Source organism: Eschscholzia californica, unplaced genomic scaffold (genome assembly GCF_041429995.1).
Source record: "Eschscholzia californica isolate CP2 unplaced genomic scaffold, dmEscCali1.0.p SCAF_1, whole genome shotgun sequence".
NCBI lineage: Eukaryota > Viridiplantae > Streptophyta > Magnoliopsida > Ranunculales > Papaveraceae > Eschscholzia > Eschscholzia californica.
Window position 1 is genome coordinate 2,857,036 of NW_028238198.1, and position 118,385 is coordinate 2,975,420.

The 118,385-nt window shown below is 36.8% G+C and overlaps 16 protein-coding genes and 1 long non-coding RNA gene across 19 annotated transcripts; 7 read left to right on the forward strand and 10 right to left on the reverse strand.

Annotated features, from left to right (window-relative positions):
* The first annotated feature begins 12,241 nt into the window (after positions 1–12,241).
* Positions 12,242–14,475, forward strand: LOC147563219 (uncharacterized). Its single transcript, XM_086635640.1, has one exon. The coding sequence runs from the start codon at positions 12,717–12,719 to the stop codon at positions 13,809–13,811; it is 1,095 nt and encodes a 364-aa protein (XP_086491766.1). The 5' UTR covers positions 12,242–12,716; the 3' UTR covers positions 13,812–14,475.
* Positions 14,476–18,310: 3,835 nt separating this feature from the next.
* LOC147563220 (uncharacterized) lies at positions 18,311–19,759 on the forward strand. The gene has a single exon (XM_086635644.1). It carries the CDS (start codon positions 18,438–18,440, stop codon positions 19,443–19,445), a length of 1,008 nt encoding a protein of 335 aa, XP_086491770.1. The 5' UTR covers positions 18,311–18,437; the 3' UTR covers positions 19,446–19,759.
* Positions 19,760–38,456: 18,697 nt separating this feature from the next.
* LOC147563221 (uncharacterized) lies at positions 38,457–41,371 on the forward strand. Of its 2 annotated transcripts, none has more exons than XR_015236388.1 (7): positions 38,457–38,557; positions 38,697–38,740; positions 39,060–39,334; positions 39,457–39,535; positions 40,287–40,384; positions 40,457–40,559; positions 41,120–41,371. XR_015236388.1 is itself a non-coding variant. In XM_086664707.1 (7 exons), exons 4-7 carry the CDS (start codon positions 39,481–39,483, stop codon positions 41,267–41,269), a joined length of 429 nt encoding a protein of 142 aa, XP_086520833.1. In that variant the 5' UTR covers positions 38,457–38,557; positions 38,697–38,740; positions 39,060–39,334; positions 39,457–39,480; the 3' UTR covers positions 41,270–41,371. The 2 variants fall into 2 exon arrangements, 1 of the variants encoding a protein (XP_086520833.1); XM_086664707.1 differs by having other exon boundaries at positions 40,457–40,563; positions 41,101–41,371.
* Positions 41,372–55,585: 14,214 nt separating this feature from the next.
* LOC147563222 (F-box protein At1g20360-like) lies at positions 55,586–57,473 on the forward strand. The gene is made up of 2 exons (XM_086635665.1): positions 55,586–55,845; positions 56,102–57,473. Exons 1-2 carry the CDS (start codon positions 55,824–55,826, stop codon positions 57,250–57,252), a joined length of 1,173 nt encoding a protein of 390 aa, XP_086491791.1. The 5' UTR covers positions 55,586–55,823; the 3' UTR covers positions 57,253–57,473.
* A 1,390-nt stretch (positions 57,474–58,863) lies between these two features.
* LOC147563223 (uncharacterized) lies at positions 58,864–63,556 on the forward strand. Its single transcript, XM_086635669.1, has 11 exons — positions 58,864–59,254; positions 59,339–59,384; positions 60,249–60,616; positions 60,731–60,820; positions 61,241–61,678; positions 61,833–61,965; positions 62,097–62,259; positions 62,352–62,480; positions 62,597–62,791; positions 62,893–63,015; positions 63,239–63,556. Exons 3-11 carry the CDS (start codon positions 60,355–60,357, stop codon positions 63,350–63,352), a joined length of 1,647 nt encoding a protein of 548 aa, XP_086491795.1. The 5' UTR covers positions 58,864–59,254; positions 59,339–59,384; positions 60,249–60,354; the 3' UTR covers positions 63,353–63,556.
* Positions 63,557–63,798: 242 nt separating this feature from the next.
* Positions 63,799–67,363, reverse strand: LOC147563224 (putative WRKY transcription factor 3). The gene is made up of 4 exons (XM_086635672.1): positions 66,697–67,363; positions 64,859–65,565; positions 64,604–64,762; positions 63,799–64,386 (listed from the first exon to the last, which is right to left on the reverse strand). The coding sequence occupies exons 1-4, from the start codon at positions 67,063–67,065 to the stop codon at positions 64,167–64,169; spliced, it is 1,455 nt and encodes a 484-aa protein (XP_086491798.1). The 5' UTR covers positions 67,066–67,363; the 3' UTR covers positions 63,799–64,166.
* Positions 67,364–70,192: 2,829 nt separating this feature from the next.
* LOC147563225 (HNH endonuclease domain-containing protein) lies at positions 70,193–73,292 on the reverse strand. The gene is made up of 3 exons (XM_086635676.1): positions 72,597–73,292; positions 72,200–72,322; positions 70,193–70,476 (listed from the first exon to the last, which is right to left on the reverse strand). Exons 1-3 carry the CDS (start codon positions 72,838–72,840, stop codon positions 70,334–70,336), a joined length of 510 nt encoding a protein of 169 aa, XP_086491802.1. The 5' UTR covers positions 72,841–73,292; the 3' UTR covers positions 70,193–70,333.
* A 1,056-nt stretch (positions 73,293–74,348) lies between these two features.
* Positions 74,349–76,495, reverse strand: LOC147563226 (eukaryotic translation initiation factor 5A-3). The gene is made up of 5 exons (XM_086635679.1): positions 76,186–76,495; positions 75,082–75,204; positions 74,929–74,985; positions 74,769–74,843; positions 74,349–74,670 (listed from the first exon to the last, which is right to left on the reverse strand). The coding sequence occupies exons 1-5, from the start codon at positions 76,306–76,308 to the stop codon at positions 74,569–74,571; spliced, it is 480 nt and encodes a 159-aa protein (XP_086491805.1). The 5' UTR covers positions 76,309–76,495; the 3' UTR covers positions 74,349–74,568.
* Positions 76,496–79,656: 3,161 nt separating this feature from the next.
* Positions 79,657–80,844, forward strand: LOC147563227 (uncharacterized). The gene is made up of 2 exons (XR_015236390.1): positions 79,657–80,312; positions 80,372–80,844. It is a non-coding gene; the product is annotated as an uncharacterized LOC147563227 (long non-coding RNA).
* A 972-nt stretch (positions 80,845–81,816) lies between these two features.
* On the reverse strand, positions 81,817–86,157 carry LOC147563228 (Transducin/WD40 repeat-like superfamily protein). Of its 2 annotated transcripts, none has more exons than XM_086635690.1 (9): positions 85,807–86,157; positions 85,595–85,725; positions 84,378–84,443; positions 83,597–83,845; positions 83,120–83,192; positions 82,902–82,982; positions 82,716–82,797; positions 82,454–82,554; positions 81,817–82,211 (listed from the first exon to the last, which is right to left on the reverse strand). In XM_086635690.1, exons 2-9 carry the CDS (start codon positions 85,638–85,640, stop codon positions 82,127–82,129), a joined length of 783 nt encoding a protein of 260 aa, XP_086491816.1. In that variant the 5' UTR covers positions 85,641–85,725; positions 85,807–86,157; the 3' UTR covers positions 81,817–82,126. The 2 variants fall into 2 exon arrangements, with proteins under 2 accessions (XP_086491816.1, XP_086491813.1); XM_086635687.1 differs by having other exon boundaries at positions 84,378–84,460; positions 85,807–86,133.
* Positions 86,158–87,221: 1,064 nt separating this feature from the next.
* On the reverse strand, positions 87,222–89,173 carry LOC147563229 (cell division topological specificity factor homolog, chloroplastic-like). The gene is made up of 2 exons (XM_086635696.1): positions 88,931–89,173; positions 87,222–87,889 (listed from the first exon to the last, which is right to left on the reverse strand). The coding sequence occupies exons 1-2, from the start codon at positions 89,015–89,017 to the stop codon at positions 87,335–87,337; spliced, it is 642 nt and encodes a 213-aa protein (XP_086491822.1). The 5' UTR covers positions 89,018–89,173; the 3' UTR covers positions 87,222–87,334.
* A 769-nt stretch (positions 89,174–89,942) lies between these two features.
* On the forward strand, positions 89,943–94,231 carry RRG (sporulation protein (DUF155)). Its single transcript, XM_086635703.1, has 7 exons — positions 89,943–90,395; positions 91,715–91,826; positions 92,357–92,516; positions 92,629–92,777; positions 93,258–93,409; positions 93,494–93,608; positions 93,934–94,231. The coding sequence occupies exons 1-7, from the start codon at positions 90,079–90,081 to the stop codon at positions 94,063–94,065; spliced, it is 1,137 nt and encodes a 378-aa protein (XP_086491829.1). The 5' UTR covers positions 89,943–90,078; the 3' UTR covers positions 94,066–94,231.
* A 3,611-nt stretch (positions 94,232–97,842) lies between these two features.
* Positions 97,843–100,883, reverse strand: CM3 (chorismate mutase 3). The gene is made up of 6 exons (XM_086635713.1): positions 100,630–100,883; positions 99,806–100,028; positions 99,629–99,715; positions 99,004–99,147; positions 98,363–98,455; positions 97,843–98,253 (listed from the first exon to the last, which is right to left on the reverse strand). Exons 1-6 carry the CDS (start codon positions 100,809–100,811, stop codon positions 98,017–98,019), a joined length of 966 nt encoding a protein of 321 aa, XP_086491839.1. The 5' UTR covers positions 100,812–100,883; the 3' UTR covers positions 97,843–98,016.
* Positions 100,884–101,513: 630 nt separating this feature from the next.
* Positions 101,514–107,077, reverse strand: LOC147563232 (T-box transcription factor, putative (DUF863)). The gene is made up of 4 exons (XM_086635709.1): positions 106,014–107,077; positions 104,827–105,056; positions 103,937–104,687; positions 101,514–103,707 (listed from the first exon to the last, which is right to left on the reverse strand). Exons 2-4 carry the CDS (start codon positions 105,052–105,054, stop codon positions 101,768–101,770), a joined length of 2,919 nt encoding a protein of 972 aa, XP_086491835.1. The 5' UTR covers positions 105,055–105,056; positions 106,014–107,077; the 3' UTR covers positions 101,514–101,767.
* A 4,195-nt stretch (positions 107,078–111,272) lies between these two features.
* Positions 111,273–113,086, reverse strand: LOC147563233 (PPR containing protein (DUF179)). The gene is made up of 2 exons (XM_086635724.1): positions 112,694–113,086; positions 111,273–112,369 (listed from the first exon to the last, which is right to left on the reverse strand). Exons 1-2 carry the CDS (start codon positions 112,854–112,856, stop codon positions 111,597–111,599), a joined length of 936 nt encoding a protein of 311 aa, XP_086491850.1. The 5' UTR covers positions 112,857–113,086; the 3' UTR covers positions 111,273–111,596.
* Positions 113,087–113,404: 318 nt separating this feature from the next.
* Positions 113,405–116,252, reverse strand: LOC147563234 (Tetratricopeptide repeat (TPR)-like superfamily protein). The gene has a single exon (XM_086635717.1). The coding sequence runs from the start codon at positions 116,154–116,156 to the stop codon at positions 113,532–113,534; it is 2,625 nt and encodes an 874-aa protein (XP_086491843.1). The 5' UTR covers positions 116,157–116,252; the 3' UTR covers positions 113,405–113,531.
* Positions 116,253–116,465: 213 nt separating this feature from the next.
* On the reverse strand, positions 116,466–118,088 carry LOC147563235 (uncharacterized). The gene is made up of 4 exons (XM_086635734.1): positions 117,700–118,088; positions 117,505–117,594; positions 117,279–117,375; positions 116,466–116,736 (listed from the first exon to the last, which is right to left on the reverse strand). Exons 1-4 carry the CDS (start codon positions 117,914–117,916, stop codon positions 116,598–116,600), a joined length of 543 nt encoding a protein of 180 aa, XP_086491860.1. The 5' UTR covers positions 117,917–118,088; the 3' UTR covers positions 116,466–116,597.
* Positions 118,089–118,385: the final 297 nt, after the last annotated feature.

Here is a 118,385-nt window from a genome sequence, read left to right on the forward strand (position 1 = left end):
TGTGAAGGCAGCGTCACGAAAAGCATTGCGAAAGCGCCATAAAAATGTCGACACAAAAAAGTGTTACAAAAACTAGTCGATGAAACGTCGGAAGGACATTTACGGTGTTGACAAAACGTCAAAAAAGTGCCAAGAAAGCATAAAAATGTGACGACGAACCGTTACAAAAATTTATATAAAGGTGTCGTAAAATGTGATGAGAAAGGGAAATTGAGTGAAATGACCCTTGACCAACTTGAATTTGTGAGAATGACCTTAGTTTTCAAAAATCTCTCAAATGACCAATTATTTCCGTTTTCTCCCAAGATTACCCTTTGTATATAGTGAAGTCTAGAAAATCTCGACTTCTTTTGACCCAAGACAGAACCGGGAGTTGCTTCTCTCTCTACAACGCCATTTTCATTCCTTCAACTCTAAATCCCATTCCATCATTCCTTCTTCAAATTTTTGGCAAAAATCACTCTAATTGAATCTCAATCTCGAAGCGTATCGGATCATTGCACTTTGTTAGGGTTTCACTCTTAAAACTCTTAATCTTCACCAAAAATTTTGGCTCAATTTTTTGCTCGATTAGGATTTTTAGAATTGTTGAGGTAAGTTCATCTTGGCTAGGGGTTTACATGATCTCATCTCCATTATTACTTTGTTTCATATTATGAGTTGTTTTATTTCACTTGTCTAGGATTTTTGATTAATTGAGGTATTGTTCATCTTGCTAGGGATTTTTTCCCATTTCAACTTCATTGTTACATTGTTTTATCTTATGTTTTGTTTGTTTGCCAATATTATATGTTGAATAAATTTTATGTTTTGTTGGTATGTCAATCTTGACTAAGGTTTTATCTTATTCTTTTACATTGGTTGATAGTGTTTTATAATGTTCACCATGTGTTTGTTAATAATCCTCAATAACTACCTAATTCTTATGTGTTTACAATGTCCAACAAGTGTTTTCCAATAATCCTCTATGGTAAAGGTTACCAAATGTTTGTTAATAATTTTCAATATCTTGGTGTTATACATCTTGTTTATGTATGTCTTGTTTTTTGTCGATGTTTTCCTTGTGTTCATTAACAATTTTCAATGATAAAATTTACCATTTGCTTGATTTCGACATATGAAATTCATTAGATATGAAACACATCGAAATGGTTGAATAGTTCACTTTTTATAATATAGTATCTGAGCAAGAGAAAACGGTGAGGACATATATCTATTTTTGTACTTATAGTATTTATCTCTTTTATGTATGTGAATGCTTATTTCCCAACATTGTTGGTATGTGACACCTTAGGCATATATAAGAAAATAGATATATGATGAAAATAGTCTTCTATTCATAAACTACAAGGCCTTTGTAGAAAAAAAAAACATTACTAATGTTCGTTTGACTGCTTTATATTTAAAAGCTAATCAAATTGTTGATTTTAGTAATTAATATTCTCATATTTTTTTCATAAGTTTTGTTGGAATCATAGTGTATTTCGTTGTAGCAACCTAATTAATAAACTTCTCATTTTATTTTTGTGTTTTGGATGGTTGTTTCTTTTTAACAGATGAGAAATTCATTATTTCACCTATTCGATAAGCATCAATGATGACATAATTTATATTTCACCAGCTGAATGCGTCGCCTTAGCAGCACTAGTAAGCGTGAGTTGCTTCTTATAAATAGCTGCTGTGAGCAGTGACCTGACTCTTATGCCTATTACCCTACTACGGAAGAACCATTGTCTCTCTGCCAATGACTTCAAGCATTTTGTGAAAAAAAGTGATGCAGCCAATACAGACGCCTTGTTTCTATAAGCAAGTCTCCCTTCTACGGACTCGACAAAAACCCAAAGCAACAAAGGACCTGAAGGATTTATCCGTTCGGTCTGAAGGAGATGTCCTTCCGAAGGAGTGTCCTTCCGAAGGAGTGTCCTTCGACCAAGGTGGCAATGCGATCAATTTGTCAGTTAGGATAACGATGACCACACGTAAAGATCATCCAGTCCGGTCCAATTAGGGGTCGTAATGCTTTGCTAGAAGCCAACTACGATCGTCGGATCAAGGAGTTGATTCGAGGCTAACATAGACCGGATCCTACAACGGGTTACACATAAGAGTGGTAACTTGATCGGAGAGTATTGACTAGACGGGAACTGGCTTAAGTTGGATGGGATTCAACCGGGAAGGCCAAAAGGGTCCGAATGGAGATTCGGGACAAGATAGAGGAAGGCTCTTTGGGCCGGCCATGAGATGGCCGACCAGAGTAAGTGGGCCGGCCACATAAGGCCCATGGTGGGCTGCCCTGGCCGGCCACACTTAAGGGGATTATCAAAATACCCCAAAAAGGGTATTTTGGTAATTATCTTTTCTGTGACCCAGAAAATAGAAAACCTAATCTGAATAAGATTCTAATTAGGGTTTGTCTATATATTGGGTCAGTTGAGAACAGAAAAGGTGTGGATTTTTCTCTAAGGAAAATTATACAGCTCTCTCTCTCTCTGAATATACAGCTATTGGAGAGAGAGGAATATAGAGAAAAAGTTCCCATTCTATCAATCTAGTCAAGAAGAAGAGTTCTTCTCAACCTTCTACTAAGTCCTAGCAGTCTGAAAGGAAGGGAGATCAAGTCTATTCACTCGGTGTCTCAAGTAGAGGAGCTACAGTTGGAGCTCTCGATCTTTGCATGCGATTGGAATGGTTCGAGGGAAAAACGCGTTAAGGTATTTATCCCTCTCTAGTTCATTGATTAGTTTATGCATATAGTTCCTGGGCAATCTAGTGTTAAACATGAGATGTTTGAGATTCCGCTTACAACACTAGTTAGTGTATAGGATACACAAAACCCTACAGTGGCATCACGAGCCGGTTGCATGAAACTATCTCTGACTAGTCGAATTAGATTCGAGCTTGATTGATTAGATGATTTTATGTTTAAATAGGGATTTAGACATGAAATTGATTAGTTTAAATTAGATTTAGACTTAATCGGATAGAAAATTGAAAGAGTTTCAATGGGAAATCTTTAAAATTTGGTGTTTTTGAAAAGAGTTTTCAAAATAAAATTTTAAAGTGGATGGTTTTTTGAAAAGAGTTTTCAAATTGCTGGTTTTTGGATGAAAGATTCATCAAAAACAGCAAAAAGTTGGAATTTTTTGGAAAATTGAAGAAAACAGGGTGCTGTCCAGGAGACCGGACTGACCAGGACGCGTCCCAGGACGCGTCTGGCCAGTCGCGGACGCTCTGGACGCGTCCCAGTCCTTCCCGGACTGGGAATCCGAGAGCGTCTCGGATTAGGACGCGTCCGAGCTTCTCGGACAGGAAGACGCGTCCGAGAGCGTCTCGGACTGGGAGTCCGAGGGCGTCTCGGACAGGGATCCCGAAGGATCCGCGTCAGGCACCTGAGGTCGCGTCTTCCAGACGCGACCACAGAGACAAGTCCGGACGCGTCTCGGATTGAGAATCCGGACGCGTCTCGGATTGAGAATCCGGACGCGACCAGGACAGAACCTTCCAGAACGCGTCTGGGACGCGTCTGGTGGGATCAGATGCTGTCTCGGACTGGGAGTCCGAGAAGCTTAGACTTGGGCAGAGCGTCTAGGACGCGTCTGCAAGGTCAGGAAGCGTCTGGCCTAGGGCCAGGACGCGACCACCCGAGGGACTTGGCACGGTCTGGAATGTGCCAATCCGGGTCCGACCTTGGTTCGGACCTTGACCGAGACTTGACTGGGTCTAGTCAAAGGGTCCCTTGACCAAGTTTGACTTAAGTCTTTGGAGTTAGACTCGGGTCTTTTAGGCCTTGACTTAAGTGGGAGGTTTCTATTTTCTTCCGCCAACTTTGACCATATTTTTTCCGAAAGCGACCCGGGCCCACCAAAGCCCGAATCGGAGTTTTTTCCAAAACGATTTCAAAATCTTTTAGGATAAAACCAGAACGAGCCATTAGTCAGAATTATGAGATAATTAGACTTAAGACACGTTAGACATAGAGATGTCGGTAGTATCTCCCGAAAAGCTATCTAGAACATAGCAAACCTAGATTCGACCTAAGTAAGCGAATCTCATACATACTTGGGTGTTTTATGAATGTCATATTATTATGTGTGTATGGATGTGAATGCGGGTTCTAGTATGGCCATAGAATTGTTCTATCTTGTTTTTAAGCACGGATGGGTGCCCGTTGTAATTAATTTAATTTCAAGTTTTATACGATCTGCGAATCGTTGAGTCTTGTAATTAGAGTTTAAGGGTACAATTGAGTCCATCGAAGAGCCAAAGGATGAGATCGTGGTTCGAGTGGGAGAATTCAATGGATGTTCGAGGATGGAGATCCAGGCGAACGGAGGCTAAACAAGCAAAGAACCTAAGAAGATTAGATCTTTTAGGTTAGGGGCCATACTAGGATCATATCTGCTTGATTTATTTTCTCGCGCGCATTTACTTATTTACGTTTTGTGTGGTGTATGATTATGTTAGAGTTCACAGTAATGCATGCAAACAAAAACGTAAGAGTCCCCAAAAAGAATTTTGAGTAATGCCTACCCAGATTAAGACACCTGTTGCGCCCTTGTTCATCGATGGTGGGTCATGCCAAAGCAGGGTGCCATCTTTTACCTCGGGACAATACGGGTAGACCTATGAAGAGGTCTACATGTCTAAATGGTTATTCTCAAACGAGTCAGCAAAAGAGTTTTGGATTTCGAGGCAAAAGGATGAATTTAACACATAAGTGTTATTCGTCAACCAAGAGTCATATGAGATATGATCAGTAAGGAGTTACTCACCCAGGAGGGTGAAGTTAAGGGCAGTGCCAAAGTACGCTTAGCTTCACAGGAATGGGATCTTGGAATCGTATTATTCAAAGGGGGACGGTTTTCACTGAATAATATGGCAAAAAGTGTTTTTGCAATGATAATGAGTTTTAGGATTTTGTTTTATTTTCTTTTAAAAGTAGAGGATATATGACTATTAGAAAAGAGTTTTCCAACCTTCGTTCATTCCTTCAGAAGGAATTAAACGAAAATTATTTTCATGATTGGAAAGGAATCCGAGAAGCGTTCTCGAATTCGAAATAAAGAAAACGTCCGAGAATATATCATTCCTAATGTTCATTGGTTCTTCAGACGACTGAGGATATGATTATCCAAAGTCTTTTGTGAACATCCATAAAATTCTTCTCTCGCGTAGAGATTAATGATATGGATGCATACACAACCATTCGACAACTAAAGGAAGAGTTCCACTAGAAGTCGTGAATGGAGAGGATGGTGCCTCTAAGAAAGTCGTCTTGAAAAGAACATTGAGGAAAAGTGAATCTAAGAAACGTTCTTAAGATTCAGCTACCGAAAGAATATAAGAAGAGTTCTTATGATTCAAAAGGTTAAAGGGTCGTTGTAAAAGTTTGGCTAGGCCATTCAAGGAAACTACCCGGAGTACCTGAAAGAGAAAAGAAAAGGAATTATGAATTCCGATTCTTGTATCTTTGTTAACTAAGTTAGTTTAGCAAGTTTTGTAGATTCCCTTTGTGGGAATTACATGCTTGACTAAAAGAAGAAAGGATCCAAGAGGGAGCAGAAGCAAGAGTTGCTAAGGATGCTGAAAGGGATCAAAGTCTTCTTTTAGACACTAATCTAGGTAGAACTTAATAAGAGTTATTATGTTCTTCTAGAAACATCAGATGTTTTAAAAATAGTGCTAAATTAACGAAAGGTTCTTAGAGAACCAAGAGCGTTAACAATGATACGATAGGCTATAATCAAAGGATTCGGAGAGGACAACTCATGTTTTGTCATTGGTCAAATTGACATAAAACACATGAAGAAGATCCAATGGTATGGATTTCTAAGTCTAATGATTTTGAATCATACGACACATGTGAATTTTGTTCAACGTGGCCATTTGACAAAGTCACCTTTTAGAAAGGGAGAAAGGACTAGTAAACTAATAGTTTTTGTACATACAGATGTACGTAAGACTATTGGTACACTAACTAGAGTCAACCTGAATCCACTTGACGAAAATATAAGTCATTCGATTGGATCGAGATGATGAATATTTGAATCAGAAATTTGATGACCATCAAAAGAAGTTGAGAAATAGTTTCTCACCTTGCTCCACAAAACACATCATATGGATGATGAGTCTAGTGGGAGTAATCGAACATGTGAGACATGAGTCGATATGTGATGGGTTAAGGCCAATCTTCCGAACACTTTCTAGGATATATTCTCAAACACGGTCGTTCTTCCTAGCTAACCATATTCCGTCAAAAGCTGAAAAGACACCATAAGAGTATGGGTTTGGAAGGGTTCCAAAAGTGGTCTTTTCTGAAGGTCTATAGATATGAAACGTAAATGGTTTCCGAGAACCAAGTTTGCATATCAAGAAAGAATATTTATTTATGGGATAAATAAATATTGGGGATTCTTCCACAAGCAATCAGAGAACAAGGTGGTTGTTGCTCGTGGTGGTGTCTTCCTTGAAATAAGAGTTATTTCAAGAAGACAAGTGGGAGAAATATTAGAAATCGAAGAAATTCGATCTGAGCAACAAACTGACACCGTTGTACCGATGTCAGAAGTCGCGATTCCTAACTATTCTGAGCCGATAGAAAAGGAAAGAGAGGAAGAGATGGTAGATCTTGGAGATCCTCCCGCGCAGGGCGAATGTGATTCGCAAGAGAACCCTCAAGGAGTTGAGAGTGTCTCGAAGTTGTTCAAACCCCTTATAGACCTTGAAAGCTCATAAATCTGTCTCAGAGGATGGGGATCCGGCTGAAGAAAAAAATGAGCTAGCTGTGACGGAATCGCTCCGAAACATGGCTTGGAGCCATATGATCAGAATGGTATCCATGTCTGAAATCAAGTTTGGAACTTGGTCTATTTTGCTTAAAGGAAGGGTTCCTGTTAAGATCAAATAGGTTTTTCAAAGTGAAAAACAGACAAGGAGGGAAACATTGGTGTTTCCCAGAGCATGACCATAATGATCTATTACTAGCAAAGGAATGTGTACATGACACATTCAGAAGGAAGTTAAATCTTCTAAAGCTAGTGAGAATGCAAGCTTCAAAATCCATCAAGGGATTAAAGCGAGCAAGTAGGAGTTGAAATCTTCGATTCAGCAAAGAATACAAGAGTTGTTTTCTTTGGGAATGAAGAGAAATCTTGAATTCAAGAAGTTCAAGAAGGTTAGTGGGAGTGACCCAGTTTTCTTTGGTCCGGTATGTAGAAGACATACTAGAGATTGAGAACAACATTCTGATGTTGAAAACAGTTTAGAACTGACTCAATAAAAGGACCACATAAAGGTGAAATGCTTTTGGGCACCAAAGATTTATGGAGATAGATCGAGAAGGTGATAAGACTTGTTCAAGAAAAGGTCTTGAAAAGTCCAATGTGAAACACTCAAACAGAGTATTTCTACCCAAGTCTCATGGCACACAGCTTAGCAAGATTTAGAATCTGAAGGATTCTGATGAGCAAGCACGCATGAGAAAGATGGTTATGCAAAAGGCATAAGATCGGTCATGTGGGACATGATTAGCATTCGCCTCAACGTCGCAAAATACTTGGAGTATTTATGGTCGTCACCAATCAAATCCAGATGAACTGATCTGGATCACACAATGTACTTGAGAAGAACTTGTGAGATCTCGGTATGAAAATAAAAGGTTGAAAAGTCATATGTTGCAAACTTCCAGAATAAGATGACAATCTTGACTTGGAGGAACAGTAAGCTGGAAGGGTTCCAGGCAGAGTCTGTTGCAAACTTTACAAATAAAAGAAAGTAGTTAAAACTTGGGAAGTTTTAATTCGGTATAGCGATACTGAAGATTATCATCGGATGATAACAAGCAAAATCCATATAGATTTGATCTATTAACTAAACTGTCACCTTGACTAAGTATGGTGGTAATACTAAGGTCGTAGGCATTAAGCTTTCCTGAAAAGCTTAGACTAGTAAACTTGGGGGTGTAAGGAGTTACACGGGAAGGCTCAAGATTTACAAACTCTTATTATCAGAAATAAGTTAATTATTTCGTCGTTAAATCATGGTTTAGTGTTTAATGACGGTCCAAAAATAATGAGGAATTCCAGGTGGGTTTATCAGATACGTGATCTGGTAAATGGAACCCCACTAAGTGAACGTGGAATAGATTCATTATTGAGTCCCTAGTCCAGGTCATTGCATGGACAACAATGACTTAAGAAGACTAGCATGGGAATTGACTGATAGCGCAGTTCCATGGGCTATAGGAATATGGTATTTAAGTCAATTACATGGATGTAGATTGGGGAATCTACATTGGATTAACCCAAAGATGAGAGTTTTTTCAAGAAGTTGAAAAAGGCGTCACAAACTCTCATAGGCAAGATTGGAGAGATTCCGTAAACATGAGTGCTCCACTCATCTTATGTAAGGAATGTCGAACTTTGGTACTGTCAAACGCCGCGCCGTAAAAGGAGGTTATAAAGGCAGCATACTGGGGGAGACAGGATAGACATGAAGTTAAGTGGGAGTACAAGACTGGATGATGTCCTCCTATTAAGTTAGGAATAAGTATCTCCGGGCCACTTGAGGAGAAGCAACTGTGAAATGTGTGGCCGCACTCAAATGGATTAAGAGTTAATCATTTGAATTGACAGTTGTTCTCTGGATCAAGAAAGTCTGAACGGTGTGACGTATCAGATGGGATACTAAGCGACATGGGAATCGAGCATTGCACTTGTTCTAAGTACAAGTGGGAGACTGAAGGATTTATCCGTTCGGTCTGAAGGGGATGTCCTTCCGAAGGAGTGTCCTTCGACCAAGGTGGCAATGCGATCAATTTGTCAGTTAGGATAACGATGACCACACGTAAAGATCATCCAGTCCGGTCCAATTAGGGGTCGTAATGCTTTGCTAGAAGCCAACTACGATCGTCGGATCAAGGAGTTGATTCGAGGCTAACATAGACCAGATCCTACAACGGGTTACACATAAGAGTGGTAACTTGATCGGAGAGTATTGACTAGACGGGAACTGGCTTAAGTTGGATGGGATTCAACCGGGAAGGCCAAAAGGGTCCGAATGGAGATTCGGGACAAGATAGAGGAAGGCTCTTTGGGCCGGCCATGAGATGGCCGACCAGAGTAAGTGGGCCGGCCACATAAGGCCCATGGTGGGCTGCCCTGGCCGGCCACACTTAAGGGGATTATCAAAATACCCCAAAAAGGGTATTTTGGTAATTATCTTTTCTGTGACCCAGAAAATAGAAAACCTAATCTGAATAAGATTCTAATTAGGGTTTGTCTATATATTGGGTCAGTTGAGAACAGAAAAGGTGTGGATTTTTCTCTAAGGAAAATTATACAGTTCTCTCTCTCTCTGAATATACAGCTATTGGAGAGAGAGGAATATAGAGAAAAAGTTCCCATTCTATCAATCTAGTCAAGAAGAAGAGTTCTTCTCAACCTTCTACTAAGTCCTAGCAGTCTGAAAGGAAGGGAGATCAAGTCTATTCACTCGGTGTCTCAAGTAGAGGAGCTACAGTTGGAGCTCTCGATCTTTGCATGCGATTGGAATGGTTCGAGGGAAAAATGCGTTAAGGTATTTATCCCTCTCTAGTTCATTGATTAGTTTATGCATATAGTTCCTGGGCAATCTAGTGTTAAACATGAGATGTTTGAGATTCCGCTTACAACACTAGTTAGTGTATAGGATACACAAAACCCTACAGGACCGGCACAAAGAGTGAGAACCTTGACCAATGCAAAGAAACCAGAAATCAGAATCTCTTTCCAGTAGCAGTGAAGTATAGCCCACATAACTGAAGGCGAATCAGATGGTTTAGTCATTTTTTGTTTCTGTAGTTGCTCTGTGAACAATGAGTAACAGGTTGCTTCACGATCTACCTTCCGCAACATGGGTATATCTTCTTCGTCAAGGGTCATATCCTTTCTTTTAATGTATTCAACCACCAAAATGACATTCTACTCAGAAATCCAGGTTTGGCAAAAGGGGGTTTCACCATTACAGCTATCCATCCCAATATTACTGCCTCCATTAGTTTCACCATTCAAAGGAACATAAAACGAATCATAATTGTCAGCTTGGCTAGTTTCTTTCAATTTGACTTGTTTATTAGTGCATAGTAGCAATAAAATTGCTCCTGGCAAAGATAAAACATCTATAACAGTCTTAACCAAAGCTTCTTTCTTCGCGACTCCAACTACCAGAGAGATGATACAAAGAATTTCGGCAAACAAGCATATAATTTTAGACCAAAGTTTCAAAAACCCACTTGGGAGATTTCTTCCCCTTAGGCTGACAATTAAACTAAGAAACAACCAAGTGAACCCATGAAATAAAACGACTAACTGATGCAAAGGTATAATGGACTGCCCTATTCTTAGATTATTTTCCAAAATTCAAAGGCCCAAACTCAAATGCACCAACCCCATACCACCATTGTAAATGGCAGCGAAAACCTTCATTGCCGGAGACCCTTGAACACGCGTAGGAATTTTAAGTTTTTTTGATGAAGGATTAGAAATAAAGGTAAACAAGAACACAAGTGACAGCAATATATAATAAAAAACCAACAGAAATGATAATGGCATTGTTTATACATGAAGTAGAATCAATAACATTTGCAAATAAAGACCCACATGATTTCCACCATTATATGAACAATCATCACAATCTCCACAAAATATAGTCCAGAGACCCATCATCTGTTTCTTCAAATTGAGCTTTTTTGGGAAAAAAAATGATAATGTATTAACCATAGGACTGAGAAAATACACAAACAATTCAAAAAAATAGAACTCATTGGAAAAGAAAAGAAAAGGCAGAACGAGTATTCAAACCTTAGTGAGATTAGAGATGGGTAACTTAAAACGTGTTTATGTTAAGTTCAAAACCTCAGAAACCCCAACAATAGTAGCACCACCATTATCAGAGATACCACTAGTATTCAACTAGAGTGATTTTTGGCAAAAATTTGGAGAAGGAATGGTGGAATGGGTTCTAGAGTTGAAGGAATGAAAATGGCGTTGTAGAGAGAGAAGCAACTCCCGGTTCTGTCTTGGGTCAAAAGAAGTCTAGATTTTCTAGACTTTAATATATATAAAGGGTAATCTTGGGAGAAAATGAAAATAATAGGTCACTTGAGAGATTTTTGAAAACTAAGGTCATTCTTACAAATTCAAGTTGGTCAAGGGTCATTTCACCCAATTTCGCCGATGAGAAAGCACTATGAAAAATATCAACAAAGTGTCAAATACAAAGAAGCTTTACACAAAGTGTTGACAAAACATTACAAAAGATATCAGCTAAGCGTCACAAAATATTGAGAAAGCACCACAAAATATTGAGGAAGATAAGTGCTGATTTTCGTTACAAAAAGTGTCGTTGAAGTGTAAGATACACTAGCGCAACATAAAGGATGTGGACACGATATAAAAGGAGTCAAAGAAGAATTGCAAGAAGGACTTGTGAAGTGGGACAAAAATGTGTTAAGGAAACATAAAATAAGTGTCGAAAAAGTGCTACAAAAGTGTTGATGAAACGTCAGAAAAGAAGTATCGGTGAAGCATCCCAAAAAGTGTCAATGAAACATCTCAAAAAAGTGTTTAAGTAACAAAGTAAAAAAATTAGTGGTGCTTCACACAAAGTTGCAAAGTGTCACAAGAATAGTGTTAAAGTGTTAAAAAAGTGAAGCGTCAAAAGAAGTGTTGAGAAACATTTACAGGCAGCATCACCAAAGAGGGTTAACCTTCTTTCTTCTCTCTCTAGTCGCCGACAAAGGGGAGGACTTTCTTTGCCAACAGTTTAGTAAACCAGACCTCCATATAACAAGGTGTCTGGTAAAAATCACCAATAACAAGATAGAATTTACCTTACATCTTGTCGTCTGGATATGGGGTTCTTCCTAGATCTAGACTGTTGGCGAAGGGAGAGGATCCTCTCCCTTCGCGGCCGATAGAGAAGAAGGCCACTAAATAGAGAAGAGGAAGGAGGAAGAGAAGACACATGAGGAGCAGGAGCAGTAGAAGTGATAAATTGCCTCTAAAAAATAGAAATTGTGTCTAAGAATAACTGCAGCCTTGGGCGAAAATCACATTGTTTTTAACAAGTTTGGTCATTTCCTAATGCCTATACAACTTCCTTGACTAAAACGGGTCATAATTGAAGCTGGTCAAATACAGGGGGCAGAAAAGGGTTAAACTTCTTTTACAAAAAGCTCTCGCGTTTCACCGTTTTCAAGATTGACCCCTCGATTATTATTCACCAGCCTACTCTCCCATCTTTCTTCTCCCTTCTCTCACATCATATCTGTTTTCTCACTTGATCTCTGATTCCTAGAGAGAGAAAGAAAGAGATCTTCAAACAATTTCTCACTCTTCTTCTTCTTCTTCTTCTTCTTCTTCTCTCTCTATCCTCGGAAACCAATCTCAACTTGCATTTCAACACTTGAATGTAGCTCAAAAGTTTCTTAATCAGTCATCACCAGTCACACTAATCTAAACCCTAGCCATTTGATCTTCTCTTTAATGTTGAATGAGCTCATAAAGGTATTAAATTTCTCGATCTCATTGTAATTTGTCTCTCATTGTGCAAGATCTGAATAGACTTATGATTTCCTTTCCATGTTTGAAACTGATTTCAGATTAGAAGAATTTATGTGCTTAAAGTAGAGAATTTGAACCAAATTATTAAGGGTAGTGCTTAAATTACTGTTTTTAATGGAGAATTCTAGTGGAAATTGTTCTACAAGTGATCTAGATAGTTCAAACATTAATGATTCTGAAGAAACCCCATTACAAGCCTTTGAATTAGAACTCGAATTGCCCGAAACGGGTGTTCATAGGAGTTTTTATGTTGATCAACAGTTTGATTCAATGGATAGTTTAGAGATCTTAAGAGAAGCAATTAGGATACTAAGATATGATTCTTCATCTTTAATGGTGATTTTAATAGTTCTAATTTGCCCTTTATCTGCTATAGTTCTCTCTAATATCCTACTTAATGAATCCGTAGTGAAGAAGCTAAGCATTAAGCTTTTAGTAATTGCACAATCTAGTGGAGTTACTTTGAACCCTTTCATCAAAAAGTTATGTGATCGTTTATCGCAGATGGCCATTTCTATTGCATTTTCGTTCCCTTTCTATGTCACATTCTCGCTCCTATCAAGAGCAGCGACCGCTTACTCTGTAAATTGTGCTTATTTAAGAAAAGAGTTTGATTCGTCAAAATTCTTCGCAGTCATAGTTAAGATTTGGAGACGTCTTGTTTGGACATATCTATGGGTTTGTATGGCTATTGTTGGCTGTGTGTTCTTGTTTCTTGTTCTCGTTGTTGCTATCTGCAACATTTTTTCTCTACTAGGCCTTCCATCTCAACAAATTATCTATCCTTTGGTGGTAGTAGGATTGATATTTGCAGTGATCTTTGCCAATGCTATAATTATATGCAATCTTGCCATTATAGTCTCTATTTTGGAGGAGAAATCAGGACCCAAGGCGTTATTTAGGTCGGGAATCCTTATTCAGGGACAGGTTCAAGTTGGTCTTCTGTTATTTTTTATGTCAACGATCGGAATGGCTTTTCTAGAGGGTTTGTATGAGCATAGAGTGAACACTGTGAGCTATGGAGATGGGTCTTCAAGGTTATGGGAAGGGCCACTTTTGGTGTTTATGTATTCGTTTGTGGTTCTTATTGATTATATGATGAGTGTTGTTTTCTACTTCACTTGTATGTCATCAAAAAATATGGAAGCATCGGAAGAGGAAGAGGAGGATCAAAATTTTATACAAGCTGTCATTCCTACATCTAGATGAGTGGGTATGCGATACTGTCTTGATGTAATCTTCCTATCTCAGATTAATTCTGCTGGATAGTCATAATATCGAGATAACCGGAGTTATAGCAAGTTGAAAAGAAGTGGTATTCTCATCCTATTGTTAGGTTAATCTTCGATGGGATCACACAGTGCTTCTGCTTAGGGTTTCTGACAAGCCTGCCGGGTTGAAAGGAGTATACGAAAACCGTGTATTAGCTTCCAGGCTGAAATCATTCTCGTTGCACTAAAGGAATGTTTGGATAAAAGTTTTCCAGCATGTCAGTTGTTAGATTAGGCTATGCCCATATATGTTATCGTTCATAATTTAATTATTTAGAGTTGCTTCAAATTGTATAAGGCATGTTCCCCTCTATCTACATCCTTTAGAAGAAAACCCTCAAACTTCAATCTTTTTGAGAATAAGATATCAAGTTGGCGGGTGCGAGCATTTTGATTCCGATCTCAACCGTTAAAAAAATTGCAGCCTTGCAGGTATGTTGTTACTTACAGGGTTTTCAGTTCATATGCAATAATAGGTGTATGTTGTTTCGACGCATGATTAATTTTTCTATCTTAATGTGATTTAGTATCGAATTGGCTACGTAGAATGTTATATGTCGGATCACATTTCTTTTTAAATACCACGTCAATTTACCACTCAACTCTCATTTACAGAATCGAAACAGGCTTAGGCCCACTAGAATGAGTCATATCTTGAGACGAATATATAGACATGAATGACCACTGCATTCTCATGAGGCGTTAGAGCGCTTCTGCTTTAGCACTAACATCTGCAGTTTCATTTGTTTTCCTTGATACATAATAATAAATAAACTAGTAGTATGTTGTTTGAGCAAATTGTAGCCCTATTAACTTCATCCAGATTAGCCCAAGCTCCTCCGATTTCTTTTGCTTGGGAAAACAGCAGCAAAAGGCGAGAGCACCATAGAGTCACACGAGTGTTCGAGTTAGAGATTAGAGGAGTCTCTTGAAACTTTGTTATCCACAATGAGCCAGTGAGAAAAAACTTAGTACAACAAGTTGGTACCATCCTCCCATATCAACAGACAACAGACATGGCAGCCAATGCATGACTCACTACTCTCTTACCATTTTCTTCTTTGTCTGTTTCTTACTTTTTTATTCCTTTCCTTTTTATTCTTAGGCCCCATTGCCATTTGACGATTTTCTTTTAGGATAATTTTAGATGTAGCTGGTAAGTTTTGCACTTCATTTACATTTGATATTCTAATTCCCGTTTTACGCCAACAGTTGATAGCTCAGTCAGTAGTGCATGTACTCCTAAACCCTAGAAGTCCCAAGTTGATTCTCAACGGAGGTGAAATCGATGGTTTATTGAACTTTGGTTATTCACATCTTATTGTAATGACTATCGTAGTCAATCTCCGGAAGAAAAAAACATCCAGTTTTACATAGAAGAAATGTTACCAAATTTTTCTTAGAATCAAATTTCTGCAAGGATATCTGTAACTATAAACAAAAGAGTGTAAAATATACTAATCCAGATTTCTCTATAAAGGTACGACTTTCCAATACGATCAACTACCAATAAATAACAAATATATGGAGTTGTCAACTCAAAAGCACACCCAAGAAAATCATTAATTGATGATAAGAAATAAACAAATCTTACATATACTAATGAACATTTAAGGGCCAAGTGTGCAAAGGACTTTTGATAAAATCATTGACTTGATGATCACATGTGTAAAAGACGGTCTTGATTAAAGTCAAATTTTCAAAAAAACTTAAGTCTTTTAATGCAAGTGAGTTATTAAATCAAGAATTTTGTCACTGTATCACTCTCCTATTTCTAATATACGAAGAAAGGGGATTTGGCTTGAAATATTTAAGGGAAAGGAGAAAAGAAGAAGCGTCCATCTATCACGTCTGACTTTACGAGTGAGGTAGGGTTTGGGTTTTCTAATTTCTAAGTAAAGCAACTGAACTGGTAGCATCTAGACTCATTGATAGCCTTTCTCCAAATGAGGTTTGTTCATCTTTCACTCTCTAACTTTAATCTCTTGGACTCGACAATGAAACTCTCTCACTTCTTAGCCAATAGTTTGAATCTGAAATTTGATATAAATCTAAATTCAACTCAAATGAGTCATTCAAATTAGTTAGGGCATCACAAATTAGACTAAAATAAACTACTAGTATGTAAGAGTTGTAGTGATAAAGAGGGACTTTAGACAGTTGAACAGAAAAAAAGAGGGACTTTAGATATGGTGTCGGTAGCAACCTAACTATTATGCTAGTTTCAAGATGGTGGAATGTTTATTTCAACCTTTTTCTATTCTACCTCTCGTGATAAAGATTCTTGAATAGTAATTAAAGATTTTGAATGGCCAAAAACTCAATTACGTACGGATCTTATTATATTAATGAGTTAATTCCTATATGGCCCCCTACTTTGTGACCAGCTTCCTTTATGGCCCCCTTTTTTTCGTAAATTCAAATATGGCCCCCTATTTTCATGGAAATGTCCTAACTACCCTTCCTTTAAATCTTTTTTCAAAATAAAATAAAAAAAACAAACATAATTCCACCTCACTTCCCTCTCCACCACTTATCTCTCTCCACCCCACCTCTCTTCCCAAATCATCTTTCCCAAAAATTTTTTTTTTTTTTAGGTTGAAGGTCGCCGGCCGGAAAATTTTCCGACCGGCGACCTTCATCGGAGAAGATAGAGTGAGGTGGAGAGAGAGAGAGGTGAGTTGGAGAGAGAGAGAGGTGAGTTGGAGAGAGAGAAAGATGATTTGGGAAGAGAGGTGAGGTGGAGAGAGATAAGTGGTGGAGAGGAAAGTGAGGTGGAATTATGTTTGTTTTTTTTATTTTATTTTCAAAAAAGATTTAAAGGAAGGGTAGTTAGGACATTTCCATGAAAATAGGGGGTCATATTTGAATTTACGAAAAAAATGGGGCCATAAAGGAAGCTGGTCACAAAGTAGGGGCCCATATAGGAATTAACTCTATATTAATTTAGATATGTTATGACAATGATTTAAGACCAAATAAGTAAATTGCCCCCGCTTTTATCGATCTTTTTAATTTTCGTTGTCTTACTTTTTCAGTCGAAATCTTGAATTTTATATAGTAAGTTTCTATTCTTAGAAATTTAAAATTAACAAAAATCTCAACGTCTTTCTAAATATAAAAGTTAAAAAGCAAATTAGAGAGGAAGTTCAGTTGAGGGACTTTGAGTTTGCTCTCCATAAGTATAAGAGAAGATCGAATGTTAGAGCACCTAAAATATACTTAGCAGAATTGATTACTGTGATCATAATATTAGATCGGAAACCAATGAGAGCTATAACGAAATCAATGAGAACACCCATGTACCTTCTAATCAATGTATATATATATATATGGTGTATAAAGAGGATGGTATACCAAACTATTTGGTAATGAAACAACTTTGAATTTAGGGTACCCACCTAAGAAGGTTTCTTTGAAAAGAAGACAAATATGAATGAGTAAGATCATCTCTCATGTATGATTTTCAATTTTTCTATTATTTTCTTGCAAGCTAAGCATCACCAAACATAGAATAATAGAAGGTGTGATTTTGACTTGTCCAGTAATCCAACTAATCAAATTATTATTATTCTAATGAAATGAAACCAATGTGACAAACTAACAACACTATTAAAGAATCTTTAAAATAGTTTCAATGATCACATAACAATATTTAAGAAACCCTAACTATTTGAATTACTTTTACAAACCAAAATCCAAACCACTTCATCTTCTCTTAAAAAAGCCTAATTTTATGTTAGTTTATTAGTTGTTTGCCTATGTTATGTGTCACACTCTAGTCCACACCTAGGCCGATAAAATTCCGACATACTGAGATGACCATGATTTAAAAAGATATCTCTGTCTAAATCCTGTCCGTTTATAGAAATTCAATGACCTAGGTGTCGAGCAGAGCATCGTCGTTGTTTAACTAATTCACCCTCTCAAATTCACCAAATCATCTTAATAGCACCTCAAATGCAAGTCTCAAATTGAAAAACTCAAAGTGCCACCTATGATTTTTTAAGTTTCTAGCAAAACACTATCTCTAGTGCAAGACTCAATTGGATCTTAAGATGATGTTGTAATATTTAATATTGAGATCTCTTGAGAAGAAAATTAATATTTGAGATTTTTTTTTGAGGATCTCAGTGATTTACTCAATATCAAAGCAAAACTATCTGTGTAGGAAATGACATCTCAGTTATTATTAAGCTTTTAGAATGTTGCATTGGAGATGTTTTTCAAATTGAGAAGCTTAATAGTGTCGTCTAAAAAAGAGAAATTCAATTGGGACTTGACACGTAAGACAATTTGATTTTTTTTTTCTGAGTTTTGCATTGGAGATCTCTAAGGTAGTTGTTCAACAAAAAAAAAAAACTCTAAGGTAGTACTTGTATGTGAGGAGAGAGAGAGAGAGTTGAAATACTTCTTTACTTTTTCTTATTTAACAGATCTCATAAGCTCTGTCATATATACATAGACTCTTCGAATCTTTCTCTCACTACTTTCATACATATAAATACTCTTCAAACTTCTCTCTCCTCTCTGAAATCTTCATCCCTCACCACCACAACAAAAAATGGAAGTAAACCCATCAATTCCAATGGAGAAAGCAAGCAAGATCATAAGAAGATCAATTCATATTTACCTAAAAAGCTACCATTACTTCACCTCAACTACATCTCTAATCATCTTCCCTGTCTCCATTGCTATTCTTCTCTCTCAAGCTATCATTCCTTCATCTTCACATCTCCTCCCAACTATCTATACTCATTTTCAATCTGTTTTTTACGCTTTGGGTTTCCCCGAATCGTCGATGTTTTTCTCAATTCTCTATATTAAACTCTCTCAAACAATTTGTTCTATTATATTCACTCTTCCATTTACTCTCTCCTTTCTCCTTCTCGCGAAATCGTCGATAATTAAAGCTCTTCATTACCAAAATCCATCTCTTCCACCTTCAATCTCTTCTGTTTTTCATCTTTCTTACCCTCTTTTACTTACCCATCTCTGTAATTCATTCATAATTCTTGCAGCAAATGCATCTGCATTAACATTGCTCTCTTTCATCTTCACTTCCATGGGTTTCTTCGGTTATTCGTCCCCGAACTTTCTTCTCTTCTTCGCATCAATTGGAGTTGTTCTTTACTCAATTATCTTAGCAAACACTTTAATTACTTGCAACTTAGCTATGATTGTCTCTGGAATGGATAATTGTAGTGGGTTTTCAGCCATTATTAAAGCTTATGTTCTAATCCAAGGAAGGAATTCTACTGCTCTTTTGTTGGCTCTTCCTTTCAATTTAGCAATGGCTTCTGTTGAAGCTCTGTTTCATTACAGAGTGGTTCAACTTTCTCTTCTTTCAGATAGATTCAGTTCTTTAATGGCTTTAGAAGGTTTGGTAATTGCTTTCTTGTATTCTATCCTTATTGTTCTTGACACTATTACTACCTGTGAGTTCTTCAAAAGTTGTGAGTCGAATATTCGATTGAATATCGAAGATAAATACTACCACCTCCTCCATCTTTTACCTGAAAAAAACTATGAATTTTTCGAAAGCTCGAAGAATTTAGATCAACTCCCATGAAATCTTTTCGGATTGAGAAACAAACAATGTGTAATCAAAACTTGTATAAACAGTCAAGATGAAGAGAAATGAAGGTAGGGTTCTCGAATTCGAAACAAGATTAATCAGCTCAAAGAAGTGCTTAAATGTGGATGATGGAAAGTTCATTTGGCCTAGTTGTTATTGAATCAATCTTTTCTTTTATCTTTCTTGTAAATTGATAGCTTTTAAGGGGAAATTTGCTAGAAAAGGGTAAGAAAAAGGAGTATAATGTAGTTTGAGTACCATTATTTGAGGTTAGGTTAAAAATGGAAGAATAATTATCACTGTGTCAATCAATTTTGTGACAGAGAAAAACAGGGGACATTTAGGTATAATGGCAAATCCTATTTTATCACCTAGTATCCATACCAAATCCAATAGAAGTGTATAACATGAAAGATGAGACATTGTTAGGTCTCAATCAAGATTGAAAGCTACGAGTTATTGCGGAGAAGCGCTTCTTTTACTCACTGAGTAAGAGTTACTTACTGAAATTGCAACTGTAGACCATAGATTCAAATTATTCTAATTTGATGTGAGATGATTAATAATAAATGAAGAGTGATAACCTATCACGTCACTATGTGAATGTAGCACTTCCCTTGACGGATATCGATATCCATAGAGCAAGATAAGCAAGGATGAGTTTAACATGTTTTTTTTTTTTTTGATGAAGGGATGAGTTTAACATGTTAATACAAGACTCTTGCATTTAGACATTTAGTTACTACACTCTATGAGATGCACATAAAAAAGTGAAAAAATAAGCTAAATACTTTATGATAGAAAATAATTTTGACCAAGTTCTCCAAAAGGCAATAGACTTTTGACTCCTAAGTTTATCTAATAGCCAGTTCAACCTCTATTCTAACTATTCTGCAAATGGGGCTTTGGTCAGCGGTTTTTCATTGTCTCTAAAGTCCGTGAGGTATTAAGCTGGGTCTTTTTTTTTTTTGTTGAACTATATTAAGCTGGGTCTTTTTTTTTTTTGTTGAACTATATTAAGCTGGGTCTTGGTAGATATAGTTTGTTGTCAAATTAGCTTGATGGGTTTTTAGACCCGTCAGGATGGCTCGAGGGTACGGTATTTAGAGGTCCAATTGTCCGAGTATCAATTATGAAGGTGTATGTGTTCATTTTATCTCATGAGGTAATCAATGCTGCGTAATGAATTATTTATTATTTTGTAAAAATAAATGCGAGCAACTAAACTAAAAGCAAAAAATTGTTGTGTAGCACGCAGTGGATGAAATTGACTAAGGTCAATCCGTTTGACCCCAAACATCTATTGACACGCGGACATGGATCGACCCGCCTGAAACCAAAGCAAGGCTAGTCCCCGAGATTAGTCTGATATTAGGGTTGCCGAGAATATTTTTCATGGTGGTTTTGAGTCAATGTTCTTTTTCTCTCTAACTCCCCATCATAGATCAAGATTGGTGTGGAATTAAAGCTCTTCCCATGGCATTTTTACTATCTTACTCTCTCTAAAACAAGAGTCTTTATCTCTCTAACTTCTTAGTTCTTATTGTAGATCGATGATGATAGATTTAGAAACAAAACCGTTTCCATAATAACGTTATGATGATAATGATGATGATACGAAGAAGAAGAAGAAGAAGAAGAAGAAGAAGAAGAAGAAGAAGAAGAAGAAGAAGAAGAAGAAGAAGAAAGCAAAAGATGGGTGAGATGGGTGCAGATTAGGTGCCTCCCCAGTAGACACCCAGTCCGTACTAGGTATTATCAGACAAAACTGTAATTCCGCCGGTGCCTTTAGCCGCTTCCAAAAAATATCTAACTCTTCCAATTTTGAGGGTCAAATGGTCCATTTGACAAAACTCAGGGTCAAAAAGATGATTTAGTTAAAATTCGAGCTATTCAGAAATAGTGCACCCATCGTCCTGTTCATTTTTTGACTTCCCTCTATTATTTCACTTCATCTTCTTCGGCGTTCTGACGGAGAGACGAGTTCCAACCCTAATTCCCCACTTTACAGGTTAAAGGTTATTCTGTCTCTCTCTATAGCATTTCCTCTTGCACTGGTTTAACGTCCTAGGGTTTACTTTACCATAAAACCCTAACACCAATTCAGCTACGCATCTAATCAGTAACCTAGGGTTTTTACTCTCTCTCTCTCTCATATGACTTTGATTTCAATTTAATTCCAGCTGAGTTTCTTGTCTTCATATCTAAGTTATATTCTTTATGGGTTTTTTGATTTGTTATATAAATGGTCATAGTTCATGAGATGAGTTCTTTATCATGAAGATCATGTTTAATTTTATAATTCAACAAGCATTGTTTCTATACAAAGTGGTTTGAACTGATATTTTACTAGTTAATCGTTCGAGGATAATCGAAATGATTCTTGTTAGAATTTTGTAAACAAGTATAGATTGAAAGAAAATTTGGTTATAATCAAAGACAAATGTACTTGCAAAATGAGATTGTACAATCTTGTAGATACATGAATAAAATTTGTCATGTCGACGAACACCGGGGAGTCTAAGATCTTGACGAAAAGTATCCATTATACGAGATGATATTTAATAGGTTCTGTTCAATAAACCCACAAATCGATTTATGGAACAATGTTGCATTCCAATAGAGAGTTTTATGTCTGAGCTATGTTCATATATATGATACTAGTAGATGGTTATGGGTGGAAGTTAAACTAAGAAGTGAGAGGAGAGGTACAGGGTTTGATCGATTGTGATTGTACCACGTCGGTAGCGAGAGTGTCTGGAGTCGAGGCTATAGGTGTATGCTCAAGCTTGGTAAGCGACGATGCCTTTTGGGTGGGCTTGTGGAGCCATCACCAAGAGCAAAACCCTGTACCTGTTAGGCTTGGGCCTGGGTGTCTAAATTGGGACAATATCAATAACTACTAAGGCTTGGGGCTTCACATTGGATGTTAGTTTTCCTTTACTGATAGTTAAGATTATGTGAAATTGAAGGTGGATACTGGATAGGGGATGATGGGGAATAACCTAGTGTATCTCATACACCTAATTGTCTAGTGTTGGTAGCAGAATCTCAAACATCATATGTTTAACACTAGTTTCCAGGATCTATACATGAACATACCAATGAACTAGATTGGAAAGATGATTACCTCTTAATCGCTTTCCCACGAACTAAATTCCGACCAGTATTCGGAAAATAAGAGCTCCAAGTGTAGCTCCTCTACTTGAGACACCGAGTAATGACTTGAACTCCCTCCTTTCAGTCAGCTAGGACCTTCTTGAAGGTTGAGACGAAGAACTCGTTCTTCTTGACTAGATACTTGAGAAAACTCCTTTTCTCTCTCTCTCTCTCTGAGATGTATATTCTGAAACTTTTTCAGACACTCAGTTGCATGTCTCTTTCTTTAGGTTGTATAATTAGGTATATATAGAAATCCCTAGAAGATGTATTAGACTCAGACTAGGATTCCATAAACCTAATTATTAGGCAACACCCAAACTACCCTCCATTGGGTCTCTTTAAGTGGCCGGCCAACATAGCCCTTTATGGGCTTCCTTGGCCGGCCCACTTAGGGCCTGGCCGGCCATCACATGGCCGGCCCTATTGCCTTGGCCGGCCATCACATGGCCGGCCCACTTAGGGCCTGGCCGGCCATCACATGGCCGGCCCTATTGCCTTGGCCGGCCATCACATGGCCGGCCTCCCTAAAGCCATTCTGGGCCTCCCTTTTGGGCCCGGACATGTTTATCTCTTGGGACTTCTCCGAATCTTTCAGGACTTACCAATAATGGATCCAATCCACTTCTTTGCCATTATCCATCTAGTCAATTCTCTCTGTTCAAATCATTACTCTGTTGTGTAACCCTTGTAGGATCCGGTCTATGTTAGCCGCGAATCAACTCTTGATTCGACGATCGTAGTTGGCTTCTAGCTAAGCATTACAACCCCTAATTGGACCGAACTAATGATCTTCCGACTAAGGTCATTAAGATTGATGAGACATGAAAATGTCCCATCTTAGTCTCTTAATTTGGACAAGTTAGTCTATCTAGGGCAAGTTACTCTCATGAATTGCCTCTTTTTCTACTCAGGTACCTTTTTCAGAGTTATGTCTGCAAAACGGATAAAAGTCGGAGAAATGCAGACTAGGGGTATTTTGGTCATTTGTTTATTCTGATTTCATGGTCAAGATTAGTGCTCGGATGGAAAGTAGATTCCAAGACGAACTCGTAGGCGAAAACGGAAGTCAAATCGGAGTCCGGATGAATAAAATAGAGCAAGTCAAAGTTGGGGTCAAATTCAATGGACTAAAAGTCAAGAAGGACCTAACTAATAACCCAACTTGGATGACGTCAGCTGACGTCATCATCTTCTTCCTCCTATTTCCTGTTATAACCGAGAGCAGCTATTTTTTTCTAAAAGCCGACACCAAGATTCCGACCGACTCGAAGAAAAAGGAAAGAAATGAGAAAAAGGAAAGAAAAGAGAAGAAAGGAAAGAGAGAGAGAGTTATAGAAAGAAGACAGCTACCGAAACAAGGAAGGAAAGAAGATGGAGGATATTCGTAGAGAGAGAAAAAATCGAAGAGATAGAGGTTTCGGTTGGGTTACTACATAAACAGAGAACAAAGGAAAGCAAATCATCTCATCTTTGGGGTCCTCTCGGTTAAGAAAGAAAAAGATTAGAGAGAGAGAGGGACTCGGCCATTAAAGTTATAGCCGAGCTAGAGAGAGAAGCCGAGAGCTAGAGAGAGAGAGAGAAATCTTCAAGTTTCTGTTTTTCTTTTCTTCTTCTTCTTTTAATTCCTCTCTTAGTGAGAAAGAGAGAGTTAGATAGAAAGAGTTCAGAGAGAGAGAGAGAGATATTGTAGAGAGAGAAAGATTGAATCAAATTTATAAACTTCATTATCATCTTCTTCTTCTTCTTTCTTTATCATCACTCGGTTATAATTATTAGAGAGAGTTTCTGTATTAATTAGAGAGAGAAAGAGAGAAGTTTGGAAAGATAAATAAAGAGAAAACAGAGAAGGAGAAGAAAAACCAGGGAAGGAAAATTATTTTCTCACCTGGAAATCGTTTCCGGGAAGATGAGAAAATAATTTTCTCTAAGGGTCTGTTTGGCAGAATTTTGGGAAAACAGAAGGAAAATCTTTCCCTAAGGCCCTGTTTGGTTCTGAAATGGTGAAAAAGTTAAGTTTTCTTCTCCCTCTCTTTACTTTATTTTCCAATTTCTTTTATTTAATGTCCATGAGTAACTAATTCTCTATCTAGGGTTTTAGATGAAGTTTCAATAATTATTCTAATGATTAATTTATTACAGTTTTTATTATTTTAACGATAATATCTTCCGGGTTTTTAGACCATCCATGGACTGAAAATCTGAGTTATACAAAGAACAATCGAATTAGACCAAATTAAATTGTCGTTAGAACTGATTATATAGACGGATTCAGAAAACCCTAGACTCTCTCCCATTTGACTTCTCCCCATTTGAGTTTCACCTTTTTTAATCGTTTTAATATTTTATTTATTTATTTATTTTCAAAACCAAAACCAAAATCAATTTCAAAACCGAGTTACTTTCAAGTTTTAGAATAGGTTTCACTTAGTCTCTGAGGAACGAACCGGTCTTACCGGAAATTATTACAACTTGACACCCGTGCACTTGCGGGTGTAGACCTATTTAGGGTAACCTTTTAGGCCCATCAAGTTTTTGGCGCCGCTGCCGGGGACTAAGTTTGAATTTGTCTTATCTTATTTCTATTTTTGGTGAGTTTTTATTTTTGGACACTTTGACTTGCTTTTCCATTTTTGGTGTGTAGAACGCTAAGGAGCGAAGGAAAAGGCGCAACAAGGAGAGGAGCTCAAGAAGAAAAATTTACATTTTATTTTTAGTATTTTTATTTTTGTAGAGAGAGAGAGAGATTTTATATTAATAAAACCGATTTGCTTCAAAATCTCTTTATCTTCTTCCTCCTTCACTGTCTCGGTTATAAAGATTAAGAGAGAGTTTCTGTGTTCATTAGAGAGAGAAAGAGAGAAGATTGAAAGAGAAAGAAAGAGAAAACAGAGAAGGAAAGAGAAAAACCAGGGAAGGAAAATTATTTTCTCACCTGGAAATCGTTTCCGGGAAGACGAGAAAATAATTTTCCCTAAGGTTCTGTTTGGCTGCGCAGAAGGAAAAAAAGGCGAAAAAAGGTGTTTTCTTCTCCGATTCTTTTCCTTTCATTAATGTTATTCTTTTCCTTCTCTTTAATCATTATAATACTCTCATCTATCATGAGTAACTAACTTTCCCGATCTAGGATTAAGGTTAAGCTTTAGTTTTATCTGATTTTCTGACTTAATCTCTTTTAAGTACTTAAATATTTTGATTTCTTCGCGTATCTTTTACGATAACCCCTTTCATTAGTTATACTTATGTTTGATGGTTCATATTTAGGCTTTAGGTCTTTAATGTATCATGCTTACGTTTGATATCTAATAGTTAGAGTACCCGTGATTTTATGTACCGAAATTGAAAGTTTTAAAGTAAGTGTCCTGAAAAGTAAAGATCATCCGAGGTTGGTTATTCTTCCTTGAGTTATAAAAGAAGAAGATCTAAATTGCATAAGTCAGATGTCATATTTGCTAAAGTGGATCCTGAAACCCTAGATTCTCCCTTCTCATAGATTCCCTTTATCTGAATATCAACTTTAGTATTATTTATTTTTTAATTGCTATTTATCTTTTTATTATTTGAAAAAAAATATTACCAATCAAACCACTATTTTGAAGACATAATAGTTTTAAGATTAGAATTGAAATTTGACTTAGTCTCTGAGGAACGAACCGGTCTTACCGGAATTTTACAACTTGACACCCGTGCACTTGCGGGTGTAGACCTATTTAGGGTAACCTTCTAGGCCCATCAAGCTTTTGGCGCCGCTGCCGGGGATTGAATTTTTTGCTAAGTCCTTATTTCAAAAATTCAAAAGGGTTCAAAATTTTTCAAAATTTTAAATTTTTGGATTAAAAATGTGAGTCTAGTTGTTTTTGCTTGTTAATGGTCATAGAGTCTAGTTGGTTGTACTACACTTTTGCTAAAGGTTTTTCCACGAATATCGAGTCTTGAGGTTGTTTGTGCACTAGCCATGTGAGTGTTAGATAGGTGAAGAGTAGACTTTTCTGAGAGAACTTAATCGATCATTAGTGGAGACTTAACCTATGTGAGATTCTGAGCCTTTCTTGTTGTTTTGAGTGATCTCTTCTGAGCTAATTCCGAGTAGAGTGAAGAGCTACTCAACCTCGCAATATTGAAAGAAGAACTCATTTGATCTCTTGAGTTCAAATTTTACAACCACTAGGGATGTCATCAGGAAGCAAACCTTTCTCTTGTAGTCTGAGAAACTTGAAAACAGTGTTAACTAGAGGAAGATAGGAACCTCACCCATCATTTAGAACCCTGAGAATAAGGCATGAAGCAAAATGAAGAGAATATTACCAAGGAAAGAATAATGTGAAGAAAGTAGTATTTGTATTATGAGTCGTAGAAAAAAAAAAAAAAAAAAAAAAAAAAAAAAAAAAAAAAAGAAAAGAAAAGAAATAGAAAAATCAAAGAAAAAAATGTTTGTTTAGTTTAAGTGTTTATCCTTCGAAGAAATTCTTGAAGATTTGAAGACGTCAAGTTCTCAGGAGTTCTGGTTCACATTATCACTAGTTTCTATTGACCTTTAGGAAACACTGTTAGATAGTAGATCAGGTGAGAAGAGTAGGTTAGCTTCCCCATTCCATATTAGTGGTTGTTTCCTTTTTATGAGATCAGTCGTTCATAAAGAAATTTAGTCCATCTTTTGTAATGTGTTGAGTTTTTTCTCATACTCATACTCGCACATTGAGTGAGCCATTTCTGAGTGACTTTAATTTTGAGTGTATGACCGTGAGGCAGTAGTCGAGGCGAAATGTATCGAGGCGGTAATCGAGGTCTTGTCTTTTCAGAACCGAAATGATACTTATATTGGCTGGTCACGTGCACTTCGAGTCTTGATTACTAGTGAAGCAATTTTTAGCATTTGTATGGTTTGGTCGATTTGGATTTCATTTCTGTTAACTTTCGAAAATCTACCGGATAAACATTTTTAGTCCATATCATATGTAGACCCTTTTGCGTTTTTGAGATTTTCGAATTTTGTGGGTAGATTCACTGCAAACCCTCACGAGACAAAACTCGTCCTCTAGGGCAACCTAGAGGTTTAACGGCTTGTTGCACGGGCTAAGTGCAATCGTGATTCCCTACGAAAGTGGTGAAAGTGGTTTAGTTTTATTTTTCTGTTTTGCTCGAGGACTAGCAAAATCTAAGTTTGGGGATGTTTGATGAGACATGAAAATGTCCCATCTTAGTCTCTTAATTTGGACAAGTTAGTCTATCTAGGGCAAGTTACTCTCATGAATTGCCTCTTTTTCTACTCAGGTACCTTTTTCAGAGTTATGTCTGCAAAACGGATAAAAGTCGGAGAAATGCAGACTAGGGGTATTTTGGTCATTTGTTTATTCTGATTTCATGGTCAAGATTAGTGCTCGGATGGAAAGTAGATTCCAAGACGAACTCGTAGGCGAAAACGGAAGTCAAATCGGAGTCCGGATGAATAAAATAGAGCAAGTCAAAGTTGGGGTCAAATTCAATGGACTAAAAGTCAAGAAGGACCTAACTAATAACCCAACTTGGATGACGTCAGCTGACGTCATCATCTTCTTCCTCCTATTTCCTGTTATAACCGAGAGCAGCTATTTTTTTCTAAAAGCCGACACCAAGATTCCGACCGACTCGAAGAAAAAGGAAAGAAATGAGAAAAAGGAAAGAAAAGAGAAGAAAGGAAAGAGAGAGAGAGTTATAGAAAGAAGACAGCTACCGAAACAAGGAAGGAAAGAAGATGGAGGATATTCGTAGAGAGAGAAAAAATCGAAGAGATAGAGGTTTCGGTTGGGTTACTACATAAACAGAGAACAAAGGAAAGCAAATCATCTCATCTTTGGGGTCCTCTCGGTTAAGAAAGAAAAAGATTAGAGAGAGAGAGGGACTCGGCCATTAAAGTTATAGCCGAGCTAGAGAGAGAAGCCGAGAGCTAGAGAGAGAGAGAGAAATCTTCAAGTTTCTGTTTTTCTTTTCTTCTTCTTTTAATTCCTCTCTTAGTGAGAAAGAGAGAGTTAGATAGAAAGAGTTCAGAGAGAGAGAGAGAGATATTGTAGAGAGAGAAAGATTGAATCAAATTTATAAACTTCATTATCATCTTCTTCTTCTTCTTTCTTTATCATCACTCGGTTATAATTATTAGAGAGAGTTTCTGTATTAATTAGAGAGAGAAAGAGAGAAGTTTGGAAAGATAAATAAAGAGAAAACAGAGAAGGAGAAGAAAAACCAGGGAAGGAAAATTATTTTCTCACCTGGAAATCGTTTCCGGGAAGATGAGAAAATAATTTTCTCTAAGGGTCTGTTTGGCAGAATTTTGGGAAAACAGAAGGAAAATCTTTCCCTAAGGCCCTGTTTGGTTCTGAAATGGTGAAAAAGTTAAGTTTTCTTCTCCCTCTCTTTACTTTATTTTCCAATTTCTTTTATTTAATGTCCATGAGTAATTAATTCTCTATCTAGGGTTTTAGATGAAGTTTCAATAATTATTCTAATGATTAATTTATTACAGTTTTTATTATTTTAACGATAATATCTTCCGGGTTTTTAGACCATCCATGGACTGAAAATCTGAGTTATACAAAGAACAATCGAATTAGACCAAATTAAATTGTCGTTAGAACTGATTATATAGACGGATTCAGAAAACCCTAGACTCTCTCCCATTTGACTTCTCCCCATTTGAGTTTCACCTTTTTTAATCGTTTTAATATTTTATTTATTTATTTATTTTCAAAACCAAAACCAAAATCAATTTCAAAACCGAGTTACTTTCAAGTTTTAGAATAGGTTTCACTTAGTCTCTGAGGAACGAACCGGTCTTACCGGAAATTATTACAACTTGACACCCGTGCACTTGCGGGTGTAGACCTATTTAGGGTAACCTTTTAGGCCCATCAAGTTTTTGGCGCCGCTGCCGGGGACTAAGTTTGAATTTGTCTTATCTTATTTCTATTTTTGGTGAGTTTTTATTTTTGGACACTTTGACTTGCTTTTCCATTTTTGGTGTGTAGAACGCTAAGGAGCGAAGGAAAAGGCGCAACAAGGAGAGGAGCTCAAGAAGAAAAATTTACATTTTATTTTTAGTATTTTTATTTTTGTAGAGAGAGAGAGAGATTTTATATTAATAAAACCGATTTGCTTCAAAATCTCTTTATCTTCTTCCTCCTTCACTGTCTCGGTTATAAAGATTAAGAGAGAGTTTCTGTGTTCATTAGAGAGAGAAAGAGAGAAGATTGAAAGAGAAAGAAAGAGAAAACAGAGAAGGAAAGAGAAAAACCAGGGAAGGAAAATTATTTTCTCACCTGGAAATCGTTTCCGGGAAGACGAGAAAATAATTTTCCCTAAGGTTCTGTTTGGCTGCGCAGAAGGAAAAAAAGGCGAAAAAAGGTGTTTTCTTCTCCGATTCTTTTCCTTTCATTAATGTTATTCTTTTCCTTCTCTTTAATCATTATAATACTCTCATCTATCATGAGTAACTAACTTTCCCGATCTAGGATTAAGGTTAAGCTTTAGTTTTATCTGATTTTCTGACTTAATCTCTTTTAAGTACTTAAATATTTTGATTTCTTCGCGTATCTTTTACGATAACCCCTTTCATTAGTTATACTTATGTTTGATGGTTCATATTTAGGCTTTAGGTCTTTAATGTATCATGCTTACGTTTGATATCTAATAGTTAGAGTACCCGTGATTTTATGTACCGAAATTGAAAGTTTTAAAGTAAGTGTCCTGAAAAGTAAAGATCATCCGAGGTTGGTTATTCTTCCTTGAGTTATAAAAGAAGAAGATCTAAATTGCATAAGTCAGATGTCATATTTGCTAAAGTGGATCCTGAAACCCTAGATTCTCCCTTCTCATAGATTCCCTTTATCTGAATATCAACTTTAGTATTATTTATTTTTTAATTGCTATTTATCTTTTTATTATTTGAAAAAAAATATTACCAATCAAACCACTATTTTGAAGACATAATAGTTTTAAGATTAGAATTGAAATTTGACTTAGTCTCTGAGGAACGAACCGGTCTTACCGGAATTTTACAACTTGACACCCGTGCACTTGCGGGTGTAGACCTATTTAGGGTAACCTTCTAGGCCCATCAAGCTTTTGGCGCCGCTGCCGGGGATTGAATTTTTTGCTAAGTCCTTATTTCAAAAATTCAAAAGGGTTCAAAATTTTTCAAAATTTTAAATTTTTGGATTAAAAATGTGAGTCTAGTTGTTTTTGCTTGTTAATGGTCATAGAGTCTAGTTGGTTGTACTACACTTTTGCTAAAGGTTTTTCCACGAATATCGAGTCTTGAGGTTGTTTGTGCACTAGCCATGTGAGTGTTAGATAGGTGAAGAGTAGACTTTTCTGAGAGAACTTAATCGATCATTAGTGGAGACTTAACCTATGTGAGATTCTGAGCCTTTCTTGTTGTTTTGAGTGATCTCTTCTGAGCTAATTCCGAGTAGAGTGAAGAGCTACTCAACCTCGCAATATTGAAAGAAGAACTCATTTGATCTCTTGAGTTCAAATTTTACAACCACTAGGGATGTCATCAGGAAGCAAACCTTTCTCTTGTAGTCTGAGAAACTTGAAAACAGTGTTAACTAGAGGAAGATAGGAACCTCACCCATCATTTAGAACCCTGAGAATAAGGCATGAAGCAAAATGAAGAGAATATTACCAAGGAAAGAATAATGTGAAGAAAGTAGTATTTGTATTATGAGTCGTAGAAAAAAAAAAAAAAAAAAAAAAAAAAAAAAAAAAAGAAAAGAAAAGAAATAGAAAAATCAAAGAAAAAAATGTTTGTTTAGTTTAAGTGTTTATCCTTCGAAGAAATTCTTGAAGATTTGAAGACGTCAAGTTCTCAGGAGTTCTGGTTCACATTATCACTAGTTTCTATTGACCTTTAGGAAACACTGTTAGATAGTAGATCAGGTGAGAAGAGTAGGTTAGCTTCCCCATTCCATATTAGTGGTTGTTTCCTTTTTATGAGATCAGTCGTTCATAAAGAAATTTAGTCCATCTTTTGTAATGTGTTGAGTTTTTTCTCATACTCATACTCGCACATTGAGTGAGCCATTTCTGAGTGACTTTAATTTTGAGTGTATGACCGTGAGGCAGTAGTCGAGGCGAAATGTATCGAGGCGGTAATCGAGGTCTTGTCTTTTCAGAACCGAAATGATACTTATATTGGCTGGTCACGTGCACTTCGAGTCTTGATTACTAGTGAAGCAATTTTTAGCATTTGTATGGTTTGGTCGATTTGGATTTCATTTCTGTTAACTTTCGAAAATCTACCGGATAAACATTTTTAGTCCATATCATATGTAGACCCTTTTGCGTTTTTGAGATTTTCGAATTTTGTGGGTAGATTCACTGCAAACCCTCACGAGACAAAACTCGTCCTCTAGGGCAACCTAGAGGTTTAACGGCTTGTTGCACGGGCTAAGTGCAATCGTGATTCCCTACGAAAGTGGTGAAAGTGGTTTAGTTTTATTTTTCTGTTTTGCTCGAGGACTAGCAAAATCTAAGTTTGGGGATGTTTGATGAGACATGAAAATGTCCCATCTTAGTCTCTTAATTTGGACAAGTTAGTCTATCTAGGGCAAGTTACTCTCATGAATTGCCTCTTTTTCTACTCAGGTACCTTTTTCAGAGTTATGTCTGCAAAACGGATAAAAGTCGGAGAAATGCAGACTAGGGGTATTTTGGTCATTTGTTTATTCTGATTTCATGGTCAAGATTAGTGCTCGGATGGAAAGTAGATTCCAAGACGAACTCGTAGGCGAAAACGGAAGTCAAATCGGAGTCCGGATGAATAAAATAGAGCAAGTCAAAGTTGGGGTCAAATTCAATGGACTAAAAGTCAAGAAGGACCTAACTAATAACCCAACTTGGATGACGTCAGCTGACGTCATCATCTTCTTCCTCCTATTTCCTGTTATAACCGAGAGCAGCTATTTTTTTCTAAAAGCCGACACCAAGATTCCGACCGACTCGAAGAAAAAGGAAAGAAATGAGAAAAAGGAAAGAAAAGAGAAGAAAGGAAAGAGAGAGAGAGTTATAGAAAGAAGACAGCTACCGAAACAAGGAAGGAAAGAAGATGGAGGATATTCGTAGAGAGAGAAAAAATCGAAGAGATAGAGGTTTCGGTTGGGTTACTACATAAACAGAGAACAAAGGAAAGCAAATCATCTCATCTTTAGGGTCCTCTCGGTTAAGAAAGAAAAAGATTAGAGAGAGAGAGGGACTCGGCCATTAAAGTTATAGCCGAGCTAGAGAGAGAAGCCGAGAGCTAGAGAGAGAGAGAGAAATCTTCAAGTTTCTGTTTTTCTTTTCTTCTTCTTTTAATTCCTCTCTTAGTGAGAAAGAGAGAGTTAGATAGAAAGAGTTCAGAGAGAGAGAGAGAGATATTGTAGAGAGAGAAAGATTGAATCAAATTTATAAACTTCATTATCATCTTCTTCTTCTTCTTTCTTTATCATCACTCGGTTATAATTATTAGAGAGAGTTTCTGTATTAATTAGAGAGAGAAAGAGAGAAGTTTGGAAAGATAAATAAAGAGAAAACAGAGAAGGAGAAGAAAAACCAGGGAAGGAAAATTATTTTCTCACCTGGAAATCGTTTCCGGGAAGATGAGAAAATAATTTTCTCTAAGGGTCTGTTTGGCAGAATTTTGGGAAAACAGAAGGAAAATCTTTCCCTAAGGCCCTGTTTGGTTCTGAAATGGTGAAAAAGTTAAGTTTTCTTCTCCCTCTCTTTACTTTATTTTCCAATTTCTTTTATTTAATGTCCATGAGTAATTAATTCTCTATCTAGGGTTTTAGATGAAGTTTCAATAATTATTCTAATGATTAATTTATTACAGTTTTTATTATTTTAACGATAATATCTTCCGGGTTTTTAGACCATCCATGGACTGAAAATCTGAGTTATACAAAGAACAATCGAATTAGACCAAATTAAATTGTCGTTAGAACTGATTATATAGACGGATTCAGAAAACCCTAGACTCTCTCCCATTTGACTTCTCCCCATTTGAGTTTCACCTTTTTTAATCGTTTTAATATTTTATTTATTTATTTATTTTCAAAACCAAAACCAAAATCAATTTCAAAACCGAGTTACTTTCAAGTTTTAGAATAGGTTTCACTTAGTCTCTGAGGAACGAACCGGTCTTACCGGAAATTATTACAACTTGACACCCGTGCACTTGCGGGTGTAGACCTATTTAGGGTAACCTTTTAGGCCCATCAAGTTTTTGGCGCCGCTGCCGGGGACTAAGTTTGAATTTGTCTTATCTTATTTCTATTTTTGGTGAGTTTTTATTTTTGGACACTTTGACTTGCTTTTCCATTTTTGGTGTGTAGAACGCTAAGGAGCGAAGGAAAAGGCGCAACAAGGAGAGGAGCTCAAGAAGAAAAATTTACATTTTATTTTTAGTATTTTTATTTTTGTAGAGAGAGAGAGAGATTTTATATTAATAAAACCGATTTGCTTCAAAATCTCTTTATCTTCTTCCTCCTTCACTGTCTCGGTTATAAAGATTAAGAGAGAGTTTCTGTGTTCATTAGAGAGAGAAAGAGAGAAGATTGAAAGAGAAAGAAAGAGAAAACAGAGAAGGAAAGAGAAAAACCAGGGAAGGAAAATTATTTTCTCACCTGGAAATCGTTTCCGGGAAGACGAGAAAATAATTTTCCCTAAGGTTCTGTTTGGCTGCGCAGAAGGAAAAAAAGGCGAAAAAAGGTGTTTTCTTCTCCGATTCTTTTCCTTTCATTAATGTTATTCTTTTCCTTCTCTTTAATCATTATAATACTCTCATCTATCATGAGTAACTAACTTTCCCGATCTAGGATTAAGGTTAAGCTTTAGTTTTATCTGATTTTCTGACTTAATCTCTTTTAAGTACTTAAATATTTTGATTTCTTCGCGTATCTTTTACGATAACCCCTTTCATTAGTTATACTTATGTTTGATGGTTCATATTTAGGCTTTAGGTCTTTAATGTATCATGCTTACGTTTGATATCTAATAGTTAGAGTACCCGTGATTTTATGTACCGAAATTGAAAGTTTTAAAGTAAGTGTCCTGAAAAGTAAAGATCATCCGAGGTTGGTTATTCTTCCTTGAGTTATAAAAGAAGAAGATCTAAATTGCATAAGTCAGATGTCATATTTGCTAAAGTGGATCCTGAAACCCTAGATTCTCCCTTCTCATAGATTCCCTTTATCTGAATATCAACTTTAGTATTATTTAATTTTTAATTGCTATTTATCTTTTTATTATTTGAAAAAAAATATTACCAATCAAACCACTATTTTGAAGACATAATAGTTTTAAGATTAGAATTGAAATTTGACTTAGTCTCTGAGGAACGAACCGGTCTTACCGGAATTTTACAACTTGACACCCGTGCACTTGCGGGTGTAGACCTATTTAGGGTAACCTTCTAGGCCCATCAAGCTTTTGGCGCCGCTGCCGGGGATTGAATTTTTTGCTAAGTCCTTATTTCAAAAATTCAAAAGGGTTCAAAATTTTTCAAAATTTTAAATTTTTGGATTAAAAATGTGAGTCTAGTTGTTTTTGCTTGTTAATGGTCATAGAGTCTAGTTGGTTGTACTACACTTTTGCTAAAGGTTTTTCCACGAATATCGAGTCTTGAGGTTGTTTGTGCACTAGCCATGTGAGTGTTAGATAGGTGAAGAGTAGACTTTTCTGAGAGAACTTAATCGATCATTAGTGGAGACTTAACCTATGTGAGATTCTGAGCCTTTCTTGTTGTTTTGAGTGATCTCTTCTGAGCTAATTCCGAGTAGAGTGAAGAGCTACTCAACCTCGCAATATTGAAAGAAGAACTCATTTGATCTCTTGAGTTCAAATTTTACAACCACTAGGGATGTCATCAGGAAGCAAACCTTTCTCTTGTAGTCTGAGAAACTTGAAAACAGTGTTAACTAGAGGAAGATAGGAACCTCACCCATCATTTAGAACCCTGAGAATAAGGCATGAAGCAAAATGAAGAGAATATTACCAAGGAAAGAATAATGTGAAGAAAGTAGTATTTGTATTATGAGTCGTAGAAAAAAAAAAAAAAAAAAAAAAAAAAAAAAAAAAAAAAGAAAAGAAAAGAAATAGAAAAATCAAAGAAAAAAATGTTTGTTTAGTTTAAGTGTTTATCCTTCGAAGAAATTCTTGAAGATTTGAAGACGTCAAGTTCTCAGGAGTTCTGGTTCACATTATCACTAGTTTCTATTGACCTTTAGGAAACACTGTTAGATAGTAGATCAGGTGAGAAGAGTAGGTTAGCTTCCCCATTCCATATTAGTGGTTGTTTCCTTTTTATGAGATCAGTCGTTCATAAAGAAATTTAGTCCATCTTTTGTAATGTGTTGAGTTTTTTCTCATACTCATACTCGCACATTGAGTGAGCCATTTCTGAGTGACTTTAATTTTGAGTGTATGACCGTGAGGCAGTAGTCGAGGCGAAATGTATCGAGGCGGTAATCGAGGTCTTGTCTTTTCAGAACCGAAATGATACTTATATTGGCTGGTCACGTGCACTTCGAGTCTTGATTACTAGTGAAGCAATTTTTAGCATTTGTATGGTTTGGTCGATTTGGATTTCATTTCTGTTAACTTTCGAAAATCTACCGGATAAACATTTTTAGTCCATATCATATGTAGACCCTTTTGCGTTTTTGAGATTTTCGAATTTTGTGGGTAGATTCACTGCAAACCCTCACGAGACAAAACTCGTCCTCTAGGGCAACCTAGAGGTTTAACGGCTTGTTGCACGGGCTAAGTGCAATCGTGATTCCCTACGAAAGTGGTGAAAGTGGTTTAGTTTTATTTTTCTGTTTTGCTCGAGGACTAGCAAAATCTAAGTTTGGGGATGTTTGATGAGACATGAAAATGTCCCATCTTAGTCTCTTAATTTGGACAAGTTAGTCTATCTAGGGCAAGTTACTCTCATGAATTGCCTCTTTTTCTACTCAGGTACCTTTTTCAGAGTTATGTCTGCAAAACGGATAAAAGTCGGAGAAATGCAGACTAGGGGTATTTTGGTCATTTGTTTATTCTGATTTCATGGTCAAGATTAGTGCTCGGATGGAAAGTAGATTCCAAGACGAACTCGTAGGCGAAAACGGAAGTCAAATCGGAGTCCGGATGAATAAAATAGAGCAAGTCAAAGTTGGGGTCAAATTCAATGGACTAAAAGTCAAGAAGGACCTAACTAATAACCCAACTTGGATGACGTCAGCTGACGTCATCATCTTCTTCCTCCTATTTCCTGTTATAACCGAGAGCAGCTATTTTTTTCTAAAAGCCGACACCAAGATTCCGACCGACTCGAAGAAAAAGGAAAGAAATGAGAAAAAGGAAAGAAAAGAGAAGAAAGGAAAGAGAGAGAGAGTTATAGAAAGAAGACAGCTACCGAAACAAGGAAGGAAAGAAGATGGAGGATATTCGTAGAGAGAGAAAAAATCGAAGAGATAGAGGTTTCGGTTGGGTTACTACATAAACAGAGAACAAAGGAAAGCAAATCATCTCATCTTTGGGGTCCTCTCGGTTAAGAAAGAAAAAGATTAGAGAGAGAGAGGGACTCGGCCATTAAAGTTATAGCCGAGCTAGAGAGAGAAGCCGAGAGCTAGAGAGAGAGAGAGAAATCTTCAAGTTTCTGTTTTTCTTTTCTTCTTCTTTTAATTCCTCTCTTAGTGAGAAAGAGAGAGTTAGATAGAAAGAGTTCAGAGAGAGAGAGAGAGATATTGTAGAGAGAGAAAGATTGAATCAAATTTATAAACTTCATTATCATCTTCTTCTTCTTCTTTCTTTATCATCACTCGGTTATAATTATTAGAGAGAGTTTCTGTATTAATTAGAGAGAGAAAGAGAGAAGTTTGGAAAGATAAATAAAGAGAAAACAGAGAAGGAGAAGAAAAACCAGGGAAGGAAAATTATTTTCTCACCTGGAAATCGTTTCCGGGAAGATGAGAAAATAATTTTCTCTAAGGGTCTGTTTGGCAGAATTTTGGGAAAACAGAAGGAAAATCTTTCCCTAAGGCCCTGTTTGGTTCTGAAATGGTGAAAAAGTTAAGTTTTCTTCTCCCTCTCTTTACTTTATTTTCCAATTTCTTTTATTTAATGTCCATGAGTAATTAATTCTCTATCTAGGGTTTTAGATGAAGTTTCAATAATTATTCTAATGATTAATTTATTACAGTTTTTATTATTTTAACGATAATATCTTCCGGGTTTTTAGACCATCCATGGACTGAAAATCTGAGTTATACAAAGAACAATCGAATTAGACCAAATTAAATTGTCGTTAGAACTGATTATATAGACGGATTCAGAAAACCCTAGACTCTCTCCCATTTGACTTCTCCCCATTTGAGTTTCACCTTTTTTAATCGTTTTAATATTTTATTTATTTATTTATTTTCAAAACCAAAACCAAAATCAATTTCAAAACCGAGTTACTTTCAAGTTTTAGAATAGGTTTCACTTAGTCTCTGAGGAACGAACCGGTCTTACCGGAAATTATTACAACTTGACACCCGTGCACTTGCGGGTGTAGACCTATTTAGGGTAACCTATTTAGGGTATCCTATTAGCCAAATTGCACGCATTGCATCCTTGGTCGGAGGACACTCCTTCGGAAGGATACCATTCCTTCAGACTTTAGGCATCATATCCTTCACACTACAAAAAAAACGTCCAATAGGGACAGACGTTTTTACGTTTGTCCCTAATATATTAGTGATAGGGACAATTTTTTGATATTCGTCCCTAGTGAAATGATAATTGGGACCAAAGCAGGGACAGTTTTCTTTTATACTTCAAAAAAAAAATTGTGAAAAAAAAATCACTCGCAAAACAACTTATTACTTCCCTCTTTTTTTCTTTCTTTCTCATCCCTATTACTCCGCTCTCCTCTTTTCCACGATTTTTCTTTCTGGTGCAGCAAGGTAGGACGATTCTTCCTCTTATTCTTCTCGTTCTAGGGTTACTCGTGCTAGGTTTCTGTTCATCTTCTTCTTCTTTCCTTTGAAGCACGTTCTAGGGTTTTGTATTGACGTTCTAGGGATTGTTTTGAGTTCGTTCTAGGGTTTTGTTGGGGAGCATCTTGGATGCAAGTCCTTCACGTCCAGGTTCGTTATTCGTCTTCGTCCCCTTCTTATTCTTCAAATTAATACATTGGGAGTTTCTGAATGGGTGATATCAAAGGATATTTTGTATCTTCCTCATCTGGGTTTGCTATTTCTTGTAATGGTCATATGCTTACACTTCATACTATCATGTTTTACTGTTGTTTAACATCTTCCTGGTTGATTTTTTAGATATCTGATCTCTCTTTTCTTCAGTTTCTGCTATAAACAAATCAACAACAGAGAAGAGTCTTTACGAATCAGAGCATTGTAATATTGATGACTTCCCTTTCGTTCATATTTTAACTTTTATTATGGATAGGAACGCAAATTGTTTGATGAAAAGTTTAACTGAATTGACACCAAAGGATTATGTGAGTTAATATCTGCTGCTGATAGCCTACAACTGAAGCCAAGTTGATCTCACCAGCCCGAATGATTGAATGGAAGACACCTGAGGAGATACGGGAATCATTTCACTTGCCCGATGATCCGCAAATCAGGCTATTAAATCGACTTTATGCAAGAAAAATGAAAGAATTAAAAGAGGAAGAGAAACTAAAGATGAATTTTCATTTATAGGCTATAACAATAAAGGTTGAGTTATCTATCATGATCCATATTGTGTTCAGGCTTTAAAGATTCAATCATTTACAAGTTGCAAGATGTCATATTTGTCGTAAGTTGGTTTTTAATCTTATGTATATAATGGTTTTCAGAATGTTGAGGTTGAAGAGGAGCACATGGACGAGCTCTCAGTCGATGATCTCTTTTCATTTATTAATGGTGGGAGTGGAGGTAATATTAAGCAAGATTTTTATCTTACCTAAGCTATAAGATACTCCAAAGTTTCTGGTGTTACATATTTCAACTTTTACTGTCATAACAATATAACTGTTAAGCTTACAAATTTTGGGAGCTACAAAATGGTACTATTATTCGGGCTTGGTTAAGGATGAGCATTTCAATCATTTGTTAAACGTTATTTTTGCAGCCAATGGGATTTCAATGAAAAAAGATTAGCTGTTGTTTGAAAATAATTTGGTATATATCATTAATATATGCAAGTGACACAGCTAAAAAACTATTACAATGGGTTGGGTTGTAGTACTTGGATTCTTTGGTTTCAAATAATAGTGTTTTCTATATTATTTTGATAAATAGGCACTATGGTAACTACTTGTAGTAGTATTACGATTTGCGACTGCTTCCAATATTAATTAGGGATATCATGTGTATCATTTTAATGTAATCAATTATAAGTAGGTATAGATAGTAAATAATGTGGGTTGTATTTGTAATTATTAGCTGTAGGTGCGGTCACATGGAAAGACAAATGTTGGGAAAAAAACTTAACACATTATATACGAGTGCTTTAAATAGGTCAACTGTTAGAAGTGCTTCGGCAAGGTCAATCGTAATATGTTAATCCAATTTTCAAAAGGTTATTATATGATATTAATCCTCAATATTTTCTTTCTGCCCCAAGACTTGAACAAATAAGTGGTGATTCTTTTCATAGTCTAAATGTAGCTGCTTCTGTTTGTAGACTCAAAAGGGCAGAGAGCACCTAAAGCTAAAAAGAAGAACCATAGAAGGAAAGATCAGTCAAAGGAGCCTTGTCTAAACAACGAAAAGAATAAGAAGGTTGGTTACACAAGGTGCAATTGCCATCATGTAGGTCTGTATAATTGTCTTATAACACTAGTCTAGTGGCAGTCGCTAGCGCTTCTTGGTGCCACTTGCTGTTATGGGAAGGGGGTGGTGGGAGCTGTAGTGGATGGTCCACTCCTTCGAACAAACATGCACAAACCAAAGATCTGTATGTAAGTATCTCCTTTTAACATTCTTCTTTATAATACTTACTTGGTACTAAAATTTTGATGCTAGAGGAACCGTAATAATCTATATGGGTGGTCACTGACATGCTGTGATGTGTTATTCAAAGGTGAAAGTCAATTACACATCACAGTAGGGTACCAACTACCAAGTAATGTAGGTAAATGAGGGATAAATGATGGCAGTGAGATTCTATGCTAGCTTGCTCATGGAATTACTCTGAATTGGTTGTAACGTTGATTTCTAGTGTTGCTTGTTGAGAATTGCCCGTGTGTTAAATTGTTAATATTTTTTCGTTTCAAAATAAAACTCTGCGTCGTAGCACCCCAAGGGGCTGCAACTGCTGGTGCGTTGCAGCAGTCCAAGGGTCTCTTTGTACGCCTTTTCTCTTTGCTTGTTATTTCTTTTCTTGTGTTAAAAATTTAATGCGTCTGAGTTAGTGTTCCGCTTTTATATTATGTTAGAGATATAAGTTGACATGTCTTGTTAATTGTATTATATCTTTTTCAAATTTTTATTATCAGATACGTGCTGATGCTTGAGGTTTTGCATATTATCTACAATGTCAGTGCGGTGAAGAGTTTCAATCATGTCGAGCAGTGGTTTAGTGAGATCGATAGATATGCAAGTGATAATGTGTGCAGTTTCTTGTTGGTAACAAATAGTATTTGGTGTGTTGGACCAGTTGAGTAACATACATGTTGGGTTATCTTTTGTTAATGTTTGTTAAATATAAAGTTGACAAGAGCAACAGATGGAATATATTATTTTTCGTATGAAAAATATTATGATTAACGATGTTTGAATTTGTTTTGAGTGAAAACGTCAAATTTATTTGCTTATATACAATTTCTATTTAAACTATGTCTTAAAACAACTTCCTACAATATTTTGTGTGATAGCTCTTAGATTTCCAAACGCCAATTACAAAAAATTTCCGGCGAATTTATAGGGACGACAATTAATTGTCCCAACGCAAACTAGAGAAAATTCCCGCCAACTTTTAGGGACAGATGTCTGTTGTTCCAAATGTGAACCAGGAGAATCTCCCGCCAAACTTGTAGGGACATTTGCACGCTGTCCCTAAAATTATTTGCTACAGGGACGGATATAAAGCGTCCCCAAAATTGTATTGGGGACAGTGTCTTTCCGTCCCTACAACTGTCCCAAATACTATTTGGGACGCCACTTTCGTCGACGGACAAAATCCGTCCCCAATAAACTATTGGGGACGGATTTTACGTTTTTGGGACGATTTTTGGCCGTCCCTAATGGGCCTTTTTTTTGTAGTGTCAGTCTCCCACTTGTACTTAGAACAAGTGCAATGCTCGATTCCCATGTTTTTTCGTATCTCATCTGATATGTCATATTCATCAGACTCTCTTGATCCCGAGAACAACTTCCAATCCAAACGATTAACTCTTAATCCGTTTGAGCACGGCCATGCATTTTTCAGTTGTTTCTCATCAAGTGGCCCGGAGATACTTTATCCTGATTTTACTCAGGAAAACATAATCCATTCTTGTACTCCCACTCAATTTCATGTCTATCCTGTCTCCCCCAGTATGCCGCTTTTATAACCACTTTTTACGGATGGCGTTTGACGGTACCAAAGTTCGACATTCCTTCCATAAACTGAGTGAGTACTCATGTTTTGAGGAATCTCTCCAATTTGTTTGAATGAGAGTTATGACATCTTATAACTTCAACTTTTGAAGTACTCTCATTCGGCGGGTTTCCAGTGTATCAACTATACACCCATGAAGTTGACCTTTGAATACTCCTATTCCCATAGTCCAAGAAACAGCGCTATCTTGTCAATCACTCATGCTAGTCTTCCTAAGTCATTATTGTCCAACTAATGACCTGGACTAGGGATAGTAGGATGATGTGCTTCCATGTCCACTTAGTAGGGTTTCTTTCATTAGATCTCGTATCTAATAAGCCTACCTGGAACACTCCATCCTTTTGGACTGTCGTCTAAATTCTAAACCACAATTTAGATGACGAAATAAACCTAGTTTATTTCGGATAACAAGAGTCTGTAAAATTTGAGCACCCGCGTGAACTCCTTCACGTTCTCAATTTTACAAGTCATCTTAGGATTCTCCTTCCTGGATCCTAATTCCTTAGATCCGAGCATCTCATGATCATTCTAAGGTGACAGTTTAGTTTCCTTTTCACTTCGCTTTGTTATTATCTTGCTTTCGAACTCTTCGTAAGCTGTTATGATAATATAAGTTTTCTCCCACTGAAATTAGTACTTCCCAAGTTCTAATTTTACTTTCTTATCTAGTAGAGTTAAGTAACGACTCCCAGCATGGAAAACTCTTTTCCACCTGTTAGCCCTTCCTTAAAGATTCCTATCTTTATTTTCGGAAGATTACTTTTATGACTTTCTTCAATCTTCTGACTTGTATGGGCGACGACATCTTTTCGTACTCCAAGTATATATTTTTAGATGTTCGGGTAAACAACAATCATCTCATGATCGTTCTTATGTTTTCTAACATAAGCGTCTCTCCCATGTTTATCACGGGAGTTGGGTAGAATTTCTCTCCAAGAGATCTTCTTATTCAGACCTCTTCAAAACTCCTTTTGAACGAGTCTTTATCATCTTCTGGTCTATCTCCATAGACTTTTGATGGTTAATTCACCCTCGTCTTCTTGTCCTTTCTTGTATGTCTCCTACATACACGACCTGAAAAAACGTTTGTTTCACTCCCACTTACCTTCTTGTCTCACAAGATTTAACCATTCTTACTCTTATCTCTTTGGATTTCCGATCCAATTTCAGAGTGGTTTCTGCTATAGTTCTTTTGAATCTTCTAAAGATTCCTTGGGATTTTTGAGCAACCTTCTTAACTCCTTAAGAAGTTTCCAGGCGATCGTCCCTTGAACCATTCAAGTCGACATCCCTTGTCACGTAAGTCGAGTAACTCTTACTCTCTTTCGTTTTAAGGCAAGTAACTCCTTACTTCCTCTTGTTGCTCATTATCGAATCTCATTCGATTTTTCCTCCCACTTGTCTTCTTAGAAGGACCCTCCTTTAAATGAAGACACCATCGAGAGCAACAATCTCATTGTGTTCCGATGATTGGCGAGAAAACCCCGTTCTTCTTCTTGAAGAACTTATGTCTAACACGCTTTAGACATTAGAATAATTGACAAATTTTAGAACTCCTTCTAAAATAATATCCATATCCAGATGGACTCAATTATTCACTATAGCTTTTCTAGGTTTTTAGTGGTTTGGCAGATACGTATTAGACTTTGTGTTTTGGAAGAACGATGACTATCGAACTTATGATCTCATCATATTCTTTAGTCATCCAGATCCGCTTCTCGATTTAGGATTTGTTTCCAAAAATTCTCCACAATCAAGTCTCACGTCCATTCTAATCACATTAATCGCAGACTCTCATGTCCAACATTATTTTTCACGATTAACTGAACTCTTGTACTCTTACAAGATTTAGAATGATTAAGTCGGATCATTCGTTAAAATTACTTAAAAGTTAGATAGGCTCTTTTAAGAACATCATAAAATATCTCATATTTTATTCACTCCCATAATCTCATTACAGAGTCAATGTTCTAAAAAGAAAAAGAAATACTAAAACTACTTTAAAGTATTGCCTATCGAGTCTATGATCCTTCTTGAGCTTTTCCAGCAACTCTTGCCTTTTCAGCTTTCGACAGGTTCATCTCCTCTTCAATAAATACTCAGCTCCCTCTTGCTCCTGTCATTCATAATGATAAGAGTCTTTTAGGTATCACATACCTCGAGGAATGTGTATTTAATTGAATAACTTTTAATAATTTTTACCTTGACCGAAACTCCCAGCTCCGTCGTTTAGTTCTTCCAAGAATCGCGGGCAATCTCTTAATCGAATATGAGATGTACTACCGCACACAAGACATCTCTTGTTAGGAAGGATAGTTCTGGGTCTTGGTGCTTTCCTGCCCATTCTCTTGCCAGACGACTTCCTTCTTCTAACGTCTTCCGTTCCTGTATTTACAGTCTCCTGAACTCCTAGAATCTCTTCTAGAGTTTCAGGGGTGCTGAACCTACTTTCAGCAACTTCCAGAATCGCCAGTAGACTTTCGAAGGATACCCGTCCAAACTTATCTTCAAAGTTTGCTACCACATCCTGAAACCTTTCATCCAATGAATTCAGGATGATGTCAACTGCCATTACGACTGGCATAGGAGACCCCATCCATTCCATGTCTTTGAAGTGATCAATCATCTCCAAAACATGATAACGGACGGGTTTCCCTTTCTCCAGTCGCATTCCCAGTGTCACCATTGTGATTCTAAATTTTTCTATTCGACATTGTGTTCCAAACACTTCTCTTAGTCGTCGAATAATGGTGTATGCCTCCATTTCAATGAACATATCTATATATTTTCTTTCCATGGCAATTAGCATTAAACCGGTTACTGGCGCTGACTTCCTTCGAATATCGTCTACTTGCTTACGTTCTTCATCAGAAGAAGTTTCTGAAAGCACGGGGATCGGAATGTCCAATATTTCTGCGCTTTCTCCTAGAACCTTTCTCAGGTTCCTCTCCCATTGAACGAAGTTGGCATCGTTCAATTTCTCAAGTATGGTATAGAGGTTGAAGATGTTCGTTGTCATAATTAAACTACATGTAAGAAATGCGAAAGTGATTAAACTTGGTATCCCGGCAATTTTCTTAATTTGCCTATATTATTCTACTTTTGTTGTCCCCTTAGAATAATATAATTCCAAGATCCCATTCCTTCGAAATTAAGCGTACTTTGGCACTGCCCTTAATTCGTCGTCCTGGGTGAGTAACTCCTTACTGATCATATCTCATATGACTCTTGGTTAACGATTTAAACATTAAGTCGTCCTTTAGCCTCAAAGTCCAAAACCCTTTTGCTGACTCGTTTGAGAATAACCATTTAGACATGTAGACCTCTTCATAGATCTACCCGTATTGTCCCGAGGTAAAAGATGGCACCCTGCTTTGGCATGACCTACCATCGATGAACAAGGGCTCAACAGGTGTCTTAATCTGGGTAGGCTTTACTCAAAATTCCTTTTGGGACTTATTACGTAATTTATTAAGTTGCGTTACTGTGAACTCTTGCATAACCATTCATGATTTATTACGTAAAAGTTTATGTGGGTTTGCGTAATGATTTGTTAAATCTTAGTATTACCCCTTAAAAGATCCCATCTTTTAAGTTTATTTCTTGTTCGCCTATGGTTCGATTGGATCCATATCCAAGAACCTCTATTGACTACTCCCACTTGAACCATGATCTCATCATTCAGTTCGTCAATAGATTCTAAGACCCTATACTCTAAGTATTATTCGGGCACAACTCCTTGCGCTTAGAACAAGAAACGATAATCCTATCTAAAGGTATACTATTCTACCCAATCACATACTTCCATACATACAATAATATGACAATCATAATAAATAAAGTATGTATCCTAGATTCGTTTCTAGGTTTTGCTATGTATCGTATAGCTATTCGTGGGAATTTTGTGACATCTCTATGTCTAATGGCTCTAAAGTTTCGTATTCTCAATACTCAAAATAGAAGCACATTACGTTTCTTCCTTAATTGTTTCCAAAATCAATATAAGGAAAAACTCCGTTCGGGTTCTCCTTTAACCCGGGTCTATGTCGGAAAAATTATGCTCGGAACTGGGAGAAAAGTCTGAAAAACTCCCTTTCAGATCATGGCCCAAAAAGCCCTTGACTCAAAAAGATCTGAGTCAACCCTGGTCAAAAGCCCTTGACTGGTCTCTGGTCAACTCTTGACTCAACCTGGTCAAGGTCCGGTCCTAGAGACAGCACCTTCCTTCCGTGCTTGGTCTCTCGCGCAGACGCGTCCTAGCCCAGCTAGACGCTTCTGTCCTAGGACAGACCATAGACATCTCGGGTGAGATGTCTAGGATGCGTCCTAGTCGCGTCCCAGACGCGTCCAGACCATCCGGTCGCCTTATATCCCTCTCGGGTGCTCAATCCGAGAGCTATTGGAACTCCCAGACGCGTCCCAGACGCGTCCCAGACGTGTCTGGCCTTGGGACAGCACATGTGCCATCTCGGATGTTCTGTCCGAGATGCACCCGTGCTCCACAGTCGCGTCCCAGACGCTTCTGTGCACAGACGGCAAGGCCATCCTATCTTGGATGCCTTCTGGACGCGTCCAGACGCGTCCTAGACGCTTCTGGATGCTCCGGTCGCATCCCAGTCGCGTCTGAAAGCTTCCAGTCGCATCCGAGATGCTTCTGGTTGCTCCAGACGCATCCTGGATGCATCCGGACACTCGTCCAGTGTCTCGGTCCTAGACCGAGACTCTAAATAGGTTCCCTCGAGCGCGTCCCAGACGCGTCAGGGATATCCGAGACGCTCCTGTCTCGGAATCCTATTCCGTCTCGGACTGGGATATCCCAGACGCGTCTTCCACGCGCTGGGACGTTCGAGACCCGAGAGTCCCGGACTCCTAGTCCGTGTTGGACTGGGATATCCCAGACGCGTCCTAGACGCTCTGGGATGTCCGAGACCCGGGAGTCTCGGACTCCTAGTCCAGCTCGGACTAGGATTCCCGGTCCTTCACGGACTGGGATTTCCAGTCCCTGTCTGTCTAGGACTGTCTGTCCGAGACGTGCTGGTCCGGCCCGGACGCGTCCTGGCCGGTCCGGCCAGTAGGGTTTCCAAACTTTTTGGAAATCCAACCGTTCCAACTGATTTTTCTTTTGTTTTTCTTTGTTCCAGCTGCTGTTAGGTACTGTTTTTGATCAATTCATCAACCAATCTTCCTGGTTTTGATGATTTTTATCAAAATTCTAATACCCTAAAGCTTGTTTCTGAAAACTCTTTTCATAAAACTATGTTTCTAGTGTTTCTAGGTCATGAATCTCATCCAAAACCCTAATTTGATCTCATCAAACTTATGCTTGAATCTCTATTCAAACATCAAAAACACTAATATCTAGTTGTTCAAGTATGAATCTAATTCGTCTAGTCAAAGATAGTTCATGCAAACGGCTCGTGATGCCACTGATGGGGAATAACCTAGTGTATCTCATACACCTAATTGTCTAGTGTTGGTAGCGGAATCTCAAACATCATATGTTTAACACTAGTTTCCAGGATCTATACATGAACATACCAATGAACTAGATTGAAAAGATGATTACCTCTTAATCGCTTTCCCACGAACTAAATTCCGACCAGTATTCGGAAGATAAGAGCTCCAAGTGTAGCTCCTCTACTTGAGACACCGAGTAATGACTTGAACTCCCTCCTTTCAGTCAGCTAGGACCTTCTTGAAGGTTGAGATGAAGAACTCCTTCTTCTTGACTAGATACTTGAGAAAACTCCTTTTCTCTCTCTCTCTCTGAGATGTATATTCTGAAACTCTTTCAGACACTCAGTTGCATGTCTCTTTCTTTAGGTTGTATAATTAGGTATATATAGAAATCCCTAGAAGAGGTATTAGACTCAGACTAGGATTCCATAAACCTAATTATTAGGCAACACCCAAACTACCCTCCATTGGGTCTCTTTAAGTGGCCGGCCATCACATGGCCGGCCCTATTGCCTTGGCCGGCCATCACATGGCCGGCTCTATTGCCTTGGACGGCCGTCACATGGCCGGCCTCCCTAAAGCCATTCCGGGCCTCCCTTTTGGGCCTGGACATGTTTATCTCTTCGGACTTCTCCGAATCTTTCAGGACTTACCAATAATGGATCCAATCCACTTATTTGCCATTATCCATCTAGTCAATTCTCTTCGTTCAAATCATTACTCTGTTGTGTAACCCTTGTAGGATCCGGTCTATGTTAGCCGCGAATCAACTCTTGATTCGACGATCGTAGTTGGCTTCTAGCTAAGCATTACGACCCCTAATTGGACCGGACTAATGATCTTTCGAGTAAGGTCATTAAGATCCTATTAGCCAAATTGCACGCATTACATCCTTGGTCGAAGGACACTCCTTCGGAAGGATACCATTCCTTCAGACTTTAGGCATCATATCCTTCAGGGGAATGGGTGGAAAAGTTTGAGGATTGTGAAGGTGTGAAGAGACTAATGGTCTCTTAATACTAATGAACCAAAGTGAGAAGATGATGGAGTAAGAAGGAAAACAGAGAACAAAGAGATGAATATATAATTGCAATTTAATCTTTTGTATTTTCTCTGTATCTATTACAACTAGTATATGGTATTATATATAGGTATATGTAGATATGGTAGGATATACATGAAATGGAAACTTACATGAAATAGAAACTTATAGGAAATGGTAACATATTATACATGGAATAATAACTAGTATGGTAAGTCTAAGGCACCAAGGATTTGGTTTTATCCTTATCTATTCATGGTCTCCTTGCCGAGTCTAGCCGAGTTGGATGGGTTGGTGGTCGGCTCTTGTGGTGTCCTTAATACTCCCCCTCAAGTTGGAGCAGAAATTGAGATGATGCCCAACTTGCCAATAGTCTTCTGAAAAATGTCGCCACCTAGTGGTTTTGTGAAGATGTCGCCTAGTTGATCGATTGTTGATGTAAAACGGGGAGCAATTGTGTTGTCTTTAATTTTTTCACGAACGAAATGACAGTCTATTTCAATATGCTTGGTTCGTTCATGAAAAATCGGATTGTCCGCGATGTGAAGTGCCGCGCGATTGTCACAATAGACGGACATTGGTGAAGAATGAGTAATGCCGAAATCCATAAGAAGGGATTTAATCCATTGGAGTTCACAAGTAAGATTAGCGAGTGCTCGATATTCAGCTTCAGCTGAAGACTTTGCAACTGTGGGTTGTTTCTTTGACTTCCATGACAAAGGGCTTGAACCTAGCCTAGTAAAGTATCCTGTAGTGGAACGTCGAGTCGTGGGACAACCTGCCCAGTCAGAGTAACAATAGCCAGTGACGTGGAGGGAGCTATTGGCCGAAAGAAATATGTCATGATTAATAGAACCTTTCAGATAACGAAGGACACGATGTGCCGCTTCAAGGTGAATGTTAGTAGGATTTTGAAGAAATTGACTAAGATTATTAACTGCATAGGTAATGTCAGGACGAGTGACGGTAAGATAGAGTAATCGTCCAATTAGACGACGATGGACAGAGGGATCAGAAAGACAATCACCATCTGAAGGGCTAAGACGGAGTTTTTGTTCCATCGGAAAGGGAGAAGGTCGTGATGCAGTGAGACCTGAATCTGCGAGAATATCGAGAGCGTATTTTCTTTGACATAGGAAAATACCCTTTGAAGATCGGGAAACTTCAATGCCGAGAAAGTATTGTAGACGTCCGAGATCTTTTAGAGAAAATGTTTGATCGAGGAAAATTTTGAGTTTGGAAATTGCCGAATCATTATTTCCAGTAATTATGATGTCATCCACATATACCAGAACATAAAGAGATGTGGATGAAGTGGTGAAAGAAAAGAGAGAGTAGTCAGAGAGGGATTGAGTGAAACCCTTTTTTAAGAGAATTGAGGAGAATTTCGAGAACCATTGACGAGAAGCCTGTTTGAGGCCATAGAGGGACTTGTGTAAATGACAAACTTTGGACTCCCCCTGTTTGGAAAAACCAGGTGGTAGTTTCATGAAGACTTCTTCATTGAGATCTCCTTGGAGAAAAGCATTGTTGACGTCAAGTTGGTGAAGTGACCAACCCTTGATTGCGACAATGGAGAGAAGGATACGGACAGTGACCAACTTGGCTACCGGAGCGAATGTGTCATGATAGTCCAGACCTTCTATTTGAGTATAACCCTTGGCGACAAGCCGAGCTTTGTATCGTTTAACCGATCCATCAGAGCGAAATTTGATTTTGTAGACCCATTTGCAACCAATGGGTCATTTGCCAGGAGGTAAATCAACGATGGACCAAGTGTTATTTGATTCCAGTGCCAAAATTTCTTTTGACATAGCATTTCGCCATTCTGGGGACTTCATAGCTTGTGAATAAGAAGTAGGTTCCACAGTTGAAATAACAGATGCAAGAAATACTTGATGATGCTTTGAGAATACATCAAGGGACATGTAATTGGTCATAGGATAAGGAATGGATGGGTTAGTAGACGATTGACAAATGTAGTCTGATAAATGTTTTGGTGGGCGTCTTGAACGTTGAGGCCGATGTGTGTCCATCTGGGAATCACTAGATGGAACCGGTTGAGTGGGTGAACCTGCTAACGAGGTGTCGGAATTATGAGGAGACGTGATGCTTGGAGGGGTTGGATATGGCCCATGGGTAGGTGATGAAGGACCTGACGTAGAAGGATGAGGCAGGTGGGAGGTGCCTGTAGACAGATTTTGTATTGTTGAGGGGACAGGAGTGCCCGTAGTGGGTAACTCCACGGTTGGAGCCGTGGGTGAAGGAGAACGACTTCTGAGGGCAGCCACCCGATTAGACATCAAAGTGGAAGGATGTTGAAATGAGCTGTCATCAGTAATGGATAAAAAATGTCGTTTCTTAGAAGTGGGAATAGATGTCATTGGAAATCGGTCTTCTTGGAAGATAACATCACGAGAAGTAATTATCTTTCGTGTAGAGAAATCATATATACGAAAGCCTTTTTGGCCATTAGGATAGCCAATAAACATACCCGGAGAGGCTCGAGGATCTAATTTTGTCTTAACGATAGGATGACGGAAGTAACATAAACAACCAAAAACTCGAAGATGGTTGAGGTTAGGAGGAGAACCTAGCAACTTTTCGTGTGGAGATTTTCCATGTAAAACGGGAGTGGGCAACTTATTTATTAAATACACTACGGTAACGACACATTCACCCCAAAAAGAAAGAGGGAGATGTGCTTGAAGGCGTAAAGATCGCGCCACTTCCAAAATATGTCTATGTTTACGTTCTACGACCCCATTTTGTTGAGGGGTGTAGGTGCAACTAGTTTGGTGGGAGATTCCATGATTTTGGAACCAAGTTTGTAATTCATGGTTCATAAATTCAGAACCATTGTCGGATCGGAAGGTTTGAATCTTGGGAATCAAGATTGAACCATTACCGGATTTGAATTCTTTAATGTGATATTTAAATTGATTTGAAACGAATGTTGTGAAATTAGTGACGTACTTGGTAGTATCGGATTTATTTGGGAGAAGAAATATCCAAGTGCATCTAGAATAATCATCAACTATTGTTAAAAAATAACGACATCCCGAGTTTGATAGGACCGAAAAAGGACCCCATAGATCGGCGTGAACGAGTTCAAAAGGACGAGAAGTAATGGAGGTGCTAATCGAAAAAGGTAAACGTTTATGTTTAGATAAAGGACAAACATCGCACGGTTTATTATTGATAGAAATAGATTTCATACATTGAACATTAGAAAGCAAATACTTAAATCGAGAAAGAGAGGGGTGTCCCAATCTCCAATGCCAAATATTAAAATTAACATTACTACTACTACTAGGAAAGAAAGATGAGCAAATCCTAGGGTCCGTACGAAGAAAATAGAGTCCTTCCGATCGATCACCAAGTCCAATCGTCGTTGCCGTCGCTAGGTCCTGAAAGACACACGAGGAAGGATTAAAAATTACCTCACATAATAAAGATGTAGTTATTTCCGAAACAGAAATCAAATTGATTTTGAAATCCGGAACATGTAGAACATTTTTAAGAAAAAATGATTTTGAAAAGGAGATGGAACCAATATGGAGAACACGTATTCGTGTTCCATCGGGAAGTCGAACATAATAGTCAGGAGGGGCCTTAACGTAAGAAGTAAATGAGGATAACGTTGAACAAATGTGCTTTGCCGCTCCCGAGTCGACTACCCAAGAATGAGTATTAAAAAACATACCGGTCAGGTTAATGATGGGGTCGGTGGACTGTTCTGGTGTAGCAGGGGTGCCTGTAGACTGACGGTTTTGGTCCAAAAGAGTAATCAAAGTCTGGTACTGTTCCCTGGTCAGAGAAGTGGCTGCGGGCGCTCCCTGTTGGGTTGCTGTTGACGTGACAGAGGCAGCTATATGATGTTGCTGTGGGCGCCCCCGAGAACGAGATATTGGGCCTGACCGAGAACGAGATGATGTATGCTGGTGGATATCCATGCAATTGATAGCATTGAGCTCGAACGTGGCCATGTGTGTGACAATAGTCACAGTAGGGACGTTGTCGCTTTGAACGTTGTGGGTCACCACGATCAGAACGTGATCCTTGGTCGACGGCTAGAGTAGCCGCTTCAACACCATTAGAGTTAGAGTTGACAATATTTTGTTGAACCTCCTCCTGCTTAACGAGCGAATGAATACGTAAAGTGGAGGGGAATGGGTCCATGAGAAGGATTTGACTGCGGATCGCAGAAAAACGATCGTGGAGTCCTTGAAGAAACTCCATTGCACGATCCTGATTTAACCTGTCAATCATAGATTTACCATGAGTACAAATACATGGTTCAACTGTTGTAAGTGATTGAAGCTCGTCTTGGAGCGATTTCAACTGAGTGAAGTATGTAGAGACATCTAAGGCCTCTTGTTTCAAACATGAGATGGCTCTTTTGAGTTGGAAAACCTTAGGAGCGTTGGTTTGAAAAAAACGATCATGGAGATTTTTCCATGTCTCAGCAGCAGATTCATCATAAAGAATCGATGACTGGATATCCGGAGAAACTGAAGTGAGTATCCAACTTGCAACAAGATCGTTGCACCGTTCCCATGAATGTAACTCAACGGGAGAAGTTGGCTTCACAATAGTCCCATCTACGAAACCAAGTTTGTCTTTGGCACGGAGGGCTTTGGTCATACCACGAGACCAGGAGGCGTAGTTATCTCCGGTAAGAAGTGGTTGAATTAAAACAGTCGTTGGAGAGTCCGAATGGTGGACATCGAAAACTTGAGTAACATTAGTAGCGGATTGAGTGGTGGTATCAATGGTTGAAGACATTGTGTGTTTAAAAAAAATCAAGTAGGCTCTTATACCATGTGAAGAGACTAATGGTCTCTTAATACTAATGAACCAAAGTGAGAAGATGATGGAGTAAGAAGGAAACCAGAGAACAAAGAGATGAATATATAATTGCAATTTAATCTTTTGTATTTTCTCTGTATCTATTACAACTAGTATATGGTATTATATATAGGTATATGTAGATATGGTAGGATATACATGAAATGGAAACTTACATGAAATGGAAACTTACATGAAATGGAAACTTATAGGAAATGGTAACATATTATACATGGAATAATAACTAGTATGATAAGTCTAAGGCACCAAGGATTTGGTTTTATCCTTATCTATTCATGGTCTCCTTGCCGAGTCTAGCCGAGTTGGATAGGTTGGTGGTCGGCTCTTGTGGTGTCCTTAATAGAAGGAGCTGAAGATATTCAATTTAATTTAGAAACGTAGGATGTAATTAGAGAAGTTTGAGGGGAGGACAGTGATTTATAAATGAGAATTGATGGCTAAGATTTATAGATACAACTTCTGTCATGGCACTAAAACCGTTCTAATTGATTATATAGATTGAATCTTGTACCATAGGACTATTATGTTGGCTTAATTGAATTTAGAAACTTAAGTGAAAATGTTGATTCAAACAAGAGATCTGTATGAAATCTCCACTTTTAACGTTCTTGGATTTCGAAAAAAACATAGTTATTACTAGGTAGCACTACTCTACTTTATATCTGGATCATTTTTTATTTGTTCTTCAACTTTTTTTCGGATTTTAAGAAGGTTAAAAAAAATATCCAGGAGCTAGCTCCATTAATGGAGGTTTTTTTGCAGAGAGAGAAAGGGAAGAAGAAGAAGAAGATGATGATGAAGATAGAAAATAAAGAGAGATAATTATGAGGGACTTAACCAAAAATAAGAGAAGAAAAAGACATAATGGTAGCCTTGGAAAGTTAAAATCTGACTTTTTAGTCAATGTCTCGAAAAATACAAAAGGGGCCATCTGGGTATTTTTGGTACTTTAGAGGGCCACGCGGAAAGCTGGTCATACTTTTGGGGGCCAATCGAGAAATAACCCGAAAATATTACTAGTTTTGAAGAAAATTCTCGTGCTATGTGGCCTTTGAATTTTGAATTTTTTTTTCGTAAATGTGAGAATTGCACAAAATTGATGTAAATCAAATTTCTAACCAAGATTTCATATGCATTTTTAACTTTTTATATTCTTGGGAGACTTAAGATAAAAGGTGGGGGTTCTACGACTTTAGGGCATAAATAAAAATCTTCGGGACATAAAGACCTAGTCAATCAAAATTGATTTAGAAGGCATATTTATTGTTAAGCCAAAAAACTTGATTAAAATTTGCTTCTTAATCTTCATCTCTCTCTCTCTCTGTTGCACACTCAATGACTCTCTCTCTCTCACACACTATCTTTCACGATCTTTCCCCCTCCCTTATTCTATCTCTCTCTTACTGTCATGTCCATCTCTCACCCCCTATCTCTCTCACACACACACAACATCTGGCGAAGGGAAGTGTTCCCTTCGCCGGAACCAGACCTCGAGGAGGGTTTTTGGCGAATCCCTCCTCGAGGGTTTTGTGATTGGTCGAAAATGAAATATTTCGTGACCGACCAGTGATGAATGATGACTTGTGGTAGGCCAGACACAAACCATTTGGTGGTCGACTGGTCACGAGATCTAAACCCTTCTCGAGGTCTAGGGTATAGGAAGAGAGACGAGAGAGAGAGAGAGAGAGAGAGAGAGAGGGGGGGGGGGGGAACGAGCAAGAGAGAGAAAAACTGTGTGAAACAACGAAAGAGAGACCGTGTGTGAAGTGGTCGGTGGTCGAAAATGATGGTGGTAGTCGGAAATGGTGATGGTGGTCGGAAGTTATGGAGGTAGAGAGAGAGAGAGAAGATAAAGATTATGGGGAAATTTTCTATCACGAAAGTTTTCCGTTTAAAAGATAAATATGCCCGGTAAGTCAATATCGATTGACTAAGTCTTCATGTCCGGGAGATTTTCCTTTATACCCCAAAGCCACCGCCATATAAAAAGAGAGAAGAGTATATACCCAATGCAACATATGCAGTATTCCCTAAAGGGACGATGACCTAACAAAAATTCTCCTTCCTCTCACCAGACCAAACCGACTCGTTATTAGGTCGTGATACTGCAACACTTTGGAACTTCAATTAGGGTTTTGGACTCCAAACCAAACACGATTCGTCCTTTACTGCACGATCACCAGCAAGTTCAACCGAAAGAATGGTTTTGAAACGCAAGACGACTGCTAAGTAACTTTAGGAGTAGGAGGATGAAACCCACAACTCGATCAGGTACTCATGCATGATTCTCTCTCTCTCTTTCTCTTTTTAGGGTTTTTGTATTGTTAAGATATGTGATACATGAGACGGATGGAGAAGGCGAAGGTGGGACGATCAAGACTAATCTAGGATATTAGAAGATATGGAAGATATAATATCCTGGATTAGTCTTGATCGTCCCACTTCTCGATCCGTTATCACATATCTCAACATGTATTAATTTCAACCCTCATCTGTTTATGATTCTCTCTCTCTTTTTGAGTCGTAGATTCCTGTAGGATGACAGCAACAACAGTGATGGACAAGCTTGACAACAATCTCCTTACGGAAATTCTAATACGACTGCCTGCAAAAGAAGTGACTACATTCAAAATTATCAATAAAAGATGGTATTCCTTGATCTCTACTCCTTTCTTCCTAAATCAACATACTAGTCGTCAAACCAATCGAAATGTTTCTAGTTTTATTTCTTTAACTCTTTCAAATAATATTGTTCAAAAACCTTTACTCAATCTACTTAATACAACCAGTACCATCTTTCTTGACTTACCACCTAAACAGTTTGCCGAGGATAATGTTGTAGTTGTCCTCTCAGCTAGTTGTCATGGACTTCTCGTCCTTTTGCTTGACTACTACATCTGCATTTTCAACCCTTTAACCAAGAAAAAACATTTTATTCCACCTCCGTCCCGATTCTACTGGAATTCGAGTTTTGCATTAGCCTTTGGCCCAACTTCTTCCTCTCCGTATTACTATAACAACTATAAAGTAGTTTGCTTGTATGGAACAAATACGGGTTTGTGCTTCAAGATTTTCTATCCAGATAAAGGCCATTGGATAGAATCCAACAAGACTACCAGGATAAGCTATGATTATGGCTTGCATAGGCACACGCCCGTAGGTATGTGGTCCAGTCATGTTTGCTTTCGAGGGGTTATATATTGGTTAACCGACAGTGGAGTTATTATTGCATTCAATGCGGATAAAGAAGAGAGCAAGATCATTCAAATACCAAAGAGTGTATCTGAAATGGCCGTAAAAGCAATCATTGCACCATTGGATACACGTCTTTTGCTTGCACTTGTAGAAGATGAAATCACTCTTGTAGTCGTTACCCTAGAAGATGAGCTTGTCATTTGGGTACTCCACGATTATGAAAACAATAATTGGAAACTTAAGAGAAAGGATGTGTTAAAGAGGGAGTTATTTTCCGATCACCCTTATATAACACCCATGTTTTTTGATGGCGAGAGGTTGGTCGTAAAAGCCAAAACCTATATTCCTCATGTTGTAGTATATTGGGAGGAACATAATATCCGAACTCGTATTTCAGAATTTTTATGTCGTACGGATAACCTATACAGTTCCCCTTATATAAGCTCTCTAGTTGAGGTCCCGTGCGGCAACCAAGGCGACTGAAGCTTCACTACTATGAATGAAGCATGATTCTTTTAAGGGCACAATCCTATAGTGATGATTTCGATTGTATCTATTCAATTTATATCTCAGTTTAATATTATTTTTGTTCTATTATCATGGAAAATAAATAAGCTTTCCCAATCTTTTCACAAGAGTGTTCGATAATTCGTTATGGTTTCTAGATTAAATACAATTAAAAAGAATATTTTAGTTGCACTAAATTTTTTTATTTTATTTTTGTTGTTTGTCCTTCAAAAATTCCTCTTTCGTTATTTTGATGCTAAAATTGTTGATAGTGATAACCACAACTATTAAGTAGGTAATAATAAAGTTGTTCGGCTTAAGGCCATTGTCTTTGTTGGACTATAGGCCCGGTGTTGTTAATGTTTGAGTGGGTAGTTATCGAGCTTATCACATCTATGATGTATCAAATGCCAAATATCACAACGTACGTAGGTAGATCGTAGTCGTCTTCCAAAAAAATAATTCATTTGCTAAGTTATATATCAAACTTGATTAGCATGTCAATTTACATCTAACAAGTAAAATTTTCTCAAATTCCTTCAAACTTCAAGAGGTATATAGCACACCAGTTTCTTCAAAACTGACTATTTTTCAACTACTCTCAAAGGATTGAAATTCAGCCAAAATGTTACATGTTCAGTTGCAATGCTTCTACTCATGATTAGCACGTCGCTTTACGTAACAAGTCGAGATTTCACGTTATTTCGACATGGACCACATTATTCCTCAAAATTTAAAGGCTACAACAAACAACATTTTTTAAAACTGATATTTTTTAACTAAGTTCAAAGGATCAAAAGACGACCAAAAAAGTTAAAATTGTTGATGTCAAAATTTATCTTTCTGGAATTAGTCGGAATGTTGAGACTGCTAAATGAATCCCACTATGTTTCTCAAGATTTGGGGGGGGGGGGGCGAAACCTACAAGAAAATCGATAATTCTCTGACGCTCAAGACATTCATATTGCCCTTGCAATTAAATGATTGAGTATTGAGTGAACTAGAGTTTATAAAATTGTAACTTACCCGTAGATTGAGACTTGAGAGAGTTTGTTCGTCACTGCCTTCTTCGAGGCAAGTTGCTTACCTTTTTGTCGGCCAGGGGTTCGAGGCATTGGGGTTTCATGCTCCTTTAGAAAGCTTAGTAAATCTACAAAAAAGAACGACCTAAATGACACGGAGAATTAGTTCCACAAGAGCACAAAGGGTTTCATAAATCTTGAATCATCCACGATTGCTCGTTGTGGACTTAGATCTCGGGGCTCAAAACTGTCATTTGAACTGATCAAACCACCGGTTGGGCATGTAGAGGATGAAGATCGATACTCGATGTCTGACTGCGCAGGATGACTATGAGAAATAACGAACGACCCAACTCGTTAGCTCAACTTCAAAATTGATGGCCTCGATCACTAGGTAACTCAATATGACGAGTTACTCTAATGGCCAATGCAAAACAAACAAAAATGATAGTTTATCTGAAAAAATGAAACAGGATTTCAAGTGATGGGACAAATTTGACCATACATTTTTATATTCGTGTTTTTCCAAAAAATGGTATGGAATTCCAAGTGATGGGACAGATTTGACCATAGATTTTATTTTCGTGTGTCTAAAAAATGAAACGGAATACCATGTGATCGGACAGATTTTTCAGTACATTTTTTTGTTCCTTGTGTAAAATTTAGCGCTTACTTCAGATTTCGACCAACTTTTTGTGATATACTTTTAGGGAGGTGTTTGGATGTGGAAAAGAGGACGAGAGGTTGTCCAACCTCCTCCTACTCATTTGCCCGGGAAATTATGAGGTGGTTAGTTTTCCATAACTGTGGGGATGACAATTCAATCAATCAATCCCACATTGACGTGGAACACCCATCTCTCTACTTTCTCTCTCTCTCTAAAACTTGGAACCCCTTTTTGAATCCCTTATTGGTTGGGAAGGAGAAATACAGGATCTCCTTCTGCAACTTCATAAGTATTAATCCTCTCTCTCTCTCTCTCTCTTGGATGATTAATGGGGTATTGAAATTTCCATTTTGTTCTATTTCTTTGTTTGCAGGGTTTTAATGTGAAAAGGAAGGCATGTAAATTTTACAACATCACAGGTTAATAATATTCTTTTCATGATTCTACTCTTTTTTTCTTCTTTTCCTTCGAATTTAGAACTTTCTTTCTTAATAATCCAACCGTGATAAGTCTGTGGCCATCCAATTCAAAATTAATTGGGAATGAGACAGCACGGCATAATATACATTATTTTAGGGCATAATATACATTATTTTTTTTGTTATCAGATCATGTTTTTTTCGCATGTGGGACTATTTTCACAATCTCCATTCCCTCTTAGTCTTCAAAAGATGAAACTGAAGAGAGGGGTGAGTCTAGGAAAGAAACTAGTCCAAAAAGTTTCCATACATTCGGAATTGGGAATCATTGTTAATTTTCTGGTAACGAGTCAAGCCTCAACAGTTATCGATATTCTCCCCTTTTGACAACCAAGCCCAACTAGTACAAGATTTTTTTTCTTGGCGAAGGGTCCAGGAAACCACACAAAAAGGCCTAAACAAGCTTGCAGTTGCAGCCCAGACTCTGGATGCGCCTTCCTTAACAATGTGGGACTATCACATGTCCTGGTTGTTCTTGGGTATTGAATATTCTCTTACAATGGCGTAATACAGTAAAGCTAGTGTCTAGATGGATTTTAGGGCCGGGCCGGGCCCCTTATGGATCTTTTTATGGCCTTTAAAGGCTCAAGTGTCTATGTTAAGGCGTTGCATTTGCTCATCCAGTTCATGTTGTATTCTCATGATGTATCAATGCCATATAGTGATGTAATGACTCTCGAAGTCCTAAAAAGAAAGACAGTCTAACCCAATTTTACAAATTAGTTGAGCTAAATTGGAAGTCTAAATGAGAATGTCCCTAAGGAAGCACATGATTGTTTGTGTTTGTGGTCCTTCGTATGACAGGTTCTCGTTGTTTTGGTGCTAGTAAGCTTCAAGTGAGCTGCTTTCCTAGGTTTGACAATATAGCATTTGATTCGAACTAACAAATTAGTAGAACGAAATCGTTGTAATGGGTGGCTGTGTATCTACACCGAACAAAAACGTAAGGCCGAGGAGGAAGAAGCATTGTCTAAAAACCAAGTCCAACAAGCATCTACGAAAGGTTTCTAGCACTGCAAATACCCCCAGGAAACGGAATAGTAATGCAGGAAGCTTGAAAGATTTTTCTGTTGGTGAGGTTGTACATTTGGAGTGCAGAAGATCTGAGGTTACCAATTTGACAATTCATCTTACTCAGTTACATTGGCGTCACAGTCAGGTCGATTCAGATGGTATTAACTTTTTTTTCCTCTTAAAATTTACTCGATATTGGCTCTCTAATCGTCCCTTTAATGTTAAGAAGATCCACATTTTTTATTCTGCATTCCAAACTTGTTCGTTTTCAGCAATATCCCAAGATGAAGCATGGTTTGATTCTGCCAGTGTTTTGATATCTGATTCTGACTCCGACGATGAGTTCATCAGCGTTCATGGAGGTAGAGTGCCTTAATATTTAATAAACTGATCGAATTAGAATGTCCAAGTCACAGTTTAGGTGAGAATATGAAGGTGATAAGTATGACCTAACAAAGAAAGTTGACAACAGGAGCGAGTGTCAAACTCGTTGTTCAAGAATCAGAGGCTCATAGCAGCTCCACCCAATCACAGAAAATGGAACCACTATGTTGAACCGTCGGGAGAAAATAACTGCCGTAGTCCCACATCGCTTGGGAGAGCGTCCTGAGTCTGGCTATTTTTGTGTGTTCAAGCTTAGTAACTTTGTCAAGAACAAAATCCCGTACCTATTCGGCTTGGGCTTGGATATCAAAAGCCGGGACAGTATTCATAACTGCTAAGCCTTGGGTCATTATAACTTTGTTATGAAATTTAACGGTATTGTTTATCTTTTCCTGCAGACTGTTTTCCTTCTGTCGGCAATTGCATTGGTAATATAACAAACAGCCAAGTTCGTCCTTACGAAGCTCAAGGCATGTTAGATACTAAGTCCAAGTATGGGGAGTTTTATGAGAGTCATTACCTTAAAATAGATGAAACTAAAACCGAGAAGTTCTCCAAAGAACCTGATGGATTTACTGTCGTAACTACACAAGAGTACGAGTTCGCTTGTTTAGCAAAGGCTGATGATGTTTATCTGAAAGAGGATGTTTCTATAGAGAAAACTCAAGACAATTCCTCGAAGTCTTCTGTGATTCGGTTGGTTCCAACCGTCAGCTTCAATGACAAGAATCGTCCTTCATCAAATCCAAGTCAACAATTTCAAAATAAGAAGTCAGCCGTTCTCAGGCTCTCCTTTAAGAGGATATCATATGAGGCTAATGAAGCTGCTGATCTGGGTGAGTTTTATTTCCCTATTTATTCTTAAGTTGTGGCTATCTAATGGAGCTACATGATGCACCCGGATTGGCATATACCACGAATTTATGATGACAAAATTCATGCTAAACCTCTTACCGATCATGTATTTCGTGTACTATACCATGGTTTCAGGTCCAAAGAGATTCTTATATCGCCCACGAGCAGGGCTCACAATTCCACATTTAACAGGAGAGAAACCATCGACCGCGTCTTGGTCTCTAATTGCACCTTCAGTATTTAAACTTCGTGGCGCGAACTATTTCAGGCATGTTACTTGGCTCGGTCGCGCCACTACTTTCTTTTATATACACCCACCACAATCAAGTAAAGTGGTATAGTTTCATTTATTATCTTTTCATGAATTCAATCCCTGAACTGGAATAATCTTTTTTGCAGAGACAAGCGAAAATCCCCTGCCTCAAATTACAGTCCTTACGTCCCTATCGGTATTGATTTATTTGTGTGCCCACGAAAGGTAAATCACATTGCTCAGCACCTTGAGCTTCCGTCTATTGAAACACACCCAAAAGTACCATCTCTCCTGATTGTTAACATTCAGGTATGTTTACTCAATTTCATCATCTTCTTTGAAACAAAATTTTGGGTGAGGCACGAGCTGGTTCTTGATCAATCAGTTTTTTTTCATTGTAGTTACCCACATATCCTGCAGCAATGTTCGTCGGAGATAGCAATGGAGAAGGAATGAGCCTTGTTTTATATTTCAAAGTTTCCGAGACATTTGACGAAGACATTTCTCCTCATTTTCTAGACTGCATAATGGTATGATATATCATTGTTCATTGCAGTTTGAACGGTCTGAAGTTCTTGTTAGACGTTTTTACAACTGAAACAACCTTACTATAAAGCCGGCTAATTTACATATATTTATGCTACAGAGATTTATCAGAGATGAGACAGAAACGGTTAAAGGGTTTGCGAAGGACTGCACTGTCCCTTTTAGAGAGAGGCTGAAAATTATGGCCGGGATAGTTAATCCAGACGAACTTAACTTGAGTTCTACTGAAAGAAAGCTCATGCAAGCTTATAATGAAAAGCCTGTGCTTTCACGCCCTCAACACAGTTTTTTCAAGGTAAGAACATAATTTCGTTATTTTGGTTTAGTCGAAGGCCTGCTTATGATAAGATAGGAAGATACTATTTTTCACTTACCCATGTTTAATACTTAATGCAGGGACCTAATTACTTTGAAATTGACTTGGATATACATCGTTTTAGCTACATATCAAGGAAAGGACTTGAATCCTTTCGTGATCGTCTGAAACATGGTATTCTTGATCTTGGTTTAACCATCCAGGTACAACTATTCTACTTTTTACTCTCTAATGCTTTACAAGGTCTATTGACCCCAAGAAAACAGACTCAGAGTGAGTAGGCAAGGCCCATTCTTTGTCGGTTGTGTTGTGATACCGTGGTTAACAAAACGAGCCGATCGGGGATGTTTCTAGACCAACATGGCCCGTTGTGAGACGGCGTTCAGAACTTTTTCCACTAACATTGTATGGTAATGGTGTTTGCAGGCACAAAAACCAGAAGAGCTACCAGAGCAAGTTTTATGTTGTGTGAGATTAAACAAAATTGATTTCGTAAATCATGGTCAAATTCCAACTCTTATGACACTCAATGAGAATTGATCCTAACCTTGATAGTAGGAGATGCCCATTTTTTTAATCTCAACCTAGAAGAAGATCCAGTGGTCCGAGCTTTGAAACTAATAATAAGAAACAGTTTTCTGTATCGAAAGTTTACAAGAAATACTTTTTATGTTTTCATGTATACGAGGATTTATGTAAAGTTATATTGATCATTGTCCATCTATTTATACAGAACTTTATATATCTAGCTAAGTATGGTATACACTAGGCTCTGTCTGTCGGCTGACAGTTTTTAACAAGTATTCACATCTCATTTATGACTTTTTCGAGTTTATTTGTGACGTATAAGAAACCTCAGGTCAATCGTAGAAAAGGGTTACTTCCCATAAGACACAACATTTAACGAACTCGTCTGCTTGCCCATATTTTGACTAATAGTTTGTTTAGCGATTTTGTAAGAGAACTATTAAGTGGAAAATACTATCTAAAACAAATATACGATTTATATCATTTCCACAGGCAAAAGAAGCAATCATACAACACATTATAGTTTCTGTATTTCCATGTACAAAAGAATAAACGGAGAACTAAATTATTACAATATATGTATATAGTGGATTGATCATCAGAAACATCAAACCACGTCTCACTGAACTAGTTTAACAGGTTATATCTGTTACCATAATTTATCCCTGTAAGTTTGTTAATCGAGCTTCTCTTATTGTTACAAATGACGCCTCTTGATCATCGAGGGTTGCAGAAGATATCAAAATGTGTGTGTGTCTGTGATCTGTAGCAGAGTTTCATGTTCAACACCATCCATCTAACCCTAATTCGTGTTAGGATTTAGTATTTAAGTGTTCTGTTCCTGTTTCATCTGCTCTGCTAAGGCATATTGTGGTTTAAACTGGGTTGAGAAATTGTTCGCTGTGTTGTGGCTACTGTTTTTAGCTGCTGGTACATCATGATTATGTTTTCCTTCATATGTTGTAATGACGGCTTTAGGGTCTGTTGAAGCTCTTTCGACATGTTTACGAACATTACATCCAGCAGTTGTGCATTTATAATAGCTCCTGTAAGATAGTCATCAGATAAATCAGGAAAATACCAACTTGAAATGCAAATTCTAGGTCCGAGCTTTTCTAAATGTGCCCTAATTTTTTCCATTTTTAAGCATAAAACACTGGAATCAGAACAATCAGTCAGGGAAGTTGAACATTTCATTGTTAAAAGTGGAAAGAATTTATAACGTAACTTGCGGACATGTTAGTGGTATTGAATGGTTATTACCTTGGATAAGGGTTGCCTTTGACCACTTTCTGGCCGTACTTGCGCCACCTGAAACCATCGTCCAAAAGATCAACTTCGCTTGTTGTCTGCACAATGATCTTTGATTCTGCGACTGTACGATGTGATGAAGATGGCTCAGATACTCTGGCTCCTATATTCCTGACCAATAACGACATAATTTTGTCAGTAAAGCAAAACAAAATAACCTTTAAGCTATATCAAATCATTTCATCAGGTTAAGGACAGAATATTAACTGTCTCTTTGAGTTAGGTTCATCATAACCTCCCTCATCAACCCTAATTTCGGTTTCATCACCAACTTCTTCATCTTCACTTAATCCAGATAATTGTTCAGGTGTTGCTTGAAAAGTTTCTTGATCCTTCTTAGAAATAGAAGAACCTGCTCCAATCTCATTTGAGTTACTAAAATTGCCAGCCCCAGCATCCACAGGAAACCTTGCATTTCTGTCAGAATTTCCTGCTTCTTTCGAACGCCTAGAGGTTGAAGGTTTTGGATGATCGTGTTTCCCCTTATAGATAATCTCAGTTACATGTCCTTCAAGTGAACGCTCTACCTTCTTTTTGACCGGACAATGTGGGTGGGTACATTTATAGTAGCTTCTAGGATATTCACTACCTTTCACCTGCTTTTGCCCGTATTTCCGCCAGTTGTAGCCATCATCAGCAGGCTTATCAACGACAATGGGTAGAGGTTGCGATCTGATATCTGGATGAGAGGGATCTGACAATTCTGTGATTCTTTTAGTATGTGATGTCAAGGGTTGCACCATTTGGGTTGATGTAGGATTCGAAGTAAACATTGGATGAAGTCCCATTGAAGTGGAAGGATGTGCTGATACCAAAGTTGTATATTCACCTTGACTGTGCATAAAAGATGGTGATTGGACAGCCTGAGCTGTAACTTGCGCCAACGCTTGTTGATGGGACATTCCATAGGCACCCTGCACAAATTCAAATAAGAGAATGAAAACTGTGTATTTGGGCTCGTCAACTTCTGCTCTCTCGAAGAAAAATCATGTATGACAACTGTGAATTTGAGGTGCACATATGGGTTGCACATGGATGGAGTCATGGATCAGATATTCATCGATTCAGACTGCTCAATTAGTGGTTGCCTCTTTCTAACAGGGCATGGGAACAAAAATGTCATTTCTTAGGAGAATCATAAGTCATTTCTTTGGAGGATCATAACAAGCCAATATAGAGATTAGCAGTGGCCGGATGATATAGATATAATCATTGGCCAGGAAAAAAGAAGGTGCAATCCGAAATCTATTATCGACATGGCTGCTAAATGCAGAAAGCTGTATGACAATGAAATGCTATTATAACATTTTTGGACTCCATTACAGATCAAGACTTAGATACATTGACGATTTCCATTTATTAATCTCAAAGTTCGAAATCCACCCAAGAACTAAAAATATTTAAATGGGTACAAGAAAATAAGTGTAAATAGTGACTAATCTACTATTTGATCCAATTTGTTCTCAGGGGAAATAAGATTATCATCTTAGGATTCCGGCTAATCCTTTTTTAAGTAAAAAAAATGCTTCAAAAAAATATTTCGAAAAGATATAATCGTATCCATTCTTACAGATATAATACCAAAATTACATATAGAAGGAAACAATTTGACCTTTTACTTAGCACAAACACAAATCTCAACTTCTGTCAGAGTGGGTACCAAAGAAATGAAGTATATGAGATATAAAATCAACCAAATACATATAAGCTATAACCCACCACTAATTCGTCGAAATTAATTTATTATTGTAATCAAATATCAAGTAAAGTTAACCCTAATATGAAATATGATCTTAAACAAGGTAACTTAGAATCTAATAGATCTCCACAGTGCTGTTATAATTTCCCTCAATAGTGAAAAGTATTCAACTTTTACATAAAACCAACTGTTTAATTTCAACCTTAATCAATACCCAAATCTCCCCCCACAATCAAATACCATATTAGGAAAGAAATTTACTATAAAAATCAAATCTTTATCCAATTAAAGCAAGTTCATTAACAAAACAGAGCAAAATTAATAACATTTCAATGAAAAAATTTACCTGCCCAGGAAGAAAAAATCTTGGAGATTCAAGCAAACTAGTAGGACTTAATCCAGGAGGAATAGTAAACATAGGAGGAGATTGTTGAGTCTTTTGACCTCCATCTTCTATATAAAAATTAGGTCTCCAATTAGTAACAGGAACAGGTGAACCCATAGCTCCGGCTAAAAGCTGAGAAAAAGACCGGTAATCGTTTCCAGGATCATTATCGGAGAAGAAATTGGCAACGAGAGTCATCGGACCTGGACTAGCCCCAACTCCTCCTCCTCCACCAGTAAAGAGATTTTCAATTGATGAACGAGGTGGAACTGTAATTGTAGGTCTAGAAGATGATGGTGGTGGTGTAATTCCTCTGTTTTTATCCGCCATTAATGAACTCTTTCACTTTCAGTTTCTCTCTCTCTAGAACTAGAACAAGAAGAAGAAGAACTGTTTCTCTCTCTCTCTAAAATTGGGGAAATTTGAGAGTAGTAGTTGTTGTTGTTGTTGGTTAGCTGAGAAAAGAAAGAAACTAGGGTTTGTGTTGTGGAATTTCACAAGTAGAAAATCATTTTTGGGATCTCAGACTTCTTTCCAAAAAAAACTCTCTTTTTGTTTGGTTATGAAGATGTGGAAATTTTTTGGTACTAAAAAGTCCACGGCATAGAAACGACGGCCAGAAAATGACATTTTTTATCAAGACTTTTGTGAGTTGTTTTTAAATGCAACTTAAATTCCCTCCAAATTAAACTCAAATTGGATTGATTTACCTCTTACAAATTGTTTTAATTCCCAAATGACCCCCCCACACTCAAGATCTTGACCTAATGGTAATGGAACATCTACTCCTGAAACTCTCGAAAGTCACGATTTGATACTCAATGGATGTAGTAATTCATAATTTAGTAATGGTATATAAATTTAGGATTATTTACGACAGTTATGTCATGTGACCAACTAATTTTGTTGGCTACCAATATTGTTCGGCGTTTCTATTAGCTCTCATAGATGTATTAGAGAGAAAAGTGTATAACAAGATAGGTAGAACTCAATCTAACGAAAAAATTTACAGCAACAGAAAAATAAAAATGTTAGTTAGTGTGGGTGGGCAACGAGGCGAGTTGGTCACAGGGGCCATTTGAAAATTAACTCTAAAAATACTTTCCAAGAGATTTAGCATATAAAGTAATTTGTATGAATTTAAGTTGTAGGAGTGTCCTTAGGATTCCTTATAATGGATATGCTCTGTCACTAAATCTTCTAGTTAGTCACCAATACTGTTAAGCATTTCTATTTAGACTTTATAAACGCGTCAACTAAGAATGTACAAAATACGAAGGGTAAAATCAAACTAGTGGAAGAAGTGACAATAATGAAAAAAAAGTAGAAATGTTGGCCAACGTGGACAAACAACTGGACAAATTGGTACATTCTAAGCCTTCTAAGCCATTTGGAGATTAACTTTAAGAAACACTTCTCAATAGATTATTGAAGGAATAATTACTAAATTTTTGTTGGTAGGGTTTATATGTTAACAAAACGACATTTCACTCAATTGGTTAGACATATCAATATTTAAGAAAGTTTGAGAACGATCGTGATTGTTCTTCTTAATAACGGTTTGAAATAAATGGACTACATTTAGACGTGTCTAACTAGTAGGTCAAACTTTTTTAGTTGTATAATACTTTTGAATAAAGTTTAATATAAGACTGTGTGTAACATGTACATCAATAGAAATAACTTTTCTTAAGAGCCACTAACATCCTTGGAGGAAAAGTAAACAATTTTAGGAGGAATTTAGTTAACCCTTCAAATAGATTAGATCATAATATATATATATATATATATATATATATATATATATATATATATATATATATATATTATTCTTAATGAACAGTTTACTTGGCTCTTCTAGGTTCAAATAAACAGTGTAATTTTTTTTTTGTTTAAATAAGAATCAGAGTAATTTGGATAAAGGATAATGTAATATAGGATATACTTGATCCTAAAAGGTTTAAATATAAGGTAAAAATGTTAACTAATAGTTTTAGAGGGAAAAATTGGAATACTTTTCCTGTTTAAGTTTTATACTATACCAATTGATCAAGCGGGATTTTGATATTGTTATATATTAATTATGAATCGTACTGCAAGCTTGCTCTAGAAAATTATATAATTCAAAAATATCATTTTCTGAAAATAAAACCGGATAAAATATCGATGATCAACTATCTGAGTCTATTCGTTCCCTCTATCAGTGAAAATTTTATAGATTAAATTTTCAACTCCGCGTATTTGCTTAAATGCGTGCTAACCCGTCAAAATTACTATGATCATAAATTATACCTCTTTAAAGAGTTATAATAGTTAAATATTCTTTTAGAATGATTATGAATAGATTAGGATGAATTTAGGATTAGTTGGTGATAATTTGAGAGTAATTAATATCAACAAAAAGGGAAAGGATAACCCACTTGATAGATTTGTTTTAATAAATTCATTTTTAAACACAATACTCATTAATTTAAAAGAGTGCCTCTATAATAAACAAATGGGTGCCTTTTGTCCTAAAACATTAAATTTTGTTATAAGTAGTTGGGTTCGTGCTGGGCACCTAACAACATGTTATGATAATTTGGTGCACATCAACTAGTAGATGATCAAAATCTTAGTTGTCTAATCTATTGACTTTAAAATTTAGATCATTGACCCAAGACTTCACCAACTTCATATTTCTTTTAACCTAAAATTGGCATATGACATCAAGAGAGTGGTACAATAACTTATAGGGTGAGGCGGGCCCATCTTTTTTTTGCTCTATGGCCCGCCCATGTCTTGGCACACGATAAGTCTCAGTCTAATCTGTATAGTCCTGGAACACTCGGACTGGACTGAGTCTGTATTGTTCGATCACAACATATAAGATATATAATCCTCATTTCCTCGGACTGACCCTGTCTGTGGAGGCGCTCAAAACACGGGCCAAGAGTAAGAAAAAGAAGGGCGCCAATAAACGCTCCCTAACTTGTATAGTTCCATATGTTATTCAATGTCAATGTAGAGCCATCAATGTCAATCTACCGCCATCAATAATAATTAACATTTTTAATATAGTTGATGAAAATATATAATTAATAATATGCTTCATCAATTTCCCAATTAAATTCTGAGTAAGATTTTGAAAACATATTTGACGATAAAGAGTTGAATGTGATCACCAAAAATCTCATTATGACATAGTGTTTCGTACATATACACTAATACATCAATCAAACTCCGAGCAAGACTTTAACATGTTTGACAATAAGGAATTGAATGCGATTACTGAGAATCGCATTATGAAAAACTGTTTTATACCCACTTAGTATGAATTTTACCCGACGATATTGAGTGCGATTTTGTTAACTCACTTGTGACGCGAGTGAACAACACTCGGAAACCTTACTAGTAGGGTTTTCTTCAAAACGGTGTAGAAGGATGAATAGTTAAAGAAATGGATTGAAGAAGGAACTTTAAACATGAATCACCATGTAAATTGATTGATAAATACGAGTTCTTTAAGAATGAGAAATCAAGAACAATCAATGGATGAACTTGGTTTCGATTCTTCTAAAGTAACTAACTTCTTAAGAAAAATTGAAACCTTCTTCTTCTATGGAAGTTTACAAGCAGCCATTTCTCTCTTCTTTGATTTGTACTGACCCAACATTTCAGCGACAGTTCTGCAACGACATTCTTTTCCGGGTCGGATTACATCTCCATAAACAGCCATTTCTATAACGTCGAGCTCCTTATCTGTACAATAAGATAATAACCATCTATCTAATTTAGAGTTTGTAATGAATAACTTCATTGAAAAGAAAATCACGCCTAGAAAGAGAGAAAACGCCTCAAGTTTTTCACATCAACACGCGGAATCTATGACTATTAAGAGATGTGAATTCGACAGACACAAATACGGAAATATTCGAAGCACACGTGTTTAGACTTTTGGGAGAAACAAATCCTTAAAGGAATACCTGAATCTAAATCAATTCAATGGATATGTCTAATAATTCAATTACTAGTGTCTTTCGTTGTAAAGCAAGCAATCTCTTTGCCCAATGTCGATACTTCTGATACGGAAGAGTTCTTAAAAGACATAGTTGAATATAAACCAGTTCATGAAAAGCTTAATTCTTGTTAGTTTATGTAAATCACAATATAACAAGTTAACAACATCATCATGATCATCATCACAAATGGAAGTTCCAGATTTCAGATACCATTAGAATGAAGATCACAAGGAAAACAAGAAAAAGGATAAGAAAGAAGTCCATATGTGAGGTTAGCGATGTTCATTAGACAAGTTATCTACTGTAAACTTTAAACCTAGTATCAACAAGAAGCAAAGACAACATACACCTTCAAAGTAAGGCCATTAATGTCCTCGGCCAATTGTCGCATTAAGCAAACCGAAGCTTGAGACAAAAGACTCTAATTGCCGAAAGAATAAATCTACTACACGAGTTGTCCAACATTCTCAGATTCTGGAGCCAGTACGAAACCAGCCCATAGAGAATGCAAGGCCTTCAATTCACCATTAAAAGAAGTGGACGGAGAATTGTTATCAGGGATCTCATTACTCTCACACAATGTTTTTAAAGTTCACGGAGTCCCCAATACAGATAGGAAGGTGGTTCGACCACACTACCTCCGCTCGTGGGACGTTCTCTGGTCTAAAGATACCCTATTGAAAAATATAGTCTTGCTACAACACTTACTAGGAAACCAGTGTTCCCCTAGTAATAATGAATACTACTCGTTCTATAACCTAAAAAGCAAGGATAACGAGATATTTTGAGGTTAAACGGTCCATACTTCAAGACTCGGAAGAAAACTAAAGAAGAAGGAGATAGATCATCGTATTATGGCATAACTCTCACCATTTCGGCTTCCAAAGCTTAATATATTCGAAGATATCGGTAACTTTAGCTGAGTTAAGCAAAGACTCTAACCACTTCTTTAAGTTGTCATTCCTTCAACACCCAAAACCACCTTTCGGCCTTTTATCTCCATATAATTGAAATTTGCAAGTTTATTAAAGATCAAGCTCCAAATCTAGAAAACGGGTGCAGATTATGCCTAAATATATGTATACATAACCTTATCACATAGGCTTATTGTATATAGACATTATAGATTTGTGTTTACTAGATATCGTGTGGTTCGTGCTTCGACCTAGGATATTGTTGGTATGTTTAAGATGGCTTAGCTTTCGTTGCATTGAGAATGAAGATCGTGGGAATGTGTGTTTTATAGGATAGGTTTTACAGGTAAGACCGGTTCATTATAGAGGAGACTCTACCAGATTTTAGTCTCGTCTGTGAATTGCCACGACGTCTCTTCCGAACATATTTTAGGCACGGGGCCTTAAAGTGGTGAAGAAACTAATCATGGAATAGAGGTTGTGAATGATCTTAGAGCATCCAAAAAATCTAGCACTATACCATTGAAACAAAGAGGTCAGAGAACATACCAGTAAACTTGACGTCGCAGGAGAAACCTTGCAACTCACTTTTATCGATCTTGTCTTTATCTGATTTAAACCTATTAACCCTTGTCTGAAGAATTTGACAATTCTCAGCTATGGATTCTCCACCTGCAACCCAAAAACCCTAGTTTACAAACCCAACCTCAAATTCCTCAAAAATTCCAAATTTAACTGAAATTTTGCAGACTGAAATGGAACAAATTTCACACCAAACTACAAATCAACAAATACCCAAAACTCAGATGAGCTTCTAATACTCAAAAAACAGCAAAAGATTACATCCCTAAAACTGATTAAATTGAAAAAAACTTGCCAACCCAGAACTGAAAACTTGACAAGAACAAAGTGAAATAAATAATTAAGGTATTGATGATGATGATACCTTTGGAGAAAGGGACTATATGATCATATTCAAAGCAGAGACAACCTTGACAATTGCAGAATCGCTTACAAACGATATTACCAGCTGCATCTTTTCGCCATCTCTCTGGATGTCTACCAGGAACTACCTCAGCGTTTGCCCAACACAAGCTTTTAGCTTTTGCATCGAAGAATCTCGGTCTCTCTTCCTTGTTATTGCTACTACTAGAGTGAGATCGAGTAGGTGAAGAAGAAGAAGAAGACATCTCTCTCTCTCTTTCTCTCTAAATTTGAATTGATTACTAAGTGTTTGTTAAAATGCCCCAAAAAAGTTGTAGCTACTTTTTGGCTCTTGCTTCAGGAGAATACCCGCCAAAACTCTAGCAGGTTCTTGGGTAGGGGAAGGAGAAAAGCACATTCATTCGAATGAGGGTTGTGGACCTCTAGACCAGACATTTTGTAACGCCCCCACCTCACGTTCATTCCACTGTGGTCTTGGGTGTCTAAACTAGACGATGCTAAGTCGGCCCAAGTTTAAACCTGCATAGGACCAATAAACAGCTTATGCGCCTATCCAAACAATATGCCCTTCCAAATAAATAATACATCGTGTAACCCAAAGTAACCCTAGGACGGGACATTCGGGAATGTATAAGCCTAAAACACTGATTTTCCAGACCGTAAAAAAAATATCTACAGTCAAACATCAAGTCAGATCAAATCTCAGGCCTGCTTGATTGGATTGTTAAAATATTTGCAGATACAGATGATGTCAACATTGTTTGCCCAAGCAAACTCTCAGGTGTTTGTTTTTTTTACGTCAGAATCTGAATTAGTTGAATATGAATTTTTAAATCTTAGTTAACCGTTTCATATTTATACCCCTATTTAATCATTTCCCATCATTGTCTCTTGCCCCGTCTCGTCTCTTTTTCCTCAGTCCGGTGAATCTCTTCGGTGAAATGTATCTATCTCGACAAACTCTATTTCTCTCTCGGCTAAATCTTTGTGTGTCTCTGTTGGGTAAAGTCCATCTCTCTTTCTCTCAATTCCTCTCTCTCTCTCTCTCTCTCCCCGGCAAAATCTCTCTCCATCTCTCTGTTCCTCTTTTTCTTTAACCGAAAATGTTGGTGGTGGTGCAATTTGCTGTTAGAGGGTTTCGTCAGATCTGTTAGAGGGTTTAAAGGAAACTTGGATTTCGATTAAGAATTCAAAAATATTATCTTTTATATCTCCATCAACATGATCAACAACAGAACAAAATAGGATTTGGATGATGTCGGAAGGAGAGAGTGGTGGTGACGGGGTGGTGGTGTGCTGGTGATTGGGTGGTGGTGCGGTCGGAGGTGGTGGTGTGGTGGTGATGGTTAGGTGAAGAGGGTGGAGGCAGAAGTAAATTTTTAGATTTAAAGGGCTAAAAGTAATCATTTTGTATATTTCAGATTCCTCCCTTTATTCAGCCCATTTCAAACCTCAAGCCCATTCAGCAGAACTTAGTGAAGAAAAAAAGCGAACATCTAAAATCTGAATTGAACCCCAATTCAGATTTCAGATCTGAAAATTTTGAAAAACAAACAGCACCTTATGATTTATACCAGACTTTCTGATAGTATTGGTGACTTCCCTGCTTTCAGGGATCTTCTACTTGCCCTTCCAAGCTTTCAATTTATACTTCTAACAACACTACTCTTAAGAAAACAATTTAAGAGGTCAGAAATTGAATCTTAAGAAAACAAGCATAAAATAGAAGATAGTTAGAAAGCCTGCAAGCAAATTCATCACATCCCCCCATCCATCTATATAAAATACAAATCACTTATTTCCAAGGAGAATGCTAAATACTTGTGTTTTCCAAAAGCCTCCACAATCCTCAAATCAAATAACAATCACAAATATGTTCTTTTTTCTGTCCATAACAGAAAGACTTGGTAGTACTTCTAATTGTAATAGTAGTAGTATTAGGAGTAGAGTTACTCTTTCACAACTCTCATAGTTTACTTAGGGCCAATGTCCTTAAGAGCATTGATCTGCTCCTCTCCCATGGCAGACATCACAGATACAACAAGATCTTTCCCCTCAGCAAAACCATCCTTGATCTGTTCATTCAATTAAATTAATCAAGTAAATCACTGTAATAAAGAAAAAAAAAATCAAAATCACATTGTAATTGTGAAACAAGATTGTTTTCACTAACCTGGGTGAGCAGACTTTCATCGGTTGGGAGCTTCAGATCATCCTTGGTGCTACCATTTTCAGTCAACAAACTCACCTAGGGCATTTTGAAACAATGTTAAATGATAAATTTATGCTAAATGGTTCAGTAAACTAGAGTGAAGTAAAATAGTTTAACATACAAATCCGTCTTCGGAGATGTCAATCAGCTGGTAGTCAGTACGGTTAACATGAGGAACCTGAAATGCAAGCACAAACGCATGTTAGTATCTAGGGCAGATCATTAATCACTTGCAAACATAAAAAGAAGAATTTCGTATAAAATGATTTCATACGTCACAGTTATGGGACGAGGGCACAATATCTTCAAGCTTCTTGCCATTGAATATGTCAATTGCGACAAAGTGACACTTAGCATGACCGTGCTTCCCAGTTTTGGAAGTTGAAACTTCGACAACCTGTAAAAGAAGTGCATGTAAGAATTATAAGAGAATACAATCATAAATTATCGTAAACAGAAATCCCATTCATTATATAAACAACAGCCTTTGAAGAAATTAAAACCAACTGGTTATGTTCCTCTCTCAAGAACCTACTGCTTTAGGTACATATTGAATGGACTTCCGAATTCCCCACCCTGTCAAGAAACCATATCTTTTTGGGATCTCACTCTGCTCCCTCATTCGAACCTCTGAAGGCTTCCGAAGTTTGAACTTGGAAAAACATCCAACCATGGAAAAAAACATTCTTCCCTAACTAATCGTTTACAAGTTACCTAGTTTTTTCTCTACATTGAAGAAACTCGACCGAAGTTGATATTACGCCAAAAGTCCTTAACTTCGTCAAGAGAAACACTGAAAAAGGACTTAAACGAGACGACTAAAAGAAAGGGATCGAATTGGCTTGTGAATCATTAAATAGAACGAGAATGAGGCTATATCACACACAATACTGAGGTTGTGGAACAAAAGTAACAAACCTAATCAAACCAAAAACAGTAAATCTCGATGCAACGATAAGTGGTTTGAAGAAAACAACAATAGATAAGCAAAGGGTTACTATAAATTAACCAAATAAAGTCAGGATGAAGAAAAAACATCGACCACAATGTGTAGATGAACAATAATCTCTGGATAATCATGGAACAGTTCCATATTCCAAAATAATTAAAATCCATGACAAATAAAAATCAGATCTTCTCATGGTATAACGTTACAATAACAAAGGAACTCATTAGAAACCCTAATTAATCATGGAAACCATTGATCAAGTTAACTAATAAATCAGTCAAGGATCTTAAGACAATCATAAGAACGAAATATAATCGATTAAACAAAAAAACACATATTCATGAAATAAAGATCTAACAGAAACCCTAAAAACCCAGATCTAGTATTACAATAATCAGAAAAGGGTATATATCAAGAGAAAGAACGAACCTTGCAAGCTCTTCCTTTGATCACAATGTAACCATTCTTACGGATGGTACCAGCTTGCTGAGGATAAGTCTTTGAAGCTCCAGCATCAGCTTTGGATTCAAAGTGGTGTTCTTCGTCAGACATAATTCAAAAAGCTTTGGAAGAAGCCGAAACCCTAAAAAGGAGAAAAAAAATCAAGAGAGAGAAAGAGTTGGAAGAAGATGAAGGCGGAGGAATTGGGGAAAGATTTATGTAGCTTTTTATTTATAGGGTTTATAAACCTCGCGTTGCATTTACGCTGCTAAAGAAAGAGGTCCCGCACGTGCGACTTTATCGCCCAAAGATGTTATCCAAAATACAAGTTGGTTCCAAACCGTTTCAACTAGATCTAAGAAGCAAGATCCAGACCTCGAAAGGAATAAAGGCAGTATATTCGAACACACTATTTGCCACCCCAGAAGACCGACATGATTCAAGTGGGAAAGGAAGCACAAATGTAGTAGATTCCCTGGAAGATGATATACCGTTGGCAGATGTTCGGGTCCGAAAACAATTCAAAAAGACAACTCGATCAACTTCACAGTCCGATGTGGAAGGAAGGGTCACGGCAACCCAAATGCCGCCTGAATTATGAATACTTTAGCCTGGAATTGTCGGGGTTTAGGGAACACCCCGACAAGAGAAACTTTATCACAGTTCCTAGGAGCAATCCGGCCTTCACTGGTTTTCCTCTCTGAGACAAGAATTACTGATTATAGTCCTTTACCTTGTTTCAGTAAATTTAATCTAATTAAATATTTTTATGTACCGTCTTGTGGTCGTAGTGGTGGTTTATTATTACATTGGTCGTCCGACTTGGATGTTATAGTAAATTCACACTCTACGAATTATATTCATATAACTATTACTAACTCTATTAGTCCAAACCCTTGGGATATGTTATGTATTTATGGTCCTCCAAGGGTTCAGGACAAAGCATGTTTTTGGAATGATATTTTAAATAAAATCAGATCTATTAATAATTCCTTTTGTTGTATAGGAGATCTGAATGCTATCACTAATAGATCGGAAAAGAGCGGGGGTTCCTCAAACATTCCGTTCATGTCGCATTTTCAGAAGTTTGTTAGGGATGCAAATCTGGTTGACTTAGGATACAATGGTCCTGGATTTACCTGGACAAATAGTAAATCGATTCATCATTTAACAAGAGAACGTCTCGACAGAGTACTTTGTGATTCAAATTGGTTACTCGAATTCCCGGATTCCGGAGTATTTCACCTTCCAAGATATAACAGTGACCATGCCCCTATACTTTTGAAATTAAAGGTTCAGGGACAAATCATGAAGACAATCTCAAAGTATGAACTTTTTTGGACTAAACATGATGACTATGATTCTATTTTTTCAACAGAATGGGATAAAGCAGAAGGTAACCTCATGGACAAGTTTCAACTTATCAAGAACTCCATACAACTCTGGAGTAAAAGGGCGTTTGGGTTAATTAAAAATAGACTAGCCATCTTAAGGAAGAGACTGTCGGATATTCAAGCAATTAATCCTACTGACTCTTCTCTATCATTTGAAAGCTCTATTCAGGAACAAATCATCTACTTGGAGGAAGTCCAACGGACTAAGGCGGAACAGAGAGCACGATCGAACTGGGTTAAAAACGGAGATAGAAATACAAAAGCATTCCATCTCGCGGCATCAATTAGAAAACAGAAAAATTATATCCATCAGATAAAAACAAATTCGGGGCAGACAGTAACAAAAGAAGAAGACATTGCAAAGGAGATTATTGGGCATTTTCAGAACATATTTCAGGAGGAGCCAGTACGACATCCGCCAATCGAGATTTTAAATGCTTATAAGGTCATCTCGGATTATAATCAGGACCACTTCTCGAGGGTGCCAACAAAGGAGGAGATCAAAGATGTTGTGATGGAGATGGGATCAATAAAAAGCCCGGGGCCAGATGGTTTACCAAACTTTATTTTCCAGCGACATTGGGACATCATAGGGGACGAACTTACTCAATATATCCAATCGGCATTCCAAACAGGTTCCATCGATCCTTCTCTAAACCTTACAACTTTGGCTTTGATCCCCAAGTGTCAACACCCGAGTTTGGCCTCAGACTATAGGCCGATTTCCCTTTGCAACTCGATTTATAAGTTCATCACTAAATTGATAGCAAATAGAATTCGACCTTGCTTAGAGGAATCAATAATGTGGACCCAGAACGCATTTGTACCCAACCGTCATATTTTGGATAACATCGTAATTACTCAGGAATTATTACACTCTATGAGTCAATCCAAAGCTAAGAATGGAGCTTTCGCCCTTAAAATGGATATGGCGAAAGCTTATGACAGAGTAAATTGGGGTTTTCTTAAAAAAGTACTTATTGCCACGGGTTTTTCTGGCCGCCTCTTAGATCTTATTATGTCATGTGTTACTACTGCTAGGTTTAATATAAAATTGAACGGAAATTTAGTGGGGGATTTTCAGGCCACTAGAGGCCTGAGGCAAGGATGCCCCTTGTCCCCCTACCTGTTTATCCTTACCTCGCAGTCTCTCTCTCTCCTTATTTCTCATTATGAAATCAATAATCAGTTTACAGGTTATAGGATAAATCGGTCCAGTCCTAGCATTACACATTTGCTGTTTGCTGACGACCTCATTATCTTCGGGAGAGCTAACTTACATAATTTAGATTCAATATTACATATGATGCAAGTTTATGCAGATTTCTCGGGCCAAAAAGTTAACTTCACCAAATCATCTCTGTTCTTTAGCAAAGGAGTCCAAGATAATATCAAATCAGCTTTCATCTCCCAACTAAATGCTCCTCTAATGACAGATCAGGCTAAGTACCTTGGAGCATTAATCCTCAAGCCAGGTAACAGAATAAATAGTCATCAATGGTTAGTAGATAAATTTGATAAGAGTCTTGCAGGTTGGAAGGAAAAATTCATAACACAAACAGGTAAGACTGTCCTTATCAAATCAGTTTTGTCATCATATTGCACATACCCTTTCGGCTATCAAATACTTCCTAAGCATATCATTAACAGACTAAGCAAGGCAGAGAGAAGTTTTTGGTGGGGTCATTCTAATGACATTACTAAAATGCACTTCATTAGATGGGAGATTATTTGTTCTCCAAAGCATAAAGGTGGATTAGGTATTAGGAATCTCCAATTAGCCAATGAGTCTTTAGTGGCAAAATTGACTTGGAGACTCTTAACAAATGCAAATGCAGTTTGGGTTAAACTTCTAAAATCGAAATATTTTAAAAATGATGACTTTTGGACTACGGATAGTCCATCTTCGACATCCCCTCTCTGGAAATCGATTCAACACACTAAACCCACCATGAGACGTAATGTTTTATGGCAAATAGGAGATGGAACAAGGGTTAAAATAAAAACAGACCCTTGGATCCCAAACTTGGTGAACAAAATCCCCATTATCATAAATGAATTACCAAATAATGTATTCTGGGTGGCAGATTTGATAAACACAGAGAATAATAGTTGGAATCATGATCTTCTAACCACTTACTTTAATCAAGAAACTGTGCAGGCTATCCAAGAAATTACTATTCCTCACAGCACGAGAAGGGATAAACTAATATGGTGCCAAAATGAGAATGGGAAATTCAACACTAAGTCTTATTATACAGAGATTAATACTTTCCCTATTTTAAGTCAAGAGGCTATTGATTTTCCATGGAAGGAATTCTGGAAAATTAAAGAAATGAACCCTAATATTCATCAATTTATTTGGAAAATCGTTCATAATGGAATAGCCACTCTTACCAACATAGGAAAAAGGGTTCAAAGTATACCTCAAGATTGTCTGTTATGCAACTCAGGAGACCCAGAAACATTGAATCACCTTTTCGGGGCTTGTCCTACATTCAACCAACTGTTACTACAAACAGGGATCTCGGATCTGCAACATATGGGCGAAGAGGTCATTAGAAATCTTGCTAGACTCCTACTTGATAAAGAAAACAGGAGTAATTGGTTCATTTACACTTATCTCATATGGGAATATTGGAAGATGAGGAATAACAAACACTTTCGTCATCAAGAAGTAGATCTCAGTCGCTGTTGGTGGAATACGAAAGAGGCACTCAGGTATGTTCCATCTCTCTTTGAATCAAATCCCTCATCATTTTCTCTAACTTCTGGAACAGAAAATTGGAACCCTCCAGCTACAGGTAAGATTAAAATAAATTGTGATGGCTCGTTCATGGAAACTAGAGCATCAGCAGCTTCGGTTGCTAGAGACTCGAGTGGAGTAATCATTGGGACAAAGAAGATGAGATTCAGACCAAAATCGGCACTTCACAGCGAGCTAATAGGGTTTCGGTTGGGAGTAGATTTGGCCGACGATCTAGGGTTAGAGGAGTTTATATTGGAGGGGGACAGTAGGGTTTTGGTGGATCTCTTATCCATCGACGGCCTGGAGACACCTTGGCGTTTAACGGCTGAGATTGAGGACTTGCGTGGGAGACTCACAAACCGCCATGTCCACATTTCATTCACTCCACGTTACTGCAACCAGCTGGCTCATTCTTTGGCGAGTGGAGTTTAGTCCCTACATTTGATTTGTTTGTGGTTTGACCCATTAAGGTTAACTTTTAATACTCTGTTTCAAGAGATGTATTACATTTGGTTTATTAAACATTTACCCTCAAAAAAAAAAAAAAAAAAAAAAAACAAAATACAAGTTGGTTCCGCACGTGCCATTTATCGACCTAGATATTTTTATTTTTTTAGAATTGTTTAGCGTGCCTCCAACCCTTGACCTCTAAGTGGAAAATTATACTTATTACCACTCCAACCAAGGGTTGTTGGCCCCAAGATATTGTCTAATTTGACGCAGTTGGACTTCACGGTTTTAAAAGACCTCACTAGGGAAGGGTGTTTAATCTCTTCAGAGGAGCACCACTCCGTCTCACCACCGATGTGAGATTGTTGGTACAAGCCTACAACACAACCTCCCAGAACCACATCGCAGTAGAGCGAATCGTGTTGATAACATGTTATAACATGGTGCGGACTAGCCTCCTGGGCTGCTAGTGATACTGTTCGCTTTGGCAGTAGAGTGAATAATGCTGATAACGAGTTATAGGATGATGCGAACCAGCCTCCTGGGCTACCATGTCTACTTGGGAGGGTGTGTTGCGACAACAATTCCACATCGGTGGCGAGACGGAGTGTGGTGCTCCTCTTAAGAGGTTTAACACCCTTCCCTAGTTAGGACTTTTAAAATCGTAAGGCCCAGGTGTGTCAAAGCAGACAATTCCACCCTATAACAAAGTTGAAGTTATGTATTTCTTTTTTTTTTAAAGAGAAATTATGTATTTTGTGTGAAGTATTAGTTTATGATGTCATTTAGTAGGGTGGGTTGATAGGTGCTCTGAAAATTTGACATGGAAATGAGCTCAACAAGATTCAGTTTAGTGATTTGGGGTTCTTAACCCCTCCGTCAACACCAACAAAAAAGATGAAAGTGAGTGGAGAGACGCACCAGAAAACTTTTATAAACGATTTTCTATTTGATTCATCTCATAAGAATAACAACACAATATGAGAATTATAATACACTAACATCATCCTTAAACTTGAATCGAACTCTCGTGAAATGTTGGATCATATATTGAACTCGAAATTGATCTTCCACGTCTACTAAAAGTTTCACCAGGGTATTATAAAGGGTGGCAAATAAAAAAAAACTATAATATATGGAGTACTTCCTAGATCATGTTCAAAACTCATAATGAAATCTTACAATTTGATAATCACATTGGAACTCTAACAAAACCTAAAGTTTTTTTTAACTTACAACAACCTCACAATTGAATTAGGAAACTAAGAAGCAACTCATAATGATCTGTGAATACCAATTACCTTCATTGAAGATGAAGTTCATGCTAAGACACTCCTTACTTGGAACTTCCTCGAGACGTTGATCCTATTTCCATTTGATTCTCATCCATTTCATGTACGAAAATTTGAGGAGGTTCTTCTCTGTTCCAAACACAAATATTTACCTTATTAGAGCTTAGCCACACAAATAACTTGAACTGTTTCTTAATGTTAAAGATGGTTATGTGAAACGGGACGTTTTTTATGTGCAACTTGTGTCAAACCGCATAATTTTTACTCAAAACTCCAAAGAAGTCGCGCAAAGAAGTCGCATAAACGAACACAATCAAAACCGAAGTAACAATAAAGAAAAGAAGGCATAGAAATAATGAAAGGGAACTAACTTTTCATTGAGTTCCTGGTACGTGTAGCTCGATGCGACTGCCAAAAGTTGTCCGTCATGGTTATATGATAGTGACGCAACACTGTTGGTATACCTTGGAAACTAGAAAGAAAGAAGACACGAAGAACAAAAGAAATCAGAAGTACGACTTGGGATACTAGAAACCAACTAAACAATCAGCTTTGATTGGTATGACCAAAATAATCAGCTTTGTGTATTAAAGTATGACTTGAAATCGGGAGAAACAACAAAAAACTGGGTACCTCAAACAATCTCTTCCTACTTTGAGCATCCCATATAATAGCATGTCCCTCATTATCACCAGTGACAAAGGCACCATAGCGGCTGGATTGAACAAAACCCATGAATGAGACAATCTTAACCGTCAATAACAGCGAACAGGCTATATACGATGATATAACAAAAAGAAGATAATGTTAGATGAGTACCTTGGGTTAAATACGATATCGTTCACTGCATAAAGATGCCGTCTTCTATTCTTTGATTTTGGATGACACCAAAACATACAGCTGTTATAGCCACATATTATTATTACATATCACGATCTCTAAATAAAGAAGGTTGAATAGGAAGTATTGGACAGAAAAAATATGTATTTGGCAGATGGCTAGTAGAACTAATGAGAAATAACCATGCCTTCGCTAACCTCCTTTCAGTTTCCTGAGATGGATCCAGACATTTCAATGCAACACGTCCATCAATAGATCCAGACGCATAGCCTGCATGAAAGAGATACAAAACGTACATCAATGAACTTTGCAGCTTAAATAACTTCGACATCTGTTTTAACAACTAAAAAAGGACATGATTTCCGAGAAACACATGGAAACTAATAGAAACGGCAGCATCTGTTCTTGTCAGAAACCGTTCAATAAATATGAATTACAAGGTTACAACAATGAGTAACTGTGTAAATCACCAAATGGAGGAGCAATAAAAACGTGTCTTTGCAATTCAAGGAAACTCATTCAAGATGTGTATCTTATGCAAGCAATTGATACAAAGCATTGATGTAAAGATTGAAAAAAATACATCTTCTAAAAGAGCATGATTAGAAACGAAAGGAAGATTCAATGTTAAAGAAATGGAAAATAATAACGTCAGTAACAACGATAAAAGGTACCTTCACAATTAGGAAAAGAGCGAAGACATCCTACTTGATAATCCATACATGATTCTGTTTGCAGCGGTCCTTGAAATTTCCGTAAATCATACATACTAACTGATGCTCCTATTGCAACTAATAAATAAAGCCCACACATTGTTATTGATGTCACTTCTCTATCTACAGATTTCGAGTACACAGCAGATTTTCCCCCGCGTGCATCCCATGACATTATTCTTTTGTCCAAACCTGCAGTTATTACTTGGCCTGCAACAAGAGAAAGCAGTATGAAGGAGTGTTAAAATAGTACAAAAGCAGCATGCCATGAACTAGACTATCAACTTCTAGACTACTAGGTTTCCATTTGCAGAAACCACAGTATAATAAGTTTTCGTATGCATGTGGTAGTAACTATGTAAATTTCAATGGCCAAGCTCCAATAATAAGTCTATATGTCAGAAGTGTCAAAAAACCCTTACACCAAATCCAATACCTTAAGATTGTACACTTCATAAAAATTTCATGAAAACTTCACTTTTTTTCAAAATGTGTAAATGTGATAAATTTTTTATCGAAAAGTAGAATGAATATACTGATAGAGGAAGAACATGTTTAATTAAAGAGCTGCTTCCTAGAAAGAAAACAGTCGGCAAATTACAATAACAAGTCGAGCATTCGAATCCACCACATTAGACAAAATTTTTATCTAATCCTCTCAAGCTAGAGTGAAGTCTAAAAAGATTAACATTTTAGAAACCACACAAAACAAAGAATAGAGTATTGTAGTCAAGCAACTTACAGGTTTCCTCGGAATATTCAACACAAGTTGCTAAATCATCATGCTTGCCAACCATAAAATCAATCCCTGAATTGAAGTCATGCCTAAGAACATTTAGCACCAAGAAATCACAACTTTAATTGACAGTATGGAACTGAGAACCTCATTTAAATACTGTAAGCAAATACAATGAAAAGCAGCATTAAATATGTTTAATGGAAATAAAATATATCTTGTGTAACAGCTTTAACAATTTTAATAATATGAACCGGTGTTGTTCCTAAGAATCGTGGGACATCAAAAGTGGGAAGTTGATTGTTGGAAATGTCTTCCTCACTCTCGTATAGACGAACTTGGTTTGTCACCAAGGCCGACCAGCCAACTTGGTTGGTTCACCAAGGCCGACCAGCCAACTTGGTTGGTTCACCAAGGCCGACCAGCCAACTTAGAACTACTCCTATTTCCTATCTTCAATTCTTCCCTTTAATCCAGCCCAGCCAGAGCTACCCTTTCCAATTCACAGAAAAGAGTGGCCCTTTCAATCAAAGAATTCAGGAAGGAGGCGCCAGCTACCTGTCCTCATAGAAAAGAGTGGCCCTTTTCCAAAATGTGTAAATTAGAATGTGATAGTTTTTGAGACGAATGACTGCCGGAGAAAGGAAGGCCAGAGAGCTTACTCCGCTGTTCCAATTCATCAAGCAGCCTAACACATTTCAGTTCCAATTGTTCAACTTTTCCTCTAAGAAAAAAAAATGTCGATTGATAGTCACTAATTTCGACTTTAGGTGTTAGTCCAACCGTTATAGTTCATAACGAAAATGTGCAAGTCATATGCATCAAACACACGTAAAAACTGTAACATGAATGCAAAAGACACAAGCTTTGCCTAGTCCGTAAAATGGAATACTTCATAGTTCATATGTCCATAAACTAGCACACGGTTCATTGGCCTCCTATACTTACAGTTTCCAAGCAAATCTATGATGGGTTACTTTCAAGGGTGGTGTTCCTTTTCCTCATTCTCTGAATCAGACCAATTTGACTCGTCTGAGGCAAATGGACCAAAAACTAAAATCAACCCAAATAAGCGAATCGGATAAGTCAGACATCACGAGTCAGACAAAACAGACATTTTGAAATATTACTCAAATCAATTCAGACCTCAAGACAGAGAAAAACTTACAAAACCTTAACAAGTAAACAAAGATTTTATTTCAGTAAATTAATGAGTGTGATACCTTCGAATACAACAATCAGACCCTGAGCTGAAACCAGTAGACTCATGTTCGAAACAACAACCAAGTAGCGCCACCTCTAAATAAGATTCAAATCGAAGTACAGAATCATCCACATCATATAGCCGAAGTTTCTGCAAAACGAAACTCCCATTAATGGATAAATTATCAAAGAAGAAGGAAAAATAAAGTGTTGGGTTAACAAAATTACTTACAGAATCCCATGATGAGATTAGGAGATTATTTGAATGAGGAGCGAATCGGATTCTAGAAATGGCGTCTTTGATTTCTATCTTCAAACAAGATCCCTTCATTTCAATTCAATGAACTGAAATTAAGGGTTTTTAATTAAGACCCACTCTCAAAAATCAATTTCACTGGCCAATTTAAAGTTTCTTTTGGTTATTGGGTACCTTGATCAACCAGAAGAGAGAACTTCTTAGGAACCCTAATTTGAGAGAATAAGGTTTTTGAATTCGAAAGAGAATGCCCTAATTTCTGCACTTGACGAAAGTAATGGAACTGAGAGAAATTTCGAGTTCAAATATATTCCCGCCCCTGAGTATAGAACCAAGTCAAGTGAAAATGACACAATAACCCCTGTGGTGATTTGTTCTAATTTGGTCGTGGTTGAGGTTAGTTGGGTCAGTTACCTTAGTTGTTATCGATATTGTCTCTGATTACCTCGGATCGGGCGGTTACCTTAGTTGTTCTAATTTCGGGCCGGGTAAACCCGCGGCGGATCTCCTTCGGTCTCCGGGTCGCCTCGGATCGGGCGGTTAAGGTCGGGTTTCGGATTCTCGGACCGTTTTTCCGACCCTAGTCAAGCCAAGTCAATAAGTAAGGAGTTTTGTTTTTGACGAATTCAAAACCCATCCAAAAGGCATCCCCATGTATTAAACTTGGGCATGTAGCTATAGCCGGGACATCGAATACTTCCCTAAGTTGTGTGGGACTATCTTTTTTTGTGAATTGTTCAGCGTGTGCCTCGAACCCTTGACCTCTAAGGTGGAAGATTATACCTCTTACCACTCCAACCAAGGGTTGTTGGCCAAGTGTGGGACTATCACTCCATCCTAAGAGACGAGTTGTCATCTTCTGGTAGCATCTGCAGACACACACAACATGTACTTTTGTTTTTGACGATGGCTTCACGAATCCACCTAAAAGATCAGTTACTAAGTTTGAGCAAGCACCTATAACCCAGGCTCCAGATGCTCTCTCAAACAATGGCGGAACCAACTATCAACCAATATTTGTATACTCCAATAATCGATTTAATTAGCTACTAATCAAACAATCATGTTTCAATCGTGTTAGTAATTGGGTGTCTTTACGTGTTATCGTTGGATTAGTCAATGTGCAGTTTTTGTGTACAAGTTTATCGTAACTGGGACATATAGTCTCATTACTATCTTGCGTCTGCCAACTGGTTGGGTCTGGCCTTTCTTCTTCTACTGCTAGACTTGATTTTCATCCATAATTCTCACTAAGAATGACATAAATGTAGAAGGATGATTTTCATTGATCAGTATCCACTCGGGACATTCTCGACCAAAAGAAAATACAACTCTTAGATCATCTTTATACGAAGACTACGCAGGTGTAAGCAGAGTGTACAATATCAAGGTTGAAACTGGCTCAAACACTTTTCTATTTTGCTTAAACAAACAATACCTCAAGAGTTACACAACTATTTCAATCCAAAGGAGAAGAATAATGAATTAAAATTTACAGACTTCTCTAATCAGGAATGAAGAAATCGAACGTGACATCAACACAACCCGAACTTTCCCCAGTATCTTTATACTCAACATTTGTTATCATACCAGCTTCATCCTTTTCTTGATACTCAGGTCTGACTCGTCGAACAGGAACAATAACAGAGCAAATAGTTCCATGATCAGGATCTGTTGACACACTAAGTTGAACTTTATCTTGTGAATCGATTATCACAAAATCAGATAAAACACAAATGACATTGCTTATAATCTTCTCTTTTGCTTCTTCACTTACTGCACATCGATCAGAGAAGAGAATCATTTTCAAACGTTGTTTGGCGATATTTGCATTGGATTTCATCTTCTTTGATGCTGTTAATGGTGGGAATAGAACCTTCCAAGCTAAGTTTAAACGGTCGGAGAAGCTCATGTTAATGGCTTTGAAGAGTAAATTCTCGACTTCTTGAATTACGGGTTCTCGAGAGAGCTTGTTTTCTCCTGTAATTCTGAAAGATCGTCGAAGATGGTTGGTCTCCGAAATGCCAGACCTTCTAGTCTGAAAATCATAGAATCCTACCTGCAGTAATTCAATAAAATTTACTATTTTGGTTCAACAAACCAAAACATTCAATAGAAACAAGATCTAACAAAAATTTCGTCCAGTATTTCAACTTCAACTCGTTGTCAACAAAGAACCCTACCATGAAGATATCACAACTACCACCATAAGCATTCTTCTTCATTTTGAAATACATCTAAAGCTACCCACAACCTTGAAACCCCTAAGAACTACCTAAAATACGAAAACGTTATTCTCTTGAGTTTTGCATTATATACGTGGAAGGGAGTAGGAATGGTATTTGCATGAATATATATTCGTTACGCAGAATTCAACCAAGCTTTATATGACAAATAAGAGTCTTTGATGATTAAAATCACAAGGAGAAAGAAAACAAAAGTATGGTAAATGAAATCTTATTCGGCTAAGAACCTTCCATCTCGTGATGACGAAGGGAAGCTTTTGATGTCACTAACAAGTATAGACCGAAATACTAAAACACAAGTTTGAAACAACAAAAATTTAGGTCAATAAAGAGTGACGAATAGGGAATAATGCCACTCCTAATTCTACACGCTAATATGCATATAGGATGATAACAAATGCGACAAAAAGCACGAGGATACTAGCTATAAAGTAATATGGATTTATTGGTACCATAAGGAAAATGTTTTAGATATCGACCGTTCTTTTGTATAGGTCAACAAACTTTTTAAGGAAGTCTGAACCCAAAACGCCTTAAAGCCCAAACCTTTAGGTCAGAAACAAAGTTCTTGACCACTCTAGCCGATGGTATTTGGCATTATCGATCTTTGTTACCGACTCACAAATCATGGGCTATAGTAAAAAATGCTGCTAATCTCTACACTTTTGTAGTTAAATAATCATGTCTAAACAAAATTTCAACTCTTAATGAAGGGTATAGGTAGCCATCATTAGCATCATAACCAAAGATTATAGCCTGTGATTAGATACTCATACAAGATGGCAGAAAAAACAAGTACCCATTAATTACAGTTCTAATTGATTTGAATTACAGTAAGAAGTAAACAAACTAACCTTGGAATTGATAGGAGAGTGTCGTGGGGGATGCTTAGGGTATGAAGCAAAAGAGGTAGAAACCCTCAAATCACTAGCAATTTTCATTCTTTCTTCTCTGTAACAAAAACAAATTCTCAGTCAATTTACCCTCTCTTTCTCTCTCTAACCCTCAATTTCCCTCTTTGTCTCTAACCCTCATTTTCCCTCTTTCTCTCTCTCTCTCTACTGTAATTTAAGGTTTGACGAAAGATATAAGGTTAATGTCGTCATTCTTCTAGCTATTTTATTTGACCAATAGAAAGGAAGGACTATGTTTTGAACTTGTTATTGGTTGTACTAGATCTCCCAACATCTTCATCTTTTTCATTTCGCTAACGCCTTGACCACCACCACCACAACAACAACCATCACCTTTTTTTTCATTTATTGTTCTTTTTTATTTCACTGCCGCCTAATTTAAACTAAGAATGAAAGAAGCTTAAAGTCCAACGACAAAGAGGTTTAAAGCCTGACGAATTATACATTATTTATATCTTAAATTACATAGGATAAACCTTGATGGCAAACTGCTTCTATCGATACTCGATCCCATGACCTCATGAGCTTAAGTGTCCAACCGTTGCACCAAAAGGTGGTTGACGAAAGACATGAGAGTCATGGACACATGAAGTTATTTGAAACCCCTACAACTATAAAAGTATATTTTTATCTCCATCATTCATCTATTTTACTTCGCCACTACACCCACCATCCACCACTTATCCTTCGTCTCTTTTCCGTCTCCATCTCTTGCTCTTTCCCCTCTCCCTATCCTCTTTCGCGTTTCAAGAAGTTTTCGTGTTTTCAAAAGAAACTCTACAGAGTGTTTCACATAACTCTCAATGGACGGGGTTGGTGGTGGTGACGTTGTGAAGGAAGATGAATAAGAGAAATGAGGGACCAAAAACAAAAGTCTTATGTGCCCCTAACTATTTTGAATGTCCCAAAACATCCTACTCTATATATAAGAAAGGATTTGATAATATACTACGCAGGATAATAAAAAAAAGGATAGCCCCAGATAGTTGCCGGCAAATAGGTAAAACTTGTTGTTAGATGAAAATAGAAAAACAGGAAGAACACTTTTTCTCTCTGTCTCTCTGCTAATAAAGAAGATTTGAGAGTGAATGGGGAGATGGAAAGCTTCCATTCTCCTTAAACACATAATCACTAAATCAAAATCCCCATCTTTATTTTCTCTCTCTACCCATCATAATAAACTACTAATCAAACCTACCCATTCCTTCCCGCCGTTTTCAAGGATTGGATTAGGGGTTAGATTTATTTCTGCAAATCCATGTCCAACCAATGATTATGACCAAGATTTCAATGTTGGGGATCATGATTTCAAGCAGAAGTTTGTTTTGGAATCTAAGGAAGAAGAGGAGGAAGAAGAAGAAGAAAGAGGGAAGATTCCTGTAAAAGCTTACTTTCTTTCTACCAGGTATTCATTCTCTTTATGTTCTATTTGTTTCTGGGTTTTCATATTTCTTGATTTTGTAATATGGGTTTTGTTCCTCAAGAGTTTTTACTACCTGGGTATCTCTGGATTTGTCGGTTGTGTTTTTGTAATTTTTTTAGGTTTTAGGGCTTCCTGGATTGTGGGTGTTCTTCAATTAATTAGATTTGGTTGAGTATATTTTAGTTTGATTCAGTTTCCATATTAACAAACGTGAAGCAAAAGCAAACTAAATCAAATTTGAATCTAGAAGACGAAACATGAGAAGTTCAATTAATAACATTAATTTCTTTATAGTATTCAAATTTAAACTACCATATGTTCAATCCAACTTTTTTAATGGAATCCATGTTGGTGGTTGTATATGAAAAAGAAAGTTGAGAGCCTGGCATTGGTACTGGGGAAATCTTCGACAAAACGTTTCTGTGAAGTAAACTGCAATCTCTAATCATTATTTGGTCTTAGCTATTAGACCCAAGTGTAAATTTTTGGTAGTAAATGAGCTTTTCCGAGACCCTAGACATATAGGTCGAAAGAAGTATCTACTATCTACTACTTTAGCAGAGTCCAGACTAATTGCTTGCGAAAGTTGGTAGATAATAAAATACTAGACTTAGCATTACCATTGGCGATCTTATTTATCGAACCCGCTTTAGTCATAATCTTGTCTTAGTTGCCAATATGGAATTCGGAGTCTTGGGTTTCCGATGTAATGCTGGTAATGGTCGAATTTGTATCTTAAGTCGTAAGTCTTTATCCTGAATGAACTCATGGAGGCCTTCACCCTTTAAGATGGTAATTTCAGTCTTCCATTGTTCTGGTTCTCAAAGTCTGAAATCAAGTTAATCTGAAAGAACCCCTACTTGTGCAGAACTTGTATTTGACTATTGCCTTGGTTTTCATTTCTTGTTCGGCCTGCATACAGGATTTGTTTAGAGGATAAGTTCAATTCAGCCTTCAATTTATGTTCCATTTCTTCCCCCTTAAGATAGGTAGAAACTTCGATATCTTGTGTATGCTTGTTTTCCTTGTTCTTTGCTACCATGGTTTGCATTTACTGCAGTTTCATCGTCTTTTTTATTTCTTTTTTTTTTTTTATCTTCACTAACTTCAGTTATGATGTTTGTATGTTTTTTACGCTTTCTTTAGCATTTTGTCTTGAAACTTGGTCTTGGTTAGCTTTTTTTTTTTCTTTCCTATCATATATTTGTTATCTATCTCTCTGGCTTACAATTTGTGACTTGCTATCTTTCCATCACTATATTTTCTCTACGGATGCTCTCTCACAACTGTGGCTTTGGCAGTATCGATTTAAAAAGCATGCAAGCTGAAAACTCAAGATATGTTATCCCTGCCACTTCTCGTGCACCGAACTACATTGCGCTTCGTTATTGCGATTTCTCTACAGATATTACTGTAAGATGGTTCGAACGATATCCCTATTTGATGTTGCTATTTTTCTCTTATGGGTAATTCATATTATTGTGTGAGTAAAATGATGGTTATCTGTATTCTGTATAGTCTAGGTATGCTTTTTAGTCTACAGATTAAGAGAAAATAAAGAATTTCCATTTTGATTACTAGAGTCCAGAATTCATAGAGGGTCTTAATGCTATTCATTCATGAGGCTAATGGCATTATGAATAGGCAGCTTACCATATTTCTTATTCATGGCTTAGGAGTTAGAACACATCGTAAGAAACCCATCTGATAAAACGCCAGAGTGGATAATGTGTAGCAGCTTATCCTTTCATGTCCAATGTTAGCTTTTCATGATCTTATCAGAATATTGAATCCACATTCAACGTTCTGGATCATTAGTCTATGCCCACCAATCGAGGTCTTCGTTGATGTTGATTTTACTTGTTCCTTATAAGAATACTTCATTCTTGTTTATAGTATGATCAGTCCAAAATTTTGTTTAATGATAACATATATGATATTAGGGCGCCCGAATTGAAGAAACTGGGAGTTCTTGTCGTTACATGGTTGTGTTCCAATATGGATCCGCTGTCTTGTTTAACATAGAGGATCATGAAGTTGAAAGTTATCTGGATATCGTTAGAAAACATGCTTCCGGACTGCTTCAAGAGATGAGAAAGGATGGTAAGACTTCTAGGATATACAAATTTATGTGCCTTAAGATGTGTACTATTTCAATTTTCATAGGATTAAAAGATGAATCGTGTCTGATTCCTTTTGTTCTCTATATTTACAGATTATGCGGTAAAAGAAAGACCACAGTTGGCAGAGGATATGCAAGGAGGTCCTGACTATATTGTTCTTAAAAACCTAGATACTGACGGAATACGGGTTATCGGAAGTGTTCTTGGGCAAAGTATTGCCCTAGATTATTTTGTCTCACAGGTAGTCATCACTTAGAATTCCACATATAATTCTGAAAGAGCCAGTATTTGGTTTTGATTTGCAAGGGATGGAGTTAAGATGTTACTAGGTGGCATTTGTTCTTTCTTCCTCGTCTAAATCCGACTCATCTGACTCATGTGAATCTGAATAAAATTAACCCGAAACAGTCACTCAGACGAGTCAGGCAGAAACAAATATTCTGAAAATGTGATCAAGTCAACTCAAACACCAAATCAGATTTAAGATCTGACTGGGAGAAAAACAAACTTTAGTTCATTTCAAGAGATCCTTAACTAAGTTTTATTTCAGACCTGTTCGGGCATAGTGTATGTTACGATATTACTTATCATTGAGTAAATGAAACACCTAAATCAATATAGCTTGAAATGTTGAGATGCTTATGTCATTGTGAAATAACTCAGAGAACACTATTTGTTGCCCGATTTGAAAACAGTCTGAAAATTTGTCGTAATTTCTCAGGTTGATGGCATGGTTGAACAATTCACAGATATAAATCGTGGTATGGAGAAGACGGGTACATTCACAATGAAAAGGAAGAAGCTCTTTCAACTTGTAGGGAAGGCAAATTCAAATTTAGCAGATGTGATTCTCAAAGTGGGTCTTTTCGATAGGTAAAATTTTGTTCCCAAATAATGGGTTTATTCGTTCTTGATTTCTGTACTGGGTTTATTCATTCTTTTTTTCTTCTTGTACAGATCAGAAATTGCTTGGAGAGATGCGAAGTGTGCCCAAATTCTTGAATACCTGCGAGAAGAGTACGAGGTTACACAACGTTTTGGGAATCTTGATTTCAAGTTGAAGTTCGTCGAGGTACTATGACATTCTCTCTCTCTTTGCCTCTAAGGCTGTAACCCCCCAGGCCTTAGCAGTTATTGATATTGTTCCCGCTTTTTACACCCACACCCACGCCCAATGGGTATAGGGTTTTGTTCGAAGGGCTCTAAGAGGCCACCCAAAAGACCTTGACACTTACGAAGCTTTGTGTCGCACCTATAGCCCAGGCTCTGAACAATGTCGGTCTATGACAATTAGCATTGGTGTCCCTAAAGTACTTCTGACGTTGCCTTATTGATGATTCAAACTCAACGAAGACTGATTCAATTCGGGTTTTATTTTTCCCTTCAATTATTTGCAGCACAACATTCATTTTCTTCAAGAAGTTCTTCAAAATAGAAGATCAGATCTGCTGGAATGGTGCATCATTTTCTTATTAAGCATAGAGAATGTGATAGGGATATATGAAATCATTCATGAGTCAGCAACCTGACTGAACCAGAGAACAATTTTTTCTTTTTTGATTACTTCTTTAGAAGAAAAATAATGTTTATAACGGCGAAGATGTCATTCATTTTTTTTTGCGACAACGCTGCTATCAGATATGTAACAGTATTTATTTGTCAAGGTAAGTGGCTAAATGCAATTTGATTTTCTTCTTTTCTTTCTTATAGAATTATTGAACTATTGTAGAAAAGGAGTTTTGAAGAATCACTTATATAACAAGCTATACAAGTGAATGTTTTTTTTTCGATTCTTCTTCCCCATTTTCTGTAATGTTATATCTATCTTAATTTTCCGTGAATAGTTACTATATAGTGATGTAAGAGGGAGATTAAATGTACAAATGGGCTCTCTGTCTGTACCTGCACATCTTTCACATGAAAAACGAACTGGCACCGTCCGATAGATTGGATTGAAACCATGGTGTCAACAGATGAGGTTGAAACAGCCCATCGTCTAGACATCCCATATGAAACAAGTACTGGGTCAAAATCAAATCATATAATCATATTATCTCAAAGATCAAGATGAAATCCTAAAGATCATGATCTGCCTAATTATTAAAAAAAACACTACGGGTCACATAAAGATGTTCTTACAATATCTAACATATAACCTATATAAACATTGAAGTAGCAAATGACAGGAAAGAGTAAAGAGAACTAGAGAAGGGAAAATATGAGAACCCATATTGAAAAAACTCTTCTAGCATTCTTGCATTCTTTTATTTTCATCTCCTTTACCTTCTTCAACTTCCATCTCCATCTATCCGACGCCTCGCCTGGTCTGTCCGAAACTAGTTTTCTTGAAGAGTCTTGTAGACACACAAGATTCGAAAATCTTTGCATTTCATCGTTAAAATTGGATTCAAGAAGTCTTCATACAAATGATTTAAAGGGCTTACTTAGTATATCTTTAGATCTTGTTATGAACAATGCTACTCATATTTCGAGTTATATCGATAATATGCTCGAAAACTACTACAATAGTAATAACAACACTACATTTAATATAACTAGAGTTGAATTTTGTAGAGTTGAATATATAGATTCAACATTTGAGATTCAATTAGCAATGGAAGCTATTTCAGGAGGTATAATGGATGATGAAGAACCTGATTATGGTAGAGCATACCATGAGTTAGATGATGCTATTGTTAGTATGGAGCGTTGTAGTTATAGAGATGCTTTTGATGGTAATGAATATGATGATGATGAGGATGGTAATGGCTATGAAGATGATGATGTTAATAATGTTGATGGTGTACATGATGATGGTGATGGTGGAAATGAAGATATAGTAGTAGTAGTAAGGGTGAAAGAACAACTTCCTCCAACATTAAAGACTATGAATGTGAATATGTCTCATCTACTTAAAATTTCACAAGACATTATTTGTTGTTTGTCACCAAATGCTTGCCACCATAGAGCATCCTAGTCCTAGATGATATGACAAATTTTCTCTTTTTTCATAGCATATATAGTTATGGGTGGGAGTAATTTTTTTGAATTGTAAAACCAATGTAAAACTAAACTAGATTAATCGGAAAAGTTCATTCCACACTATCGTTGAAGAGAATTTAGACGGGGCAAAGTATAGTCTTCTGTGTTCTCTTCGGACGACGGACAATTTCATGTGGGACTATTCAGGATATACTTTTGACGACAATAAAAGACATACAAAAGTGGAGACTAGTGTTGGATAAATGCTTCTTGTTCTACTTGCATTCCTTTGGTTTATGAGATTAATAAAACTTGGTTATTGGAAATAATCTTACTTGTATACAATTTATTTCGTGTTTTGTCTTTTGTTCACTTCCCATTCACCAAATGAATATACATGTTCAAGATAATCGAAGACTTCTGTTCGTTAACCAAATTTTAAACAAACATATAAGTCCAGAGCACATGAATAAATTAAATTCACAACTAGATTGTGAACCACAAGTTAGATATCTTGGAGATTTTGAAATTATATATTAATCTCAACATTTACATTTTTTTGGAAAATGCAAATGGAGGAAGTATAAATTTTTTCTGTTTTTTTTAGTTTGAGACTAAAATTCAACTTAACCGAATCTAAATATGTCACAGATTTACTTCTCCATATCACTAACTCGAGTTTTTATAGTGTAAATTAGTCGGGTTGCTTGAAACAGCTCGTAAATTCCTTAGTCATGTCTTTAGAACATGTCTACCTAATCGAAGTTCAAAATAAGCATGTAAGAGAAAAAAAAAATTACCACCAAAGGAACTAAAAATTCTTCATTTATTCATTAAAGAAATTAGGAGCAATATCGGAAACAAATGCAGCTAATTATGAAGGATTCTTCTCGCCTTTCTTTCCCTCAGTTGGACAATACTTTCAAGAAACTGTAAGATTCAAACACTAATCTCTTCAATCGAGAGACAGATGCTACCACTCAATAAATCTAAGAGTAAACTCGGACGTTAAAAGTTGAAACCTAGTAGATTATATGCATGTAAACTATCTCAACAAAAAAAAAAAGTTATATGCATGTAAACTAGTCACATCAAGAGACTCAACACATTCTAATTGTACTAGTGATATTTTGCAATAAGACAACGATTGGCGCGCTAGAAATAAATGCCTTTACTATGAATAGCAACCCTGTAATGTGATTTTTAGTAATTGCAATTTCTAGTAATGCATTTCATATCTTCATTCGGCACGCCAAGCATGCCCAAAATTCTTATCCTAATATATCGATTAGGAAAAGAAATTAAAATATTGGAAAAAGAAAAGAAAAGAATGAAATCATGCAATAAGGTAAAGAGAAAATCACTCTGGTCATGAAAAGATTATAGTTGCTAACTACAAATTTATACTAATATAACCATGTAAAGAGAGAGTATGTGAGAAAAGAAAATTTAACATCCATTATAGATTTAACATTCTCATCCTTTTGAAATAGTAAACAAGTAAAGGCAAGTATCTCATGGCAATCCTTCACCATTTCCCCTTCCTTGTTCTTCTTGTTTTCACTTCCTTCTTCTCTTATCAATCCTATGCCGCAAACTCGTCCGAGTCGACCATGTCAGAGGTCGACCGGGGTGTCTATGGTGGTGCTGGTGGTTTTGCTTTTGTGGAAGAGACCTGTAACCATACTCGTTTTCGTGATCTTTGTATCTCTTCTTTGAGACCAGATCATCGAACCTTCCAAGATGAGAAAGAGCTACTAATTCTTTCCACTCATCTTGCTAAAGTAAACGCGTCGAATGTTTTGGATTACATTCAAGATAGGATTATTAGATACAATGATGAAACTAATCTGAGTTATACTGGAAGAATCATGAATTTATGCATGCATAAATACGAAGAATCTATTGATTCTCTTCATAATGCTACTAATAGTTTTACTAATGATGATGACGAAGATGATAACGACGATTTCGATGAAAATAAAGATGATGAAGATTATATGGATATGGATTTGTTCATAGAAACTGCCATTGACAATATAAATGATTGTGACAATTCTATTAATCGAGTCGTGGTGGATCCTATTGATGATCGTGATGATCATAATGATGAAGCTCCTAATCCTGTCGATGTACTCGCCTTAACGAATATGAATAAGGTGGTCATTAAACTCCTTCAAATTTCAAGAGATATACTATGTTACTTTTCACCAGATTCACCTGACTGCATTATATGATTCAACTAATGTAATGTGTGTGAGTGGGTGGGTTTGAGTGAAGATGTCTCAATTCCTTCGAGACTCGAAAATATATCAAGAACATAATGAAAGTTAAATTCCATCTCATTTGTTAATCTTCAAACCATACTATATGTCACAATTGCATAATACAAATCCATCTAAAATTTAATCAATGGTGTTTTTAGTCAAGGGTTATCATATTTGACAAGAAATCTCTTACCTCGAGGATTATATGAAAATCGCTTTCTTTTTTTCGGGTCAATCCAACCTTCTTAATAAGTATTGTATTTGGACTTCCTTTGTCAAAGGCATAATCCAGTCTCCATATAAATCAGCAACCAAGCTAGGCCTGATTTTGTATACTGGGTCGGCTCCATCATTCTCTTCAATTAAGCTTACTTCCTGCCCATAGGTTCTGGTTTTCATCTCGACTCTTCTCTTGATTGCCGCTTCGACTGTCTCATATGTCAGTAGTTGCAATAACTTCGCCGAATCCTACAGATAGACCAATATATTCAAAGAAGTATAAATTTAACATTAGAGCGGAATTTAACAAGGAAGTAAGAAGAACAAAAACTCAATTTAGCAAGAGAAGAATATGTACTTGTTCTCTAATGGCAGCCTCATATAAGGTAGAGGCTGCTCGAAATTTTGCCTCTGCAACATATTTACCGTAATGGATTCTTTTCGAAAGTACCTACAACCACAATAAAGAACCCGTAAAAGATAGTACAATGACAAGTGAGGGAACTCTCTCCGCAAAGAACATAAGTTTTTCACAAGTAAAATTCACACATGACAAGTAAATTTTTATGGACATAAAGACTTCTTTGATGATAATCTAGTAAAACAAGGTGGACCCACAAGGTGAGGATGTGAGCCTCCCGGCTCTCCTAGTCAAAGAGGTGACCCTCTCGGCTTGCCTAGGCGACCATGACGTACTTCCATTATCGTTTCATAAGGATTAGTGATATTTACTTCTACCATCTTGCATATCGTAATCACCATTCCAAAAAAAAACATTTAAGTATTGAACACAAAAATCTAGATTGAGTGATGCAGTCCATTGCCTAAGTTGCCCTAGCTAGCTAGCCAACCCCATTTTCAACATGATCACCTCTGACAAGATTAATCTTGAGAGGCAGACAGAGAGAGTTCAAGCATGTATACAAGCAAGGTACTTTTAAATGTAATTTTGCTTAAATCGGCTTAAAATCGATGAAGAGTTTAACATAGATCACAGACCTGGAGACATATTGTGTCGCAAACAGCAGTTGATCCAGAGTTGCCATCATCTCCTTCTTTAACCAACCTAGGTAGAAGATTGGTGAAATACATATCCCAAATCTTTCTGTTGATGTTTATAGAATCGGCAATAGGATGCAAAACCTGAATTGATAGAAAGACGAACAAATCAAAGAACCAAGTTAGATAAAAATTGCTAGAGCAATACCAAAGAAAACCCACAGACTGAGTCCGACCCATACATGGGTGACATGTCCATATTATCGCCAAAATGCCCCGATAGTGTCCCCCAGGGTTGTATTCCTGGCATGAGCTCCCACAATCCCACACATAACCCATTGACATCCGAGGTAGTAGGTACTAGGCTCGCACTATACCCTGGACCTGAGCAGTCACCTAAGCAACGTGGGACTAAGCGTGATCTCACACACGTATCACTCACATGTGGAGTTCCTTGCACACCCTTCGCACCACTCTTAGGATTGAGCACTCTTACTCTGATACCATATGTGGGTAGGTAAGTACAGCGCCAATTTGATTTTGGGCAAACCAGAAAAGCACCAGTTCTCAGTGACTACTAGATCATATAAAAGCACTTTTCCAAGCGAAAGCAAGAAATCCATACCTGTGGATATTGCATAGGTGGTAACAATGGCTCAGGCAAGCCTTCAGGAAAGAAAGGATGTTCATCTGGACTTTTATATCTTCCCACCTAATTTAAAAGCAAAAAACAAAAAAGTATCTGAATCAAATTCAATCTAAACATTTTTCCTTCCGAGTTTTCTATAGCTGTATCATTTACCTGTGCATGAAGTTTCTCAGTTTCCCTAACCATGTACTCAACCAAGGAACCATGAAAACCATCCATATCAAAAGCATCATAGTTGTATGTATCAGGATTATAACAATGCTGAGCCCTTTCTAGCAAGCTAAATATTATACTATCTTCTTGACGAATCAAAGAATATCTTATACTATCCAATGTCAAGGTTTCACTCTCATCTATTCTTTCTTTTTTCTCCAAGCTATACACAAAAAAAACTTATGTCAAAACATGAATAACAAATGAGTTTCAAAAAACATTCAACTTATTGTTCCTTTTCAATTAGTAATGTGGGACTAAACCTCATGGATCTCACCACATTTCAATGAAAATCAATGTTCAATTTGCTACTCAAATCAATTTTCTATAAGTAACGAAAAATAATTCCTTTCTAGCATTTTGATAGTGAAAATTATGTCTTCCCCAATTTTGGAAATTTTCATGTTTAAATATGCGTAGATTACATGAAAACTCTGATAGGCAAATTGAGTTTAAAACTTGTTCCAAAATTTGACCATTTTATACAATCTTCATAGTTTGTTAACAACTTTGAACTACAATATAATAAACTCAAATTTCAAACATGCAAGTGTGCCACAAAGAGAATCAGTAAAACTATGATACCCCATTTTGTTGATCTTGTAATTTTGTCTTAAACCCACATTAATCAATCTATAACTCATACAAGAAATCCCAATTTCAGAAATTTACATGATACCCATTAATGGATTTTTCAAGCCAAAAAAGAGGGTAAGAAAAAGATGAAATTTTGAAGTAAAAAAAAAATGAAACTTTTTGCATACCTTGATGAACTAGCAGAAGCTTTAAGAGTTGGAATGAATTTTCTTGCTGAAACTGACTGATTTAATCTAAACCCATGATTCTGCTTAATATTTGAAGGGAAAATAGAAATGGGTCTTGAGGATTTAAGGATATGACAATTTGAAATGGTAGGGGAAGCCATTTTTAAGAGCTTTACCTCCATTTTTTGGTGACGGAAAGAGAAGAAGAAACAAGAAGAACACACAGAAACAGGAGAAGGAAGAAGAAACCAGTGGGCAATAAAACTAAAAAGGTATGTTGTAATTACAAAAGTACCCATGGTTTTCTCACGTGCGTGTTGTAATTTAGCACGTGATATGAAACGTGGTGCAATATAATTGGACCAACGTGGATGGGTAGGTGAACTTAAAAGATCCTGTATTTTGACTCTATCTTTGACTTTTGTTGACCATCTCACCATGAGAAGGTTGATTTGTGACATTTATTGGAGGATGGTTTATGGAAACTTAAAATGACCTAAAAATCTAACAGAGACAAAGTAGCCACATAGATATGGATGTGTACGAATATTGTCAAGTCTGTAACATCCTAGATATAATACAACTAGGGCGCATGTATACTTCGGCGCGTGCATACTTCGTTTAAAATTTAAGTGTCAGCCGAAGGAAATGCAAAATATGCTAACAAATATCGTCAAAAAATACCCAAAGAACATTAACTAGAAAAAAAACACCATCTAAACTATAGCATAAGTACATTTATAAAGTTAAAACTCTTATGTAAAAATGAACCGACTGGAAAGCATTCCAATTCAGAGAAAAGCATCTACTCGACTAGGTGTGGAAGAAGCGAAATTACACAAAATTTCAAATTTACAGCATAAAACAATAAGAAGACACACATATGAAGAAATGTCAGTATATATCTCTTAAATAAAAACAATGAAAAACATTCTTAGTAATGACTTACACAAACTGTTAAAACTTAAAAGACACTCAGGATAAATTGAACCCTAGGGCTAATAAGACAATGTACAAGCCCCACAATCTCCATGGCTCACAACAACATTATATCTCAGTGAGTCAAGGTCATAAATCTCTACTACTTCCCACATTTCCTCTCATCTATAATAAATTCACCAGTTCAAGTTTCTCTCTTCTATACCTGAGTTAAAGGTAGAGGAGAACCAGCTGGAAATCTCTGCCTCTTCGGCCTTCTAGTCGTCTTTCCCCACCCTTTCAGAGCTCCCTCTTCAATCCCTACCACTTCAATGTTATTCAGTTGTTGCTCTCTCGGTGGAGAGCTTATAACAATAGGCGCAGGAACTTGTGTTCGTCTTCTCCCACGGACCCATCCGTTTTTAGTTCTTCTTGCATTTCCTCTTTGCCAATTGTGACCCATAGCTCTCATCATCCCTCCGAATGCTTGTAGATCTTCGGTTACTTCATGCCTAGATAGAGAAACAAGACCCGGAAGGATATCTCTTTGAAAATCCCTTTTCTGACGTCCCCTTCTCGACTGCCCTCTTCGGCGTTTTGTTAGAGAAGAAGCATTACCCGTTTCTTCTTCATTTTGAATCTCGGGCACCCAAATGTCACTAGATAACTCGTCCAATTTGGTTTCGGTTAGTTTTAATGTCATTGACTCAAAGGAATCACTCTCATAAGCCGAATCTTTATCGTCTCTTATTACTAGTTCTGACTCGTCCTCAAGATCAGTCCATTTTGAAGATACTATATCTGCAAACCAATTCAGAGACTCCTTGAGAGATTCTTCGGATGATTTAAAAGCAGATGTTACCTTACTATTTGATGCTGACATGAAGATGATGGCCTCTGATGCAATTCTTTCGAGTTCTTCAAGTTGGTTTAATGAATGATCTTCATCTGGAGTCTCGGGCCCTACTGGCACCTCCAAATCTATTTCAACTCTAACCTTCATAACTGAACTTGGAAGAGCTGGTGCGAATTGATTCTCTTCGTCTTCTATAGATACGTTCAAATTAATATCGCTTCTAAAACCAGAACAGTTTAAATCAAGTCCTTTCAGATTCTCCAAAGACAACTTCGACCTTGATCCCGTCCTCGGAACCTCGTGAGACAGATCGATACTGCAATCAACTTGTGGGTACTGAAACTTGGAGGTAGAGCTAAGGGAAGCTTGTTCCTTGGAAATGCAAGACTTGTCAAAAATAGGAAAACCAAGAATCTTTCTATTATCAGTGCATTCACCCGCCTTACAGCTTCGTCTTTCAGTAGCTTCAACTCTATTACCAGAAACTTCATGAGCATAAGTAGATGAAGACTCTTCTTTCGCCGGACCAGTTTCACGAGCTCTGAGCCACGGTAACCCTCGTGGCGGATTTTCATTCTTCCTTTCTACATCTATGATCACATGATCATGTTGTAAGATTTGCCCATTTTGAAACCCATTCGAGGGGGGAATATTCAAGTTCAACCCCTTAACAGATTTCACCTCCAAACAATCTGAACTGCTAAAATACTTAGTGGGGATACGGTTTTCTAACCGTTCCGGAACTGAGCTATTGTTAATACTGCCATTGAGGAAATCAAAGCGAACCGACGGGAAATGATTCTGGGATATATTGGACTCTGAGTGAGGCCCGTTGAGAAACCCATTCTGAAAGGAGATTTCCGTTGTGCAAGTTGAGTTTGATCTTGAGTTGTAATCAAGATGCCTTCTGTTCGTAGTAAATGGTAAAGATGAGTTGAGGAAAGGGAGATCTGTAACTGATGTTGACTTCTCGCGAGGATAACTAATTGACTTTATCCAAGATGGTAAAGACGGAAACTCGGAATTGTCTTTCGACTGAGGAAAACTTGAACATGAATTGGGTAATCGGGTATCCATAACCGAACCTAAATGATTATAGTTTGTGTGGCTTCTACTACTTTCAGGTATTTCTGTACGACAAACCGCTCTTTCACTACATGACTCTCTCTTACTATAATCAGAGATAGAGAATGCAGGACGATCATGATTTCTTCTAAAATCGACCTGTGTTGATTCAAGATGTGAGGGTAACTTCCCTGAACAGATTCCTTCACGAAAAGAATTGACGTTTCCTTTTCTTTGTCCTGTAAGAAGAAAACCCAACATCAAATCGTGCATTACAAAGAAAAACGATGAAAAATAACAATTAAGAGACATGGGCCACAATATTCCCTTCACATCCAAGATATGGTTGATAGTCCAAAGCTTTCTTGTCAAACCTTGCCATGGTTTCATTTTGCATTAAATTTAAAAAATAAAAAAAACTCGGTTTCTCAACAAAATTGTATATAATTCTGAACAAACAATACTAACCAGCTTCGAGATTATATGGCCGTTCTTTCTTTCCCTCATTCTCTAAGCATACACCATTTACGCGAGACTCACTGTTTGTGTCTTTCCGCGGACTTCGGAAAAAATCCGGAGGAAAACCTGGGTACTTCGGTTTTGCAGGCAAATCTAACGCCTGAATCTGAGGATTGGAAGTTCCAATAAAGTTAACCGGAGACGGAATTGTTCTCTCTTCAACTTGCACAGGTTGGTTCAAATCAGACAACCCATGCCTACTCCATAAACCTGAATCAGATTTTGAAGCGTCTTCTTCACTACCACTAAGAGAGAGATTTATATCAATTCTAGGAGTAACCCCACAATTACCCTGAGGACAACCGACAACAGCTGATGAGTGAGAAACTTTTTCCTCTTTAATGGGCGTCCCTTCACTATCTAGGTACTCCGAAGCAGGAAGTTGAAGATCAAATAACACCTTAGAAGTGCATCCATTCTGTAGAGGATATGGAGTGGTTTTCCCACTACCCTCTTTTATAAAATGCAGAGGAGATTGCGTACTGTCAGCACCTGAAATAGACGGTCCACTAGACTTGGAGCTCGCCAAGGGGAAACTGGGAATTTGCCATATCTTATTGCCATTGTCTGACGGTGCTTGAGACGAAAAAGGACTGGTCTGTGATCCCTCCCCTGGTTTCTGATAGTTGTGTAGCTCTTTCCATTTTAGCTCGTTCATCATGTTCCTTTGTGTTCTATAAAGACGGTGTAGATCATTAACCTGGAATGCCAACAACAAAAAAAGATCATCTAGAGAAAGAGAGTCGACTTCAACAAGTTACAACGTATACAGATCTACAGACGAAAATACTCGACAAACTTTATCCATCATAATATAAGATATTCAAAACAAGAAGTACCTGACTCCGGAATAAATTCTCATGTTCAATCATAGTCTGCTTCAACTTATCATACTCTGGATATGCATCCATTCTAGACCTAGGCAAGAAATAGTTGTAGTATTGTTCATTCTTCAGGATTTTATCTTCACGATATAGAGGCCAGCTTCCGCCATTATCGTCTTCATTAAGATCCCTCATGGAGTGATACACCGGTGAAAAGCTTTCGCACAAGACTTTTGTTCCCATTCCTGCAGATAACCCACCAAAAAAAACATAGCACGCTCGTTTTAAATAACAAACATCGAAGAAAACTTTACCAGTCTAAATGAAAGGTCAAAGCTGCTTTCCCCTATTTAATAAAATAATATTCAACTAATCTCGATATATTTTTGACAATAAATGGGAACTAAACTAGCTGCCCCAACGCCAAATTAGTACTAGCAACCGTGTTATAAGACGAACGGCTCCAGGTAAGACGTGAAAGTAATTTAAACGCGACAATTTGATGAACTTGCCGAAGCAAGAACTCAAGGCATTAAGGAAGAATACTGAAACAACAAATGCAATTCCAACATACCAAACCAAGACAAACCCGAAAAACAATTGATCTATTTATATCAGATTCTGAAACAAATGTGCTTTGTTAAAAACTCCCCAAATTTAACACTTCCTCGCCACTTAAATCGACAAAGAGTAAACACCTTACACTTTAAGATAGATTTATACAATGCATTTAACTTGAGAGTTGAACAGCCAAAAACCATCCAAACAATACTAGTTTTTTGAAGCTTAGGGTTGATAAATCAAAGCCATGGAGTAGCTCTAGATTCTATCACTGTGAATTGAAGAAACCAAAATCTCATTTCAACATTTAATGGAAACCCAGATGCAAATTTGTTCCCTAACTTTCCAAATATCATCATTTCACGAATTTCACTTATCATCAAGATGGTAAAAAAGAGAACCCTTACTTTTTGGTTGGTTTAAAAAGGGGAATTTAATCAATAACAATCAATAGATTAAGATTCATCATACCTAACAGTAAATGAAACTCACAATAACAAAATACATAAACCCTTTAATCCAAATCCCCAATTAAAAAGAAGAAAATGAAATCAATTTTAATTCCCCCAAATCAAGAACCCAAATTTAGAACTCAAGAACAATCTAAGTAATTAAGAACATAAAATAATCAAAAAAATTACCTCAAACCCACATCTTCTTAATCACTTCTCTTCAAAATCCCTAACATAGAGTGAGAAATAAAATTGATGAAGAACCCTCAATGACCCAAACCCAATCTCTCTCTCTCTCTCTCTTGAAAATTCACAGTCTGGGTCCCCACTAAAGAATAACAAGAATAGAGATAGAAAGAGAAAAAAACAAATAAATCAAGAAAACTGTCTTAAAGAGCGAGAAAAAAGAGGTGGGTATCTCACTGAAACGCCATTGAAGTAAAGCTTAGATCGTCATCTTAGATAGAAAAGAAAGAGAAGAGATTTCGATCTGCTGGGCCAGTCTTGATTTTTTTTTTTTAGAGAGAGAGAGAGAAAGAGAGAGATCCCAGATAAGAAATCTCTCTCTACAAAAACAAACGACCTTCCCAGAACAGTGACTTGAAATTTGTCAACATCCAGTCTCCTTTATTCTCTGCTTTTTCACTTCTTCAATCTTTATTTTTTATTTCTTTCTGGGTTTTTGAGGAACGCTGTTTGTAGGGAAGAAATGGGCATTTCAAGATTCTTTCAGTTTTTTCTTTCTTTTTTTTTTTTTTTTGCTTTTGGGTTCTCTAAATTAAATTAAATTACTCCAAAATCTCACACAACCACCCCTTCATTTAATATTCTCTTTTTTCTTGTCAAAAAAATATAGTAATTCAACAAAATCCCTGGGCTTGCAGAATCTTGACTGACTTACATGGATGGATAAGATTTAGAGAGAGAAGTAAATTTCGACTATCTTTGTAAATCCTACTTGTTTACCAAAATAGATCAGAATTATTTTGGAGTATAACTCGAAGAGAATATCACTAAGGTTTCAGTAATACAAAATATATAACTGATAAATATTTTTTTCTAGTAAATCTTTATTCGTTGATCGGTTTATGAAATGATGTTACACGTCCTTTACTGCTTATGATCATAAACTATTGTAAAAAAAAAAGTTACTGTGATTTAAAATTAAAGATAAAACTTTTGTGACCAAAATATTAAAGTCAAATTTTGAATCAAACAATAAGTGATTATAGAATTTCTCAAACATTATTATCGTTTATCTTTTTTCATGTTTCATATTTATTTATTTTTGTATATTTTTTATATTTTATAGGTTGTAACTAAAAAAAAAGGTTTCATTGTTTTTCTTTAGTACCATTATCACCCATTTGGTGTGATTTATGTGTTTTTGAATAGGTCCACTTTACTTCGAAAAATATTTGATATTTCTAGGGTTGTTAGGTAACTTCACTAATACCCTTTGTTGTTATCTTTCCTTTTCTTTTTCCTTTTTTTACTTTCTCTTTTATGCTATCTTTTTCCCACTCCCAATACTTTTAATAGAAAATGTTGCTTCAATTCAATAAACATGGCTAACAAGATAAGTTATAAAGTTCTTAGACTATATTAATACAAAATCTATTTTTCTGTTTTACTTGAGATAGACTAAATTAACACAATAAAATTATAAGGGTGTGCGTTATAACTAAAGAAAACGAAATTACCAAAAATATAATCGCCGCTACAAAAAAAAGCTATTTTCGCAAGTGTTATGATTATTTGTACTATTATTTTTATATGTATATCTACAAATCTTCTTTGCAAAGTCAAGTCAAGGCTTTTATGGGAATGGTGAAATTTGTAAGAATTAATTTATATATTGATAAATAATTTGGAGTCTAATAAAGGGAGTTAGTTGGGATTAAGGTGGTGATAAATGACCCCACCATAACTCTCCCTCTCCTTGAGTCTTTATCATACAAGATGTGTGAAACTTTAAGCATTGAAATATTTAAATAACTAGATTTGAAAGGAACCCTATAGTATATGGTTTAAGAAATAGGTTATATATGATGTATGACTTCCACCATAGATTTTTTTGTTTCAATACAATTTTTCTCATTTCAATGTTGTCATGAGTCACCATGGTTTTGATTTTTTTTCTCCCTTCTTTTTCTTCTTTGGATCTCATCTTTTTTGTCTCAAAAAGAAAATCGAATTTATATTTAATAGATAATTTAAGTTATTTAAAAGTTCAAGGCTCTCAGACAAAAAATATAATAGTTTCAATATCTATTAACGAAAAACTTTGGTTGATCATAAAAATTTATAATCATGAAGTTTACACTTATTTCTCTGTGTACAATATAATTAGGTAGGTAATTTATTGAAATTTTGAGTTGAATTAAAAAACACATCTCCAATAGTATTATATTCACTATATAATTAACAATTTTAATTAATATATACTAAAGGGCGAAACACATGAGTGGAAGAGGGGGTTGGAGGTGGACTAGTGACTTTGTCCGTCCTTGTGATCCATCGTTGTACAAAACTTGGGTCGAATAGAAACATATAAGTCAAAATATGTAGGCCATTTAAATATAAATCTAAATTTTTTTTTAATTGTTCAGCGTGTACCTCGAACCCTTGACCTGTAAGGTGGAATATTATACCTCTTACCACTCAAACGAAAGGTTGTTGACTTAACCTAAAGTATGATCAATTATTCTAAAAGATAAAAAGTAAACACAAATTTACTTAATAACTATAATCAAGTAAGGAAGTAAGAACATGTTCTTATAGGTGAAGTAATAATTTAGAACCATAATGACAACAAGAACCTGTTAATTGAAAAAGTTTGAAAATTGTACTAAATTGTCCAATTAAATTTGTTAAATAGTGACTAGATGTTATGGATATATTAGAATAAATCATTTTTACAACTAAGCATGTTTATTATGGTAATATTAATAGTTAGGGTTAAGTGGGGCCCATTTAAGGCAGAATTAGGTACATCACTATCATGATAAATGTTTGATCTTATGAACCAATCACTTAAGTCAACTATTAATGTGGTTAAGGGTATAACAGTATTTTTCCATAATTAATAGGGGTTATTCTGTAAATAAAAAAGAATTTAGGGACGTTGTCCGTACACGAAATTTCATTTGGAATTATTTGAGTTTCTCTCTCTAGATTTGTTTTTCTGTATCACTAAAAACTCTCTGATCCCAATGTGGATCTGCGCCCACGAATCTTGGGCTTCTAAAATGAGTTTGCGTCTGACAAAATTAACCCTAGATTTTCTTCAAACTACTCATCAATATTGTGTCTGGTACGCACTCAAATCCCGTCAAGATTTGTTGTACACCTGTCAGTCATTGATTGGTAATCCACCTTCCTTTCCCAAAATTAATAGTCTGTCGAGAGAATGAAGTAAATAAGGGCTCCTAACAGTTTGGTAAAAAAAAAACCTTCTAATTTATTTTGTTGATTACTCAATTTTATAAGTTTTTGAGTCCTCCCCTATTTTCGTAATTTTATAGACATGACTTTTTTTGTTTTTTTTTACGAAGGTTAAACGAGTCTATTCAAAATATCTGATGCTTACTGAACATGAACTATTACAACTTTCCCTTAAATACGAGTCCTTCTTTAATTTTACGATATATTTTGTGTGTTAGTGCCTGAAATATGTGACAGCTAACTTATTTAAATACATATTAATAAAATTTATGAATATTAATTTTTGCCCTTTTCAAAATAGTAGCTTAATGCAGGCTGAGGGGATAAAAATAATTATTAATCAAGCCTAAATTTTGTTCCAAACCACCAAAATAGAACAAAAAAAATTTATAATGAGATGAGATTCTATCCTAGGTATTGGGATAACAATTTCATTGGAATCCGTACAGGATCCAATCCGATCCAATCTATATGTTATTGGGCTAATAAATCAACCAAATCTATTACTACTTTTTAAGTGATTCTAAATTGATTTTTGCTAAGATCACAACCCAAATTCCTATGTTATGAAAATTTGATCGGGCTAACCATGTCCTCAGAGTTTGCATTTTTATAGTTTAAAAGTTGCAAATCTAGTTTTCAATTATATCATATGTATAATTTATCCGTGCGAAAAGACTAATCTTTTTAGTAAGTTCAGTTCTTATAAGTAACTTTGACAATTCAAATTGATTTTTTTGCCGAAAATAACAGTTTGGACTTTGGAGTAAAAGAGATTTTGTGAAGAAGGAAGTCTCTAATTATAAAAATAGAATGATACAAATTTTGATGGTCTTGCTGAAAGGGACATACCAACCATTTTTTTATCATGGGTTCCATTTTGCTGTCTATGCATCCAAGTTCCTTAATATTCTTAGCATTTTACTTATAGTGACACTCCATTTACACTTTGGCTTTTAATTTGACTTCCAACTATCTATAAAATATTTCGAACATTTTATATTAGATAATTTGAGGTCAGTTGACAATGTGTGTAGGAAAATAGTATGTATTCGCTAGTACTAAAGTCGTCCACGATTGCATTTTATAAAATACATTTCAAAAGAAACGGATTTCTTTACATGACTCCCTTGATACTAATCGGTAATAGAGTTTACCACTTCAATAATTGGCAATGACTTTACCTCTTTGGATTTACTATTCTTGTTTAGAATAGTAACACAATATTTGTCGTGCGAAAAAAGAATATGACTACCAATAATAATAATGCGATAATGTGATTTTAGTAATTATAATATCGTACTTCAACATTTGTTTTAGTGAAGAATATGATTCGTAGATAATTATTTCATCCGTATATTATTTAATTTATGATTCCAATTTTCTTGTGTCAAACATGACTTTAGTGTATTGTCAAAAATAATAAGTCTCACAAATTCGATTGCCCATTATTGAGATAGATAAACACAATTACCATCTAGGGACAAATTCAAAAAACCCTAAAAGAAAATATCAAGCTTATCCCGAAAAGTAGAAAACGAATATTGCTAAAGAACACATTCTTTTTCCTATTCTTGGAGGAGATCATGCTAATTAGAGACTACCATTGATGTGGTCAATGAATGTATTCCTTGATTGGTGTAGAATATAAATCTAATGACAAAAGTTGTTTTTCTTTCTAAGCTACACCTCTCCTTTCGAAATTAAATTTCTTCTTATTCAATTATTAGGCGATTATATATATATCAAATTTGTGCAAAGAAATTCATCTTTTCTGATTTCTAACACCTAACCAGATGAAAGTTTGCTTAAACTACTAGTCTACCTGTCGACCACAAATAATCCAACCATAAATTAAATTGTGAATATTTCATGATCAATAGCTATTTGAGGAAATCTTAATTAAACACAAGAATGAAGGCCAAAATATCTAATACCCCCATAAATTGGAACAAGTTTCCTCAATTTGAGAACCACAAATCTACTACTACAAATAGGAACTTTACCATAATCAATTTTAACTTAAAATAACAATATGTACATAAATTAGGTCATTGAAAATGAAGGACATTCCAAAAAAAAAAAATCACATCTTTTTTTTGGGGTCACAATTTCAAGAGGAATCCCCTTAAATTTAAGGATCCCTATCTCTTCACAACCCCAAAAAACCAACTTTCAAGGAATACCCTTTTATTTCTCAATTCTTGAAAACCTAAAAGACAGTCAGAATCCACAATTACATGTTCCTATTTTGGCTTTTTAGGGCACAATCAACCAGCTTTAGTGTCCTTTAGACCAAAAAAGTTAGGGTTTCTTTTAGGGTCCCTACCATACTTTTCTTTGACCCATAAGTCCTAATATCTCTTCCCATAACCCAATCCTTCCAACACTAGTTAAACCAATCACACTTGGACTACAAGCTGCCACTGTCCAATAACCAGCCCTAATTTCATCTTTTAGTTGTTCTTTTTCCCACCCACAATACCCATCAAAAAACCTAAAATCACCCAAATCTACAACATTTCTTTTAACCATTTCAGCTGCACACCCCACACTTTCTTTAGTCCCATAATACAAACCTTTCATTACTTCCTCAAATACACCACTTTTACCTACCCCATCATCTTCACTACTACCTTCTTTAAGTTGTGATGGGCTTAACAAAAAGAACCCTTCCTCTAATGGGCCTCCAAAGAACAATGGCCTATCAGAAAATATACCTCCAATATCTAGAACAGTTGATCTAGTCTCTTTAATTGACATCAACGACGGTCGATTGAGTATAATGCCGGTCGGACCGACTGGCCCGGTCGATAAGAGGAGGATCACCGTTCGTTCAAAAATGTGGACCCCGTCGAGCTTCTCTGTCGCAATAAGTAAGCAACCTTTCTCTGGCTCATGGAGTGGGTGTGCCCATTTCTCATCGATTGTTATCTCGGGTGGATGGTCTTCGACTGTATCAGGATCTACCCATGTGGACGGTTCATCTTGCCTAGTTGCTCGCTCCCCGGCAACAAGCCTTGCTCGAAATGATCTCCAGTCAGCATCATTTGTCGGCTCGTAGTCATCATTGGATGATGGTTGTAAGAGGCTCCGACCTATTGTGTTTTTGTCCAACACCCAATTATCAAAATGTCAAAATAGATAAAAGTAAATCTTAACCAATTTCGTAGTTGACTTCTGGTATATTACATTCATATATTTGTACGTACAATCCTCTCACATCACATAACAGGTTTTATAACTGGGTTTCGAATCTAGGTTAGGTCGTGGGCAACTTAGAGTATGAGAGGGCTCAATTGAAGATTTGAAGACATAAAATTTCATCCAAGAATTTGATGATCATGACTCAAACATAACATTTCCACATGATTAAAAAAACCTAAATTTAGTAAAAGTAGATAGAGAGAGAGAAAACTTACATGTAAAAGTAGAGTAGTTAGAATTTCCACCAATTCTAAGAGGAAATTTATTGATTCTTTTCTTTGCCAAATTGGGTAGTCTTGGTTTAATTGAAGGCATCAAATCCATGGTTTTGATGAAAGAATTTGATGTTAAAAAACAAGTCCCTTCCATACTCATCATCTTCTTCTTCAACCTCTCTCTCTCTCTCTCTCTATAGTTGTACTAATTACTTTCTCTCACTAAGTTAGGACATGAAAGATTTGGAGAGGATAAGAAGAGTCTATATAATGAAAAATATGAAAAATTGTATACCACAAGCTGTTTCAAAACCTCACCATCTTTTTGATCGTTTTTGGTTGGACTATCACTTTTTTTTCTCCCCTTTCCTAAATGGATAAACTAGGCTTCCTATTCCAACGTGGCCACATCCAAACCTAGTTGACTCGGCAGTTCCAATTGAATAAGAAATCGGCTAAAATTGATTGAGTCAACTCGGATGTAGTGACATGTAAATGTGTGATAGTCCAGTGTTTATGGGTGTAGTTTGGATTTGAGTGAGTGTTGGATTTATCCCATAGTGGTGCTATAAACTCCACGTCTCAATTCTGTCTATAGATTTCGAAGATTTAAAGGTCCGATCTCGTTTGGGGATCTCCAGGAGCAGAATAAAAATTTATATCACTTCAGAAACTATGAATCCAGAGTTTTCTAGAAACTTCAAGCTCTGATACTATGAAAGAACGTTCATTCTGCATAAGTGAAATTAAATACTGTGATTTAGCGAACATACCTAGGGGCTAGGGCTAATCTACAACAAAGAAACATATTTTACATAGATACCATTTTGATATCTCATCACCAATAATCTCTACAAGAACAACTCCCATTTGCAAAATGATGAAATCTATTTAAATCTCTCATTATTATCACCCTATCTGTAATCTTCGAAACAAATTTCGCAAACGTATGACAATCAATACAAACTCTTAAGTTTTTCGATACTCGTAGTATAGTTCCAGGACTAGTATTTATAATCCCAAATGCTATGGCAAGTTTTTCACTATGACTCTGAGCACTATTTCTCTTCATTCCTTCAATTTCAATAGAAGAATCTGTTTCTAACAAATAACCTTGTTTTTCTGCTAAACTTCTTATATCATCTAATAATCTATAAACTTCATTCATTTTAGAATGAGAAGTATCACCTGCACCAAATCTGTAGATTTTTCGGTTTATTTCGATTGAACTGTATCCGGGTGGTTTCCTTACACCAGTATCTTTCATCATTGATCTCATTTTTCTAAATTCATCCATGTTTCCTCCTTCTGCAAAAGTATTAGATAGTAATATATAGTATCCCGAATTATCTGGTTCAAGTTCTAATATGTTTTTTTGAATGGTTTCGATCATGTCCATTCTTCGATGAATTCGACAACCATTTAGTAAAGCTCCCCACATGCTTGCACTTGGAGGGAATGGGGTAGATTTTATGAACTCAAATGCAGTTTCGATATCACCCGATCGACTTAAAAGATCAACCATATAAACACAGTGTTCTAACTTGGGTTCAATATCAAAGTTCTTCATCAAATTGAAATAGAATTTACCTTCTTCGACTAATCCACAATGACTACATGCAGATAAAATGCTCATGAATGTTACTTCATTAGGTTTGATACCTGAATTTATCATCTCGTGAAAGAGCGAAATGGCAATGTCAACATGACCATGAATTCCGTATCCTGATATCATGGAACTCCAAGAAACTACAGATCTTTCTAATAAGTTATCGAAGACTACCCGAGCCATTCGAAGATCTCCACATTTAGAATACATGTCTATGAGAGCCGAATCAACATAAGAATCCTTTTCTAAACCATGGATAATAAGCTGGTTATGAAAAACTTTCCCTTTACCAAGATATCCCAAATGAGAACAAGCTTGAATTGCAGTTAAGAAGGTTACCTTATTAAGCTCTAGACCTTCGAAGTATATTTGGTCTAACAGAGTGATTGCTTCGACAGAATTTCCGTTTCGAACAAACCCACTAATCATCGAATTCCAAGTTACCACGTTTTTTGGTTTGATCTCGTTGAATGTCATGAACGCATTATCGACAGACCCACACTTAGAGTACATATCTATGAGAGAATTATGAACAAATTCGTTCGAACCCAAGCCTGTTTTAGTAGTATAGCCATGAATTTGACTTCCAAGCTTAGAAGAACCAGTAGCTCCACAGGCAGAGAGAGAACTAGCTAACGTAAATGAATCAGGTCGTAGTCCTTGTATATGGAGTTGCACGAAAAATCCCAACGCCTCTTCAAACAACCCATTACGAGCATAAACTGATATAATTGAATTCCATAAAACTAAACTTTTCTCTTGGATCGAACCAAACACATTTTGGCAACTTTCTAGCTTCCCACAACTAGCGTACATGTCTAGAAGTGAAGGCCCGACTAAATCGAAATCAGAATCTAAACCTCTTCTAATAACAAACCCATGTACAGACTTACCCTCTCTGATCAAACCAAGCTGAGAACAAGATGTCAAAATACCCATTACTGTTATCGAATTTGTCTCTACTTCAAATTCTTGCATTTTAATGAAAACGTTCAACGCGTCTTGAAATCTAGCGTGATTATTATAGCAGGAAACCATTGCAGTAAATGAAGAAGTAGTCTTGTTAGACAACTTGTTAAACACAAGCTCTGAACTTTCCAAGTCCCCACATTTATGGTACATAACTATAAGAGAATTCTCTAATGACCCATCAATTTGAATCTTGTTTCTTAATATATAACAATGTACAGACTTTGCTAAACTACGAAACCCTAATTCGGAACAAGCTTCAATTACACTAAGCATTGTTACTGAATCAACTTTGCTTCCTTCTAATAACATCTGACGAAATAATCCCAAACTCTCATGGGGTCTTTCATTTCTAACATAGCTTAAAATCATTGAACTCCAAGAAACTAAGTCTCTAATAAGAATTTTATCAAACACTTGACGTGCATAATCTAAACAACCTCTATCTCCATACATACAAATCAATGAAGTCTCTATAACTTTATCTGATTCAAACCCACTTTTAATTATCCTCCCATGAATCTTCTTACCTAAACAAAGATCCCCAAGACCTGAACAAGCTTTAAGAATAGATGGAAAAATATAACTACATAATTGAGTTTCTTTAAGTAACAAATCATGATAAACTGAAATAGCTTCTTTGAAGAAGAAATTCCAAACATAATTTTTAATTAGTACACCCCACATGAAAGAATCAGGATTTGAGAAGGTATTAAATACAATTTGAGATGATTCAAGATTACCCATTTTGGCATAAGTTTCAATGAGTTTGGTGGAAGCAAGAGAATTTTTTTGGAGACCAGAAATCAAAAGATGAGCATGAAGTTGTGAGAGTGTTCTTGGATTAGTGCAGTTTTTGAAGAGAGGCATATAAAGTGGTGTCATATTTTTAAATTTTCTTTGTTCTGTCAACTTTCAATACTATCACCTTAAATTTTGTTTTGGGGCCTCTGGTTTCCACATTGGGGTGGGAAATAGGCCGGGCTCGGATACCTAGGTGGCTAGGTACATTATTTGTGGGTGTTGAAACCTTAGCGGTTGCCGGTATTTACTTTGTTTTTACCACTTATGAAGCTTTTACACCTATAGTCTAGGCTCTGAGACACTCTCGTTAGCGTTTTGAGATTTTACATTATGTGCGGATTTTTGTTCTTGGTGAAGTCTTCACGAGACATAACTGTAACACCAGTTAGATTTGGTATTTGAATTAGACAATAGATTAATCAAAATTTTACATATATAAGATTTCTACCATGAAAAAAAATCAAAAGAAACTTGAGAAACAAAAAAACAAGAATTAGTCCCATTCTTAATAAGAGAGTACTATTATTTTGTTCCAACTTTTTCTCTTAACATTGTAATGAATTTCTCCTTTTCATCTTCTGTCATTCCATCAGTTGAGCAATCTCCCACACCCCACTCTGCCCCTCTTAGACAGTATTTGTCTTGAATTTCTTGCTTGTTCCTGAAATTTTCCCACAATTAAATTCCTCCCACTCTGTACTCTACTATTTTATATAATGTATATATGTTTTCAAGGGTTGATTATTTGGTCGCCTAGTTGGGAAACATTTGTCGATATTGTCCTCAATTAGCCTCTACCACATTGTCCACGGGCTTGTTCTTGGCATGAACTCTTACAAGTCCATCAAAAACACGTTTTATCACTTCGAGGTACTGACATCCCACATATAATCTACGCTTTGGGCAGTCCCTGAGTGATGAAATGTTATGCAACTTTCACTCTCACAGATGAGTCGTCCTCGACTCTAATACCACCACATGTACGACCCAACTCCTAACATCTGGTATTACTTTGACACCTAGTCTCAAGCCCAAACATACAGTGTTTTGTTCTAGGTGTGAGCTCTCACAAGTCCAACGAAAAGACCTCGACAACTCAAGATACTGACATCACACCTATTACTCAGGCTACAAGATACACTACCCTGAGCACAATGTGGCTATCGTATCGAATTGTTAGTATAATGTAATGGATTTTCTTACTTTTCTTTATTCAATCTTGATCGTTCTAATAGCTCCTTAAGCACTGGAGATGACTTGAATCTTTCATCAAATTCAGCATATTTTTTCTGATTCTCAGCTGCAAAATGACAACATTTACAATATATCTTCAAGAAGATCAATCAAATTAATTAACCAAATTTCTCTTCATAGATGATGTCTTAATATCAGGAAATATGTACTTATATAGGAAAGCAAAAAATCAAACCATTAAAACGGGTAAGGAAGTCGATTTCAGGTAGTTGAGGACCTGGGATGGATTCTATCCCTGAATACCCTGATAAAATTCCAGCATTAACTGCAACAACAACAACAACAACCATAATAAGCTTGTTTGCTTGATTAGAGAGAGAGAGAGAGAGAGACATACACACAGAGAGATGAAGATTAGAAGTGGGTTTACCTGGATTTGACCAGAGAAGAACAGCAAGTGAAGCAGCAAGAGGAACAACAATAGATTGTGAGGAAGAAAGAGAAACAGAGCTAATAACAGGTTTGGGTCTTTCACTAAAACAGAGACTGGTAGTCTTCTGAGAATTGAGATTCTTCTCAGGGACTGTGGAGTTAGGTGAGAGGAGAGAGATTGAATTGGTGAATAAAGAACAAGATGAGGAAACCATTGTTTATCTTCTCTCTCTCTCTCTCTCTCTAAATGTTTTCTATCTCTAGTTTTAAAAGGGAGAGGTAGAAACTGTGAAGTGAAGATAGAAGACAGAAAAATTATGAGGCCAAGGATCAGCCTATGCTAAGGAAGTTTTGGAACCCATTTCAAATCAATCCTAACTGTTCATTGAGATTCCATCTCACATCTGTCTGGCTTTAATTTGATTCGTTCGACTCGTCTAACTCAAAACAAATTCTAAACCAGTCATTCAGACGAAGCAAACAAAAATAATAAACATTCAAAATACGCCTCGAAAACTTCACTCCTCTTAGTGACATAGAAAAAAAAAACAAACACTACCTGAGAGAAGGAAATATGGAAGTAATTTGGTTCCATCTTTCATAAGGAGAAGAACTAGTTCCCGACTAGAACCAGTTTACATGAAAATATATTTCCCATACTAAGGTGCTGTTTGTTTTTTCTAT

Coding starts and splice junctions, on each gene's coding strand:
- LOC147563219 (XM_086635640.1), top strand. CDS start 12,717: ATGGAGAATTCTAGTGGAAATTGTTCTACAAGTGATCTAGATAGTTCA.
- LOC147563220 (XM_086635644.1), top strand. CDS start 18,438: ATGGAAGTAAACCCATCAATTCCAATGGAGAAAGCAAGCAAGATCATA.
- LOC147563221 (XM_086664707.1), top strand. CDS start 39,481: ATGGACGAGCTCTCAGTCGATGATCTCTTTTCATTTATTAATGGTGGG. Junction 39,536..40,286: donor TATTAATGGTGGGAGTGGAG/GTAATATTAAGC, acceptor TTCTGTTTGTAG/ACTCAAAAGGGCAGAGAGCA. Junction 40,564..41,100: donor CACAAACCAAAGATCTGTAT/GTAAGTATCTCC, acceptor TTTTATTATCAG/ATACGTGCTGATGCTTGAGG.
- LOC147563222 (XM_086635665.1), top strand. CDS start 55,824: ATGAAACCCACAACTCGATCAG. Junction 55,846..56,101: donor GAAACCCACAACTCGATCAG/GTACTCATGCAT, acceptor TTTGAGTCGTAG/ATTCCTGTAGGATGACAGCA.
- LOC147563223 (XM_086635669.1), top strand. CDS start 60,355: ATGGGTGGCTGTGTATCTACACCGAACAAAAACGTAAGGCCGAGGAGG. Junction 61,966..62,096: donor CGTGGCGCGAACTATTTCAG/GCATGTTACTTG, acceptor TCTTTTTTGCAG/AGACAAGCGAAAATCCCCTG. Junction 62,792..62,892: donor CTCAACACAGTTTTTTCAAG/GTAAGAACATAA, acceptor TACTTAATGCAG/GGACCTAATTACTTTGAAAT.
- LOC147563224 (XM_086635672.1), bottom strand. CDS start 67,065: ATGGCGGATAAAAACAGAGGAATTACACCACCACCATCATCTTCTAGA. Junction 64,763..64,858: donor GAACCTAACTCAAAGAGACA/GTTAATATTCTG, acceptor GTTATTGGTCAG/GAATATAGGAGCCAGAGTAT. Junction 64,387..64,603: donor AAAGGCAACCCTTATCCAAG/GTAATAACCATT, acceptor ACTATCTTACAG/GAGCTATTATAAATGCACAA.
- LOC147563225 (XM_086635676.1), bottom strand. CDS start 72,840: ATGTCTTCTTCTTCTTCTTCACCTACTCGATCTCACTCTAGTAGTAGC. Junction 72,323..72,596: donor TATAGTCCCTTTCTCCAAAG/GTATCATCATCA, acceptor TTTGGGTTGCAG/GTGGAGAATCCATAGCTGAG. Junction 70,477..72,199: donor CTGCGACGTCAAGTTTACTG/GTATGTTCTCTG, acceptor CTTATTGTACAG/ATAAGGAGCTCGACGTTATA.
- LOC147563226 (XM_086635679.1), bottom strand. CDS start 76,308: ATGTCTGACGAAGAACACCACTTTGAATCCAAAGCTGATGCTGGAGCT. Junction 75,205..76,185: donor TCAAAGGAAGAGCTTGCAAG/GTTCGTTCTTTC, acceptor CTTCTTTTACAG/GTTGTCGAAGTTTCAACTTC. Junction 74,844..74,928: donor ACATCTCCGAAGACGGATTT/GTATGTTAAACT, acceptor AAAATGCCCTAG/GTGAGTTTGTTGACTGAAAA.
- LOC147563228 (XM_086635687.1), bottom strand. CDS start 85,905: ATGAAGGGATCTTGTTTGAAGATAGAAATCAAAGACGCCATTTCTAGA. Junction 85,726..85,806: donor TAATCTCATCATGGGATTCT/GTAAGTAATTTT, acceptor TTCGTTTTGCAG/AAACTTCGGCTATATGATGT. Junction 82,798..82,901: donor GATATCGTATTTAACCCAAG/GTACTCATCTAA, acceptor TGTTCAATCCAG/CCGCTATGGTGCCTTTGTCA.
- LOC147563229 (XM_086635696.1), bottom strand. CDS start 89,017: ATGAAAATTGCTAGTGATTTGAGGGTTTCTACCTCTTTTGCTTCATAC. Junction 87,890..88,930: donor ACTCTCCTATCAATTCCAAG/GTTAGTTTGTTT, acceptor GAATTACTGCAG/GTAGGATTCTATGATTTTCA.
- RRG (XM_086635703.1), top strand. CDS start 90,079: ATGGGGAGATGGAAAGCTTCCATTCTCCTTAAACACATAATCACTAAA. Junction 92,517..92,628: donor TCAAGAGATGAGAAAGGATG/GTAAGACTTCTA, acceptor CTATATTTACAG/ATTATGCGGTAAAAGAAAGA. Junction 93,410..93,493: donor AAAGTGGGTCTTTTCGATAG/GTAAAATTTTGT, acceptor CTTCTTGTACAG/ATCAGAAATTGCTTGGAGAG.
- CM3 (XM_086635713.1), bottom strand. CDS start 100,811: ATGGAGGTAAAGCTCTTAAAAATGGCTTCCCCTACCATTTCAAATTGT. Junction 99,148..99,628: donor CACCTATGCAATATCCACAG/GTATGGATTTCT, acceptor CTATCAATTCAG/GTTTTGCATCCTATTGCCGA. Junction 98,254..98,362: donor AGGCTGCCATTAGAGAACAA/GTACATATTCTT, acceptor GTCTATCTGTAG/GATTCGGCGAAGTTATTGCA.
- LOC147563232 (XM_086635709.1), bottom strand. CDS start 105,054: ATGGGAACAAAAGTCTTGTGCGAAAGCTTTTCACCGGTGTATCACTCC. Junction 104,688..104,826: donor AGAATTTATTCCGGAGTCAG/GTACTTCTTGTT, acceptor TTGGCATTCCAG/GTTAATGATCTACACCGTCT. Junction 103,708..103,936: donor GCCATATAATCTCGAAGCTG/GTTAGTATTGTT, acceptor TTCTTCTTACAG/GACAAAGAAAAGGAAACGTC.
- LOC147563233 (XM_086635724.1), bottom strand. CDS start 112,856: ATGATGAGTATGGAAGGGACTTGTTTTTTAACATCAAATTCTTTCATC. Junction 112,370..112,693: donor TAACTACTCTACTTTTACAT/GTAAGTTTTCTC, acceptor AAAACACAATAG/GTCGGAGCCTCTTACAACCA.
- LOC147563234 (XM_086635717.1), bottom strand. CDS start 116,156: ATGACACCACTTTATATGCCTCTCTTCAAAAACTGCACTAATCCAAGA.
- LOC147563235 (XM_086635734.1), bottom strand. CDS start 117,916: ATGGTTTCCTCATCTTGTTCTTTATTCACCAATTCAATCTCTCTCCTC. Junction 117,595..117,699: donor TCTTCTCTGGTCAAATCCAG/GTAAACCCACTT, acceptor TTGTTGTTGCAG/TTAATGCTGGAATTTTATCA. Junction 117,376..117,504: donor CTTCCTTACCCGTTTTAATG/GTTTGATTTTTT, acceptor GTCATTTTGCAG/CTGAGAATCAGAAAAAATAT.